Raw genomic sequence first — 130,558 nt, 5'->3', positions numbered from 1 at the left:
TAAAATGGGGTTGCCAAAACTCTGGCGGTTTTGGGGGCGGAGTCTGGAGAGTGTGGCGTTTGGGGAAGGTGAGACCTCAGTGGGGTATAATGCCAGAGAGTCCACCTTCCAAAGCAGCCACATTCTCCAGGGTAACTGATATCCATAACCTGGAGACCAGGTGTTATCCCAGGAGATCTTCAGCCACGCTCTGGAAACTGGCAACCCGAGCATAAAACAGTATAATACATGAAGCAGTTTAACATCCCTTCAGCTTACTTGAAGGGATGTCGTGTTGGTGAGGGAGCAAGCTTGTTTTCTGCTGCTCCAGAGACTAGGACCAGGAGTAATGGGTTCAAGGCAGAGGTGGGCTCCAGCAGGTTCTCACAGGTTCCCGAGAGTAGGTTATTAATGATTTGTGTGTGCTGAGAGGGGTTTACTAATTGGTGTTTTTGCCTTAGTTACGCCCCTCCTCTCAGCAGTAGCACGCAGAACTTGAAGCAGTCTAGCAGGAGGTGCACCGGCGTCCGTGGCAGCCTGCGCCTGCGTGCATTCGTTTCCTGCCCAAGGACCTGCCAGCTGCCGGCAGACACTTCTGCCAGCCCCACCCCCTCGGAATGCCCAGCTACGCCCCCGTCGTGCCCTGTCCAGCCCCATTGGCGCTACGCCACAGTTTGAATCCCACCACCATGGGAACCTGTTACTAAAATTTTTGGATCCCACCACTGGTTCAAGATGAAGGAAAAGAGATTCCACCTAAACATCAGGAGAAACTCCCTGACAGTAAGGTCTGTTCGACAGTGGAATGCACTACCTCGGAGTGTGGTGGAGTCTCCTTCTTTGGAGGTTTTTAAAGAGAGCCTGGATGGCCATCTGTCAGGAGTGCTTTGATTATGTGTTCCTGCATTGCAGGGAGTTGGACTTGATGGCCCTTGGGGTCTCTTTGCAACTCTATGATTCTAAAATGGGTCTTAAACATTTCTCAGGCAAAAAAAACAGCCTATAAAACATTGTTTTCCCATTTCTAGTCTAACCACAATATCGCTACCAGTCATTGCAGGATGATTCCCAACCAGGAAAAGCAATAGTATTATTATTTCCCAATGTAGAAATTGTTATGTGTGACTCCAAACTTTAGTCCAGCATTTTTGAATGCTAGCTGGTCCAAATAAAAGTATTTGAAAGAAAGCTAATGGTGTTTAAATGGTACTGAAATCAATGAGACACTCATATAGGTTAATATTCTGTAATTTTATGCACACGTTTTGGAGAGTAAGTGCCATTTAGAACAGTGGGATTTACCCTTGAGTAAATGAACATACCATTGGGATGCAGTCCTATGAATACTTGAGTGAGAAAAAGCTCTACTGAACTTAAAAGCGCTTGCTTCCAACATAGCCATAACTATAGCAGATCACTTGACCCACTTAGTTTCTTTGAGATATTTCCTCCTTAGGTTGTTTTATGACTGGTATCATGGTAGACACCAGAGAATGTCAAATAATAAAAGTCACTGCTCTCAATTACTACAGGTTTATAGAGACATAAAAGTCTGCAGGCTCATATCCTTTCACAATCACGCCACTGCTGGTAACCACCCCATCACCTCGCTTCACACTGATGAGAAAATGGAAGACAGAAAAATAACAATGAAGCTATCAAAATAATTGTTCTAAGGAAAACTAAGACAGTTACGACAGTTGTGTTTATAAGACATGTATCCTATCCTAAGTACTTCACACACGAAACTGCTCTAATCCTCACACTTCTCCTTGCTGAGCTGGTATATGGGAAAATGGGATGGAGGGAGAGACAATAAACTCAGTTACTGCTTCATGGCCCTTTTTGTCATGTGCTAGAAATGAAGTATTTGGTCTGAGGCAGGGGAGAAACTATTTTCCACATTTCATTGACTAATCAGAATGACAAATATATGATGTGGCATTAGGCCTTCAACCCCCACCCCAGGCTTCGACCCCAAAATCTTGAGATATTTCCCCACCCAGAGCTGGCAATCCTAGGTGGTAGAGACAACCATTTACTAAATGGGTACAAGTAAAATACAACAGCCAACTTCCTAGGAAATGGTTACCTGGAAATAGTTCTTTCCCTTTCACCGGACTAATAAAAAATGGTCATTGTTCAGTTGGGGAGAGCAAAATATGGGAGCTTAGTGCCAGAAGGCCAGGATTTATCATTTGTTTTTTAACTTTCTGGAAGAGATGTGGGTTGATTAGCTTAATGCTGAACTTAGTACACTATGGGCCATTATTATTTTTAGTGCTTCCTAAAAACAGCATAAATTTGGCAAGGCCATCCCAAACCAACCCTGTCCTTTGAAGCCCTTGGAAGGTTCAGTGCCCAGAACAGGTTAAGCAACCATAAATTACGCAGAACAATGCTGACTCCAGCTTGGACTCTCTGCACAGGAGATATTTATAGCTTTGTAATAGATTGTCTCAAGGAACTCAGGACAGTAGCGTAGGATGCCTGGGTGTCTATAGCATCTTTTCTCTTCATTTAGAACTGTTTGGTTTGAACGGCTCCTTTCCTCTGATGAATCATGCTGGCCTGCTCTTCTCTGCCAGGGCCTAGTGATTGTCGTAGGTTTTGGAGGAAGAATGAAGGAAAACATCACAGTACATTTTGTGGCTTGGCTTGGGGCCGTTTGTTCCATAAAGAAAGATGCGTCTGGGCAGCATTATGATTCAAATACACATGCCCAATTCCAGAGAGTGGCAAAGTGGGGCACAGGCCGGGGAATCTCTGAGGCTGGCCCAGGGCCCACTGAGGTAGTCCTTGGATATGGATCAAAATCTCCCAACAAAGATATCATTTGGTCTTTACATTCACCATAGAAGCTTACTTCACCTATTATAACTTTTAAATGTATTGGGGGAAGAGAGATGCTGCATGCATGCATGCATAAATGAACGGGCCAAATTAATAATATGAAGAAAACTATTACATTACATTGCAAAGAACTGAAAGCGGAGGTGGGATCCAGCAGGTTCTCACAGGTTCCCGAGAGCAGGTTACTAATTATTTGTGTGTGCCGAGAGGGGGTTACTAATTGGTGATTTTGCCACGTGATTTTTGCCTTAGTTACGCCCCTCCTCTCAGCAGTAGCGCGCAGAACTTGAAGCAGTCTAGCAGGAGGTGCACTGGCGTGCGTGGCAGCCTCGCCTGCGTGCATTCATTTCCTCAGCCTAAGGATCTCCGCGCAGCGGCTGCGTCCTTGCCACAGCCCCGCCCAGGAATGCCCGCCCCTGGAATGCCCTGCCACGCCCCCGTCGTGCCCCACCCAGCCCCATTGGCGCTACACCACAGTTTGAATCCCACCACCATGGGAACCTGTTACTAAAATTTTTGGATCCCTCCACTGACTGAAAGGTGGTGCTGGTGGAAGATGGCAACACAAGGGGACAAAGGCAACCCTATAGAGGTCCCTTCCGCACATGCAGAATAATGCACTTTCAATCCACTTTCAGTGCACTTTGCAGCTCTGCGGAATAGCAAAATCCACTTGCAAACAATTTTAAAAAATGGATTGAAAGTGTATTATTCTTCATGGGCGGAAGGGGCCAGAGAGTGCCTCAGCAAAAGAGCAGAAAGTTTGAAGACAAGCACAGCTAGCAAGGACGTAGGTAAGGGGGGGGGGGATTTCTCGGGTTCAACCCCCCCATTCATGTCCGAAGCTCCGCCCCTCCATTTGTGGGTTTTAAAAACATTTTTAGTGGTTTTTCGGTTTTTGGCCTACAGGGGGCGCGTTGTTTGAGCTAGCAGCAGCAAGTTTGAAGACAAGCACAGCTGGAGAAGGGAGGGAGCTCTGCTTAGTACAATGTCATAGATTCCACCCTCCAAAGCAGCTGTTCTCTCCAGGGGGACTGACCTTGGTTGTCTGGAAATCAAATGTAACAGCAGGAGATCTGCAGGTACCACCTGGGAAACTAAGAGACCTTCACCCTGTATATGTCACACCACATTTTAATATCTGTCTTTGCCACTGGAAGGGCCAGAAACTTGAGTAGGGTAGCCTCAAAATGCTAAATCCTGTGGCTAATGTCAAATAATGGAACTCTGCAAGGAATTGTTATGTATAGGCTCCAGTAGGCAGGATAAAAGGGGATCTGGGAAAGGATCCTCTCCGTTAAATTGCTGCCTTATATTGCATCCGTGAAAGAAAATGAATTGCATTGTGTCGAATCAATATTCATTCTTTAAAAGGGGAAATAATTCACCCTACTCCTCTGAAGTCAGTCGAAGTTCTGACTCTGGTTAAGTCTAGCTTTCCTTTTAAAAATTCCACTTAAAAGTTGAAGCCAAGTTTGTCAGAGGACAAGCACCTGCTCTTGGAAGGCTTTGCATTTTTTTTTCTTATTTAGCTTCCTATGACCTCAAGCTTCACTCAATTGAAATCAGAGATAGCGGACTTTGCTGTTCTTACCATTTGCAATTGCAATTGCTGAACTTTTAATGAAAAATTCCACTGAAGGCCATGGTCTCTCCATGTAGGCCCATTTTCATAACAATACCCTTTTCATCCAGATTTCTCCTTTTCATTATTGCCAACCTGAAACAGCCACAGAATGTTTCCATTAATTTTCCTCCATGGAAAACTTTGGTTTTTGCTGCCTGGAGGTCGCTGTGCTTGCTTCTTCTGTAGACAATAAGGACTTTTCTGCTTGAACACGGCTTTTATGTGGCACAGACTTATCTGAACCGAATCAATCTTTGTGCTTACCTGAGCCGAATCAATTGTTGTAAATTTGTCTGCTCAAGAGAGCTATGTGCATCAGCTCATAGATCTGGGATTTTTCAAGGTGATTGGTTTTTTTAAAAAAATATTTGTTAACTTTCTTGAAAACGTAAAGAAGTGAAAGGCAAGATATAAACACTCTAAATAGATTAATGATCAATATGCCCACAGATTGACACAAGGATCCCATTCCTTTACTCTCCTGTGTTCGAAACACGCTCAAGGAAACTTGACATTTCAGTCTTGACAATTTAGATCTCCTGGTGCAGAGGAGGTGGATGAGAAATCATCCTTGTTGCCCTTCTCTGCACTTTTTCTATCTCCTCAATATCCTTTTTGAGATGCGGCGACCAGAACTGAACACAGCACTCCAAGTGCGGTCGCACCACTGCTTTATGCCCTTATATAAAGCAGTGGTGCGACCGCACTTGCTGAGCTATTCCAGTTCTAAACGTGATCCTCTCAAAGATATTGAAGATAGATAAACTCTGAGAAGAACAACAAGGATGATTGAAGGATTGGAGCACCTTCCCTATGAGGAGAGGCTGCAGCGTTTGGGACTCTTTAGTTTGGAGAGGAGGCGGCTGAGGGGGGATATGATTGAAGTCTATAAAATTATGCATGGGGTAGAAAATGTTGACAGAGAGAAATTTTTCTCTCTTTCTCACAATACTAGAACCAGGGGGCATCCATTGAAAATGGTGGTGGGGGGGAGAATTAGAACTAATAAAAGGAAACACTTCTTCACGCAACGTGTGATTGGTGTTTGGAATATGCTGCCACAGGAGGTGGTGATGGCCACTAACCTGGATAGCTTTAAAAGGGGCTTGGACAGATTTATGGAGGAGAAGTCGATTTATGGCTACCAATCTTGATCCTCCTTGATCTGAGATTGCAAATGCCTCAACAGACCACGTAATCGGGAGCAACAGCCGCAGAAGGCCATTGCGTTCACATCCTACATGTGAGCTCCCCAAGGCACCTGGTGGGCCACTGCGAGTAGCAGAGAGCTGGACTAGATGGACTTTGGTCTGATCCAGCTGGCTTGTTCTTATGTTCTTATGTTCTTATGTTCTTAAATGAATGAAAAGGGACACCCTCTCTGAGCTGATCAGTTTTTTTGTGTCCAAACAATGCAATTGTTACCCTATGTGAACTGAAACTATAGCCTCGAATACCCTTCTCCCTCTGCACTGGAAAAGACTGGTAATTGTAGGTCACACTTATAAAAAAATATATTTTTATTAAATATAAGGTTTAATATAATACAGAAGCATAAAACATATATACACATAGTCACATTTACATATAAACAAAAAAAGAAAAACATTTAACTTTACTTGTAAGTAGTATTTTAACTAAATATTTCACATATATGCATATTTGAAAATTATATTGTTAGGTTGTCCACCTTTAGTAATTCTTGCATCATTGTCTTTGCTAATTTCCCATTTCCCTCTCTATTCATAACTAGGTCATTTATTGATATTAACTACTTACTCTATTAAATTTCCAGTCCCATTCTACAAACTGCAAAGTCTTATTTCCTAGTCTAAGTTTACATTATACATAAATAAAATAAAAAAAATTTTAAATAGACTTCCTCCATTACCCTTAAATTTCATAGTTCTAATTACATATTGGCAAATCGTTTCACTGTATTCTCACCCTTATTCTTACTTTTTACAAAAGTTCCATCTTTATATTACCATGAAGAGATCAATTGACTTTTCACCCATTCTTTTTTTTGTAGCCTAGCTAAATAAATACTTTCCCATTTCGTTTTTAAATCTTAAAGATCATATTTGTAGGTCATACTTTTTTTAAGCCAGTGACAACCTTACTGTTCACCTTACTGAGGAAAATCTGACAAGGTTTTATTTTATTTATTTTACATAATTTATATCTGTCATGCCTGCCCTCATTAAGGCCAACAAGGCAACTAACAATTAAAACATACATAATAAAAAACCAGATCTTCAAGACCATAAAAACCAATACAAACACATCTTCTTTAGAACAATTAGAGCTAAAATACATACAAAAACACAGCAATTAAAACATTGGTCAAAAAGGTGGGATCACTGAGATAACACCAAACTCACTTCACCCTCGTTACTCTGCAGCAACAAAATTAATCGCAATGCAAATCAATTTCTACACTCCATCATCCTGGTCTTGTATAAATGACAACATTGGATGCCGCCTTATTGAACATAAAGACGACCAGAGAAAAGCTCCAGATCTTCATGAATCGACATCAGCGGATGAAAGAAATATTTCAGACTATTTAAAAAAAATCTTCTAAATGAGAAACCCCAGAACACAGTTGCCTTATTTACTCTAAAACCACTAAGTCAATTTCCTGTTTCCATGCATATTATTTGATCAGCACCTTTCCAATCCAAAAATTTGCAATCAGAAAACAAGATTTAATGACTGGAAATTTTTTAACTGTTTTGTAAAACATGACTATTCTACTAATCACCCTGAAAAGTTCTGTAAATGAAAATTCCTACAAAAATTATTATTTGGACAAGGTATTGATGATGTACTACAGAAAGCTGTTGGAACTGATAAAGTAAAATGGAGACATAAAAATAATTGTTGATGCTGTCATATTTTGTGCCAGAAACAATCTATCACTTAGAAGATCATTTAGTGTTATAGGAAACACTTATTCATGAATATTTCTTAATCTTCTGGAATGTATAAATCCTTATTGATGATGAACTAAAACATCATTGGAAGCCCATAAAATTGGACCCCCTGACCCAATCTTCACCAAGCTTGGCAGTTCTAATAGGAGTTACCTTCCGCTATGATGAAAATTTGGTCTCTCTAACTTAAAAAATTGCCCCCCAGAGTCCTGCAAAAATTCCTCATATGGTTTAATAGAACCAAAGAACTGAACAATTTTGGATTTGGCTTTCATGACTCCTTTAAAATGACATCCTTTATTTTTCAGTTCAACATATCTGAATGCACATCCTTAGTGAAGAGTATGTTTCAGTAGTAATCCTTTGTATGACAATTGTATGCTTTAAATGTGTCCCTGCTTTCATTTGTGAAATGTTGGAAGTTTTGCAAATTTAATACATAATTGGATTAGCAGGATTTTGAATGTTACTTGGACATGGTAAAGTTACCTAATCTTGTTAGGGAACAAGAAAACAATTAAGAGTTTAATTATTTTCAGTATAAATGGTCACCTCAGGAAGATTTATTCTGATCAAAGGATTGAATCAGGAATCCTGCTGTTGATTTATCAGGTTAAGTAATAATTGTTTTGTGAAAGTTACGTAATGCATAACTTTATAATTTGGTCTGATAGAAAAACCTAACAGAAAGAGGAAATGTAGCTCAAATTCTCAGTGTGTCCCTTAACATTCGCAGGACACACCCAGTGGTGGGATCCAAAAATTTTAGTAACAGGTTCCCATGGTGGTGGGATTCAAACTGTGGCGTACCGCCAATGCGGCTGGGCGGGGCACGGTGGGGGTGGGGGCGGGCATTCCGGGGGCGGGGTATTCCTGGGCGGGGCTGTGGCAAGGACGCAGCCGCTGCGCCAGTCCTTGGGCGGGAAACGAATGCACGCAGGTGCAGGCTGCCACGCACGCCGGTGCACCTCCTGCTAGACTGCTTCAAGTTCTGCGCACTACTGCTGAGAGGAGGGGCGTAACTAAGGCAAAAATCATGCGGCAAAATCACCAATTAGTAACTCCCTCTCGGCACACACAAATAATTAGTAACCTACTCTCGGGAACCTGTGAGAACCTGCTGGATCCCTCATCTGGACATACTATGTTGTGGCACCTGTTAATCCTGCATTAATCTAGCTGGACTAGTATTTTAATTGATTCTTTACACCATCAAAATGTTGCTCCACGTAGCTCAGCGCTTCCTCTGGTTCTCCAAGATCTTGGGTAGAGAGCACGCTTTCCATCGGCACCTCCTACTTGAGGTCCTTTACTGGAGATGTCTGGGACTGAGCCAGGACCTCCTGCAGGCAAAAGCAGGTACTCTTAACAATGAACTACTTCATATAGCCACAGCTGTATCCTTCTAAACCAGCTGAAATTAATGGTCTTTAGAAGGGTGTAACAGGATGCCACTGTAAATCTCCTTTTTATTGCAGCCTAGAGGGAGTATGGAAATCTGTATTGAACTCAGCTTTGGGTGCTGAATGATAAAACTATTAAAATGTACTTGCAGTGAATTCATGTGCACAAGTAAGCTGCCACACCGCACTGGTGACTCATGTTTAGCTTATGGCTTACTCACAGCCTAATAGACAGGGCTAAGACAGCCATGAACAGAACAGCTGCCATGCCGCTATGCCACCCCTAGAAAATTTCCGGGTGGCGCAGAGAGCCAGGAAAAAAAAGGGGGGGGGGAACCCTGGCTCTGGCTGCCTGGAAAGCTTTCCATAGGGCTTAATGGAAGGATGTAAATCTGAAGCCCTGACCACAGTGTTTTGGGTTGCATGGATCTAAAGCCCTGGCCACAGTGTTCCCAGCTCAAAAGCCTGGGTTAGAAGCCAAGCTCCACCTCCCAGGAACACACCAGCCCATCCACATCACCAGTGATAGGATCCAAAAAATTTAGTAACAGGTTCCCATGGTGGTGGGATTCAAACTGTGGCGTAGCGCCAATTGGGCCGGGCGGGGCACGATGGGGGCATGGCTGGGCATTCCAGGGGCGGGGCATTGCTGGACAGGACTGTGGCAAGGACGCAGCCACTGCGCCGGTCCTTGGGCGGGAAACGAATGTACGCAGGTGCAGGTGCAGAGATGGCTGCACCTCCTGCTAGACTAGGCTGACCAGCCGTCCCACTTTTGGCGGGACAGTCCCGCCTTCACACAATTTGTCCCGCGTCCCGTGGGTTCTTTCCATTTTCCCGATTTTTGGGAGGCTGCCGCACTGCCTTCTGGGGCGCAAGGCAGTGCAGCAGCCTCTCCCACGCGCGGCCGCAGAAGCACGGCCTTCCGGGGCGCTGTCGTTTCCCGCCCTGTGACAGGGCGGGAAACGGCAGCACCCCAGAAGGCCGTGCGCAGCCGCCTACCCCCGTCCCGGATTCACAAGGTGACCATCTGGTCACCTTATGCTAGACTGCTTTAAGTTCTGCGCACTACTGCTGAGAAGAGGGGCGTAACTGAGGCAAAAATCACGTGCCAAAATCACCAATTAGTAACCCCCTCTCGGCACACACAAATAATTAGTAACCTACTCTCAGGAACCTGTGAGAACCTGCTGGATCCCACCTCTGCACATCACCCCTGCTCCATGGGGCAGAGGGAGTTTCCCTGCCCAGTGCAGCTGCCACCCGCAGCGCGAGAGGCGGCAGCACTGGGCAGGTTGCAGCCGCCATCCCCCCTCTGCCCCATGGAACAGGCAGCCGCCTGCTCCGTTGGGCAGAGGGGGTTTCCCTGCCCGGCAGCCCTGCCTCCCAGCTCTGAAAGGAAAGTGAGTGGAGGGGCCGAACCAGAGGCAGAGTTGCCTCTCCGGCTCAGTAGATCTTTGGGGCCATGGAAACAGGTCCAAATGGCTCTTTGGGTGGTAAAGGTTGCCGACCCCTGTCCTAGTCAGACACTGAAAAAAATAGTTTCAGAACCTAAGCATCTTCTGGCAGCTTAAACAAATACTTTCCAGTGACCTCTGCTAAACCATGGCTGCCATTCTACAAGCCATTCTGTGCTGTTTCACAAAGCTGCAGTTCATCATGTTGGCTGTTGTTTTTTGTATTTACAACAGGTGCACAGTGGATAAGAATATCAAAAACAACAACAACATATCAAACAGATTAATGTTAGTGGTAAACAAAGGAAGACATAAGCATCAATATACACAGCAGCATTATAAACAGTACGTGTGTAATGTGACGGCTGAGCCATAAAATGAATTCTGGTTGGCAAAGGATTATCCAGAATAAGAAGAGCATACACAAATGAGCTTGTAAAAGTGAGAGCATAAGATAAACTGAAATGGCTGTTCTAGGCTGCTGTTTATAATGTTAAGAACTTCTTTTTTTGCCAAGAATGTAGGATAGTGTTTATCTTTTAGGGATGTCTATCACACACATCTAGGATCAAGCAATGGCTACCTCCTTGCCTTATATTTTACCCTGAGAAGCAGGAGATCACTCTTCCTGCCGATGGACTGTGGCTCCTTTGATTTCCCTATGTTTACTTTACAGAAGAGGAGCCCTGCTTTCCTCTGAAAGAAAACCCTCAGTTGATGAGTTACATGTTTTTTTGAGGGGTACGAAAGGTCATGGTACAATTGGAGCAACTGAACCTGAACAACTGAACTGGTTGTGGAAGTTATTTTTCTTCTCTTTCAGCAGTACTTCTTTTTGTTTAGAGTTGCCAGCCAGTGCCTGGCACCCAGTGAGAGAATGGAAAGGCAAGACATTGCTTCCAGGGCAAACCCAGCAGTGACATTATTGCATTGATGTGATGCTGTAGAGTTCACCTAAAACTTTACGGTAAAACCCATGCAGTGAATCCTAGGAATCCTGAAGCTCTGGCCGTTTCCGCACAGCCATGCTGGGGGTTGGGTCGGCGTACATGATGCTGACCCAACCCCCCCCCCCGAGACCGTTCGTGCGAACGGTCCCGGTTGCGACGGGGAAGACAGTGCAGCCTCCACACAGGCTGCGCCGTCCCCCAAACGCCTTACCATGGCCTCCGGCGTGTCGCACAGGCCAGAGGACACGCCCCCCTGCCCTGCACGACAGCTCGGAAGTCGCAGGGCAGGAGGGGCGTGTCCCCTGGCCTGTGCGACGCGCCGGAGGCCAGAGACACGGTAAGGTGTTTGGGAAAGGGGAGGGGAAATGGTGCCTTCCAGCTGCTGCCATTTGCACGGCAGCGGCTGAAAGCTGCTGTTTCCCAAAAACCTCACTTGGGAAGCTGTCATGTCTCAAGAAACAGGAGTCGGAGGAACAAAACATAGTACTTTATTCCATAGCTGCTACTCACACATAGCTTAAAATCACTCTGCAGCTGTGCTCAATATAACACACTTACTAATTACCAATTACAGTGCAACAGCTGCAGACTCTTAAAACCATACAATACATTACACCTTCCTAACTCCTGTAATACTCTGGTGGGATTCTCTTTCGCTGCGATCGTCTCAGCTCCCGCTCTGGCTCCTGAGTCTGTGTTTGTTCCTGGTTCTGCAAAACAATTGGACCCTTTGCTGTTTCCTTATCCTGCATCTCCGTCTGCGCCCTTAACGCCCCAGGTTCCTCGGGGACAATTGGACTATTTACTGCTTCCTCATCCTGCAGCTCCATCTGCCCCTTATAGCGCCCTAGATTCCTCAAGGACCTGGGTTTCCTGATCTACTGTTGGACCTGGCACTCTCTTCCTTACTTGGTCAACATGTCTGCGGATCACCTGCCCTTCTTCAGTTTCCACCCTATAAGACAAAGGGCCCTGTTGGCTGCCTCCTGCTGGGACCCAACACGGACCTGCTCCATAATTTCGGACATACACCGTGTCATCCCTATCAAATGTCCGAGGTGCTTTCAACACTTGGTCTTCTTTTCGCGGACGATCATCAACTGAATCGGGATGCATTCGGTCCGGCTTCGTCGTAAGTCTCCGATTCATTAGCAACTCCGCAGGACTCCTCCCGGTGGCTGTGCACGGTGGTATGTGCTGGGTTAACAAAAAATCGCCAACCGGCGGTGCCAATCCCCCTCTACTATTAAGCGCTAATGCATCGCTTTGTTATGCGCACCATCCTTTCTGCCTGCCCATTAGGTAGCGGATGAAAGGGGCCGAGGTAACCTGGCGAATAACACCATTAGCCAGGAATACTCTAAACTCCTTAGATACAAACGCTGTCCCATTATCCGATACCACCGTATCCGGAGGCCATGGGTTGCAAATAACTACGCCCAGTGCCCTAATTACTGTTTGTGATGTCATTGACATTACTGGCACTACTTCTAGCCATTTGGAATATGAATCCACTACAATGAGAAACACCTGGCCCTGGAAAGGCCCTGCAAAATCAATATGTACCCTTGACCACGGTCTTTTTGTGGACTCCATTGATAGGTAGGGGCCTGAGGTGGGAGCAGGTGCGTTATCTGACACTCCCTGCACCTGGGCACCGATTCTTGTATTTAGCTATCCATCTTTGGCCACCACACATAACTACGGGCCAATGCCTTCATTCTCACTATTCCAGGGTGCCCTACATGCAAGGCCTCCAGCACCCTAATCCTTAAAGCTGCTGGGATCACTACTCTATTTCCCCACAGTAAGCACCCTTGTGGACCAGATATCTCGTGCTGCCTCATTCCAAATGGTCTAAATTTTTCCTCTAACACCCAATGGCCAACCCTTCCATGCCCAATTCAAGACTTCGAAGACGAAGCACTGGGCCCTTAGCTGACCTCTCTGCTATTTCTGCCGCTTGCACTGGAGGCTCTGATAATGATTCCAACATCAAAACCTCCAAAAGTGGGGGTGATCTTCCTCCTCCCTTTGTACTGGCAAGCGACTCAACGCATCTACATGCCCAATTTTCTTTCCCGACTGGTGCTGCAAGACATAATCATATGCATTCAGGAACATTGCCCACCGCAGCATTCTAGGGGACAATATCTGTGGTGTCTGGCTCTGAGGAAAATAATCCCAACAGCGGCTTATGGTCTGTAACAATCACAAATGGTCGCCCATACACGTAATCATGAAACTTCTTAACCCCAGCCACTATTGCTAATGCCTCCTTATCTATTTGCGCATAATTCGGCTCCGTTGCAGACAGCGTCCTAGAATAATACGCAATTGGAGCTTCCCGCATATCCTCCAATTGATGGCTCAACACTGCTCCAACTCCACACGGGGAGGCATCGCCGCGTCAAAATCAATGGCTTCCTCTCATCAAAATGAACCAATACACTTTCTGATGACAACAATCTTTTGACATCTCGGAATGCCTTCTCATGCTGACTTGTCCACTGCCACACTGCCCGCTTATTTAATAAGCGGTTGCAGTGGCTCTGCCACTAATGGCCTTATGCTTTAAGAATGAATGGTAAAAATTTAGCAATCCCAAAAATGCCTGTAGCTCTTGCTTTGACTGTGGTGCTGGGGCATCCTGGATGGCCCTCACCTTTGCTGATGTCGGGTGGATTCCTTGCATCTACCATGTATCCCAAAAACTCTACTTGCGCTACTCCAAACACACATTTTCCGCAGCTTGACACGCAACCCTACATCTGAGAAGCACTGCAGTGCTTTCCGTACCCGTGTCATCAGTTCCTCCTCAGCTGCACCCACTACCAAGGCATCATCAAAATACGGTATGACTCCAAGTAAGTTTCTTAATATTTCTTCCATCAAACTCTGGAATATCCCAGGGCTACACTCACTCCAAATTGCAGCAGCTTTACTCTGAATGCCCCTGTGAGTCACTATAGTCTGGGCTTCTGCAGTGGCATCATCCACTTCCAGCTGTTGGTATGCCTGCGCTAGTTCTAATTTTGCAAAAACCTTTCCCCTGCCAATGTTGCTAACAACTGACTGACAACTGGCACTGGAGTGCGGATGTTTCTGCAATGCCTTGTTAATTGTGCACTTATAATCAGCACAAATCGCGCATCCCCATTGGCCTTCAGGGGTCACAATTGGAGTTTCCCACTTTGCATTTACCACTGGCTCCAATATTCCCTGTTCCAATAACCGATCTAGTTCTGCATCCACTTTGCAAAGCAAATGGAATACGGCGTGATTTTAGACGTATTGGGGGTACTGAAGGATCAAGATACAATGATATAGATGGACCCTTATACTGCCCCAGTCCCTCAGCAAACACACTCTTAAATTCTTCCACTAGCACCTCCCATGTTAACTTGCTAACCTCATGAATTCCAGTAATTGCAATTCCCAACCTCCCAAACCAGTCCAACCCCAAGAGGCTCGTCGCCTTCCTTCCACTATTAACAATTTCAAACATCCATCAAACATATGATATTTTACATGGACATTACACATGCCAACCACAGGTACCCTATGTCCTTGATAATCCGTAAGTGGTAAGTCACAAGATTGAATGTCCAAATCACCCTGTGGGCAAAATGTTTTATAAGTGTCCCATGAAACGATGGAGAATGCTGACCCAGAATCCACTTCCATCACACAAGGGACATCCTGGATCTTCACAGTCACCGACAACTTACGCTGAATCTCGGGTTGCCGTGGTTAATTACATCAGCTGCGTAAACACCATCACACTGCTCATGTGGGGGTTGGCCAGTCAAGCCAGCTACATGGGGACAGCAAGGTGCATCCACAGAGTGTGTAGCAGATGAGCCGGGAACATGTCTTCTTGGTCCCTGATGCCTTTTTTCTCTGCACACTCTCCCAATATGCCAGCGTTTACAACAGAAACATTGTGGCTGTTGAAATTTACAACTTTCTCTCGCATGGGGCCCACCACAACTCATACATGTCTCTGTTAACATCCTCCCCCTCTGTTGTGGTGGTCTTCCCATCTTCATTGCACCATGCTGCAGTCTCTGAATTTCACCATTACCCGGGTCTACAGTCCCACTGCCAGCTGTTTGCAATCTCTGTGGGCTCCTGGCTTGTCGCACCTCAGTAGAGGCTGCAGCAAGTTCAAAATTCAAAGGCTTCTTGGTATGCCCGTTTGAAAAAGTCAAGTCTGTCTTTGCCAGCAGCAACTTTTGCAATGGTGCCTCTCTCAGGCCACAGACCAGACGATCCCTTAACATTTCTTCCAAATTGGAGAAATTACATTGTTGTGCCAACCGCCCGTGATAAGACTGCAACATAATCTGCAATGCTTTCAGTCCCCTCCTGATCACGTTTATAAAAAACACTCCGTCTAGCTATTTCTGACGGTTGGGGAATGAAATGGTTCCTTAATGCAGTCAGTATTTCTACAAGCGGTGTTGCTGATAAGTCTCTTGGCGCTATCAATGCTGAGGCGAGGTCAAACACCCCTTCACCACAGAGGCTCAAAAACACGGCTCTTTTCCTTTCTGGGTCTGTTATGCCATTTGCCAGAAGATAAAATTCCAATCGGGCCTCATAACTCTGCCACTTCAAAGGAAACTCCAAATTAAACTGTTCCAGCTGCCCTTGAAAGGCCATAATTTACTCACAGTCCTTGCTTCACAAAACTTGCTAGACTCGTCATAAGTTTATCCTGGAAATGCCGATTGTCATGTCTCAAGAAACAGGAGTCGGAGGAACAAAACATAGTACTTTATTCCATAGCTGCTACTCACACATAGCTTAAAATCACTCTGCAGCTGTGCTCAATATAACACACTTACTAATTACCAATTACAGTGCAACAGCTGCAGACTCTTAAAACCATACAATACATTACAGAAGCGAGGTTGGGAAACAGCAGCTTTGTGCCGCTGGGGAGGCGAACAGCTCCTTGGGGACGGCGTTTTTGCTGTCTCCAGGGCGCTGTAAAATGCCCGTGCAGAAAGGGCCTCTGTGATGAAAAGTGAATCCTAGAATATTGCATTGACACAGAAAACTGACACATTTGTGTAATTGGCAGGCAATACTGAGTTTATTAGTGCGCAATCATGACAGAAATGGAGGGCAGCCCTGATGCTAGATGAGAAAACATCCATAAGACACTTCAGCAAATGGTGGACAGCACAGAAAATCACTGAAGCAGCAGAAAATGGCGGGCAGTGGCGGGTGGTGAAGAAACAAAAGTGAGAGCTTCAAAATTGGGCAAGAGAAATAAAACATTTCCTGCTCTCTGGACAGCAAGCAGAAAATGTTTTGAAACCGTTCTGGAGAAAAAAAAGATTGCTGGTTTAGCGGATTCTAAATAACATGTTTAGAGCTGAAATGAAACTTCCTTAAAACATGTTGGGGGAAAGCTGTGCAGAACTCCTCCCCAAAATGCTTCAAAAAAAATTCCTCAAGACATTTTATTTATGTTGCGTGGAATTAGTAACTGTTTCAAAAAAAAAAGTGTACCAATGGAAAGGAAACCAACCACATAAATGTCTTATGAAATCTTACACTACACATCAGAACAAAATACTTAAATCCATGTGAATTACTTGCAAAATGTATTTATATACATAGTTTTTGCATGAAAAATTATCTGGTTGTGATGGATGAATGACCTACAGAGAGCCAGCCATACCACACTTAAATTAATGAGTCTGTGGACCACAGAGTGCAAAGTCCCATCACTCTAATTCAGGGAACAGTTTTTGTACTCAATACTGTGGAAATTTGGCAGAACAAAATATGGGCTGGAATCCTGGTAAAGTGCTCCCATCCTGCCACAACTTTTCTGATTAAGGTTAAAAAATTTGAACCAGGAGGAGTAATGACTGAGAAGGATCCACTCAGCAGCGGTCGTGGTAACAGCAGAAGCAGTTAAGGAAAAGAAAACACAGGAACCCAGGCGTTGTTCACTTCAAAGAACAGAAGGGTTTTATTCCTTGTTTCTAAAGTCACAAAACAGTCTGACAGAGTGCAGCGCAGCAACTGGATAACCAAAGCACGCATAGACCAAACTGTTCTGTGCATATACATAGAGACATACAACCAATCAGGGAGCAGTGATGCAATCACACATGATGTGCTTAGTCATGGTTGCATCACCCACTGAAACTAGGTGAAAGGTGGAGTATTGCATCAGCCAAGCTGTCAAGTAGATTTTGGTGATCTAACTGTCAAGTCCTAACAATGACTAGCTGTATAAATAGCCAGGATTTGCACTGAAGACTTTCCCAAGGTGACTAGATATTTCAGGTAAAGTACACAAGGTCTCTCACTAGTTCTTATTTAGATATTACTAGATGCAAGTTTTTTTCCACAGAAATCTGAGTACAGACATTAGTACTATCAAACAAATTTAAGAAGCAACAAAACTGGAGAGCGATTCAACTTACTAACAAGAAAAACTTTTATTCACTCTTCAGTTCAAACCTCAGTTCAGCTCACATTCGGTTTTCTGTTCACAGTCAGGGAGGCAATTATTCATTATGGTATTTGGATGAGTATGACTAGACTTCTTTCTTGCATCCTCTGCTCCACCATCACCATCTACTTAACCCCTCCTCAAATTGTAAGAAGGAACATTATTAAAAGAACAACATTTGAGAATTTTTAGTCATAAGTTGATACTTAGATATCTCTATGTGCCTTTGATATCTGCCCATGAGCCTAGATAATCTTTCAGTCAGATGTGCTTGTGCTGAAGTTCTCAATATACAATCTTTTAACGGACCAATCCAGGATGTGGGGCAAATTGCCTCCCGAATGGGGTGCAGACCTGTGCCTGTGAATTTACCCTCTCTGGGGCACTTACTTGGTAGAAGGGCAAAAACGCCAGCAGGCAAATGCTACAACCCTCTGGGCACTGTTGCTGGGCACTGTGTCAGCACTCCTACACCACAGCCAGCCCCATCAGCACAGTGGGTACCGGCCAGAGACGTTCCCACGGGTGGAGCCGACTGCAGTCAGCTTCCATCCATCCTTTAGTGCTGGGAACGCCAGGGCCCGGGTCGTGGAGTTACTCCACCCAAAAGGGCAGCATAACTCCATTTAGCACCATTGAAGGCTCTCAGACAGCCAGGATTTTTTTTCTTTTTGGCTGCACCCCCTGCGGCCTGAAAGCCCTCTGGAGGCAATGCAGTGGTGGAGCTGACCCCAGCCACAGTGGCCTCTGGACTGGGCTATCCGTCTCATTAATTTAAATGGAAAAGGGTATAAATAATACCTGTGGTTCCCAATTCAGTTAATGAAGTTGAACAGTGCTCAGTTTTGAGCCATTGATGATTGTGCAACAACATAGCCCAACTTTTTCATTTCTATGCTAGTGCAAGAAGAAGGAGGAGGAGGAGGAGGAGGAGGAGGAGGAGGAGGAGGAGGAGGAGAAGGAGAAGGAGAAGAAGAAGAAGAAGAAGAAGAAGAAGAAGAAGAAGAAGAAGAAGAAGAAGAAGAAGAAGAAGAAGAAGAAGAAGAAGAAGAAGAAGAAGAAGAAGAAGAAGAAGAGCAATGACAACAACAACATTATGCCCAGGCATCTTTTTGAACCTATACAAAAGAACTCACAACTGTGTTTGTTCATTGATTCATCCAAGAATAACTTATACCTAACTGGACAAGCTTTGTCTTGTCTTTCTATAGAAAAGAGGCATAGTGTACGGGGATATAATAAGAGAAGAAAAATCACAACTAACAGGTTTACTAAACTGGAGAATGGTTTGTGCTGTAGCCTGCAGGGAATCTAGCAGTGCATATAGAAGTACTCTGAGCTGACAAGGCAGTTGCCTTATTACATCATGTCAGATAGTTGATTCATCTAGCTGAGGGCCACCCACTCAGATGGGCAGTTTGTCTCTTCAGGGTCTCAAGGATAAAAAGCTCTTTCCCAGCACCTGTTCTTTATGAGTCCAAGGTCAGGAACTGGGATCTTTGGCGGGCAAAAGCCTGTAATCTGTTGGGGTGGGCATAATTTTTCCCTAGTATTTTTTGGATGTGTGTTTATTGGACCCCAAAATTTTAAGATAAGCTGGAACCCCCCCCCCCCCAATATTTATAACAGTGAATGGGGTTTTCCAGTAATTTTTTTCAGATATCTGAAAATGTTCAGCTCTATTACAGTCTATGAGGGAATTTTTTTCAAGCCGATGGAGCGGGACTGTTTTCAGTGTAGAGGCACCAAATTGCTAGTGTAACTGCAGGTCACTCTCCTGACAAGTTTGGTGAAGTTTGTATTAGGCGATGCAGTTTTATGAACCCCTAAAGGAAGTGGATTTCCAAAAGGCTTTTGACAAAGTTCCTCACCAGAGACTGTTGAGAAAACTCAGCAATGAAGGAATAAGAGGGGAAGTCCTCCTATGGATTAAAAACTGGTTGAGAAACAGGAAACAAAGAGTGGGTGTAAATGGGAAGTTCTCACAATGGAGAGATGTCGGGAGTGGTGTCCCCCAAGGATCCGTTTTGGGACCAGTGCTCTTTAACCTATTCATAAATGACCTGGAAGTAGGGGAATTGGGTAAGCGATAATGGTAGCCAAGTTTGCAGATGATACCAAATTATGTAGGGTGAGGTGAGAGAACCTACAAAGGATTGGCTGTAAAGAGCTCCCAAGCAGACCTTGATAAATTAGGTGAGTGGGCTCAGAAATGGCAAATGCAGTTCAATGTAGCAAAATGTAAAGTGATGCACATAGGGGCAAAAAAATCCAAACTTCACATACACGCTACAGGGGTCAGTGCTATCAGTCACAGACCAGGAAAGGGATTTAGGCGTCTTAGTTGATAGTTCCATGGGAATGTCAACTCAATGCATGGCAGCTGTTAAAAAGGCAAACTCTATGCTGGGGATAATTAGGAGAAAGGAATTGAGAATAAAACCTGCAAAAGATTGTCAGTGCCCTTATATAAAGTGCAGTGAGATGAATGCGAATCCGCACTTGGAGTACTCCTCGTGTCCAGTTCTGAGGTAAGCTTGCATCTCAAAAAAAAAGGATATTGAGGGAGATAGAAAAAAGGGAGTGCAGAGAGAAGGGGCAACAAGGATGATTGAGGGATTGGAGCACCTTCCCTATGAGGAGAGGCTGCAGCGCTTTGGGACTCTTTAGTTTGGAGAGGAGGCGACTGAGGGGGGGTATGATTGAAGTCCTACAAGAAAAATTATGCATGGGGTAGAAAATGTTGACAGAGAGAAATTTTTCTCTCTTTCACCAAATTCTAGAACCAGGGGGCATTCATTGAAAAATGCTGGGGGGAAGAGTGGGACTAATAAAAGGAAACACTTCTTCACGCAGCGTGTGATTGGTGTTTTGGAATATGCTGCTGGCTACAGGAGGTGGTGATGGCCACTAACCTGGATAGCTTTAAAAGGGGCTTGGACAGATTTATGGAGGAGAAGTCGATTTATGGCTACCAATCTTGATCCTCCTTGATCTGAGATTGCAAATGCCTTAACAGACCAGGTGATCAGGAGCAACAGCCGCAGAAGGCCATTGAGTTCACATCCTACATGTGAGCTCCCAAAGGCACCTGGTGGGCCACTGCGAGTAGCAGAATGCTGGACTAGATGGACTTTGGTCTGATCCAGCTGGCTTGTTCTTATGTTCTTAAGTGCACCATCTATCCAACCGAGTTTTCAGTGGTTTCCTATGTTTTTGTGCTCACTGTGATTCCCATCTGAAGGGGAGTTAAATTGCACTGACAGACGGTGCAATGCTCCTCCTGGCCCATCTGCAGGACACCCCCCTTTCCCACTGTGCATACTTGCTGTTAGTAACTGTTGCGGGTGTGTTCTTGGGGCAATATACAGAGAAGAAGAAGAAGAGTTTTGGATTTATATCCCCCCCTTTCTCTCCTGCAGGAGACTCAAAGGGGCTTACAATCTCCTTGCCCTTCCCCCCTCACAACAAACACCCTGTGAGGTAGGTGACTAGCCCAAGGTCACCCAGCTGGCGTGTGTGGGAGTGCACTGGCTAATCTGAATTCCCCAGATAAGCCTCCACAGCTCAGGCGGCAGAGCTGGGAATCAAACCCGGTTCCTCCAGATTAGATACACGAGCTCTTAACCTCCTACGCCAGCAAAGGTGGGACATGAGGAGACAGCTGAGGCAGTCACAACTGGGGACTAGGCCCCTTCTCCTTGGCTTAGTTGTGTGGGGTGGTACATTGTCTCCATCCTCAGTTGGAGGAATGGAGGCCCTTGTTTGGTGCCCTGCAGTAGAGTGATATGCCACAACAGCTGTTCTCTCCCTTGGCTAAGACCCAAACTAGATAATATAGTACAGCTAGGGTTACCAGCTCTGGGCTCAGAAATGCCTGGAGAGTCTAGCAGTGGAATTGGAGGAGGGTGAGGTTTGGGGAGGGTAGTGACTTCGATGGGGTATAACGTCATACCGTCCACCTTCCAAAACAGGCGTTTTCATCTTGATGCACCGATCTGTATCACCTGAGGATGATAGACACAACAACCGTAGACACAATATGCTACAACAGTGGTTGTTCTCTCCTTTGGCTGAGAGTCAAAGGAGAGAGACAGCTGTTTGCACGTCGTGTTCTTTTTAATATACCCTGCTTATCTGTAGAGTTGCTATCATTACCCCCCCCCCTCCATGAATGTGTTCTACGTTCGTTATGTAATGCTGAATGCATGTCTACCAGCACATATACGCACAGCAAGAAGGCATAATCACTCCCTGTAGTAGATCTGTCTCCCAAAAGCAGATTTACAAGGTTGCTCTGAAGTCCCATGATAATAGAATAGCTATGTTTATGTAATCCTCATGTTCAGACCCCTCTTCCTCTAATCCCTGTCCAAATTCTTTAGTTTGTCGGCGTGGGCTCTATTCGGACTGAATGATTATGTATTTTTTAGGAAGGGCGCTAGGATAGGAGATGGTGTATCAATGGAACTTTGAGGATGGTTTTATATAATTTTTTAATTGTTCTTTCATGAATTGTGCCCTCCCAGGTTCAGGTTGTGACTCTCGTGATGGGCAGGGAATAAATGTACAGAATGTATAGAAATAAGTACCGGTAAGTAAATTATAGAGGGGGTTCAAGAGTGTAGGGTATCTTTTCCCTTACTTGCTTCAAGTTCCAACTCCGGGGACCTCATTGAAATGTTACACTCATACATCTTAGTTAGCTCCAAACAAATAAAGTTGATCAAAAATAGGGAAGATACATGGTGAACATGACCAGATACAAAGATGTCCCCTGTGTTCCCACGACGAAGTCCAGGCTTCAAAATCTCATGATGCAGGAATGATAACTCCAGTCTTAAAAGTTGCTGCAGGGATGCTGCCGTTGACAGATGTACTTGGCACAGCATCCAGAAGGGAGGAATGGTTGTTCTGAGAGCCAAACTAGATGATACAGTGTCCCTGGGAAATGTCATGGACTGCCATGGTTTAACATGGGAAGAGGAACTCCGAGGAGGATCACAACACACCCCCAAGGCCTTGGGAGACCACCACGGCAAGGCCAATTCTCCAATGCCTTTTCAAAGAGACCCTTAGTCATCAGGACTCTCAGGCCTGGAGGCCCCAACATGGACCTGCCCACAGTCAATCTGCCACGGTCTCACAAAGCGCCCCAGGAGCAGAGGAGGTGAAGGACTAAGGATGAGGAATGGACCAGGTGCGGGAGTCCACCGCTGGTAGTCTGAAACCTCCCCTCAGCGAAGGAAATGCTAGGAAAGACTGATGAATCACTTTGGAATTTGACCCTAATATTCCTCATGAATAGAGAAGTTGACTCAACTTGTGAGGAGCCTAATGTGGACTCCTCCTTGCCAAACTTTTGAGACTTTAAAGAAAACTCCCTATATAAGGCTGCAGCTATGTGGGACCAAGTTGTCTGCAAAAATTATGAGTCGACCGGTGTCTTGATTGGCTTTGCTCAGTTCAGTTCTGGGATCTGGCCCTTTGTCAACTGAAACTGCCTAGCCAACAGAAGCATATTGGTTTTGTTGAATGGTGCTCTGGGGACTTTCCCTCTTTCAGTGGGGGTGTTAGAGAGGATAGGGCCCACATGGATAATTTCAACTCAGCAGCGATGTCAACTAGCAAGAGAGATGGAGTAGATCAGTAGTAACCAGGTAACCAGTTCAGAAGAATATTGGTATAATTTGCCATTTTCTATCCACCTGCTCCCAGAAAAAGAGAAATACTCATATTTCTCATTATCCAGAGGGTCATGCATTTATTTCCCTCGTCACTTATGGTCAGGGTTTGCAGGGACAATGCTATGGTCAGCTTTTTTAGATAGGTTAGTCACAATGGCAAATGCCAACATTTTTTGATCATCCATAGTGTATTCAGTGTATACAGTGTGTGCAGCTATAATAACCAAACAAGCTATTTGTATTTGTTGAAGCATCCATGGGTTCTCTCACCAATTTTTGGACTGGGATGCAAAATACCCTTCCTGAGGTTTGAAGTAATTTGGTTGTACCCAGAGGTGGGATCCAGCAGGTTCTCACAGGTTCCCGTGAGTAGGTTACTAATTATTTGCGTGTGCCGAGAGGGGGTTACTAATTGGTGATTTTGCCACGTGATTTTTGCCTTAGTTACATCCCTCCTCTCAGCAGTAGCGCACAGAACTTGAAGCAGTCTAGCAAGAGGTGCACCGGCATGCGTGGCAGCCTGCGCGCATTCGTTTCCTGCCCAAGGACCGACGCAGCAGCTACGTCCTTGCCACAGCCCCACCCAGGAATGCCCCGCCCCGGAATGCCCGGCCACACTCCGTTGTGCCCCACCCAGCCCCATTGGCGCTATGCCACAGTTTGAATCCCACCATGGGAACCTGTTACTAAAATTTTAGGATCCCACCATTGGTTTTACCTGTAGGACGTTCACCATGGCTCAATTGAATGTAACACAAGATAAGACTAACTGACCTGTGCAGAGCTCCGTGAAGCCAAATGCCTCATTTAAATTCATTTACTTCACTTATGTATCTGTGGTACAGACTAACATCATGGTGAGGTATTAGTATTTCACATACAGTGAAGCCAAACGGGTGGACTGTATGCACGTTTTTCTTGAACATCCTTTATCATATTTAAATCATATTTATTTTAGCTCTCTGTCCAAGAGCTAAAATGTCCAATCTCTCTGCTTGTGTTGAATTCTAGAAATCCCCATGCCGCTTGCTGCCTCTGGCATTCTGGTAACCCTTCAATTTATATTAAAAAAAAGTTCCCTTGGAAAAAGCACCACAGTACACCCATTTATTATTTAGAAAAGACGTGATCAGAGGCGACAACAGAAGTAAACACAGCCACGTTCCTTTCTTTCAAGATTGCAGACATGGCATGCTTATATTTATAAAAACCTGTCAGCTCCGTGTCTTTCCCTTCACAATGGCTGAATAAGGACTGAAGGTTAAAACAAGACTTTAAAAAAAAAAGTCCCTTTCAGTTTATGCCTTTTATGGTAATTAAAAAAGGAAGCATGTCAGATATTTTTTTCCGGCCTTGTTAGGTCTGAATTTGCAGTCAGCACATAGATATTATAAACTGGTATTATACTAAGAATATTTACATAGCCCGTTAACATTCCAGTAATATTTATAATTCGATGTACTAGCAAAATTTTAGGCATGAGATACAAAAATAAATTTTTGATTTGAGATTGAGGTGACCAGTTTTGATGACATTGTATTGCAGTAGTTCTTCTCTGCACTCACAGCAGTTTGCATTTGGCGGGACGGAAAATGTTTTGATCTTATCACAATCCTTTTTTGTCGGTTTAGTTAAAACTCTACAAGCTGAGGCGGCATTTTCTCCTCTAAGGCAAATTAAAATACAATAAATAGCCCGAAACGTCTAATTGGATTAGTTGATTCTGCTGTTGGTTTTGGATGCGATACACAAAAAATATCATGATTTGCAGGCGTGACCTAACTATCCCTACGCACAACTGTCCCTAGCAAATGCCAGCTATGCCTGGTGTCAGATAGGTCTGTGATGGCTGCGGTCATATTCCTTCTATTGGCACAATGAGGAATAGTGTTGCAGTCAAGGGGCGGGGGGGGGGGGGAAGCCCTGTCCCTTTAACAAGATGCTATTTCCCTCCATGTCATATGAAGTTTATCTACCCATTTCCTCACATTATGCCTCTTTGAAAGGGACATTTTTTTTCCCCAGGCCTTTTGGCAGTCCTAGTGAAGAACAGGCTAAGCAGTTTTCCCCAATGACTAGAACACAGGGCATTATAGCCCCCGGCTGAAGAGATTTTTCAGCTACTACCCTAATCACAGAAGCATTGCTAGAACCTTTGCTGTGTTCTTGGAATACCAGTTTTGCTCATAGTTCACTACAGTGGTCGGGGATTGGTGATTGGTATCAGTGAACCATTTTATGATCGTGGAATAGCATAACCATTTAGTTCTGATGGATGCAGAAATTGGGTCTATATCCGTGGTGGCAAACCTTTGGCACTCCAGATGTTCTGGACTACAATTCCCATTAGCCCCTGCCAGCATGGCCAATTGGCCATGCTGGCAGGGGCTGATGGGAATTGTAGTCCAGAACATCTGGAGTGCCAAATATCCTCTGATGTGGTAACTCAAGCCATTTTATTTAGATTGGCTTAGGAGACATATGGTCTGGTTTGACTTTGTCAGAATCAAAGCAGGGTCAGCCCTGATTAGTACTTGGATGGAAGAGAGACCACCAAGGAAGTCCTGAGTTGCAATGCAGAGGCAGGCAATGGCAAAACACCTGTGAATATCTTTTGCCTAAACTCATGGGGGGCCACTTGGCACACTACCTGTATTGCTTAATAAACCCTGTTCAAAGGAGAGCCATAATGCTCGCCAGGTTTAATGTTATGCCTTCTGCCTTGTTACATGGCAGATTTAATAAGCAAGAAAAGGCTAAAAGATTGTGCCCATGTAACGATGGCTCAGTTGAATCTCTGGCCCACCAATTACTTCACTGTCTCAGATTCAAGGAAATCAGATCCAAGTATGTGAATCTTACTCCTTTACATTTACCCCATCTCCCCGATTTAATTAGATTACATTACTTGTTGGACAACCCTGATCCTTCTCTCTTTTTGACAGTGGCAGACTTTCTCCTGGAAATTACTAAACGCCAGTAGATTTCCTTCGACATAACATTTATTTACTGTATTGTATATGCTTTTTAATCCGTTTTTTATTATTGTTGTACTGTTGTCTATGCCAATAAAGGCTTGCTTCTAAACTCACGGGGTCACCACAAATGGATGGCAACTTGATGGTCAAAAAAGGGGGTATCTATATTTTCTGTCGCTACTCAAGCTCTTTATTGAAACGTGCTTTTCTCAGAAACTACTGAAACCATCCACCTCCGTGGCATTTCATCTTTATTTTTTTCATCCTGTGGTTAGGTAGTGCATTTCTTTTCCCCCTATATTCCTGTGTTTCATAACAGAATTTGGCGCATGTAGTAAATGTCACTAAAATAAAACCTATGAATACAGAATGACAGAGGTTTAAAACATGCTCTATTTGGTGAAGGAAAAAAAGCCCACTTCCAGAGCTCTATGACTGAACCAGAATGTTCCTTTCTTCCAAAAAGGAAGACTTGATAAGTAACCAAGTTAGAACTTCAGCCTGACTTGAAATCCCAGACATATTTTCTTGCTGCAGACTCTTAGTGGTGATGGACAGTCTTTCTGCACATGCTCACAGCAAGCGAATCACAGCTGCTGAGGGCCAAATCTCATGGATCTGCCAATACATAAATGTGTTCTGCTACCAACAATCGTCAATTTCAATGTTATGCAGGGTTATGTCTGGCATAAAAACTTGCAGTTCAAATCTCCAGGAAGGTATGCTGGACATAAACTGGTATAATACTGAATTGACCATTAGAGGGAGCAAAACATGTTTAGAACAGAAACCCCCCCCCCCCCCCCAATCTAGAACTGACAACCAAGGAAATTAGGAAAACAAAAATATGGAAAGGCCCAACAGGGCTCTCCCCCACAGTTATTGGTGTTTTAAAAGAAAAGACATATAGTTAAAAAAAACTTGTTTCCTTAAAAATACTAATAAGAGACCCCAATTCCTATTAGTGAAACTGATCAAGGCTTAAAAATCTAATCCCCTATTCCTTTTCAGTGTGGTCCCAAATCATGATTGTGCCCTCACACATTATACCTTTTACAGACTGACCGAGATCCATGATTATTATCATGTCAGTTTTACACGTGACTGAGCTCCAACCCACAAATACCTCAGTTCAAATCTCACCTCATTCCATGGACATATCGCATGATATGCTCCTTCATACCATGATTAAGATCCTAAAATGACATCATTTCATAAGGTCTGAGATCAATATTGTTGCATCTGGAACATATGTTGGTTGAAATAGTTGGATTGTCTTTGTTTCCACAATCTTCAGATCTATGTTTTCATCACTTAACAGTTCTGGTATGTCTTGATACTATTTTACTGTAGGCAGTTTTTAATGTTGGGGTGCTGTGTGGTTTCCGGGCTGTATGGCCGTGTTCTAGCAGCATTCGCCTGCATCTGTGGCTGGCATCTTCAGAGGATCTGATGGTAGGAATGGAAAGCAAGTGGAGTATATATACTGTGAGGTGAAAAGGTGAGGCCATCTGAATAGAGTAGCCTAGCATGTGAGTCACAGAGAAGTCTGTAGCATGGGAGTAACAATGAAGCTAGCAAGGTCAATAGTTGAATGGATCTGAATAGAAGTATCCTGGTCTTTGTTCCCTTTGAGTGCTATAGTCTATAGTTGAGTGCTATAGACTATAGTATAGTCTATACTCCACTTGCTTTCCATTCCTTCCATCAGATCCTCTGAAGATGCAGGCGAAACGTCAGGAGAGAATGCTGCTAGAACACGGCCATACAGTCCGGAAACCACACAGCACCCCAGTGATTCCGGCCGTGAAAGCCTTCGACAATACAGTTTTTAATGTTGTTTGACCACATTTATCTGACATAAGATGGACTGCTTTTTGGATAACTGGAGGGAAGGCAGCATGGTATAGCCCTATCTCATCATACCTCAGAAGCTAAGCAGGGTCAGTAATTGGAAGGGAGACTACATAGTAAGATTGTGCAGAGGAAAGCAATGGCCAACAACAACCTGTGCTTCTCACTTGCCTTGAAAGCCCCTTTCTGGGCTCACCACAATTCAGCTGCAACTTGACAGCACTTTGTGCACACATTTTGGACAGTTGGGCAGTCCCATAATTTGATTCAATGAACATTTGTATAGGGTATTTTATATTCCACTAAAATTTGCTCTTTCTCTGTTTGGCTCCTGACCCTACCACGGATTCATTGCCAAGGGCTCTGTTACCAGTTTCCAGCCTTAGAGTTTCATATGGGAATAACAGAAACTGAATGCACCGAATTGCTCAAAGGTCAAGCCCAGCAAAGATGGCAAAGTACCCTGCACATTAGAAATGCAGATGAAATAATTAATATCAGGGATACAAACATTCTGCAGTTGCAGAGAAACACAGGTCCATTTTGAGGCATAATATGAACAAAATATGCGTACATTCTGCACAAAAAGTCAATAAAATTCCGTGCTAGTAACAGCTGAATCCTGCAACTAATTTTTATATTTAAACAAATATGCATAAATTTACTAAAATGTTTTGCTTTTTTGTTTTGCTGATGTCAGTTATGGAAAGTGTCAAGTGGGTAGCCAATATGGGGTAGTAATTAGAGTCAGACTTGGGGCTCAACTAGACATGACAGCACCTCTTTTAAGGCTGGAGTTTTTTTCTTTCAAAATTGCCACGGGGGCTCAATTCTGAAAGCTTTCCCTGATGGTCCATTGGATGTACAGTGACCCAGGCACAGACGTAGGATCCAGCAGGTTCTCACAGGTTCCGGAGAGTAGGTTACTAATTATTTGTGTGTGCCGAGAGGGGGTTACTAATTGGTGATTTTGCCACGTGATTTTTGCCTTAGTTACACCCCTCCTCTCAGCACAGAACTTGAAGCAGTCTAGAAGGAGGGAGGTGCACGGTGATGCGTGGCAGCCCTGCGCCTCACCGTGCATTAGATTTCTCACCCAAGGACTGGCATGGCGGCACCGTCCCTTGCCACCAGCCCGCCCACGTCGCCTGCCCGCCCCATCATGCCCGGCCACGCCCCCGTCATGCCCCGCCCAGCCCCATTGGTGCTACACCACAGTTTGAATCCCACCTCCATGGGAACCTGTTACTAAATTTTTTGGATCCCACCACTGCCCAGGCAGTCTTCCCTTGGCTGAGAGGGCTTGAAGATGGCATTGGAGGAAGGAGACAGGGCCCAGTAGCAGTAGAAGTGACAGACAGGGCTTGTTGGGCAATAAGGGTGCAGCCAGGGGAGGAAGAAGAATAGTCTGGATTTATACCCTACCTTTCTCTCCTTTAAGGATACTTGAGGTGGCTTACAAACTCCTTCCTCTCCCCACAACAGACACCTTGTGAAATAGATGGGACTGAGACAGTTCTGAATGAACTGTGACTAGCCCAAAGTCACCAGAAGGAATGTAGGAGTGGGGAAACAAATCTGGTTCACCAAATAAGCCTCCACCTCTCCACAGGTGGAGGAGTGGGGAATCAAACTCGGTTCTCCAGATGAGAATCCACCTGCTCTTAACCACTACACCACGCTGGCTCTCAGGGAGACAGGGATGCCGCCACATCTCATGAAGCCTGAAGATTGGACAGCTGAAATCTTCCAGTCAGCTACTAGATAAATTTGGGCCAGTAATTTTTTCAGCCCAACCTACCCCACAGAGTTGTCGTGAGGATAAAATATGGGCCGGGGGACACCTTTTAGGAAGGGTGGATAAAAACAAGACTGATGAAATGACAGAAGAACTGGCCTCTAGGCATTGAAATCTGACTGCCTATTTTTGCTTCTGATACTTCACCAGTTTTAAAACTTGCCTCACACTTTCACCATCATGGGCCTTGCCTGACTCAGACCCATGCCTAGTAAGTCCACTCAGGAAGTAGCAAACATGGCTCAGGATATGATCTGGCATGCAATGGTAACATGAGTGGATATTACTGTATTACTACAATAACGCCAAAGCCTGGGCATAGCAGTATGTAGCTAAGTCCAGGCAATGTAGGGGGATCCTAGGGAAACATAGTCCAGGAAAAAATTCTCGAGTCTAAAACTTCAGGTTATGTGGACCTCTGGAAGAATTATCCAGCAAATCCTAATTATTTTCAGATTGGAATTCACAAGATTCTCTGGACCAAGGACAACTAATGAAGATTCATTAAAGACTTGGTTATGTATGTTCTGGGGATGCATCTTGCTACTAAAAAAAGTGCTAGAGCTTAGCTTTTTAAAAAAAGTATTTTGCACTACACTGGGCCATCCCCATGTCTTGACACGTAGACAAAACAGAGTACAAACTATACATTTTAGAAAATATCACATCGACTTGAGCTGTGCACAGAAATCCATTGTCTGGTCTTTAGCTGGCTCCCACACGGCTTATATCACCGAAGTTTCTGTCTGAAGAGAAAACTGTATTGTTGAATTACGATGCAGCTGTGAGATGCTCTCTGAACCATTTCTAGAAATGGAAGAGCTGTGAAGCTTGTAATCTCGGCCCATTCTTTGGTTCAAACACCAACTCCGCCATTTTCTTTTCAGTTCACCTTGTACCTAATGGTAAACAAAGCAAGCAGACAGGCAGATTATGTGTGCTTCATTGGTAAAAAATAAAAATAAAATAAAAGATTCTTGAAAGAATCAACAGCACTTATGTCTTTATGCCATGACAGTAATATTGTCTAATAGTTCCCTTTGTGGAAGAACTACTGAGATATATGACAGGGGATCCGACCTCTGAGCCTGTTCTAAAATAGCAGCCAATATGCTGGTAACCTGCCGAGAATAATTTGCATTTGCCCTTGTCATGTAAGGGCATCAGCCAATAGCGTTCCAAGGAAATAGATGAGGAACTTTAGCTGCAGTGGCACAGAACTCAAACATACATGAAATAGGATGGAGAAAAAGATTAACAGAGAAAGTCCTGAAAAATGACAAGCAATTTCTATCACCTCTATTCTTGGAACTTCCCTACTAAGAATTAGTGAAATAATTCAAGAGCAGCTCTGTAAATATCTAATAGTTGCTGAAATCATGCTGTGAACATTTTGTAATCAGTGGCACCAAATGTTAACGTATTAGGTCAACAGGGTGAAAATATGCTTATTAATAACTGGGCAGGGATTTTTGATAAAAACTACGAATGCAACAACCTTCAGCAAAAAAGTGGACTAACTACATACATACTGATTTTTTTGCATAGCTTTGGGTTGGTCAAACTCATGAGGCATCAAATAACAATCCTCACTTTTATTGTGTCGTAAGGGGGTAAATGTGAACTTACTTCACTGTTCAGAAAACAGTACAGGATTGCAACAACTAGGCCCTAGAAGGACAAAATGTGAATGAGTTAACACATAACAATCAATGGAAATCTGTTAAAAAAATGAGCAAGAGAAAGTGTGCAAGTTACCTGAAATGATCCCAGACACAACTCGAAAATTATTTGATAATTATGGGAAATGCGGACAGGAAAAACCGCAAATACCATGTAGTGAACTCCAAACAGCGGGATTAGCAACAACGTGGATTTGGCAAGTCGCCTGAAAAACAACCAGGAAGAATTAAGGCTCAGTTGAGTTCCTGCTGCCCCCTGTTTGCAAAAACAGGCTTAAATGCAGCCACAGAGTTTCACTCACTTGTACTGGGACTGGTCATTGCCTCCCACGTCTGGTGACCTCAACTTCTGTAGTAAAATTCTTATAATGCTAATGAAGAGTATAAAATTGACCTACAAAAAAAAAGAAGTGTGGTCTATTAGCAGTCTGGGATACTCCCTTTACGAAACCATCCGCCAGTCAAAGGACAGCACGCTCTGATTTTTCAGAAAAAAACTTCTTGTGGCATGAAAAGTTAGATTTCAGTCCAGTAGCACATTAGAGAGCAACATGATTTTGGGGGGGGGGGGGGGGTTGAGAGTTCAAGAGTCAAATATGAAAATAAGATAAATATGAAAATAATAAAATAAAACCCCTTCAGAACTTGAATTCTGCTCTTCTACTGTAGAATAAGACAGATAGCCTCTGAAACTATTCGTATGGTATTTACCAGATAGTAAACATTTTGATAAGTAATAAAGCAATTCATGCTATGCCTTTATTCATAAAGAATCTCATTACACCAGCTAATAATCATCTCATGCTGCTGTTGTACGTCCATGCCAGGAGGAGTTTATCCCATGTGAGGCTGATTCCTTGTAAATTTTTAGGAAGCTTATTAAAATATTTTTATTCCACCTGCCTTTTGATGGCACAGAAGAGATACTGTATGATGCTCTTCTGTACCACTCAAAACAACATTTTAATGAGTTATTTTGTTGGGGGGGGGGTGTCTTTTCACTTTGTAAAAATTTCCATTACAACAGTGTTGCTCTTCTAATTCCAGAGTTGAAAATAGATAAATTATGCATAATTTGTAAATAGAAGAACAAGAAGATATTAGGTTGTTTTGGTGCCAGAGGAGCTTAAAGAAGGGTGAACCCACCAAGTGTTTTGATAAGAATACAGCGTTGTTTCTATTAAACATTCCTAGGAGATGAACTAAGTGATATTAAAATTTCCAAATGATCTCTAACGAGTCAATAGAGTTTAATCTTGCATGCTGCTTACAACAAGATTTAAGGAAGTACTCATAGGTTAAGGCAGCAGAATACATTCAGACAGCAACCACTGGCTTTTAGAAATGCGTTTTATAACTCTGTTGTTGGAATTGTTAATTGTCATGACTTTGTAAGCCACTTTGGCGACCAAAAAGTCAGGGTAACAAAGAAATTGTTATTTGTAATGGCAGATATGGCAAAGTCCTGTGTGGTTTTCAGTTCACAGTTCTGCCAAATCAAAATGGCATGTTCATGGAAACAAAGGACAAGGAATTAGACAAGAGGATGCCAGTAGACTGCATTGGTGCCAAGCTCTGGTAATGCTTCCAGAGAACAGATTGGTCCAGGACATCACCAATTAAAAAGATCAGAGGCAGCTATAAAATATGAACAGCACGACGTGCCAAAGCTTGCCAATAAGGTGGCCGAGGCCAAAATGCTACTGGGAAATGTTTCTAACAGAGAAATGTTTGCAGTGTCAGAAGTAAATGACTCTGCATGTTATGGTGTTTTGAGTATCATACTAGAACTTGGGACACGTGGTTTCTAGGGTCCTTTGGCTGTGGCAGGGGGTAGGGTTGCTAGCTCCAGGTTAGGGAACTTCTGGAGATTTGGAGGTAGAGCCTGAGGAGGACAGGGATCTCAGTAGGGGACAATGTGACAGAGTCTACCCTCCAAAGCACAGGTGTCAAACTTGCGGCCCTCCAGATGGTATGGACTACAGTTTCCATCATCCCTTGCCAGCATCATGCTGGCAGGAGATGATGGGAACTGTAGTCCATACCATCTGGAGGGCCACGAGTTTGACACCTATGCTCCAAAGCATCTGTTTCCTCTAGGGGAAGTGTTCTCTGTAGTTTGGAGATAAACTCTGTAGTTTTGAGCTGTACTTCTGGGGAATCCCCAGCCCCCGCTCCCACCCCCCACCCAGATGCTGGCATCTCTACTAGGTTCCAATGCTAAATCAGCCATCAGAGTCACTGCACTGAGCTAGTCACTTTCACTCAGCTGGGTCTATCTCACAGGATGATCAGGAGAACAAAATGCAGGGGAAATCCATGTTTGAACTCTGAGCTCCTTGGAAGGAAAGGCAGGATGAAAATGGATTGATAAGTTTCATAGTATTACCAAAGAACAATAAGTCGCCATATAAATACACAGTGGTGAGATCCAAAAACTTTAGTAACAGGTTCCCATGGTGATGGGATTCAAACTGTGGCGTAGCACCAATGGGGCTGGGCGGGGCACGACGGGGGCATGGCCGGGAATTCCGGGGGTGGAGCATTCCTGGGTGGGGCTGTGGCAAGGACGCAGCCGCTGTGCCGGTCCTTGGGTGGGAAACGAATGCAGGCAGGCGCAGGCTGCCACGCACAGCGGTGCACCTCCTGCTAGACTGCTTCAAGTTCTGCACGCTACTGCTGAGAGGAGGGGCGTAACTAAGGCAAAAATCACGTGGCAAAATCACCAATTAGTAATCCCCTCTCGGCACACACAAATAATTAGTAACCTACTCTTGGGAACCTGTGAGAACCTGCTGGATCCCACCTCTGTCCAGAAAGGGTGTATGATAAATAAACACATGAGACAAACTTGGAGACACTGTCATATAGTTAATTTAAGAGTGTGTGTTAGTCTAATAAAATTAATACAGCCTCACAATGAGTAACTCACTCATAATCCAGTTGAAAATAAAGAGAGAGAGAGAGAATGGATGCTTACTTGTGACTTACACGTTTAAAAAGATTGGTGTTCTGGCCTCAAAAATAGCTGTATGGCCATCAAATTGTACTGATACGACCATGGATTTGTTATTTGAATTTTATGTACCGTATACACTCATGTATAAGTTGAATTTTTCAGCACATTTTTAATGCTGAAAAAGCTCCCCTCGACTTATATGCGGGTCATTAAATTTTTTTGTGTTTTTACTTTGCCGGCCAGGAGGGGGCGCAGTTTTTATGCTAGAGGCACCAAAATTTCAGGGTACCCTCAGAAGTCTCTCCTGATGATACCAGCCAGGTTTGGTAAAGTTTGGTTCAGGGGGTCCAAAGATATGGACCCCCAAAGGAGGTGCCCCCATTCCCCATTGTTTTCAATGGGAGCTATTCGTAGATGGGGCTACCCGTTTGAGGTTCCATAACTTTGGACCCTCTGAACCAAACTTCACCAAACCTGGCTGGTCTCATCAGGAGAGTCTCTTTATGATACCAGCCAGGTTTGGTGAAGTTTGGGTTAGGGGGTCCAACGTTATTGACACCCAAAGGGGATGCCCCATCCCCCATTGTTTACAATGGAAGCTAATAGTAGATTTTTCATTTCTGATAATATCCCTCTTAAAATCTAAGTTGGGTTACATTTGGACATACAGATGATGATGAGGAATCCAGTTTTGAAGGATTTTAACTCTTGTGTTTTAGCTTGGTTGCTGGTTGAGCTAAGGTTTTTATACTTTTAAAGTTATTGTTGATACCATATTGTTCTTGTTGACCCTCTTTTCCACTTACAGAGCCAGTTTACTGTTTTTCTTTGAAATAAATATTCAAAAACATTTAACCTACTGATGCCTCAATTGATGTAATTTTATTGGCATCTATTTTTATTTTTGAAATTTACCAGCAGCTGCTGCATTTCCCACCCTCGACTTATCCGCGAGTCAATAAGTTTTCTCAGTTTTTTGTGGTAAAATTAGGTGCTTCGACTTATATGCGGGTCGACTTATACTCGAGTATATACGGTATTTTTGAAAACTTAATAAAGTATTTTTAAAAATTGTATTGATACCAATTTCCTGCCAAAAATTGCCACAAATGAGTGGCTGAGGAAAACCAATAAAGGCTGAATGAAGGAAAACTACTGTGCAAAGCTAAAGTATGAAAATAATGCATAAGCAATATTGAATTTACTTACTAGAATAGAAATTAGGATCGGTAATTTTATAATCCACCAAGGACCACTGTGCTCATTAGTATCCCAGCAACTATAAGAAATGGGGGAAAATAAAATATGTTGCTCTTCAATTGTCCAGAAAGGGTGTATGATAAATAAACACATGAGACAAACTTTGAGACACTGTCATATAGTTAATTTAAGAGTGTGTATTAGTCTAATAAAATTAAAAAACAGGAAATAATAAAATTAAAATATAAACACTAAACAGATATAGTTTTATCATTTTCTCTTGTGAAATCTATGACAGGGTTCTGCTGGAAAGTCTGGAAGATATGCCCTTGAGATCATGGTGTTAGTGTAACCCCCATGCTCAGAATGGATTGACCCAGAAAGGGGTGGAGACTCAAAGCAGCAGAAGGCTGCAGAACTTATGTAGTTGGAGGAGACAAGGCTACCAGACTCAGACCTTGATTTGTATAAGCCCTTAACACCTTGTTAAGGTAACTGCAATGTTGTTGGGAACTAGTGGGAAGGTAGTTGTTTATTTTTGCTATGTTGAAAATGTTGGAGTTTATTGTTTCAGGGTTTTTTATGTTTGTAATGGGTGAGAGTTCTCCTGGAAACCTTCATCATGTTGAATCCTGTTCATCAAGCTCTTGGAGTCTTCAGGAGCCAACCCACTTGCAAAGAAGAATTGGACTTGGCAGTATCAGTAGACTGTAAATATAAGGACTTGAAAATGCAACCTGAACAGGACCTTGAAGTGTGATGTTAAATGTTGATGTTTGATGTTATTTGTTAAGTAAGTAAACCATTTTGTTTTTAAAATTTGTTGTTGCAAACTCATTCCAAGTTCTGCCCCACAGAACCCACTGATAGAGGTTACATTAGCACCAGGAGCAGATCTCCATTGGATGATTGCTCACATGAAGACCCTTTTCCCATCTTTGAATATCTTAGTATTTGTTTACATTTTTGATAATTATCTTTGTAGAGATTGTCATTTTGTCCTGTTAATTATGCTCCCAAATATCTTATTGGTTTTTAAAACAACAACAACACATTCTGTTGCTTTTCCCCCGTCTTCTTCTGCTTTAGTTGCTGTCAATAATGTTGTCTTTTTTGTTATTCCATTTATATCCAAGATAATCTCCAAATCTATTTATTTGTTCCTTAGTGTATCTCAAAGAACTATTTGATTTTCTAATTAACATAACAGCATCCGCATAGCTTTTCATGTTATACTCTTGTCTTTTTATTTCAGAGATGCTTTTTGTAGCTAGTCTTTCTATTGCCAGAATAAATAATATTGGTGATATTGGACATCCTTGTCACATTTCTTGTGCTATTTCAATTTTTTCCATTAAAGAACCATTTATTAAAATTCCAGCTTGATGTTTTGTATAAATATTCAGCATCCAATTTTAAAATTTTGTTCTGCAATTCATATTTTGTAAGAGTTTCATTAGAAATAACCAAGATATGTTATCAAAAGCTTTCTCTGCTTCCAAAACAGAAATGGTGTTTTGAATATTCAGTTGAATTCAGTAAATGTCTAATAATGCCTTTCATATATCTCCCTGGAATGAATCGCATTTGATCTTCATGGATTAAATCTATAATACAATTTCTTACAACACAAATGGGGGGGGGGAATTGAGTTGTGGAGCTTGCATGGGGTTATGCCAATGCATTTGCCCCCTCTGCTGGTACAAGTGACATCCCTGCCAGCAGAAGACACAAAGGTGCCGGCACCCAGCCGCCACTCAGCTTCATGGCGATGAAACCTGGAAGTTGGGGCTGCTGCAAAGCTATACTACTGCTTGATCGGATGCTGATGCAGGGGCGGTAGAATGGGGCATTCCTTGGGGTGGAGCCCGGGGCTTGGACATACACCACCCTTTGGGGTGGCATAAGTCCATTTAGCCCTATGAAAGAGTTACTGGCAGTGGGGTTTATTTTTTTCTGCCTCCCCACACCACCAGAAAGCCCTCTGGCAATGGCAGCATGGATGTGGCACCATCCCTGGCTGCCTTGGGTGGTGGATTGCGCTGCCCATTTTTCAGCCATGATCGTTATGAAGATTTTATAATCCATGTTTAGTAATGAGACTGGTCTACACAACTGTGGTAATAATGGTCATGCCCTTCTTCATATGTTAGTTATGTTAGCTACTTGCCAAATAAGTGGTATATTCTTTCTCTCTTGTATTTAATTCATTACTTTTTGTAAGGGCGTTGCTAATATTTTTTAAAAGCATTCGTAATAAGTTGTTGTTAGACCATCTGGTCCAGGTGCTTTGCCCTCCTTGAGTTTTTTTTTCTAGCGTGATTAATTTCTTGTATTGTTATTTTTTTGGTTTAGAATTCTTCTGTGCTCCGACATGACTCTTTCAATTGGTACTTCTGTTGAATATCTCTCCATACCTTTTTCATCTATAGAATCTTTTTATAAAGATTTTTTAAAATCTTGTTCATGAGCTTCTTGATTTCTTTTCTTGAACAGTTATTCTTCTTCCCCCCCCCTTTGTTTTCATAGACAATATGAATTTTTATGTTTCAAATAATGTTAGTATTCTAAGGGTTGGTGAATTTAGCCATGGGACAAGCTCAAAAATGACCTGTAATAGCACAATTTTGAAATTTGCTACTTATTTGGTACTTACCCAGAGTCGTCTAAATAAATCCTAGATACTATCCACATAATTATGAATATTGTAGGGATCCCTGGGGGGGGGGGGGAAAGAGACAGAATGGGGAAAAAAGAGAATGTGTGGAATTATGCTTGTGTGATGTATCAAATTAACAATGCAAAGTACATTGTACTGTATGCAAGCTGACTGCAAGCATGGTAAATCAACTTAAGATAAAGATGCAATTTTCAGTCATCATGTTGTTGGCAGAATGGCGTTTCTCCAGCAAATGTTCCTTTCTAAGCATGGGAGGGAAACAGCTGAAGAAGGGGAATGCAGGACGTAGATTATGCATCTTTCTTTTCCCTTCTGCTTCTCTTCTTCCAATGCTGTGCCACTTTTTAAGATATTCAGCAAAGACTGCATTTTTAGATCAAAGCCTTTGGTGAATGTAATCTGGTTTGCCAAACAGTGTATCACATGAAAACCATGGCAGTCTTCCTCCATCAACTGCTATCAGATATGCTCCACTTGAGAAACAATGGAGACTGTTGGCGCTTTCATTATACTGTCAATACTAGATGTAGATGTAGTAAGGAACTGACAGCAGAAGGATGCTGTTGTGTATTAAAACCTTTAAAAAGTGGACACAATGGCAAACACAATTTGCTGGACTCTGGTGGATTCCGCATGGGCCAGGTAAGCGGTGTCCCACCGGCATATATGATGCCTGTGGAGCCCTGGGGCCATTCGCACGTTGTGTGCTTGCGTACCCGTTTTTCCTAAATAAATGTGTTAAGCTTTATTTGCTCTCCTACGGAATTTCTTGCAAAAACTGATTTTAGTATACACAAGCACAAATACCCCGCGCCTGCCTGACCTTTTGCTGAGCCAAGAGTCTGCTCTCACTAATTCCTCACTCTAAAAGAGAGACACTCCCACCACTTTGAGTAACACTTTCACTAGACTTCATGTTCCTCCACCTCAGTTTCCTATACCAAGATGATCTTGCCTCTTTATTGGAGCCAACAGCTACACTGAACACACGAATCTCCTTTATGCGCAGACAGACCATTGATCTATCTAGGGCTGGATTAAGACATACTGAGGCCCTAAACTAGGTCAGGCTTAAGAAACTCCAGAGAATTACTGAAATTGTTTTGGTAATTTAGTCATTTTAAGAGGATTCTGAGGTCCCAAGGAATCACTTACTTAGCTTGTGAATAAATATCTCTGAGTCTATCTTACCCAGCACTGTGTCTGCTAATTACAAGTCTCAGACCTGCCCTTTAATGGGAGATCCTTTAACTGGAGATGCTAAAGATTGGATCTGGAATGTTGTGCATACTAAAAAATGTGCTCTACCACTGAGCTACAGGAACTCTCCACTATCCCAATCCCAGATATATACTTGCACAAAGCTTCTCCTATTCCTAGAACTATGAACACACAAATTATCCAGGAGTTCTGTGCCCCTTCAGGAAGCCTGCCCAATAATCTGAACACTTAGTCCAAGTCTCCATAAGTTCTAACTCAAGCAAAATGTCACACACCAGGAAATCTACCAGGGATTTAATTTCCCTGGTAGGTTTGCTGCCTCCTAAGATAGTGAAAACAACACCCTGGTAGGCCATAATGCATGACTCTTGTTTGCTAACAAGGACCCCAAATAATGCACAGTTGTGAACACAGAGAAAAAATAAACATGTACTGGATCTTCTTACCCCATCCAATAAGGAGATAGATGGTGAAGTGTCTGTTAGGAGAGAATATGATCGTGAGGAGGATGTGGAGATAAAGTCCTTCAACTAAGAGCCAGTAAAAGTTGGCCATTACACAGTACTGGAAAAATACCAAGCTAACCTTGCAGCCGACCTGGAAAGTTACAAACCAGGGATGAAACATTTTTGCAAAAGCAATCACCACAACATAGTAAATGACTTCCTTTGTTGAAAATTAATTCTTGAAAAATATAAGCTCTGACATGCAAGGAATTACCTTCCATGAACTTTTCTAATGGTAGCTTCAAAGGCCCTTTTTTTTCTATTGTTTGGATCTCACTGACAATATAACTTAAAAAGAACATGAAAACCAAGGGCAACTGCCTCTCAGACTCCATTCAGAATTATTCTATTTGGTATGGTCTCTTAAAGCCATGGCATATGAGATCGTTGTTTTATGCCTGTTTCCCAAATATGCAGTGTACCTTTTATGGCAAATATAATCCGGGGAGGGGGGAGGGGGAAGTAATGTCCCCAATTAATGAGGTTAGGGCAGATAATATTCAGGACCACCAATTAAATAGAAGTGATTCAATTTAAAGAACATGCTGTCACATTTTAAAGCTAGGGAGCAGCAGTGGCATAGTGGTTAAGAGCAGGTACATTCTAATCTGGAGGAACCGGGTTTGATTCTCCGCTCTGCCGCTTGAGCTGTGGAGGCTTCTCTGGGGAATTCAGATTAGCCTGTGCACTCCCACACATGCCAGCAGGGTGACCTTGGGCTAGTCACAGCTTTTCGGAGCTCTCTTGGCCCCACCCACCTCATAGGGTGCTTGTTGTGAGGGGGGAAGGGCAAGGAGATTGTAAGCCCCTTTGAGTCTCCTACAGGAGAGAAAGGGGGGATAGAAATTTAAACTACTACTCATCATTGTCGTTGCCATCACCGTCTTCTTCTTCTTCTTCTTCTTCTTCTTCTTCTTCTTCTTCTTCTTCTTCTTCTTCTTCTTCTTCTTCTTCTTCTTCTTCTTCTTCTTCTTCTTCTTCTTCTTCTTCTTCTTCTTCTTCTTCTTCTTCTTCTTCTTCTTCTTCTTCTTCTTCTTCTTCTTCTTCTTCTTCTTCTTCAAGTTTATTCCAGAGCTGTTGCACCAGTAGCAAAAATAACCCTGAGGAATGTACCACTCTGAATGTTCCACCTGTTATATAACTAAACAAGGAAAAGCTCCTCAATGTAGATTTGGAGTTTCCTGGACCAGACTGCAACATGGTGGTTTATACCAGTTTATCTACAGTGATACTAGCGGTTAGGATAAAAGTTGCAGTCAGAGAGCATGCAATAGTCCTTTCGAAATTAGCTGGGGGGAAGTCGCTCCTTTATAAATTCATCAGCTTGAATCTAAAAAGCAATGTCAGTTGCTTAGACTGCTGTCACAGGGCTTATTCATGGAAGGTTGATCGGGCAATCACATTTAATTAAGGAAAGAATTTAGGAAGGAACTGGAATAGCATGCGTCTCCTCATTACAGAAATGTTGGTTTTCATTGGTTCTACTGATCAAAGCAGAAGAAATATTATGTGATGGTTAAGGAGATCTTGGACAGTAGATTTGCCCAGAGGCAGCATATTATTCAGTATGCTGTTTAATCTCTTAAAACAACAAGAGTGGAAACTTTTAACAGAATACTGTTACACTATGTCAACAAGTCCTTATATCTTTATTTCTTTATATACTCACTACAGTTCATCTTCCACCTTCTAAATATCTACCTCAGTATCACTATATATTCATTGGTGGTAGAAAGTGCCATCAAGTGAGAGCTGACTTACGAAAACCCTGTAGAATTTTCAAGTCAAGAGATGTTCAGAAGTGCCATTGCCATTTCCTGCCTCCAGGTGGGCTGAGAGTTCTAAGAGCGCTGTAACTGCCCCAAGCAGCAGGCTGAATGTGGAGGTGTGGGGAATCAAACCCAGCCCCTCAGATTAGATTCCACTGCTTTTAACAACTACACCGTGTGGGCTTTTTGTATATTTATCATAACCATTTAATTCCAAAAGTGTTTGACAGTCATATGGGTCTTCCAAATTCTGTAAAATTGGTCATTGTTATTTCTGTTTTCCAAATGGGTCTGAGTTGGCAATTTGCTCAATTTGAGAGAATGATGGTGGTGGAACTCAGGTTGTTCCAATTAAGTTCTAAGTCTCTTTACCTATCTAGTATACCATCATCTATTTTTGGCAAGTTCCATTCATTCTTCTGTGTATTCGCTTATATGTTCTAGATTCCATTAATTCTGGTTGGCTTCCTAAAATCTTCTCATAGTGTCTGTCCCTCTATTTTATCTTGGCATTTGTCCTTTGATACATCCCCTCTCATCCACTTTTAATTCTGGTTGTTTCTTTTCCTTTTCCCAGGTGCACCTTATTTATTTATTTATTATTTATTTATTATTTCTATTTCTATATCGTCCCGTCCCCAAGGGGTTCCGGGCAGTGCACAACAAATTAATACAAACAAACAAGAAAGCAAACCATGCAATTAAAACAACAACAACCCATAAAGCTCCAACATTAAAATATACTAAATTACATTAAAACAGCGGTAATATCATAATAAAAGGCACCCAGTAAATCCTTTCTTTAAAACCCTCCCCTAGGGAGCAACCGGACTCCACCATAGGAGGATGTAATCTTGATGTAATCGAACAGGGGCGCCATACTCAGCGTATATGTATCTAAGTCCTATCTCATAAGCAACATCAGACTTAGCACACCTTGTCTATCTTCAATACAATGTTCCGCCACACCCAGACAGAGGTGGCAAAATCTTTAACAACTTATTTTCTTACCAAAGATGTTTGGTCTTCTGGGCACTGATCTTTGCTGCTGTTAGAATAGAGGATTTCATCCTTGACTAAAACAGAGATTGCTCTTAGAATGAAAGACAGGAACAAATTCAAATGTATGTAGTTCCGAGTACAGTGAAGTTTCCTGCAGACAGAAAGACAAGCATGGCAGTTTCAGAGACAGATGGGCTGTTGAAAATTATTCTGCTCAATCTACAATTATTTTCTTGGGCAATTAATAACACTGCCATATCTGCCCTTTTCCCGCATTTCTTCTCTGCATCTAATTGATGTGGGGCTGTGAAATCTGTGCTGCTGAGGTACTTTTGCAATACCTGAAGACACCCTCCCTCCAAAAAATCCTCCTAAACATTTTATGTCATTTATTTTTTAACAAAATATTGATTGATTGATTGATTAATTGATTGATTGGGTTTCTAAACCGCCCTCCCCCGAAGGGCTCAGGGTGGTGTACAATATGTAGATAGAGCACAATCAGATTAAAATACAATAATATATATAAGTTAAGATGGCTCTAATAAAAATAAACCCTACCCCATTAAAATGTATACTCTTTCTTTATCTTCGCAACAGAACAGCAGGATGGAGGGACCATAAATGTCCAGTAAATTAAACACAGAGTTAAAAGTCAGAACATGGTTTACTATGTGTGTGCATGCACCATCAAGCCATAGCTAACCTATGGCAATCCCTGTAGGATTTTCTAGGGAAGTGATGTTCAGAGGTGGTTATATTTATTTATTTGTTTGTTTGTTTGTTTGTTTGTTTGTTCCACTTTTATACCGCCCATTGGTTACCATTGGCTACCTCAGTAGCCTTCATTACATGGGATTCCTTGTTTTGTCTACCTTCCCATTTTCAGGAATACTTACCTAAAAAGGCAAAGAATGATACTTCCAGTAGTCAGAGCAACGAGAGAGGCACTGTGCCCAAAGGTGTAAATTGCTTTCACCAGAACATAGAAAGTCTATGAAGGAAAAGAAGGAAGGGATAAATAAGGCATTCACCAAGATTGTAATGTTTTAAGTAAAGCCTAGATGTTATGGTCAGAATGACATTCATGTGTTCAATATGTAGATCCAATAATCCCAGTGTACACTCTACACACTGGAGTCATGGGTACCCCCCATTATGGATGATGTTCCCATTATGAGTAATGGTCAGCAGGTTTCACTGTACTTGGTGATAGTTGTTTACAGGATGGTTGGGATGGGGAAAAGGAAAAAGCTCCATTATGTCCTATAGAGAGAAAGGAAGGAAGGAAGGAAGGAAGGAAGGAAGGAAGGAAGGAAGGAAGGAAGGAAGGAAGGAAGGAAGGAAGGAAGGAAGGAAGGAAGGAAGGAAGGAAGGAAGGAAGGAAGGAAGGAAGGAAGGAAGGAAGGAAGGAAGGAAGGAAGGAAGGAAGGAAGGAAGGAGGGGAGGAAAGATTGATTGATTGATTGATTGATTGATTGATTGATTGATTGATTGATTGATTGATTGATTGATTGATTGATTCAAGGGACAAATAGGGATGGCTGATATTGGTAGAGACACAAGTAGATGAATACATTTTTCCAAATTAATCCTATAATTTTTTTCAATTGACAAACTTTCAATGAATTGTTTTGGCCTCCCATGCTGTACCAGCAATATCTGAAGGAAAAGGTCACAGGGCCCGCAACGTGCTTGCTTTCTACAAGCCAGTAAGGTGCTAATTTAGATGAGGGAGGAACAGACAATGGGTTACTAAAAGATGATGTGGTTTGTAAAAGACATATGCCTATGCCGTTAACTGTTGCTAGTTACCAAATAAATATAATATCTATAATTGTGGGTATAAAGCTGTTTATCCTCCTATTCATACCTTCATAGGATTAACATCCAGTGATTTGGAAGTTCTTCTAGATATCTATATGTTCTAATTTATAAAAGTATATATCACATTCTCTCTGGTCGTTTCTGCACGGTCCAAATATCATGGATTGAGCAAGGGAAATATCCCGGTTCAGCCAAGAAGTTTGCACAGTTCCTGGTCCTAAAGCAGGTTTGTCCTGCGCTATTTCTCTCACCCCGGGATTTTCAAGAATTTACAATTTGCCAATTCTTTTCAAAAATCCCACAGTGAATCCGCTACCGTGCAAACACCACAGGAGCAGAACCAGCTTATTTTTCCCGCCCAGCAACCTGATCTGTACATGTACTGGTTGCTCGGAGCACATAGCTAGAGAGATCTGCATTTTGGACAGAATGTTAGTGGGCATATCATGGGAGGGGCCCCCGAGTCTCTTGTTTTCCACAAAAATATGTGAACGTGAGTGGGAATGTGATGTGATGCTGTGCCCCATTTTTTTTGCTGCTGCTTGCCATGTTGAGACCTGTGCCAGGCCCTATCCAGAACTGGAAAGGGGGGGACTTCGTTTCCTCCCACTGCTGTCCCCAAACAACAGCCAAACAGAACACAGGACAACTGGGATGTTTGTGCTTGCGCAGATACGCTTGCACTATAAATACAAAAGACCTAAGCTCATGTGAAACAAACTGCAGTATTTGCTCATGGTCTTCACCGGATTCCTTCACAGAAACGGGCAGTCATGCGAAGGGAGAAACCAGATTATAAGGTACCAATTGTAACCCGGTATAATTGTGCTGTGCAGAAACAGCCTCTAAGAACCTTGCGGTGTTTGCACCAAACTCCGCTAGACTTCACTGACTGTCCAAAAGTGCATTTATTTCAATTGTCTCTTATTTTAACAAAATCCAGCCATGTGGAAGAGAGTCCACACAGCTTTCTATTAATATGGTTGCTGGCTATAATATGCTAAAGTTAGCTGGCATGAGTTTTTGACAGGGTGTTGTTTCCACTTCAGAGCACATTTCTCACTTCTGTTTAACAAGACCAAAAAAAAAGAAGAAGAAAAGAAAATGACTAGACAAAAGGTTAATTTGTTGCTGCAAGGAATATGAAGTCTACCAGAATTTTTGACATTCAGATCGCTTTGGAACGAGAGCAGTGCGGTATTACTAAGAGCAGGAGAGAAAGTGATTGACAGTAAGCCATGGTCTGATACATCAAGCAGTATGATTGGCATAATTTACTAAGGACCTCACCTTTCTGCCATTACACCCAAGGAGGTTAACTATTCAAAACCATGGCCCACAATACAGTAACACTGCCAATAAAGCAGTTTCATATAAAGCCGTCTTATATAATGCTGTTTCATTACAGCATTCTTAATCTTGGGTGGAATTTTTAAAATGTTAATTAGGGGGAGGGGCTGTGTGGCAGTTCTGCAGCATGATTGGCCCAAGCAGAAATCAACCCAACTAGGCCGTAAGTGATACACCACTCTGTAGGGCAGCTACCTCCCATCCATTATGCATGGGGTAGAAAATGTTGACAGAGAGAAATTTTTCTCTCTTTCTCACAATGCTAGAACCAGGGGGCATTCATTGAAAATGCTGGGGGGAAGAATTAGGACTAATAAAAGGAAACACTTCTTCATGCAACGTGTGATTGGTGTTTGGAATATGCTGCCACAGGAGGTGGTGATGGCCACTAACCTGGATAGCTTTAAAAAGGGCTTAGACAGATTTATGGAGGAGAAGTCGATCTATGGCTACCAATCTTGATCCTCTTTGATCTGAGATTGCAAATGCCTTAACAGTCCAGGTGATCGGGAGCAACAGCCGCAAAGGCCATTGCTATCACATCCTGCATGTGAGCTCCTAAAGGCACCTGGTGGGCCACTGCGAGTAGCAGAGAGCTGGACTAGATGGACTCTGGTCTGATCCAGCTGGCTTGTTCTTATATTCTTATCCACCCAGCACCAGAGCGTTATAAAGCACATCTAGAAACAGGGCCTCAGAAGATATTATGGGGCTCCCAGAGAATGTTGCTGCAGTTCTTCTGAGAGACAACCTCCACGTGGAAGGCAATCTGCCAAGCTCCTATAGAGCTATTTCACTCTTTTTTCAGGAATATAACCATAAAGGAGGTATTACTGGACATGCAGCACAAAAGAAAATTCTATAAGTTCTTGAGCTATACATGCAACTGGACTGTAATAACCAGACGGAATGTCTCCCTAGAGAGGGAGTTCAAGTGTAAGCAGTCAGACCCCTCTTCCTGCTAAGGGGTGCCACAATGGCATGGGGGTCCAAGACTGGAAGCAGAGCAAGAACCTGCTCACCCCAAAATGGAGGCACCTCAGAGAGTTTGAGGATCCATCTTGTACGTCAACCATGGGCAGGAAGGTGGTTGGCTGCTGAACTTTCCCCCTGGCCCTAAGCTGTGTCTGACTGGCTAGCTAATCTCCACTGTGTCATCCTACAGTGATTCAATTAGCATTTTTGAGCAAATCCTAACTTATCCTATTTGCAATCAAGCAGTGCTCAAGAGAGTAGCCCTGTCTATGGTTGCCATTTGAGTAACCTCTGAAGTTGGGGGCACTCTCTCTAAGACTGGTGCTTTCTGATTTTTATTTGGAAGGGATACAAAATGATTTTTGAGGCTATGTTGTAATGTAAGAGTTTTATTATGCTGTTTGTATTTTCACCAGAGTAGTGGCCTTTAAGGGGAGTTTTCCTTCTTTGAGTGATGTGGTTTTATTTTGTAAACTGCCATGGAGGAATATGCAAGGAGACAGTCTTTTAAAAAAGATTAAATTAATAATAAGGCTGTAGCTTCTATGCCAGTGTAATGTAGCGTGTATTGCTCATGCAGCTGGAAAATTCCCATGAGGCTGCAGGTTTTCTGAAAATATTAATATCTGAGAGGAAATACATAGCTGCTTAGCAGCTGCAAAAACTAGAATGTTTCCGGTAGTTTTATTGAGAACTTTGTTATTGTTAGCCTTTTAAAATCCCTTAATTAATGAAATCCACACTTAAGCTTTTTTTTTTTAAAAAAAAGATTGTATTTGTGTGTCTATTTAGAAAGTAGCCATTCTTTAAAATGGAAAAAGCTTTAAAAGCCTACAGGCAGCTGCTATTTGTGTATACCAGAAGCAAGAAGAACTTTGACAGGAAAGAACGAGAAAGTCCAGAAGGGAGCTAATTTTAGGCTCACAAGAGAAACAAGTCTTTGCCAAAAAGATCTAAATGATCTATTGCAGAAGGGGTACAAAGGCACACAGAAAACATGACGTATTCACCGACCACAAGTTCTAGGTTCTCAATTATTCTCAGGCGTGGCTGTCACACGCAGGGAACTGAAGTGCCTGAGGTAACAGAATGGACAGCACTACTTCAGACTGAAGGAGCAAGACCTTGTGAAGGAGCTTCCAAAGCAGAAATCCAACACCAGTAGTCTGTAGTAGTACAGTGCGTTCTGTGTCCCCACCTCTCAATGTTTAACATGTATAAACCAGATGGTAGAGTCATTCTACAACTAACACAGCAAAAGATGGTTATCTGTTTCTGGGATGTGGCCTGCCCTTGTACACTCCCTTGATTAAAATCAAACAAACTCTCACATGGAATGAGCAGAGACAGAGCTGTGCTGCACTTTTCATCTTGATGTGCTAATTTTCTCAATACAAGACATTTTTACATGCAATTCCATGCCTGCAGCCTGAAGCGATAAACCCATAACTTCACCCTTCCGTGTATTGCCTCCTCCTCCATAGTGAGTCACTCCTGAATCCCTATCTCCAATATAATGATTGAAACAGGAACACACATGTTCCATTCTGGTAAAGTTCAAACACATCATAGTCCAGGATATCACAGCAGTCCCAAACCGCAAGCTGAATGTTACATTAGAATGTAGGTGCCAGAAAGTCACGGGCTTCTGCAATCCCACCCACCCTGCTGAATTGCTTTTTGCAGTGACCCTTTTAAGTTCAGGGAGAATAACTGTTGCTGCAGTCCAATCATAAACATTGTCTCAATCCTGGACATATTTTCCTGGAAGTAGGCCCAAAGGATTTCACTCTTATTGCCCTGTGCTCTGGCTGTGTATTCGACCATCTGCCCCCTCCCAGGATTTGACCACTCCCAGGATTTGTTCACTGGGGTGTGATGCCAGACGCCTCTTGTTATTAATTATTAACTGTTTATTGAAGGATACTGCTGCTATAGTTTTAAGGCTTTGTATTATTTTTTAACTGGGATTATTCTATTTGTTTTTACTATGTTTGTTGTTGTTTGTTGTACACCGCCCTGAGCCCTTCAGGGGTAGGGCAGTCTATCAAATTGAATGAATGAATGAATGAATGAATGAATGAATGAATGAATGAATGAATGAATGAATGAATAAATAAATAAATAAATAAATAGTATGAAAACAGTTAACAAGCACAGTTATTTGCACTGAGGTTTCCTTTTCAAGTAAATTTATTCAATGTAATATAACATTCATGATTCACTGCATAAAGGCAAAACGAAGGAGCATGCATGTTTGCCCACATACAATATGTGGCACGTGTATAAAATGGATCACAACAACTTTTCAGCAACTGAAAAGGGACTACTGACAAAGGCTCCCTGGGGATTATGGGACCTCTGTATGTATGTATTTACAGAAAGACACACACACGTATATAAGTGGGGGATTTGCAAGACTTGCAGGGCGTATCTCCACTTCCACTTTTCTTTCTTTTCCCCAAAAGCTCCCATAGTATGTCCCCTTTCCCTGCTTTCCTCTCTCCTTAGCTAAGTCCAAGTTCAATTTTATTGCCTAGGGCAGCACGGAAATGCCCCTTTTGAACCTCGCTCCACAAGCGAGGTTTTTCAAAAGGGGTGCCTTCCAGCCGCTGCCGCACGAAAGGCAGTGGCTGGAAGGCGGTGTTTCCCTCTCGCCTTCCCCAGCCGGCTTACCTGCTCCTGCTGGCTCCCGTCATGTTGTGGAGGCTAGGGGACACCCCCCCCCCCGGCCTCCGTCTCCAGCTCCGTCGCTCTGGCCAGGGGGCATGTCCTCTGGCCTCCACAATGCGACGGGAACCAACAGGAGCAGGTAAGCTGGTTGAAGAAGGTGCAGCCTGTGCGAAGGCTGCACCTTCCGCTGCGCCCCTACCAGGACTGTCCATGCGAACGGTCCTGGGGGAGTGCGTCAGAATTGTTTATGCCGACACACCCCTGCTCGTGCCTGTGCGGAAAGGGCCTCTGACTCACAGGATCTTATCAGAATACTAAACTTATTACATTAAAAAAATAAAATGTAACATTCAAGGTTGTCAACTCCATCCCTGGGAACGCCCCAGCCCACACCCACCCAGGGTCCAATTGGATATCGGAGCAGCTCTAGCATGGCCCGAACTTCTGGGTTTCGCTGCCATGTGGAGCTGAGGGGCAGCCAGCCGCCAGTGTCTTTGTCTCCTCCACTGGCAGGGGGGCTCCTTGTGCTGGCAGAGATGGCAAACATGTCAGCAGAACCCTGCACCACCTCCAAGGTGCAATTCACCCCCCCCATTCAGATTGCATTGTCAGAGTCCTCAGCACCTACCAGACAAACTACCTTTGATCATCTTCCTGTTTTCAGCTATATTTATTATTTACTTCATTTATACTTGACCTTTCTCCACACTGGGGACCCAAAGCAGCTTACGTCATTCTCCTGCCCTCCATTTTATCCTCATAACAGGCTTCTGAGGTAATTAGGCTGAGTGTGACTGACCTCAAGTTACCAAGTGAGCTCTCACGTTACAGTGGGGTTTCAGATCTGGATCTCTAACACCCTAATTTGAAACTCTGAACACAGTGGCTTTTGCAGGGTGGCTGCTGTTGAACCATAGCAAGCAACAGACCCTGGCTGAGTCATGCCAGTCAGGTGACATCAAATATCTCAGTGGTTGCTGCCTGGGTTACTTAGTTTCCCCTCAAAGGGCAAAAGGGCCCTGAAAGGGCCTTCTACTCTCCCCTGGCCTTTTATTTACAGAAACCAAGGCTTGAATGCTGGCAATACTAGTGTGATTGCCTAGCAAGAGCCACTGAGGGAATTCATCTCTTAAATCTACAGGTGCTACTTCTATCATGTGGATTTTTTCCTTAGAGTTCAGATTTTTCCGCAACCTGGGGCTTTTCTCAGATTTGTAGAAAGACCTGTCTCAACAGCTTATGGCTCCAGTCTTTGGTTTTAAAAATCCACAGATGGGGTAACATTGAGAATTAGATATATATCTAATAGACATATAATAGACATATAAACATGGTGGTTTGGATCTGTGGTGAAATTTACTGTGGTGAAAATTTACTGTGGTGAAAAATGGTACCAGAAAAGTTATTTATGGTCAGCGGTGCCATTGACCCCATTGCTTCAGCATAGACATAGCCCATGAGGCAAGACAATCAGCTCTAAAACATTCTGTACCCTATTCTGACATTCCTACTGCTTTTGAAACCAATTTAAGGTGCTGCTTGTAATCTAAAAAATCTGGATGGACAGGGTTCAACAGCTGTAGGAGACTACCTCCTCTGTTGTTCAATTAGGATCTCTAAGACATACAATGTTTATGGCAGCTTCCCACAGCCGTGATCACTGTTATGGGCGTAGCTCTGGCATTCATGTTGAATTGACTTTAATTGTTTTTTAAATTAATATTTCTAAGGTCACTAGCTTCCAATTTGGAAGGGATTGGGAGGATTAGAAATGGAAAATAATGAAGCAAATCCAAAGGAACCGTGCTATGAAACTGTTGCACTGGTTTCTTCTTACCCGTGCAAAGGCAACATCAGAAATGTTATATAGGGCCCATTGCTCTTCAACCCTGTAGAATCTGAACTAGCAGTCTTACCACGCTGTTCTCATCAATGTTTTTAAATCCACAGGCAAGAAGGAAATCTGGAAATATGTCTGTCCAACCTCTACTTGTACACTTTTTGCTAATGTTTCCTAAAAAACAAAACAAAAACGTAATGCATCAATGTCTGGCAATCTTTCTCAGCAAATCTTTTTACGTAAAGTTTGCAGGACCTCTGATCCTCAGTTGGCTGGATTATCAAAACTTTGTCTCACCTGTGCAGTTTGAAATCATATGGCATTTCATGAGCACTGCTCTTAGAGATATACTTTGAGCAAACCTACTCCCCCCAAACCCCCACTACCAAATACATACTCAGCCTAGATCACCATTCACTGGAGCAGAATAAGCCATTATTATTTTTTTACAAAAGGCACAGGTTGGCTGCTGTTCCAGAGGGCCGCAGGTGACCAGGAGCAAACCTAAGGCCCACCAGCTCTGCAAGTCCACTTGACTAAGCCCCAGCCCATCAGCGTTGCCACTAGTCAGGTCCAAGCCAAAAAGTCCCTTGGGTTCAGGCTGTGCTACTGGAGTTGCACAGTTTGAATTTTGCCTGGGTGGTTTTAACATTCAAATTCGCTCCTGCTGAGATGTTTGTCAGCAACAACCCAGAAAGCTGCTATACAGTGTTTAGAAATCACTCAGTGGGGGCTTCATCAGCCTCCAGCTTTTGAGAAGACTAATTTGTGGCTACAAATGTGCGTGATGGAAAGATAATTTGAATAAAGCTGTTGCCATCGAACAAAAAACGTCTCATTACTCTCTGCTGTTATTCAAGGTGATACTGCATGATCTATAGCATGGTTATTAAAACCTTCAGATCCTGCAGGGACAGATAACCAGCTAGGTAGATAAATGGACTATGGAGAAGCAACCATTTTTTAAAAATTCAGCTTGTAATGGATTTTTTAAAAACTCATCCAATTATAGGAGGAGGAGTAGGGATGAGGGAGAAGTTACCAAATGCAGAGCAAGTTGGAAGGATTTCCATTATTCTTCCAGAAGACACAAGGAAAATCTTTGGAGCTCAAACATATGATCAGTACGTGATGTTAAAAGAAGCCTGTTGCAAACTTGGGGCCCAAATTGGTTTTGGAATCCAGCACCTACAATATGAAGTAATGTGGTCCACTTTCACAACATACCACCTGATTCTCCTGCATATATAAACCAGGTCCTTGTTAGTGCCTACCTGCAACAAAATAGCCCAGGTAGCCTTTCTTAAATTATGGTTCTGCTCATCTTGAGGGACTAACATTGCATTTCGTGCAAGTGCATGGCCTTTAGTGAACATAGGAGGTTGTAATCTGCCATGCAAGACTTATAACAACCTGAATTTTAGATGCATGGTACTTTCAGTATATACTCAGCACATCACCAAATTCAAAACAAACTCTGTGAGCTAAATGATTCCAGACCTCTTGCTGCTGTCCCAAACGCACGAAATCGCCCACCCCCCTCGTCCCAGTAAAACACTGTTTCACCAATATAAAGAATTTGAAATACCTGGTTTGCTGAAAAAATGGCTAAAGATTTTTGGACAAGGGACTGTCACGATTTCTCCAACTTCTGCAGAGTGCCAGCAGGTTAGGTTATCCCAGGTGCCAGCACATCCTAGAAGAGTAAGTAGAACTGCTTAATATTAATTTGAAAACTATATTTGAAGTAACATTAATTTTGGAGTTGGGGGAACCACTGAGCTGCTGCTCATAACCTTGAGACCAGAGGAGACGAGCCATTTACAGAAGGGGAAGGGTCACCTCCCCTCTCACGTTTCAGGCCAGACTCATGTTTCAGACAACTTCACAAGGAACTACTGAATTCAGATTCATCAACAGGTTTCAGTCTATTGAGCAGGAGTTAAACAAACAAATACCTTTCTTAACCCACTACAAATATTATAGTTTACCTAGGTGTATTAAGCAGTTTTATTGCCACAGGACGGGTGTTTTGAATGGTCACTGGGTTTGTTTTGTACACGTTGGAATTTTGCATGGTTGATGTCACAAACATACCATTTTTGCATTTCATGGGCTTTTACTTTTTACTTCACTCCTCACATTTCTTTCTCTTTCTGTATGTGTATGTGTGCACATCTATTGACTGAAGTTTCACTTTATGCACCAGATGATGTGTGCTCTAACTAGGGTTGCCATGTCTGGACTGGGAAATTCCTGGTATTTTGGGGTGGTGGTGTGTGTGTGTGTGCCGATGGAGGAGGGACTTAAAGGAGGGATTTCACCCAGAACCTATGGTATATCACAGAGTTTGCCCACTGAAGCTGCCATTTTCTCCAGAAGAACTGATCAGCTGTAATTCCAGGAGAACTCCAGGCCCCAGCTGGAGATTGGCAACTCTAGCACTGGTCCATAAAACTTTATGCTTCAATGAATCCAACCATCAAAATACTACAGCAAGATTTGTCAGTAAAAAGACTAAAGCCAATTGAGAGCAACAGTACAAAGTAATAACTGTAATTTCACCCCCTCTTTTAATTTCCTAAAGAACTTGTCAAAGCTATCCCTTATTTGTAGTTTTGATTGCCACGAACATAAGAAATTAAAGGTGTTAGTGCAGAGTTAAGAATATAAAATAAGTTTAGATGAAGATGATGTCGTGCTATCAGTCACAAACCCTAAAAATACACTTTAACAATTCTAATTGATGCGACGAGTATAGATCAGTCTCAGGATACCAGCATAATAAATCTAAGGTGGAAATCTTGGGCTTAAATATAGTTTTCAGATCCCTATTTAGCGATAGACAAGAAAGCAACAATCTTCAGCTTCTACTCCCAATCTCTAACAATTTGAGAACAAGAATGGCCAATCTATTTGTGTGGTCAAAGACGACCAAAACATACATTGTAAGGGATTTCCAATCTCACTTTATTTCTACATTCTCATTCGGTGGGAATATAACTATTCCCCCTCATCAGAGCTGCTAAAAATACTCTTCTCTATGCACTGAAGTATAGGCAGCATAATCAGAATAAATTGTACGCATTAAAAATGTTATGTTTGATTCTGTGGATCTGCTCAGCTCTTTGTGCCCACAGGAAAGTGCCATCACTAACAGAACATATTTGCCATATATCCTATCTAGGCTGCTTCAAAAAAAATTGATTTTCAATTCATTCGGAACTTTTGATTAGGGTTAGAAAAACAGAAGGAACCAGCAGGAATGGAACTGAAGCCATGGAAACAAGGTCTAGGTTTAGACATACACAAGACATCACATCTCCAAATACCGGTACACCTGGAATATGAGAACAGTGCTGCTGGATCAGACCAGCGGTGCAGCATCAAGTTCGGCATCCTGTTTTGTGAACCGAAGGGCCAAAAAAAACAGGACATAGATGTTTCTCTTTCTGTTACCTCCTTTCACAGGCATTTAGACATTTCTTGTCCCTAAATATGAAGGTTCCCTGGAAACTCAAATACAAATACAATACCTTTAATGGCATATAAAAGTGGTAAAATACAAATTATGTTAAAACCAATTGACTAAAATTTACACAAAGGTTTCACCCTTGATCCAAGTGCCTTTGTTAAAAACCTGGCAACTGATTCAGTAGTGTGGGGATGATGGTCACTAAGCAAGTATGAAACTATTTCCTTGTCTGATCTCACTGAAAATTTCTTCAAGATGGCCTCGAGAAAAAGCAACCGATAGACTGCCAAATCTTTACAATGAAGGAGCACGTGTTCAGTTGTTTCGGGTAGGCCCGCTGCGCAGGAACAAGTCCTGTTCTCCTGTGGGATGCCATGATATCTGCCTCTTGTTTGGGCAGTCGGTAGCACATTAAGCCGAGCAAGCATAAAATATCTACGGAGATGTGGATTGATTAAATTACTCAGATATTTAGGCATGAAACCCGGCAATGGTGGTGAAATGCCATAAAATGTGGGAGAACAAGTTCTGCAGGCTCCAGCTGTGAGAAGCTGCCCTTCAATGTCAAGAGTACGTTGTTTCAAAACTCCGAAAGCCTGTCTTTCGTCCATCAGTAGGAGTTGGTCAAAAGATACACCTATGTTGTTTATTTGATTGATAATTTTGGTGTGCCAGGTGGAGTGGAAGTGGTCGCTTAACAGAAGATATGTCAGACTGCCTGGGAGGGCTCTAAAATGAAGGCGAAGCCAGTATTTAAACAAAGAAAGCCAAACCTGGGAAAAAATCGTCTTGGCTCCGGTTTCTAAACAAAGAACTTGATACGTGACTGAGTTTGGAAGACCCAATAAACGACGAAAAAACAAAGATTGAACACTCTCTAATTTCTCAGCGGTTTTTGCTCCCCAGATAGGAGCTCCGTAAAGTAATTGTGGCAGTAGTTTTAACTGAAAAACTTCCATTGCGGCAGGAAAAAATTGACCGCCTCTGGTGTGAAAAAATCTGGATATTGCCAACACTTTGGTTTTACTTGTATTGAGGCCCTGGAAACTCATGCCCAGTTCCACCCCAGAACCCAACTTTGGCTCCTGAGATTTCAGGGGGCGTTTCCCCACTCCCCACGATCCCCCCTATGCTGCGCGCTGCTCTCAGCGCGTGGCATCCCTGGCGCGCGCCTGGGCGTCCCCACGACCCCACGGGTCATCAAAAGGCGACGTTTACAAGAGAGCCAGGGATGCCATGTGCTGAGGGGGGCGCGACAGCAGCAGTGTTGGGGCGGCTGCGCTGTCGCTGCCCCTGTCGTAGGGAGTGCCAGGGGACCCCGTGCTACTTGAGGAGAGTAGCGCGGGGCTTAAGGTAAGTGGGGAAAGGCCCATGTGGAAATGCCTATACACCTTTGACATCTTTAAAAAATATAAGTTAGGAATTAAATTCTACAGCAGATTTAGAGACACACAGAACATATATAATCCTTCCTAAAAAGCACATGAATGGTAATAAATGCAGATTGGGAAATAATAATCGTGTCTCTTGGATGATGCAATTTGCGATGCTTTCAATTTGAAGCATGTTTCCAGGCTGATAATCAACCAATAATGGTGTGCTTATCTCCTACAGGAATTCTGCGTCAGCAACTCAAGTAGGAATTCATCCTTTGATGAGTACACTAATTAACAGGATACCTCATTAATTATCTCCTTTGTTTGCAGAACGGATTTGTTTACAAAGATGATCATACAAGCACCTTCATTATCATCCCATTTATGAAACTGCCTTTATCTGTTTGTTGTTTAAATGCAATGAACACAGTTTAATGAGCGGTTTCAGCGATTGTACGTATTAGTCTTTTGAAATCCTATTAACAAAAGGTTTATCAAGAATTACTGTTTAATTACACAGAAAGACATCCAATGCCTCCTCCAAGCATAGTTTAGCATGCTTCTTTAAACCCTCTGGGTATGTAAAAAATCATTTTAATTGCTTTATTAGTATCGTTGTTTCAACTCATCTTGGACCTTCCTATCTGTGCAATGCAGGAATTTGTTACACTCAAAAACAAAAGGATGTAACCACCTTGAGCTGCTTATTTTGAAGCACAATTTCAAAACACATCATGTGTGAAGGGTAGTAAAGAGGTGCGAACCTGCCTTACGCTGAATCACGCCATTTGTTGAGGTTAGTTGAGGTTAGTGTTGTTTACGCTGCTGATGGAGAGCAGTTCTCCTTCCACAACACCTAATTCTTTTACCTGATGATACCAGGGACTGGAGACTTTCACCAGGCAAAATAAATGCTCTAACACTGAGCTGCAGGCCCTTCCCATCATCCCTTAACTGCAGGAGAAGCAATAGCCAAGTCCTAATCATTATTTTACTACGAGAACAATGCTGACCTGTAACCATTGTAGGAGATTAAGAAAGCCGAGATACAGTCCTGCTAATCATGGCAATATTGCACGAACAATTACAGGGTTTGTTTGACCAAACCGTTTTCTATACATTTCATAGCTAAGGCAACCTAGACCAGGACATATCAGGGAGCCCTGACAATGTTTGAACTGAAAGCCTCTTCATATCCGCCCAATGCTGTATTCAGTCAATGCTGTCCTGGATTGGGGCTGAAATTGTGTGACTGGCACAAACATACAGCAAACTTCCATGTATAAGGTGACCAGATGGTCACCTTTGTGAACCGGGACGGAGGGTAGGCGGCCGCGCGTGCAGCCACAGGATTGCACGGCCTTCTGGGGCGCTGCCGTTTCCCGCCCTGTGACAGGGTGGGAAACAGCAGCACCCCAGAAGGCCGCGGCGCCTCAAGTGCGTCATGCAGCAAGCTGCTGAGGCTGCGCGCACCTCGGTCTTGCACCCCAGAAGGCAGTGCGGCAGCCTCCCAAAAATTGGGACAATTGAAATAACCCGCGGGACGCAGGACAAAATGTTTGAAGGCGGGACTGTCCCGCCAAAAGCGGGACGTCTGATCAGCCTATCCATGTAGCAAGTGAGGATTTGAACCTGAGTTTCCCAGGTCCTAGTCTGACAACTTAACCACTACATCATTCTGGTTCACTTTCATAGGGCCTAAAAGGCACCAAATGAATGGTTCAGTGGAAGAGCCTTTATAGATGAGACAGGACAGCTGAGAAGCTCTCATTCTGCAAAATGTATACAACAGAATTGTTCAGGAAGGCATTTTTAATTAAGAGAATATGATAAAATTGGAATCATTCAGGAGGATGAATTAATAAAGGTATAAATGCTGTCGTTTATGGCACTTTCTAGTGTATGGATTTCTTGTTTTTACGGTATTGTTTTCTAATTTCTGTAATCGGGCTTTTGAATTTCTTATGTAATATTTTCTACTGCTTGGTTGCACTGTTTTCGATCTTCATAAGCCAATGTAATAACCTTTGTAATTTGATATCTTATGCTATTCCTGTTGCATTAAATGTTATAATCCACTGTGAGTCTCAGTAAGAAAAGCGGATAAATAAATAAATCAACCCCCTGCTTTCTCACTGAAGGTTACACCTAGAAACAGGTCTCTTTTGTAGCCAGCCATGTTTATAAGGGAGCAAATCATCCCTCAGATAATTTTTAAGGCCGCAAATGGTCCCAGATCATTTGCTTAATAGGGCAAAGGAAGCACTTTGAATTGTGTTTAGAAACAGAGGCTCATTCTGCACATGCAGAATAATGCACTTTCAAACTGCTTTCAGTGCTCTTTGAAGCTGTGCGGAACAGCAAAATCCACTTGCAAACAGTTGTGAAAGTGGTTTGAAAACACATCATTTTGTGTGTGCGGAAGGGGCCAGACTGTTCGCCAGGGAAGCTCTGTAAGTACTGTGAAATATGTTCCTTCCTATTTTTATTCCTTTCTGAAGGGTCCAAACTGTCTTCACACGTAGCCCACATATAGCACACTGTAGTAGTTTTCCCGATGAAAAACGGAGACCATGTTTTTCCAGGAACTGTTGAAAAGTGTTTCGTGCTACAAATGGTATTGAGATGTGCATTTGCAGGACTGAATCAAATCGCTGCAGACCTCTACTTTAAGGTGAGTGCACCCCTAACCAGAATCACACTTATCACCCAAATAGGTCGCTATTACCCAGATCTAGCTTAAGTTAATACCTCATATCTATCCAATTATTGATGCTGAATGTCTGTCCAGCATTTCCATCACCTCATCTAGATTTAATGAAAAAGGTAAAATAAAACCTATACTTTTATTTTATTAAATTTAATACCCTGCCCTTCCCTTCCCTTCCCAGCCTAAGCCAGGCTCAGGGGGGCTTATGTAACATGATTCCCAGCACCACAGCATCTGGATGGCGTCTCACTCCAAATCTCTCGACAGTCTCCACCAACAGCTTTCTGTAGCTTTTAAACATTCTAGAACAGGGGTCTGCAACCTGTGGCTCTCCAGATGTTCATGGACTGCAAATCCCATCAGCCCCTGCCAGCATGGCCAATTGGAATTGCAGTCCCTGAACATCTGGAGAGCCACAGGTTGCAGACCCCTGTTCTGGAAGACAATATGAAATTCGCCGCATTCCTTGACCACAGGCAGTAGTTCCAGGGAATCATGCTAAGGAAATGATCCACCAAAAAGGAGAACCACCACTGGGACATGGTAACCCCACCTCCCATCTCAGACTGTTGGGCCCGAAAGTTACTATAGTCAAAAGCACTGAAAATCCTTGAGAGGTCCAGCAGAAAAGATGAGAGAAAATCCCAGTTTCTTTCCTGGTGAAAGTCATCCAACAGGGCAACCTAGGCAATTTCAGTTCCAAAATGGCCAAGAAGCCAAACTACAATGGGTCTAGATTACCAGCTCTACCTAGAAGAGTCTGGGAATAGACACAGCCCCTTCCCAAACTTTTCCCCCAAAAGAGGATATTCACAGCTAGAAAACAATTATCAGCCTTGCAGAAGTCTAGAAAGGGCTTCGCGGTTCGGATGATCTTATGATTATATCTGTCAAGGCATGTGAAGCCAATCTCTCTAAGGAAGAAGAAGAATTTGGATTTATATCCCCCCTTTCTCTCCTATAGGAGACTCAAAGGGGCTCACAATCTCCTTGCCCTTCCCCCCTCACAACAAACACCCTGTGAGGTGGGTGGGGCTGAGAGAGCTCTGAAAAGCTGTGACTAGCCCAAGGTCACCCAGCTGGCATGTGTGGGAGTGTACAGGCTAATCTGAATTCCCCAGACAAGCCTCCACAACTCAAGTGGCAGAGCGGAGAATCAAACCCAGTTCCTCCAGATCAGAGTGCACCTGCTCTTAGCCACTACACCACTGCTGCTCAATGCCGGGAAGCATTGACTACTTCCCACATCCAACTGATCAACCTTTCATCTGTTCACAGAAACCAGAAACATGTTCCAATCCATAAACTATCTTCGCTGCTGCTTTGCTCGTAAACATCCTAGAGCTGAACGGCAGAATAAAGGTGTGCTTGTTTCTGTCAGCAGAGGGCATCAAAAGCCAGCCTGAAACTTACTAGCTGTATGTTTGTGAAATCTGTGGGAGTTGTGATGCGCTGCACAGGACCTAAAAGTCAGGGACGTCATGCATATTAAATCTTGAAAGCTAAAAAGACGGCAGAAAAAAAAATCAGATCAGCAAAAGACCCCATCACTCCATTTGGTTTCCACTCTCACAATGTCACCACAGGAATCCCATTAAATGATAATGGAAAAAGAGGCACTTCCGGGCCACTGATGTTTCTCACATGACATAGGTGACTTTGCATTTAGTATTTCTAAAAAGCAATTAACCTTTCAAAATAATTAACCAACGGAGTTGTTCAGAGTGCCGAATCAGGATCTGCGGGACCCACGGCAGCTCTCTGGGTGACTGTGGACCACTCATCTCTTACTGTGACCTACCTCACAAGGTTGTCATTGTAGGGATGAAAGGAAGATGGGGAGAATGATGGTATAAGCTACTCTGGGGAGAAAACTGGGGTATAAATACCTAAATAAATAAAAAGTTTGAGGCATAAGCAAATATTTGTAATTATTGTCTATCTCAGTGATAGCAAACCTTTTCGAGACCGAGTGCCCAAATTGCAACCCAAAACCCACTTATTTACCGCAAAGTGCCAACAAGGCATTTTAACCTGAATATTGAGGTTGTAGTTTAGAAAAAACGGTTGGTGCCGAGGCGTGCGTTATTCGGGAGTAAGCTTGGTGGTCGTCGGTAGCTTTGCTTTGAAGCAACTGTGCAACTCTTCCAACGGGTGAATCACGACCCTAGAAGGGTTTACTCAGACGCAAGTCCCATTGCCAGCAAACGAGCTTACTCCCAGATAAAGGATCGTGCTTTAGTTCTTCACATGAAAATCAGTGGGGTTTCACAGCGCTTAACAGGGTTACCTACACTGCTTCCCCAAAACTAGGTCTTAGGTTTAATGGTAATAATCGAGCCCAGCGGCCCAGGGATGCCTAGATGTGTGTGTGTGGGGGGGGCTCTGTTTGTGCGTGCCCACAGAGAGGGCTCTGAGTGCCACCTCTGGCACCCGTGCCAAAGGTTCACCACCACTGGTCTATCTGATACTCTGAACAGAACAGATCACTCCAGACTGGCTTAGGACAAAGCAATGCTTGTTTGTGTCTTTTTCAGTCTTAATAAAAGTTTTGTTTTAGATTTATCTTTAGATTATTGCAGCTACCTGAAACTTGCATCTGTCTTAATTTGAAGGCAGTGAATTTTGATTTCAGAAGATCCTTAGAAGAATTTAAATTATAAAACAACTCAGTGTTGACTTATTCTACAATCAGTCAACGGAGAGTGACTAATCAATCTAACTTCCTTGTGGCATACAATTTACTGCAAATGGGATTTTGTATTTCACTAATAAATGCCAACAACATGAAGAAGACTGATAGGTCCCATCGTAAGGACAGTTACACTCTTCGAATCCCACTTAAATCACAGCGTTAGAAGGGTGTAACTCTCCTTAGGGCAACATTATGAACTGCTTTCAATTTTCTATGATAAAACATTAGAGCCTAAAGCAGTGTTTCCCAACCTTTTCGAGGTCAGGGTACCCTTGACCTCACTCTTCATATCTCACGGTACCCCTGCCGCCACCCTCCACCTTCCCCTCCCATTGCCCCTGCTTGCCACACCCCCACCTTCCCCTCCCAGGGTGAAGGGAAGCACTGGGGGTGGGGGTGGCTGCTGACCTTGTGGAAGGCCCTGCCCCATGGGCCAGCTCCATGTCCTTGCTGGCGCCGGTGGGAGACACCACAAAAATGAGGGGGGGCTGTAGTGTTGCCGCGGTACCCCTGGGACATGCTCACGGCACCCCAGGGTACCACGGATCCCTGGTTGAGAATGGCTGGCCTAAAGATTCAGAAATAATGGCCCTTTCTGCACAGACCAAATAGACCATTTTGAGGCAGGAAATCAAATGTGTCCTCCATGGAGTGCTGCATGGTTTTTAGTCCAAAAAGGGTTTTTTTTCCTGCCTTAAAATGTTTTATTTACATGCTGTTCCCAAGTAGTTCTTTTTTGAAAGCGGTTTTCTGGAAGCGATTCTTGGGGGAAAAGTTTTCATTTGATGTATGGATATCCTGAAAATGTTTCCCATGGCCCTCTGCAGTCCCCCAACCTCCTCTTTGGCAACATTTTCTGAGCTCATGTCAGTCATCTTGCACTGTATTTACAACATTCAAAAAATTGGTGGGTCACATGTACGTAGTTAAATAGACATGACCCCTAGAGAATTGCAGCACCAGGCTTTGAAGCCTCATAGCATCCAATCTAAGAAGTTTTTTAAAAACAGAATGACCACGAAATGGTGCCCAGAAAGCATTTTTGAGGGAGTGAATGAGAACAAATTGGGGGGTGGGTCGGTTTGAAAACACTGCAAAATGTTTTCAGAGGCTTGTGCAAAAAGGACCATTCAGGATCATTTCGAATACCATGTTAAGATCTAGGAATAAGTCATGCATATCCCTATTTTCTCAACTGGTACCCTTAACATTAATTATACATGTTACAGGTCCCCTTTCATGCTGGCCCTGACAGCAGAAAACATTATTGGGGGAAAGATCACAGCTCTGGGATCTTGGAAAACAACCTTTCCCAACCCCTGCTACCCAAGAGTTGGAAGTGAAGGACTTTGTACTGTCTCTTAACCCTAGACTTCAGAGGGGAGACTACCAGAGAGTTTGGGACAATAGATAGGTCCGGATACTGGGCATGCTTTTCTTTCTAGTGCTCTGTTTGCTATCCTCTTGCTCTCAGGGGCAACTTTCTTCCTTCTGCTTTCACAGGTCAAACTACACATTACTTGTTTTAATATTTCCCTGGACGCAATTCATATTTTCTGGGGCCACACATCAACTGCAGGCAATAGCTTCCACAAACACAAGGGAACGCTCAAATAGGCGGGGAAGTGTTAAGGTGTGTGTTTGGCCTCCTTCTTCCCCCGCATCTCCACCAAGACATTTTCTTGCATGTGAACCACACTGAAGGGAATTATTTCCCCAATGTTTCAGTTTCACATGGAGTATCTGTTACCTTGGCATCAGGGATAACTAATGTGTGAAATAAACAATATTTTAAAAGATAATCTCTGCTTTTCTTCTTAAAATTGCCTCATGACTCGTCGTGGTTGAATTCAGCCTTTTCTTCATTTCCAAGAATCCGCCCCTAAATTTCACAGACTTGATGAAAGAACGTTCTTGGCGACACAACCGTTTCTTCCCAAAATTATATAGTTATTTGTCGCACTGTCCGAGATACTAAATTACTTTGAGATTCTTGAATTGTTTCAGTCAGGGCAGAAACATCTGGTTCTTAGGACACACGAAGGAGGCAGGCTTGGAAAAAGTGAGAAAGCATGAAGCTGTGAAGGAGGAGGAGGAGCAGGAGCAGGAGGAGAAGCAGAAGGAGAGGGAGGGGAGGAGGAGGAGGAGGAAAAGGAAAAGAAGAAAAAGAAGAAAAAGAAGAAAAAGAAAAAGAAGAAGAAGAAGAAGAAGAAGAAGAAGAAAGAAGAAGAAGAAGAAGAAGAAGAAGAAAGAAGAAAGAAGAAGAAGAAGAAGAAGAAGAAAGAAGAAGAAGAAGAAAGAAGAAGAAGAAGAAAGAAGAAGAAGAAGAAGAAGAAAGAAGAAGAAAGAAGAAGAAGAAGAAGAAGAAGAAGAAGAAGAAGAAGAAGAAGAAGAAGAAGAAGAAGAAGAAGAAGAAGAAGAGATCTATAGGGTCAAGCAAATTGTGGTATGGATAGTTCAATGCCATAATGCTCACTGGGTGTGGTTCTGGGCTAGTAACTGTGCCTCAGCTTGACAAGCAATAGAAGTACTGCTAAGCTGTAGTGCTGTTTGATATGCAGTTCAGTAGGCCATTGCTACACTGAAAATCCACATTATGGTTTCTGAGGCTCATTCCGCACATGCAGAATAATGCACTTTCAAACTGCTTTCAGTGCTCTTTGAAGCTGTGCGGAATAGCAAAATCCACCTGCAAACAGTTGTGAAAGTGGTTTGAAAACGCATTATTTTGCATGTGCGGAAGGGGCCTAAGTTTTCCTTTACCTCTGCTGGTAAATTTTTTTTAAAAAAAATTACAATACAGGATTAACCAGTGCTCAAAACTAGTCCCTCCCTCCACGGCTTCTGTTGGTGCTTCCTTGGAACATGCAAATGAAGCCAGCCTTACTGTGTTTGTTAAACAAAAGTAAAATTCCTCTGTCAAACACAACCTGAAATATTTAAATTCTTCACTGGGGCTGTCTTGAACTTAACCATCTTTAGCAGATCTACATTCCCTTATGTACATTCAGTTTTCTTATGATATCCTATGAACACCTAAAAAAGGATTAATTTCAAGCCAAGCTTCCTTTTTCCAGTTGATGTCAGGCCAAAAGCAGCATTAGCAACCTAACATACAAGTATCCAAAGACTGCAATAAATCTAATTTTTTTTTAAAAAATCTGGCAACACTAATAATTATGCAGATACTGAAAAATGAGTAAATCTTTGGCTCTAATGGATGTGTAATTCATACCAGCAGTGAAGGACATAAGAATAAATTACTTTTTTAGCTCCACTGTTGTGTGTTTGGGTCTATCCCAAAGATGAAGGGCAAAAGACCATACTTCCCTCATCTAAGCAACATCTTTCAGCTATTTTCCTTCACATCGATACATTAAAACAGGTGTGGAAGGGAATTAACTTTCTTAAACCAATATCTTGTATGCACAGACATGCACTTTCCTTTTAGAAACTTTTTTGGGTGCTACATTTTTCCTCCACAAGATAACCTTCAAGGTATTGAATAGGGGCGGGGGGAAACAGGGGCATAGAAAATGGCACCTGGGGCAAAATGGCGCCCGGGCATGTCCCCTGCCCTGCCCTGCTCCCACCCCACCCCCTACACAGATGCACACCAAAGGAAAGTGGGTGGGGCGGGGGCAATTTTTCTGCCCCCAGGCACTCCCCCGGTGCAACACGTGCCCCCCCAGTCTCCTTGTAGCTATGCCACTGGGAGGGAACAACTCCTGCGGCATCCCGAGAGGCATCCTGAAAAACCTGCAAGTTGAAAATCAAGAGGATCCAACTATAAATATTTATTAATTGGAAGTTCAAGAAAAGATAATAATCAAGGCCTATTTTGATGTGGGATCCAGCTCCTGCAGAGTCCCTCTAGTAAACTGCAGCCACAATGAAAGCCACAGTGAAAGCAGCATGGATCTTGAGTTGCCAGACTTCAGGTGAAGCCTGGCGATCTCCAGGAATTACAAGTCATCCTGGGGAAAATCACAACGTTGGAAGGTGGATTCTATGGCACTATATACCCTCCTGAGGTCCCTTCCTTCCCCAAACTTCATGCTCCCTACTTTCCACATTCCAAACCTTCAGAAATTTCCCAACCTGGAGCAACGCTACTGGGATCTATAAAATGACAGTGCTGCAAAAGAGCCACAAAACTACTGCTTTGTGCTGCAAAATAACACTAGTGTTACTGTCCATGTCAGACTCTGGGGGAGAATTCTGGAGGCCTGGTTCTTGGGCTCAGCAGGGGGCACCCTAAAAGCAGGATGTAACTTCACATTTAAAGTCCACATTATCACATATATGGCAATAATACCCTTAGTCACAGCTTCTCGGAGCTCTCTCAGCCCCACCTACCTCACAGGGTGTTTGTTGTGAGGGGGGAAGGGCAAGGAGATTGTAAGCCCCTTTGAGTCTCCTACAAGAGAGAAAGGGGGGATATAAATCCAAACTCCTTCTCCTCCTCCTCCTCCTCCTCCTCCTTCTTCAGTCTAGAGCCGAGGTGGCGAACCTTTGGCACTCCAAATGTTATGGACTACAATTCCCAACAGCCCCTGCCAGCATTGCCAATGGCCATGCTGGCAGGGGCTGATAGGAATTGTAGTCCAGAACATCTGGAGTGCCCAAGGTTTGCCACCACTGGTCTAGAGTTTAACATTACCTAACTGTGGCTCTGCAAGACATAATACCTCCCTTGCACATAAAAATGAATAAGATTTGATAGGGAAACTAGTGCTTAAGACGGGAGTGGAGGAAAGAACCATTTCTAATGGGCAAGCACTTCCATCCTTTTATGGCTGCAGTTCTACGTGCTCTAACCCGGGAGTAAATCCAGTGGGATTTCCTTCAGGGATCAGGATTCATAGGGTCAGGCTGCATACATAAAAGCACCACGATAATTCATTTGGATCCGTGCTTTGTGATTCTGTCCTTGAAATTTGCCCTTGATAAAAGCCAACCCATGCTTTTCATTTATAACAGTAACGTGACTATATCTGCATTGAAAATGTTACCCCTTTTCTCCCATTAAAAGGTACAAAAGGCTAAGTCAATGGAAGTGTTTGTATGTTCTATTAATAGAACTCATTAGGAATTAGGGGGTCACGATCCTCACCCTATTTTCCTGGCACTTTTAGCATCCTCCGAAAAAGCTCAGTGATGCAGCTGTTCATTTTTGCTTCATTAAGAAACCCGGTCAACCCAGCTAATGCCATACTCTGTTTCCAGCTGAAACTTTTTATTTATTGTTGTTATTTCCTTGAGTTCTGATCAGATTACTTTTAAAGAGAGAGAAAGAAAAAGCATTCTAGATCTTCCCCATCTTCATTATTCCAAAACATCACATTTTACGTCATATCTTTGGCCTAAAGAACTTTGTTTAAAAAAAAAAGACTTTGGAAACTCATTGTTAGGGTTGTATTTTAGAATATTGGAGATGGTGGTGACATAACATCTGTGATTTGAGAAGCAAGAATTTATGTGTATATTACCCCTCTACGTTAAAGAAGCAGTCCAAGTAAACTCCACTCAGGAAACAACAAAATGGTGGCCAAGATGGGAAAAGGTGGATAAATAGAGGCTACACATGAAACTGACTTATATCAAGTCAACCCATTGGCCCACCAAGGTTCGGTTGTCTAGTATGATTAGCAGAGACCCTCCAGGCTCTTCGGTGAATGTAGGAGAGGAGGAGTTTGGATTTATACCCAGTGGTGGGATCCAAAAATTTTAGAAACAGGTACCCATGGTGGTGGATTCAAACTGTGGCGTAGTGCCAATGGGGCTGGGTGGGGCATGATGGGGGCGTGACTGGGCATTCCAGGGGTGGGGCATTCCTGGGCGGGGCTGTGGCAAGGACTGTGGCAAGGACTGTGGCAGCCACTGCGCTAGTCCTTGGGTGGGAAACGAATGCACGCAGGCGCAGGCTGCCACGCACGCCAGTGCACCTCCTGCTAGACTGCTTCAAGTTCTGCGCGCTGCTGCTGAGAGGAGGGGCGTAACTAAGGCAAAAATCACGTGGCAAAATCACCAATTAGTAACCCCCTCTTGGAACACAAATAATTAGTAACCTACTCTTGGGAACCTGTGAGAACCTAATCCCACCTAAGTTTATACCCCAGTGATGGCGAACCTTTTCGAGACCGAGTGCCCAAACTGCAACCCAAAACTCACTTATTTATCGCAAATTGCCAACACGGCAATTTAACCTGAATACTGAGGTTTTAGTTTAGAAAAAACAGTGGGCTCCGAGGCGTGCGTTACTCAGGAGTAGGCTTGGTGGTAGTCGGTGGCTTTGCTTTGAAGCAACTGTGCAACTCTTCCAATGGGTGAATCACAACCCTAGGAGGGTTTTCTCAGAAGCAAGTCCCATTGCCAGCAACTGAGCTTACTCCCAGGTAAAGGATTGTGCTTTAGTTCTTCGCATGAAAATCAGTGGGGTTTCACAGCGCTTAACAGGGTTACCTACACTGCTTCCCCAAAACTGGGTCTTAGGTTTAATGCTAATAATCGAGCCCAGCAGCCCAGGCCAGCCTAGATGTGGGCGGGCACTCTGTTTGCGCGTGCCCACAGAGAGGGCTCTGAGTGCCACATCTGGCACCTGTGCCATAGGTTCGCCACCACTGTTATACCCCATCTTTCTCTCTTATAAGGAGACTGAAGGCAGCTTACAAACTCCTTTCCCTTCCTCTCCCCACAACAGACATCTTGGGAGTTAGGTGGGGCTGAGAGACTAGCCCAAGGTCAGCCAGATTAGCGTCCACTGCTCTTAACCACTACACCACACTAGCATTGCAGTCACAGTGACAGACTGACACTGGGGAAATTCCGATTTAAACCCCAATGCAGCCGTTGAGGGACACTGGACCAACCACGCTCACTCTCACCGCACTACCTTGTTGTGAGGATAAAATGGAGGAGAGGGAAACCGCAGGTGCCACTTGGAAGAAGGAGAGAATACAACCAGAGGTGGGATCCAGCAGGTTCTCACAGGTTCCAGAGAGTAGGTTACTAATTATTTGTGTGTGCCGAGAGGGGGTTACTAATTGGCGATTTTGCCACGTGATTTTTGCCTTAGTTACGCCCCTCCTCTCAGCAGCAGCGCGCAGAACTTGAAGCAGTCTAGCAGGAGGTGCACCGGCGTGCGTGGCAGCCTGCGCCTGCGTGCATTCGTTTCCCGCCCAAGGACCGGCACAGCGGCTGCGTCCTTGCCGCAGCCCCGCCCAGGAATTCCCCGCCCCCGGAATGCCCGACCACGCCCTCGCCGTGCCCCGCCCAGCCCCATTGGCGCTACGCCACAGTTTGAATCCCACCACCACGGGAACCTGTTACTAAAATTTTTGGATCCCACCACTGAATACAACGTAATTGAGAAGGAGCCATGGAAGGCTATGCAGCATCAAGATTTGACAAGCTACAATCTTGGTCTCAGGAAATGGGTTCGGGGGACGCTACAGCCCGGGTCTTCCAACAGAAGGCTCAGCCATTCAGCCAGCATAGAATAGGAAGAGTTCACCCTTCCTCATACTTCTCTGTCACTGCAAAGGTCCTCCAGATCTGGAGCGGCTCCCTCTGCAGCCTTCCAATCAACTTTATATTATCCAGGCCAAACAGACATCCTTGCCAATTTAAAAAAAAGTCTACAAAGTGTTCTTTTTTAGTTGTGACTCATCGCTTCCACCCCTCAATTTAATTCACTGCTACCAATCCACTATTCTTTTACATTAGGGGAGATGGTATTTAATCCTTTTGGTGTCTTTATTGTCTACCCACTGCAAAGACTGAAAGATCGCTTATTTACCTAGGGAGCAGATGGCCTTGTAAAGGCACAGACTTGTGTGGAAAATGTCACTCTTTCCTGTTTGCTTTCTGATAGTCTTTAATTTAAAGCCACCCTGAAAAAAATATTTTAGAAGCGGAGTTAGAAAACGAAACCAGGAGAAAACAGTGGACTCCATCCAACATTTCTTCCTCTTTTAAAAGTGTATCCGGTGCTCCATAATGTACTGAGTTTTTTTGGGGGGGGGGAAACTATTCCTCAGAATGAAGACGAGATTGGATTTATATCCTGCTTTTCTCAATCATAAGGAGTCTCAAAGAGGTTTACAAACTCCTTTCCCTTCCTCTTCCCACAACGGACACCTTGCAAGGTAGGTGGAACTGAGAGAGTTCTGAGAGGACTGTGACTAGCCCAAACCAGCAGGCTTCATGTGAAAGGACAGGGAAACAGATTAGAGACCACTGCTCATGTGGAGGAGTGGGGAATCAAACTTGGTTCTTCAGATTAGAGTCCACAGCTCTTGACCACGACACTACGCAGAATGAGACAGGGACACCTGCCCACAATATAGCCAGGGCTGCATTCAGATTTCACCGTGGTGCCTCAGCCTTGTGCATGAAAACAGCTTGTTGGCAGTGCTTGGGCACACCCACCCCTGTTCCTGGTTGGCTCACACTCTAATTTGCCTTGGGGTCAAAATGCAAGCACCTCAGAAAACGGGAGTTTGTTTCCTCCCCATTTGGCTCTCTGATTTTCCAATATGCATTGAACATCAAGGCAACCAGGTGCAGGATCAAACCGCGGTGCTCGATCGAGTCCCGCAAGCAGAAGGATGGGGAAAGGAGGAGGAGGTGAGGGTAAGGGCACTGCAAACAAGCCAGGTTTGTGCACAACACTGTTTAAACATGTTTACCTGGTTTTTTGAGATCCCAATGCAGTCCAAGACTGACAGACTACAACTGTATGACATGATACCCCAATAACCTTTTTTAAAACAATATAAGCAGCGTTGGGAGGAATTACTGGGAGCAGAGAAACAGAAGGTGGGAGGTAACCAGCTGACCATCCCCTGTAGCTTCTCAGTTCCCAACCCTCTCCTCCCAAAACAGCTTTTTCAGTTAAAAAAAAGAAAAGGTCATCATGGTTCCATTATATAAACAAGTCCGCTAAGAGCAGTTTGTCTCTAGATGTGGTGGATGCACAAATCAGGGATACAACATGCTTTTGGCTCCTGCCATGCAAAATTGATGGGGCCAAGAGAGTCGTTTTAATGTGCAATCCACGGCGTGGGAAGCATGAAAAACAGCAGAAATTCCCAGCTGCTGTGAAACCCTCTATGCAGCCCGATGGTTGTGCCACACTTCTAGCTGGTCTAAGTCTAAGCTAGCCTAAGGGGGCGTTCCCGGTCCAAAAGGCCACTTTAGTCAGCTCCACCCCAGGAACGCCCTCACCAGCGCCGGCGCAGGCTCCTGTGTCGGCGCAATGGCAGCTTCAGTAATTGAGTTCCACAGAGTCACATGCCATTGCCACAGGCACTAGAGCCCCTCCTGCTGGTGTATTTGCCTCTTGCGTTGGCATATGGAGCTCTTTCAGTCCCCCCCCCCCCACACACCAGTGGAATGCACTGCAAGACATTCATTTTGTACTATGTTTAGTGTTCTGCATGTACCCTATGTATCTCCTGGCATATTAGCTTGCTTAGACAGTATGTCTGTTTCCACCCTCAATCCTGATGAACTTGAATGAATTTAGAAATAGAATTATGAATCTTGTCCAATAACGTTGAAGAACAAAAAGTTTAGCCTGTTATGTTCCTAAATTCCCCTGCAGAATTATAATGAAATTCCAGCACCTGATCCAATGTAGCATTAAATCCTATTGGGTTCAGCAGAACCAAGGGTGAAAACAGCCTCAAAATAAGTGCAGAGAGCAGTACTGGCTGAAACACTATTTGCTCTGACCACACACGCGTATGAAGGCAGATAACATATATCCAAACCACTTCCAAACTCAAGTGGCAGTCTTAGACCATTTCTGCACAGGCCAAGAAAGCCGGTAAAAGGACAGCAAAAACAGCGTTATGGGTGGAGAATTGGCATGGCCGCCACTGCAGAAACGCGGTGCAGCGGCCCCACAACGGTTTATTTGAAAATCGCTCAACGAGCGAGTCTTTTCAACAACGTCACTCTGCAGCCGGCATCGTGCGAAGTGCCCACCAGGAATTGGTGCCTCAGAGCCCGCCCCACAATGGTGGCCAATCCTGGAACCAAATGCCTGTGATGTCTATCCTGGGAAAAAAGAACGCCATTTGCAAAGCGCAGCTGTGCGAAGCGCCGCAGTTCAGCTGATGCACTACCTGTTCATGCAGTGCCTGCCCATGCGAACACTCTGTGGCTGCAGCGCTGCCAATAACACAGATGGCACAACGGTGTAATTGACTGTGCAGAAACGGCCTCAGGCACGCTTATCCAGGGATACTGAACTTTGCAGGCCTTACTTCCTGCTAGGTATACACAGGATTGCACTATGAGTCTTCACCCGTCCTTCTAAGAAAAGGTACAGTAAGCACAGCACGCTCGGCATTTCTCACTTCCTTCACAAGGAAAGGAGGAAAGAGCTCTAACCCACAGCTTCTATTGATACAGCCCCTCCCCCCGTCACACTTTCATGATCCCTCAGTGTGAGATGCACACTCTTTTACAATGTATTGTGCTACAATTATGGCTCTTTATAGCTTACCGATCGTTGGGAAGAGAGGGAGGGGGAAAATATAGCTCAAAAGTAAAAAGTCAACACTTAATGTAAATGGAAAGGGGATGAGTGGACCTCTGGTGAACGAGGGTTGCTATCCTCCTCAAAAATTACTTCAAGTATCTGGGAATGTGACATGAAGGGTTCCTTGGCAGATATTTTGGTAAGACTACAGGGATGGGCGGGCATAAATGGCAATCTCACAATTGACTGTTTGTCAATCAAGTGGTACACACGGATGTCTGAGCCATAGCTAGGTTGCTTTTCATACCACAAGCTGTCTTCTTACCTTTAAAATCTGCTCTCCTAGAATTCTTTAACATTTCCATGCACTTCATTTCCTCTTCATGGATCTCCAGCTGAAATCTGCATTCTGGGTGAATACTATGTACCTGTTAAATCAGCAAAGGACCTGGTCTTAACACACCAATGTCACAGCAGAGGATGCAACTTCCAATTACAAAACAACCGGAATCTTTCATAGCCTTAAAAGCTGCAAGGACTATATTCAGCACTATGACATCTGTATTCCATCTTTCCTCTAGACAGCATAGATGGTTCTCCCTTTCTCCTTTTGATCCTCACAACAACCCTGTGATGTAGGTTTTGCTGAGAGTGTGTCTGGTCAAGGTTACCCAGTGAGCTGCATGTCTGTGTGGTGGCTTTGAATGCATCTCCAAAGTCTCCTATGTCCTGCTTGCTACACACACTGGTTATTTACTACATGTCCAGGACTCCTTCTTTGCTAAAAGTTCTCAGTATTAGTTAATCAGTTTGGTATTTATTTCCACTTATTTTAATGGAAAACTCTTTTCCCAATGTGACACTCCTTTCCTTTTTGGCACTTGGAAGCAGATGACAGAAGGGCAAGCCGGTCTGTGGCTTGGGGACATTGCGATAATAGGGTGCCAACTTTACAAGATTAGGACTCTGGTTAACTCCCATATGTCAAGTATTGCTCTCAATTGTATGATTAATATTAGTCAAGTTACTTGTGTTTGGATCTGTATTGCTGTTTTCATACGGTAATTATTTTTTAATCTTGCACTGGTCACTGACCATAAATAAGTACTGACTGATTAAATACTAACAGGAAGTGAAAGCTCATGTTATTGTTGTTTAGCAAGAACCAGAAGAAAGATGCAGAGTCCCCCCATGTTGAACACTGGTTCCTCCCCTACTACTGTATCCAAAAAAGATCAACTTGTCTGCAAGACAGCTAGATTCGAATCCAGGAACATCTTAGAGAACAACAAGATTTTTGGGGTATAAGCTTTTGAGAGGAGCTTTGACTCAAAAATTGTGTTGGGTCTCAAATCTAGCTGATCTACTGCAGATCAATATGGTGGCCCTCTGAAACTGTTCTGCAAGAGACAGCCTGCAGGTCAGGGCAAAGACTCAGTATGGAAGCAGCCAAAGTTACCTGATATCCCACCCTCTTTCCTTTTTTCAGAAGAACTATTTCTCCATCTGTGGAAGATCAATTTGTACACCCTTTAAAGCTTTAGTTCAAGCTACGGTTCTCTTCTCTTTCCTCTTGCCTCTTCAGTTCATTGCTTTTCTGGGTCTCATTTGAACATTGTGAGGCTTAGGTTTTTTTGTTTTTTTAAAAAGGGTTGGAGTCATCTGAAAGTTACTCTGGGAACTTCAATCCATAAGAAAGATTCAAATAAAGCAGAGTATGTAAAGAAAGGAGCAGCTTTCCATTCATAAATAGACCAGATTCATCACTTATTTATTTATTCAAAATATTCACACCCTGCCTTTGTGCCAATATTCAGCACACAGTATTTTCTTGACAGGGTGAGGAGGTGCCGGGAAAATGTTATTATGCAGCTGTTTTTATGTGCCAGGCTATTGTTAAAAAGAACATGTGTAGGAATCCTAAAATCTACAAAAGAAACTATTTTATTGTGACTTACAGTCCAATCCAGGTGGGGAGCCCTCCTCTGGAGCCAGTCCAGGGCCAGCGTGGGTGCCCATCCCAGTAGTACAAGGGGCAAATGTGCCAGCAGGGAAGGTATTTACCCTGGCAGCTGAGTGCGAGTGGTTCCTGGAAGCCTCCATCGCCCAGGCCCACCAGCACAAAACAGTTGCCCTCCACTGCCGTGGTGGGCCCAATGCGCCAGCAGAGATACGCCACACTTTTCGTGGCATATCTCTATGCCCCCCCGTGGGGGCTTTTCAGGGCTTTTCAAAAAAGCCCTTTGGAAAGAGCGGGGTAATGCTTCTCACTTGCCTTGGAAGTGTTAGGGCAAAATATCAATAATCATACTTCATAGTCATCAGAATAAAAAACGTGCAATAGAGTAGACATCCTGTGAGGTTGTATACCAGTGATGGTGAACCTTTTCAAGACCGAGTGCCCAAATTGCAACCCAAAACCCACTTATTTATCGCGAAGTGCCAACATGGCAATTTAACCCGAATACTGAGGTTTTAGTTTAGAAAAAATGGTTGGCATGCATTACTCAGGAGTAAGCTTGGTGGCATGCATTACTTGGGAGTAAGCTTGCAGGTAGTCAGTGGCTTTGCTTTGAAGCAACCATGCAACTCTTCCATCGGGTGAATCACGACCCTAGGAGGGTTTACTCAGAAGCAAGCCCCATTGCCAGCAACCGAGCTTACTCCCAGGTAAAGGATCGCGCTTTAGTTCTTCGCATGAAAATCAATGGGGTTCAACAGCGCTTAACAGGGTTACCTACACTGCTTCCCCAAAACTGGGTCTTAGGTTTAATGCTAATAATCGAGCCCAGAGACCCGGGCTAGCCTAGATGTGTGGGGGAGGGGGGGCGACTCTGTTTGCGCGTGCCCACAGAGAGGGCTCTGAGTGCCACCTCTGGCACCCATGCCATAGGTTCGCCACCACTGTTATATACCAAACCGTTACTAAATAACACTAGATAGGAAGGATATACATGGATAAAAACAATAAAGCAACCTCCTAATCTAAGCTGCATCTTGGTCACATTCTGTCTAGAAGAAAAAGTGAGTGGGGGAACAAAGAGCAGTAAATGTTTACTCAAAATTTCCCCTTTTTTGCATATGCGGCTTGGACACATCTTCACTTATATCTAATGGTCAAACAAGCATTTTACTAATCATGCAAGAGACACCCACATTCTAGAAAGGACTTTAACAGTTGAGGCCCTGTGAGTTACAAACTAATTTAACAATCTATTTGCAGTAAACAGACATGACTGAAGGGGCTGGCTGCACTTGCAAAAACCGACAGAAAGCCCCTTGACAGCACTTACATGCTATGATGGAGAGACTTATTTTGAATAATAAGATGTCAATAAATATTTGGCACTGGAGAGGCTTTTAAAATACAACTTAAAATGGCTTCATTGGTCCCTTTTTATGAGATTTAAAAGGGTCACTTCCATAACAGTAAACGTAGATTGTAACAATAACAGTGAATGTACATTAAATGCAGAATAACAGTAAATGTAGACTGTAACAAAATAACAGAACTGAGAAGGTTGGGATGGTGAAGTTAAAGGGATATATTGTACTTCCAAATGTAATAGGAGCAGCAGTGGCGTAGGAGGTTAAGAGCTTGTGTATCTAATCTGGAGGTTTGCTATCACTGAGAGACACTAATTAGAAATATTTGCTTATGCCCCAAACTTTTTATTTATTTAGGTATTTATACCCCAGTTTTCTCCCCAGAGTAGCTTATATCATCATTTTCCCCATCTTCCTTTCATCCCTACAATGACAACCTTGTGAGGTAGGTCACAGTAAGAGATGACTGATCCACTGTCACGCAGCAGTGGTGGAGGAGGTTAAGAGCTCGTGTATCTAATCTGGAGGAACCGGGTTTGATTCCCAGCTGTGCCACCTGAGCTGTAGAGGCTTATCTGGGGAATTCAGATTAGCCTGTACACTCCCACACACGCCAGCTGGGTGACCTTGGGCTAGTCACAGTTTCTTGGAGCTCTCTCAGCCCCACCTACCTCACAGGGTGCTTGTTGTGAGGGGGGGGAAGGGCAAGGAGATTGTAAACCCCTTTGAGTCTCCTGCAGGAGAGAAAGGGGGGATATAAATCCAAACTCTTCTTCTTCATCTAATAAGGTAGTTTACATATAACTGTATAAACCTTTATTAGCTGCTGAGAATGATTTTTCTTGGCAGTCACTGGCCTGTTTCTTTAACTGACTGCCCAATCCAGAGGGGTGGGGCCTGAATCTGCCTACAGAGGTGGTGAAGGCTGCATCAGAGGATTTACCCTCCCCTGGGAACTTATTCCAGCAGAGGGGCAAATCTGCCGGAAAGTGGTTACTGTGGCCCTCCACAGCAGGCAGGCAGGCAGGCAGGCAGGCAGAAAAAGCACAGAGCATTGAATCAGCACTCCTGCACCTCCGCTGGTTTAGCAGGGGTGTTCTGGAGGTGTGGCCAGAAATGGAGCGGATATTAGTCAGCTTCCACCTGGTCTTTGCCTACCACAACAGCAGCACCGGACGCTTGCGTTTACACCACCCAAAATGGTTGCATAAGGCCATAGAGCCCGATGGAGGGCTTTTTGGTGGCGGGAAGGTGTTTTTTGCTTCCCATGGTGCTAAGAAGCCCACAGTAGCGCTGCATTCGCCACTGGAGGCTCTGGATTGGGCTGCCCGGTTTCTTCGACACTTTCATAAACTTAAGCTTCTTTCATTTACACAGTGGTTCTTTAGTTGTAGCAGTCAAGAACACTAATATTCTTCCCCAGTTTTTCTCTCAAACTGGCCTGGGATCACTTATTTTACAAGAGCTATTTTCTATTAAACTCCCAGGAATCACTCTATAAACTTTAGAATTGCTTTTCCTAGATAGTGGGTCCTGGTTTGAAAACACAAAATGTGCTCCTTTTTACTCCCTGAGGAGAATCCTCCACCAAACAACTAATATCTCACACAGCTGTTTTCAAACTCTGTCAACTTCTCTCAGTCAACTATCAGTTCATAACTGTCAGAGTTCTAACTGCCGCTCTCAGAATCCCGTTTGAACTCCCTGTCAATCATGGGGGTTCTGTGGCTGGAGCAACTCTTTAGAATGCAGCTGTCCACCACATATATATATTCTACCTCCTACTTATACTGTTGATAATGGAGCTACACAGAGATGTAGTAGTGTGTGGTACCAGTGAACCACAAATCCCAGTGTAATCTTTCATTGAGCATCATTTAAACATGGTACTCTTTTTTCCATGTTCACATTTACATTGTTTAGATGTTTTATACATAATATTTTTTGTAAAGATAGGGTATCTTTTTTTAAAAAGATGCGGCTGGCCTCCACTCGGGCCAGGGCCTTCTCAGCCTTGGCCCCTGCCTGGTGGAACACTCTCCCTCCAGCTGTCCGGGCCCTGCGGGATCTTGGTGAATTCCACAGGGCCTGTAAGACTGAGTTGTTCCACCAGGCTTTTGGAGTGTCCAGCCACTGACTGAAGTGCCCCTTCTATTCCTCCGACTTGGAGTTCCTTTGCCATCTAGGAGACCCACTTCTCTGCTCTGTTTCCCCCTTCTCTGGGAGGGTTTTAATTGGGATTTATTGCTGACGCCATCTTTGTTAATTGCCGCTGTGTTTTAATTAATTTTAATGGGGTTTTGTTTGTATATGCTGTGTGAGGAAATTATGTTGTGCACCGCCCAGAGCATTTCGGGGGGTAGGGCGGTATACAAAACCCATAAATAAATAAATAAATAAATAAATAATCCATCTCATTGCTGTGGCCAAAAACGAGAAGATGTTCATGACTCTTTTTCTGAGTTCATGACTCTTTTCCTTGCACACTGCTTTGCGTAAGAGCGCTCGTGTTCTAACAACCATCGTGAACCATCTTAACATCCATACGCTTGCATAAAAATAGAGGGCCTCAAGAGGCCAAGAGATCTCATGCCAGACCCCGAAAAGGACACACTATCCTACATGGCTGGGATTCATACTGGCGAAAAAACTGCTACAGTTAAGTGGGAGACACAGATCAGTGCTACATACTGCTTCACACAATTAGATGAATTGCAATCGTTAGGGTTCAAGATTAATAAAAAGTAACTTGGAAAGGTACAAGAGAAAGCAATTTGGCAGGAATCCCAACATTTTGTCATGCACCATTTAGCAAGTTTGGCTAATAATAAATGGTTTCTGACAGGGCAGCGAACAAGCCAGAGATCTTCTTGTATCTCTCCACTCAGCCTGTGAATGAAACAACTATTCCATAATTTCCAAAAAACTACTTGAAAGTACTAGAAGGCCTCATCCTAGAGTCTGTTAAGCTGACAAAATAACGACACAGGATCTTACTAGGTGCAGCGAAGGAACTGTAACAGCAGTGGCGTGACCTGTAATTTCGTACTGCCACTGTGTGCACAGGTGTTTTGCGCAATGAGATTTGGCAGGTGAGGTTCATCTGCATGGTCATTTCAACTGGGCAAGGCAATAAAACAGTTAAGTGCGATTGTGAGCAATAGGAAGCACTGCAGGGCACTTCAGTATTCCTTGATGAATACTATACTCACAGCAGTGGCGTAGCTAGGGAAAATGGAGCCCGGGACGAAATCTGAGTTTTGCGCCCCCTGAACCAACCTTCACCAAACCTGGGTGGTATCAGCAGGAGACTATCCTTATGATACCACCTAGGTTTAGTGAAGTTTGATTCAGAGGGTCCAAAGTTATGGACTCTCAAAATGATAGCCCCATCTACTATTAGCTCCCATTGGAAACAATGGAGGGTGGGGTCACCCCCTTATGTGGTCCATATCTTTGGACCCCCTGAACCAAACTTCACCAAACCTGGCTGGTATCATCAGGAGAGTCACCTGACGATAGCCTGAAATTTTGGTGCTGCTAGCCTAAAAACTGCGCCCCCTGCAGACCAAAATCGAGAAAAACAGTAAAAAATACAGAAAGCCACAAACAAACCTGCAATTTTTGCGCCCACCACAAGGTGGCGCCCGGGGCACTTGTCCCCGGATGTCCCCATGGTAGCTACGCCTGTGACTCACAGCTATCCATAGGACTGTGGTGCTCGTTGATACGTGAAAATCTTTTGCAAGTGAGCAGGAAGGGAAGCTTTACAAAAATTTTACAAAACTTAGTGCTTATATAGCACTATCAGCATGCATAATTTTACACAGAATTTTATTTTGCTGTAAACATGCAAAAACTCTGTTCGTTGTGTTCAGATTTTTATATTCAGATTTTTATCTCCGTTTATCTCCCTTTTATCTCACAGCTTTGTGAGATATTTGGTGGAGGATTCTCCTCAGGGAGTAAAAAGGAGCACATTTTAAAGAGACACAGAGGCTAAGAGAGAGGTTTCTTTGCAAGGTTGAGTTACCGTTTGTTCAAACAAAAGCCGAGAGCCAGCACAGGGTATTAGTTGGGATGTTAAAATGACAAACATGGAAATCGAGCATTTGGATCCCTGCTCTATCTCGAGAAGCTTGCTGGGTGACCTTGGGCCATTCGTTGTCTCCCAGCCCAACTTACCTCTCACAGGGTTACCGTGATGAGAAAATGGAGAGAGGAAGCATGCTGTTTTGGGTTCTCAGTGGGAACAGTAGTGTATAACTATAAACAGACATTTTAATTGTTCCATGAACCACAAAGAAACACAAGGGCTAGTTGCTTACTCCACTCTCTTGTTCAGAGACACCCATACAATATTTAAAATAAGTAAGGATCAGTCTTATATTATTGGCCTGTCTAACTCAGTACTGTCAATACTTGGCTGCCCAATTACAAAGTCTTTTCCAGCCTCGCTACCTGAGTTACTTCAAAAGGGAGCGCCAGGGACTGAATCAATACACATCATGGCTCATTTCGCACATGCAGAATAATGCACTTTCAAGCTGCTTTCAGTGCTCTTTGAAGCTGTGCGGAATAGCAAAATTCACTTGCAAACAGTTGTGAAAGTGGTTTGAAAACGCATAACGAACTTTCAATCCACTTTCAACATACTTTGAAGCTGGATTTTACTGTGCAGAATAGCAAAATCCACTTTCAAACAATTGTGAAAGTGGATTGAAAGTGCATTATTCTGCATGTGCGGAAGGGGCCTCAGTGTTGAAGGATGGCCTCCTCACTTTGGGGTAGAAAGTTAAAAAGAAACAGAACCCTGCTGGTCAGTGTCTCTTAAGGTCCATTCTATTGTGCAGACAGCACGAAAATTATCTGAATCTTCTTCTGCGGATTGCCATCCAGCAATATAATAAATTACAAAAGTAATCCAACCTTTCCAATTCCACGCTCCTAAATCTTAGCACACTCTTTGGCACACCCGGGACACTTAAAACTACCATGGAACATTTTCTTCAATAATGGGGGGAGAACTGTTCTGCTCCAAGGCCTCGGCTTCTTATGAATTAAAACTTTGGAACATTTTCCATCACGCAATAGATGCAGCCGACCTAGGGGCACATACCACACATTTCTGTCAGTATACGCACCTAGACCAGCTTGCCTCTACTGAAACTCAGAGAGTGTAACTTGACAAGATACCGTTGAGATTCATGATCTTTCCAGAAGTTTAAACAGGGAAGGAGTTGAATGGGGCCCTGATTCGGTCAAGGTGTGGGCACAAAGGAGTTTTATCACATGGTTCTGTCAATTAAAACCATCACCACGACACCCCAAAGGCTGTAATGGGATTCAAATAATTTAACAACCTGTTCCGGTGGTGGGATTCAAATAATTTAACCGGTTGAATACAAGCACCATTTTAACAACCAGTTCTGCCGAAGTGGTGCGAACCGGCTGAATCCCACCACTGCCCACAGGGTATTAGCTGCCCTGGAAAGGCAAAATCAAACCAAACCAGGTATCTCCTTTTTTTATTTTACAAGGACCAGAAAAGTACCATTCAACTTGCGGAACCAATCATGTGATTGTGGACAGGTTGTTTCCCACACTGTCCTCTGCCGAAGCTATAGCTTGAATGAGGATTCCGACTGTCTGCAATTTGCATTCAGTGAGTTCCTGAGAAAGAAGGTGATCACAGCTGCAGCTTTTAACTTGTCCAAAACAGTTTAGGTACAAAACATCACCTGGGAGGCCAAATGGAACAAAGAACACATTGCAAAAAAGCCTAGAAGGCATGAGAAAAGCTGAACAGGCTTGAGGTGTATGGAAAAGAAGATAATGGAAGGTCTTGCAAGCAGTTTTCAAATATTTAAGAGGATTTCATAACAAAGATGACAAATACTGAGAACACCAGAAGCAAATGAATTTTTAAACAGTAGGCAAAAATAAATGGAGGAGCGTTCAGGGTAACAGAAGTTGTTGGTGAGGGAAAGGCAGTATAGTGTAGTGGTTAGAGAAGAATTAGGAAAAACCTGGCTTTAAATCCTCACTCAGTCACCAAGCTCACTCTTATGCAGAGCTGATCCAGTCTCAACGCACTGATTTCAACTTAGGTCCCTTCTGCACCTGCAGAATAATGCACATTCAATGCACTTTCACAATCATTTGAAAGAGGATTTTGTTATTCTGCACAGTAAAATCCATCTGCAAAGTGGACTGAAAGTGCATTATTCTGCATGTGTGGAAGGGGCCTTAGAAAGCTTAGACTAGCGTCACTCTGCATAGGACTCCATTATAAATGACCTTGGATTAATTACTTTCTGTTAATGCAACTTATCTTACAAGCTTGTTGTAAATTGGATCATATATGCAGTCCAGAGCGCCTTGGGATTCATCCAGAAATCGCATCAAGCTGACATTAAGTCTGAACCAACCTGGCTCATTGCTGCATGTGTGCCTTGCTTCTCACTTTGAAGAAATCCTGGTTGAAAATGAACTCTGATTATCTTTATCTAATGAATGCAAGTGTGCAGATTAAACAATATTAACACCTTCCCACTGGGATTCTAAACAGGGGCCCATTCCGCACATGCAGAATAATGCACTTTCAAACTGCTTTCAGTGCTCTTTGAAACTGTGCGGAATAGCAAAATATACTTGCAAACAGTTGTGAAAGTAGTTTGAAAACGCATTATTTTGCGTGTGCGGAAGGGGCCAGGGTTTCAGAAGGCTTAGAAACCTGGTTGAGGGCAGGGCGGGGGGGGGGGGGAATGAACTTGAGGTTAATCTATGATTCTATGATTCTGATTCTATGAATCTTGGCACCAGCATTCGTACATCCCAAGTAACAAGAACTAGTTTTTAAACAAGGGATGCCTTCATTGCATCCAAACAGAAAGGAAGGAGAGAAAGATGAGAAAAACTATACAAACATGCATGGCTCTCTGTACACATCCAGACAAAGTTGCCCGGAAAAGATGCTGCCTTAGAGCAAATGCAAAAGAGAAGAAAAACAACGGAATATGGAAATTGTTGCAAACCTCTTAGAGGTTTGCAAAGAAACCTCCAGGCATTCACAGAAATTATCTCATGTTTAGAGATCACCCTGTGCCAGAATTCTGTAGCATGTGAAGGCTGAACAAATTTGTAAAAGTTGGCCTGGCCAGAATATGCCTGACTGGAAAATCACTTTCTACACCAGGTTATTCACACTCACACAGAATGCTAACATCATGAAGAGAAACTCCAAAGTGCTTTCCCAGAAAATGCTTCCAAAGAGGTCCACTAGGGGAAATGTCTGAGATGGATGGTCGAATCTCAATAATCCATTAATAGTGGCTGCAGAGGATAAGTGGGGCTTGGATGCGGACCTTCTTCCCCTGTGTAATTTTCCCTCAAAAAACGCCATCAAGTCCCCAGCCCTTCAGAGATGATAGTACCTCTCCCCCTTCAAAATGAAGAGATGCCTTCCATTTTCTCTACTCAGCAATTACCAGATCAGGTGGGATTCCCCCCCCCCAGAAAAACAGCAAGAGAAAAGTTCTGAAAAGCACATTCCCGAGTATCATCATCCTTTCCCAAATTAAGTCCCTCTTCACACAGCCGCTACTAATGGCAATCAAAAAGGGACAAGAACTCTGACCACAGATCACCAGCGACTCATTTAGTTGACGCTTGGCTTCTCTGCAGTGGCCTTCCATCCCTTACCACATCCAGCAAGGGTGCCAACTGGGAAGGGGAAGGATGAATAGATAGACCGATAGATGATGTGATTTCACTCTGTGTTATGAAAAGCAGACATTGTGCATCATTATGTATTAAGCCTCTATTAAAGATACATGAGAAGTAAAGGCGGCATGGCATATCTCAATCTCGTCAGGTTTCGGGAGCTAAGCAGAGTCAGTATTTGGATGGGAGACCACCAAGGAAAACTCTGCAGAGGAAGGCAATGGGCAAACCACCTCTGTTTCTCCCTTACCTTGAAAGGCCCTTCCTGGATGGTTGCCATCCATTGGTTCTAAGCAGAGGTGGGATCCAGCAGGTTCTCACCAGTTCCCGAGAGCGGGTTACTAATTATTTGTGCGTGCCGAGAGGGGGTTACTAATTGGGTCTGCTTTCCCATCTCCACGCCCTCGCCTCCCCGAGAGGCATACTGCCTTTGAACGTGAAAGTTCCATACAGCAATCGTGACTAATAATGTAACTCCCTGAACTGGGTTAATCCCTTTCAGGTATTGCAATTCATGGATTCTCAGCCTTTCGTACCTTTTATCTCACCAGTCTCTATCAAAGAACCTGTGTGTTCCACCATTGCTGTGTTCAGATTTGTGAGTTGGGGCATTTTCTATAATGTGATGATGATTTAGAAATGACCTGGTACAAAAAAAAATGTGGTGGGGTGGCTGCCCATGGGGGGGGGGGGGCATCCAACTCAGGTTTTGCCCAGGGCTCAGGTTTGCCTAGGTATGCCTCTGCCCCCTTTGCTGAGGGGGGGGGGCTGGCGAGGGAACCTGTTACTAATTTTTTTGGATCCCACCACTGGTTCTAAGTAGATGGCTCTTACATACATAAAGGTGTATAACATTTCTCCAGGCTGAGTGGCAACCTGACATCCACCACAAATTCCTTATTGTCAAAACTAGCCACAATCTTCCCCAATCTTACCTTCATTTCTCTTCACAGTCCTGCTTGTAAACCGTGCTTTGTAAAGCCACGATCCTATTTGGTGCATTTTCTCTCTCTGCCAATATGCTAGGGAAGCCCTCGTAGAACACCCGCATAGAGCCAATGTCTCCCCCACCTCACCTCTTCCTGTTGCCACAAAGCCTGCTGGGAGATCTAGGGCCCCTTCCGCACACGCAAAATAATGCGTTGTCAAACCACTTTCACAACTGTTTGCAAATGGATTTTGCTATTCCGCACAGCTTCAAAAAGAACTGAAAGCAGTTTGAAAGTGCATTACTCTGCATGTGCGGAATGAGCCTAAGATTGGTCACTTTCTCAAACTTACCTCACAGGATTGCAGTGACTATGACATACACTATCCTGAGTTCTGTGGAGGAAGGGAGGGATAAAAATGTACTGAATAAGAAATAACTTAATAACTTGCCGTAAGCAGCCATTATCCAACCGGCATTTTTTTGGGAAATAAATACTTCAATTTTTCACATTTTAGAAGAGAAGAAGAAGAGTTTGGATTTATATCCCCCCTTTCTCTCCTGCAGGAGACTCAAAGGGGCTTACAATCTCCTTGCCTTCCCCGCTCCCAACAAACACCCTGTGAAGTGGGTGGGGCTGAGAGAGCTCCGAGAAGCTGTGACTAGCCCAAATTCACCCAGCTGGCGTGTGTGGGAGTGTACAGGCTAATCTGAATTCCCCAGATATGTCTTCACAGCTCAGGCGGCAGAGCGGGGAATCAAACCCGGTTCCTTTAGATTAGAATGCATGTGCTCTTAACCACTACGCCACTGCGTGACCTGATCTGGATATCACAGGGTAGCTTGATCTCATCAGATCTTGGGAATTAAACAGAACTGGAGGGTACTTGAATGAGATGCCGAAAAGGAAGTCCAAGGCTGTTACGCAGAGGCAGGAAGTCCAAGGTTGTTACGCAGAGTCTCACCTACAGGTTTGCTGTAGGTTGGCTAAAACCTGACAGCACTTTCCACTACCCATTGTCCAATTCGTATTTTGAAAACGAACAACAAGCAGAAAGATCCATAAGATCAGCAAGGTCATAAACTAGGCCAGCATTGTCATGAAGAATTACAAAGCAATCAGCCCCGGCAAACTGATTCCAGAGAGGCATCATATGTCTGCTTTTTGATTTCCATCTCTACTTCATTTTTAAAGAAGTTTCAGCTGGAATTAGCAGCCATCAGTATCACTATGGGCCCTTCCACACATGCAGAATAATGCACTTTCAATCCACTTGGAATTTCGCACAGTAAAATCCAGCTGCAAAGTGCATTGAAAGTGGATTGAAAGTGCATTATTCTGCATGTGTGGAAGGGCCCTATGCCTTTCCATTTCAGGTCCATGCTTGCAAACGTGTCTAAAACTTGCAAGGATGCTAATCCAGAAGGCATGACACCAGTCCTAGAAGCATTGCCAAGTCGGTGTCTTGAATGCTGAACTTCCCAGTGTTACAAAGTACCTGTCCTCTCCCCTGCCTGGACTCATTGCACCTATCCTCTCCCCTGCCAGTCCTCATTGCCACTGGCTGGGATTTTCCTATTGGGTAAAAAAGGTTCTTGGGGCAGCCCCATAGCTGTTTTTTTTAGGATTCAAAGAACACATTGGTAGATAAAGGGAATGCTGTAGATGTAGCATGCTTTGATTTCACTAAGCCCTTTCACAACGTCTCCCATTATATTCTTGCAAAAACCCCGAATAAATGTGGGCTAGACATCATGGACAGAAAAGAGTAGTGGGGTGCCACAGGGTTCTGACCTGGGTGGAGTGCTATTCCATTTTAAAACATAAATAACTTGGATGATGGAATAGAGGGAATACTAATCAAATTTGCAGATGACACCAAATTAGGAGGAGTAGCTAATACCCCAGACGACAGGCTCAGAATTTAACATGACTTGGACAGATTAGAGAGCTGGGCCACAACTAACAAAATCAACTTCATCAGGGAGAAATGTATGGTACTACACGAAACGCATAGATATAAGATGGGTGATACCTGGCTTGACAATAGTACATGTGAAAGGAATCTGGGAGTCTTAGTAGATTACAAGATGAACATGAGTCAACAGTGTGATGTGGCAGCTAAGAAAGCCAATGTGATCAATAGGAATAGGAGACTCTAGATCAAGGGAAGTAATAGTACCATTGTATTCTGAGTTGTTCAGACCTCACCTGGAATACAGTGTCCAGTTCTAGGCGCTACAATTCAAGAAGAATATTGGCTAGCTGGAGCGTGTCCAGAGGAGGGTGACCAAAATGGTAAAAGGTCTGGAATCCATGCCCTACGAAGAGAGAGTTAGAGAGCTGGGGATGTTTAGTCAGGAGAAGTGAAGGTTGGGGGGGGGGGGACGACATGATTACGTTTTAATATTTGAAGGGATGTCATGTTGAAGAGGGAGCAAGCTTGTTTTCTGCTGCCTCAGAAACTAGCACAAGGAGTAATGGGTTCAAGGTGCAGGAAAAGAGATTCCACCTAAACATTAGGAAGAACTTTCTGAAGATAAGGGCTGTTTGACAGTGGAATTCGCTGCCTCAGAGGGTAGCGGAGTCTCTGTCAAAATACAGATAAAGAAATGCAATGCTAAATGTGGACCTACTATCCTTCCCCCTAAATGCTTAGATCTCTTTTACTCCAAGCAGTCTACATTTAAATCGGTTTATGTCCGTTTTGCTTAAAGCAGCAGCTCATCGCCGTAAATATTTTGAACGCTGTCTTGGTTCGTTTGATACAGAAGAGACGGTACCTACACCCACCAGACTGTCTTCCTTAGTGTAGCCTTCATCCCAGCATTCTTGCCAAGAGCATATACCCAAAATGACGCCTTGGAGTATTTGATCTAAGCGAACGATCATACCTTAATTTCCTCCTCAAGATCAATCAGTGCATTTTTATTCCAACTGCAAATCCACATCGGGTGGAAAATTTCTACTTTTTTAACTATTATTTCATCGTCTTAATTTTGAATAGCAGCTTGATTTATGCTGAAGCAAATCAGTCATTAACACAATTTAGTTTTGGAGACTGTGGGTGTTAAGCGTCCTATCTGGACCAAGGTGAGATAGATTCAATCAAATTCCCACTCAACCATAATTGCTCTCAATCTGGTCTGCCTGGCAGGGTTGTTGTTTGGGTAAAACACAGGAAACAATATATGCTTAGAGCTGCGAACAAGTCTGAAGAAAATGGTCTTATCTCTTTAAGAGAAGCAATATGTGGAAGCTTTTCATGGCATGAAGGTAAGTAACAGCATCTGGTAAATAACACCAAGACATTATTAAAAGGGCAGGACATTTTTTTCTCCAGGCTACACTACCGTGTTTCTCGGAAAATAAGACAGTGTCTTATATTATAATTTTTGCTCCCAAAGATGCGCTATGTCTTATTTTCAGGGGATGTCTTACTTTTCCGCTCCACAGCTGCATGCTCTGGTGTTCTGTTCGACGGGCATGCTTCCAAACAAAAACTTTGCTACATCTTACTTTCAGGGGATGTTTTATATTCAGCACTTCACCAAAACCTCTACTATGTCTTATTCTCAGGGGATATCTTATTTTCGGAGAAACAGGGTATGCTACCCAGAACTCCTTGGAAGAAGCGTGGGTGAAACGAATAATAAATCCTGAAATGTTATAATAAATAACTTAATTTTAAAAATGTAATATCTATGTAACTAGTCTGCGTGAAAAGTGTCAAAGGTACTGAGAAATAACCATTTATGTTCTCAGAATAATATATACATTAATATTGGCTCTCTGGAACTGACCTACTCCATCAGATTACAGTGGGATCTAAAGGTTAATGGAAATAGGGAATCGGGGACCAAGTCACACTCAGTACTTCGCACCTGTCAGTAACAAATCTTAGAGCCCATGGAAACGTGTCAGACTTTTCCTTCCCTTATTTTCGAAGATGGAACCTTCACAACAGCTCCTCCCCGACAAAGAGTGAATCATAGGATTCCCTGCCTGCTTCAGGATACAAATTTTACTGTGAAAATCAGGGTCTACTTTCCCTCCCATCAGATTCGCAGGTTTCACAAGCAAGTTGCTTAAAACTCCAAACTCTAAACCACTGCCATGTTGGCACTCATGACAATTTGAGATGGTATTCCCATTCTCTGCAATTTCAAAGCATGGCGATGGGTAAAAAAAATGCCATTCTAATTAATAGTTTATTTTATTTATTTAAAACATTTTTACTCTGCCTTCCCATCTGATCGGGGTCCTCGGGGTAGCAGACAAAACTACTAAAACATCAGCACAATAAAAATCACTTAAAATTACAAAACAATTCAATAATGACATAAACAATTAATGTTGGTGACAGCAAATATGGAACCAGAGGACAGTTCTTACTGCAAAATTAAGACCAAACACACAAATATATTTGATGCATGTGCTACACTTACCAGCCAAATTTTGGCTCTCAAGTTCCAGCGGTCACCGAAAAGTCCCTACAATGCTAGTTGCCAGCACATTTTTCATACTGCTCCTGTTACTATTATTTACTTAATTCTAATCTGGCTTTCTCCTTGATTGGGGACCTAAAACAGCTTATACCGGTCTCTGCTCCTCCATTTCATCCTCACAACAACCTGATGAGGTAGGTTAGGTTGGGAAAGTACGGCTGGTCCCAGCTCACCCTTGCTCCTTGTTCTTCATGGCACATTCCCCTGCCCCCACAAAACCATCCTAAATCCTACACATTCCTAGTGGGATAATGATCAAAAGCCTAGTGGTAAAAAAAGCCTAACCTAGGGGGAAAACCTGTGTGCGTGCGTGTGTGTGTGTGTGTGTGAGTGAGATTTCGGAGAGGTGTGAAAAATCACTCACGCATCACAAAGAGCACTAAAGCAAATCAGGCGGGAGCATGGTGGGCAGCGGAGGGAGCTGCACTTTGTACATGCCCAGGGGCTATCCTTCCCCCAGCTCTCGCGGTGCTGGGGCTGAGGCCGGGCTCCGAGGATCCTATCCAGAATGACTCACCAGCCCCAAAGTCCAGCAAGTGGAGAGGAGGAAAGGCGCGAAGTTTTGCATCCCTGGCGAGTGGCGAAGGGGCCGCCGGATCAGCTGGCCGGGGGAGGCGGGGGGCGGCTGCGAGGACTTCCTAGGCTGCAGAGAGGATCCCACCGCACACGCATAAGGAGGGCGCGGCGTGGAGCCCTCCGCACACGTGGGTCACTCCCGCCTGCCTGCTGTCCGGCGCCCACGCTCCAAGGGCTGGGATGATCTCCGGCCAGTGGCGAGCCGGCTGCTGCCACTACCGCCACCGACCCCTTCTGAGCCCGCACTAGCTCTCTCGGTCCTGTGCAGCCAGCCCCCAACTCCCTCCTCCTCCTCCTCCTCCTCCTCCTCCTCCGCCCCTCCTTCTCAGGGGCTCCCTCCAGTTATTGGCCGCTTTCCACCCATCCCCAGCCTTGGACGCAGTTAGAAATGCAGCAGGTGCAGGGTTCACAAACACCGAGGGACAGTGTTGCCTATATATATATAGAATCTATATAATTAAATATATAAAATATATTTAAATATATACAATATATTTAATATATTTAATATATAATTAAATGTATAAAATATATAATTACATATATACTCAAACAATTAATTAATTAAATATGTACAGTTAAAATAATTAAATATATTTAATTATATATCTATTTAAAAGTGGAGGTGGGATCAGGAAGGCTTGAATCCAACCCCTGATCCAGCCAGAACAGCATTCCAGAGACGATTCTGTCAGCCTTAGCCTACCTCGCAGGGTTGCTGTGAGACTCAAATGAGGCAATTGCCCATCCATGCCCTGAGCATAGAATCATAGAGTTGGAAGAGACCCCAAGGGCCATCAAGTCCAATCCTGCAATGCAGGAACACACAATCAAAGCACTCCCGACATACGTTCATCCAGCCTCTGTTTAAAAACCTCCAAAGGAGGAGACTCCACCACTCTCTGAGGCAGTGAATTCCACTGTCAAACAGCCCTGACCATCAGAAAGTTCTTCCTAATGTTTAGGTGGAATCTCTTTTCCTGCCCCTTGAATCCATTATTCCGTGTCCTCATCTCTGAGGCAGCAGAAAACAAGCTTGCTCCTTCTTCGACATGACATCCCTTCAAATATTTAAACATAGCTATTATGCCCCCGCCCCTCAAACGCTCACATCGGGAGGAACTGGATTTGATTCCTGCTCTGCCGCCTGAGCTGTGGAGGCTTATCTGGGGAATTCAGATTAGCCTGTGTACTCCCACACATGCCAGCTGGGTGACCTTGGGCTAATCACAGCTTCTCAGAGCTCTCTCAGCCCCACCTACCTCACAGGGTGTTTGTTGTGAGGGGGGGAAGGGAAAGGAGATTGTAAGCTCCTTTGAGTCTCCTACATAGAGAGGAGGGAGAGGAAGTGGATATGAAATCCAAACTCCTCCTCCTCCCTCCCTCCTCCCTCCCTCCCTCCCTCCTCTTCTTCTAGCCTTGGCCTTGGCTTCTTCTTAGCTTGGCCCTTCTTCTTCTTCTTCTTCTTCTTCTTCTTCTTCTTCAGATTAAACATCCCCAGCTCTCTAAGTCTCTCTGTGTAGGGCATGGATTCCAGATCTTTGACCCTTTTGGTCGCCCTTCTCTGGACCCGTTCCAGCTTGTCAATATCAATAGCAGCTTGGAGGACAGACGGCACAAACAAGGGGAATCCAAGTGATGAATGGGAACTGTTTTAAATTTATTTCACGGTTCTTTGCAGCCATCGGTCAGTATTTGTGTAATGTTTCAGCAGCCTCAAAGTTGAGTTTTTGCCTCATTAGACGCAGGGGTGTTCTCTTCCCAGTTCTACAGAAAGTCCATCTGTTGGGCCACGCTTCCCTTGGACACAGTTTGGCATTCAGCCCAAGCTTATGCGTGTTTACTTGGAAGTAATTTCCACTAAATTCAGTGGGAATCTCACCCAGAGGGCTGCGGTTTCTTGGCGGAACTCGCACTCAGCACCAGGGCTGAAGCCGATATGGGTTCACTAATAAAACAGGGGCCTATGCATCATCTATGCAGATACAGATCTCTTTCCGGTCAGTGTTTCTGACTGTCAATTGCAGGTGTGGCTTCACTTTTTTTTTCTTGTGCTCATGCGCGATTGCCTGGCTGTCCAGCCTCAACCAAAAGCATTTCTTATAATTGCTTCTCCTGCCACAGTGCAGGGCTTTGTGCTCTGTGTGAAATTTCACCTTTGGGCCCTCATTAAGGACCAAAAGCTGGAACACATCCAAGCTCCAATTCATCTGCCCCAATCACCAGATTAAAAACTAATGAAGAAATTGTCTATTATTAAAGAACTAATGTTTTTTTAAGTTGACCGTGGAAGTAAATCTGCCGCATTATTTTTTTTAAAAAACCCCTATGTACAGGTTATCTGTACCTGTATGCTTTATGTTTCTCCTCTTGCATTTGAGGGAACACTGTTCAACATCAGTCACTAAAGAAGAACATAAGAACATAAGAACAAGCCAGCTGGATCAGACCAGAGTCCATCTAGTCCAGCACTCTGCTACTCGCAGTGGCCCACCAGATACCTTTGGGAGCTCACAGGCAGGATGTGAAAGCAATGGCCTTAAGAAATAAGAACGAGCCTGCTGGATCAGACCAGAGTCCATCTAGTCCAACACTCTGCTACTCGCAGTGGCCCACCAGGTGCCTTTGGGTGTTTGAGGTGAAAGAGTGGATCTGGAGTGGAGAGTTTAACTCGGGGCCTGCTTAAGGAATACGAAGACCCTAAGCCAAGCATCCCCAAGCATTTTGAGGCAGGGGCGTGGATTCTGCTACAAAATGGCTCACACAGGAGGTGGAAACAAGTGCACAATCACGCCCAAGAGAAAGCGGGGGACTGAGAATATAACACGAATAATAGACATCGGGGGGGGGGGGTTGCTCTGCTACTCTGATTCTCCCTGGCCTTTTCTAGCACCCCACAGCTGATCCATGGGTTATGTTTACAAGATCCCTGATCCTTCTATGGCAGGGGTAGGGAACCTGCGGCTCTCCAGATGTTCAGGAACTACAATTCCCATCAGCCTCTGTCAGCATGGCCAATTGGCCATGCTGGTAGGGGCTGATGGGAATTGTAGTTCCTGAACATCTGGAGAGCCGCAGGTTCCCTACCCCTGTTCTATGGTGAGCAGTGGGGAGGAGCCAAGTGAAGCCCCTCCTTTGTATGTAGATAGCCAGTCACAGATTCTGGCTGGGGTTTCTAGCTCAGGGTTGGGAAATTCATAGAGCTTTGAGTGTGGGGACTGGGGAGGCAGAGGATTTCATTGGGGTATAATGCCATAGAATCCACTTTCCAAGGCAGCCATTTTTTCTAAAGGACCTGACCTCTGCCCTGAGGAGATCTGTTGGACTTCTGGGAAATCTCCTGGCCCTGCTTGGGAATTGGCAGTCATAAGTTTTGCCTTCAAAATGACCCCACCAGTTCCTGAAACATATGGCATGCGCCCGAGGATGCCACGTTAGGCAACCCTGCTTTAAGTTGTGCCAGATTTAATAGGCCCCATGGGATTACCAAAAGAAGTGCCAGTAAATGTCTGTACTCATCGTTCCAAGCCTGAGTTGGGCACCCCTGTTCTAAACTGTACCTACGTAGCTTGCATGTAAATCCACCTCTGGAATCTCCACTGTCTTCGTCCTTGTGATTTAGCAATGGAATGACTATGCCTCTTGGGACTTCTGCCAGAAAGGGGAGGGACAGAGACACGCTTTGAATGCCGAAGGGCACCATCAGAAATCACCTCCTTCGTTGTCTGGGGTTTGTTTTTCTGGCCATCGGAAGAGACATTCCTGATGACTTATCTGAGCGAAGCCTTCTTAAAATGCCATCCTGCAAATGAGCAAGATTGGCAATTGTCCATTCGTCAGCATTCTCGGCGAGCGGTGACTCCCACCTTGTGGAATGGCTTGCCCGGGGAGGTCCAGAAGGCTCATGTACTTCCACCATTTCACAAAAACTTATACTGGAATAAATGAATGCATCTGTGAAAGCTTGTTCTGGCTCACATTCCCACCACAGTACATTTGTTAGCCTTTTAAAAGCCACAGAATCGTTGTTATTTCGACAAGTTAATCCACATTGTATAAGAAGTAGATTATTTTCTCTCTCCTGAAACTCGTATTACTAATCTATTTGAAAGGGTGATTCTGGATTCTAGTATTATGAAAGAGAATGAAATTCTTATTGTTCACTTTGTACAAATTCTGCCATATTCTTGCTGTGTTGTATTGCATTGTATTGATGCTGCTATTTTTATGAATTTTGTAAATTGTTTTTAACTTGATTTAATTTTATTTTATTCTGTGTACTGTTGTTTTGGCCTATTGTATGTAATAAATAAATAAATAAATAAATAAATAAATAAATAAATAAATAAATAAATAGATGAATGAATGAATGAATGAATGAATGAATGAATGAATGAATGAATGAATGAATGAATGAATAAATGATAGATGGATAGATGGATGCATGGATAGATAGATAGATAGATAGATAGATAGATAGATAGATAGATAGATAGATAGATAGATAGATAGATAGATAGATAGATAGATAGATAGATAGATAGATAGATAGATAGATAGATAGATAGATAGATAGATAGATAGATAGATAGATAGATAGATAGATAGATAGATAGATAGATAGATAGATAGATAGATAGATAGATAGATGATGCACAACTTTGTGTGGCCTCCCTTCAGATATCTTAATGTAAACCACTAAAAAGTTCCGCCAAGATATTTTGTTCCTTGTTTTGGAGGAGGTGCTCTAATCCTATGGCTGCTCTCTTCCTGCACCCTTTTTTCTGCATCAGTATCCTTTCTGATTGAGAGCCAGGGAGGCATAGTGGTGGACTCAAATCTGGAGAATTGAGTTCGATTTCCCACTCCTCCGCATGAAGCTGGCTGGGTGATCTTGAGCCGCTCACAGTCCTCTCAGAACCCTCTCAGCCCACACGGAGGCAGGCAGTGGCAAACCACCTCTGAACATCTCTTGCAGTGACGTACGTATAGATTTTTATGGGGTGAGTTCAGTGACTGAGCTGACTTTTCGGCTGTTCCGTTCCATGCATCGTTTCAAGCAAGCCGGATGTGCAGAGGTGGGATCCAGCAGGTTCTCACAGGTTCCCGAGAGTAGGTTACTAATTATTTGTGTGTGCCAAGAGGGGGTTACTAATTGGTGATTTTGCCACGTGATTTTTGCCTTAGTTACGCCCCTCCTCTCAGCAGCAGCGCACAGAACTTGAAGCAGTCTAGCAGGAGGTGCACCGGCGTGCGTGGCAGCCTGCGCCTGCGTGCATTCGTTTCCCCCCCAAGGACCGGTGCAGTGGTCCGAAAACCAACTGCTTTCTACTCAGCACATGAAGGACATTTTACCGGAGGGCTCCTACCTTCCCTCCTTCAGTAAAGGGCTACCAAGGTATTTCTACAAAATATCTTCGCCGTACCTCCGACGTACCTTAATGCTAGCCCGACTGAACGTCCTACCCTCAGCAGGTCCTGGAGCGCAGATTTCTCCAGATCCCATACCAACAAAGAACGTGTCCTTGCTCACAAAAAGCCATCGAAACAATCGAGCACATCCTCCTAGATTGCGAACTATATGCTTCACCTAGAAGACAATATATAGACCCATACACTGAGAACTATGCCTACTCATCAGACAAGGTCAAATCTTTCTATCTGCTTTGTGATCAGTCTCCTCAGAGATCCCCCCTAGTAGATCGTTAAGCCAAATTCTTCTGGCTTTGTACAACAGGGATTCGTTACACAGATTTTAGTTTATTCATTTATTTATTGTTTTAACTGCTGGAAATGTCTTTTACTTATTTTATTTACTTATTTTTACTTGATTCTCCTCAACCTCTCTGTTGTATTTTAAACTCATGCCAATAAAAGGTTGATGATGATGATGACCGGCGCAGTGGCTGCGTCCTTGCTGCAGCCCCGCCCAGGAATGCCCCGCCCCCGGAATGCCTGGCCATGCCCCCGTCGTGCCCAGCCCAGCCCCATTGGCGCTGCACCACAGTTTGAATCCCACCACCATGGGAACCTGTTACTAAATTTTTTGCATTCCACCACTGCGGACATGTAATGGGAGGGGTTTGAACCAGTGAACCTCCCCCCCCCCTTACCTACAACACTGATCTCTTGCTTTGAAAACTCTATGGGGTCTCCATAAGTAAGTGTGACTTGACCACACAAACATACACACACCATTTCTGATATGGAGTGATTAGTACTGCCTCTGCCTCAGCTCCAGTCTGCATCTTTCTGTTGCAGAGCCAGAGTATTGCAGTGGTTCAAGTGCTGAAAAGCGATCTGAGAGACCTGGGGTTAAATCCCTACTCTGTCATGGAAACTTGCTGGGTGACCTTGTTCCCATCACTGTCAACCTAACCTACCTCATGGGATTGTTGTAATGAAGAGAAAGCAGAGGCGGGGTGAAGCTGTTTTGAGTTCCCATTGGAAAACAAAGAGGGACATACACATCTAAATAAATAACTCTCTCTCCAGCACCTCTTTAACCAAGTTCCAAGAATGTACTAAGAATATGTATTATCTGAAAAGAACTCTTTTCTATTATTTTCATATTTCCCCTCTTTTTCTCCCACCTCTTTCCTTTTTCTTTATTTCTTCATATTTAATTCTTCTTTTCTTCTCTTTTCTTTGTCTCTTTCCTTTCTTTCTTTCTTTCTTTCTTTTTTGATTGATATGTTAGTGAGTATTTTGGAATTGTTTTTTAAATGGTTTTTACTCTTTAGGTATTCTTGAAAACTAGTAGAGCTTGTTTCAAAAAAAGAATAGGTATTACTTTAAGAACGGGCGGAAAAAGAGAGAGAGGCTCGGTCTCTGATTGCCTTTTGGGATCAGTTGCCTAGTAGACTTCATGGCTAAATGCAGAGCTGGAACCCTACCCTCCCTCGTCTTAGTCCATTCAACAGTGCCGGGTTTCAGGTGTCCTGAGCAGAAGTGCTTGGGGCCAGTGGTGGGATCCAAAAATTTTAATAACAGGTTCCGATGGTGGTGGGATTCAAACAGTGGGGCCGTCGCACACACGCACCTCCAGTCCCTATTGGGCAGGGAGGTTGCTTTAGTAACCCCTTCTCAGCACTCAGAAAAATTAGTAACCACTTCTAGAGAAGTGGTGAGAACTGGTTGGATCCCACCTCTGCTTGGGGCTCCTTTCTGCCACCACCAGGTCCCCACCATGCCTCCCTTTCTACTCATCCATCTGGTCCCACCTGACTGTGAATCCTCCCCTTTTTCACAAGCCCCCCACCTGTGCTCACAGCTGCCTGTGTCAAATTCATGCCCCTTTCCCAACCGACACTGGCTTATGAGGTGAAAGTTGTCAGGATTAAGTTTTACTTTCCTGAATCCCCTGGCTCCCACCACGATGAAGACCCACCCACACACACACCTTGTATATACTGGGACTGAGGGCAAGAACCCTCAGTTCCAGCACCCTGCTCAGCTAAGAGACAGTGATAAGCAGAACCTTTTTTTGAGACCCGAGGTGCCCCAAATTGCTTAACCCCAAAACCCACTTATTTATACACTTGCAGCGGTGCCAACACGGCAATTTAACCTGAATACTGAGGTATAAGTTTAGAAAAAACAGTTGGCTCCGAGGCATGCGTTACTCAGGAGTAAGCTTGGTGGTAGTTGGTGGTTTTGCTTTGAAGCAACCGTGCAACTCTTACAAAGGGTGAATCACGACCCTAGGAGGGTTTACTCAGCAGCAAGCCCCATTGCCAGCCTAGATGTGTGGGGGGGGGGGGCGACTCTGTTTGCACGTGCCCACAGAGAGGGCTCTGAGTGCCACCTCTGGCACCCGTGCCATAGGTTCGCCACCACTGAGCTAGGGCGACACAAATCAATAAAGTTTGTTTCTTTTTTATAAAGTTGACTTCATTTGAGTATGTTCAGCCTTACAAAAGTACAGCCAGATTCTACAGAAAGTTCATAATTTTTTGTGCAGCGTTCTGACATGTAGCTCTTTGCTGCTGTTCCTTGTTTCTGTTTGCAGGAAGTGTCGCATGTTAGTCATGCACAAAATATTGAGCTTTGAATGCCCCTTAATGTTTCCGCAATGTTTCACAAATGTTCAAAGGAAACTAGAAAGATTACTGGACCATGTGGAAGGGCCCAGTGGCGTGGCTAACGGTGTATGTTTATTCTAGCAGTACTTGACTGTCGTAATAATCCCCATGCTGTTGACATTCACACTTTTAAAAAATTAGTGAGGCATCATTGTGTTTGCAATGGCCAGGTTCCAAGGCACTTTATTTTATTCAAATTGGGATATCCATGTTTTGATGTAAACTTATTGCAAATCCAGGGGATGTTAGTGGTTTTACTGCACCTTTCTCAAGCAGACTGGGATTTTCCCAGCTATGGCAGAGCAAACAGGGTATCTAAAATGGCGTGTTGCGACGGACCTAAGGATCAGGCAGAGGCCAAAAAGCCAGAAAGTGACCAATCTTAGGCTCATTCCGCACATGCAGAATAACGCACTTTCAAACTGCTTCCAGTGCTCTTTGAAGCTGTGCGGAATGGCAAAATCCACTTGCAAACAGTTGTGAAATTGGTTTGAAAACGCATCATTTTGCGTGTGCGGAAGGGGCCTTAATGTCTCATAGAGACTGAGTATGTGAGGGCCAGGCTTTGGGAGAAGGGAGAGCTTCAGACCGATTATATACACTGGCGTTCCTGCCTAGGGACATGGGGTACCCCTTGTCCCCGGGCGCATTGATTGAGGTCACGTGGGGGGCGCCAAAACATCCTCCTACAGAGCGAGGGATTGAGCAAGCCCTAGAAAGCCAGAGCACTAAGAAGCAGCCGGCTGCTCCCGAGTGCCTGTCGTAGCCCGCCCACTCTGTCACCCCGGTGGCCTGGAGGTGTCCAGGGGCAGGCAGGGGAGAAGTCCCACTGGGCTCCCAGGAGGCAGGGACTGGGAGCTCCGCCTCCCCCCCTCCCTCTAACCCAGCATGCACTTATTAAGCCTGTAGAATTAAGTGGTGGCATTACTCCAGAAACATTCTCCCGCGGCCTGAGCCGGCAGGAGTCTGGGAAAAGAGCAAGCTGAGCAGGGAGCCCAGAAGCAGCAGCAGACTTCAGAAGATGATGCTGACATTTGCTTGGTAAACCTTCAGATGGGGGGTGACTTGTGAGAGATTTACATGCTTAAAAGTTAATTCCCACTTGCACTGGCTTGGAGCTGTTTCTCAGGCTAGCAGCCTACCTCACAGGGTTGGTGTGAGGACACCATTAGGAAAGTGGTGGGGAGGGAGCCATGTATGTTTTGCTGGGGGTAGGAGGTGATTTGTGAGAGATGATGCTGATGTTTGCTTGGTAAACCTTCAGATGCGGGGTGACTTGTGAGAGATTTACATGCTTAAAAGTTAATTCCCACTTGCACTGGCTTGGAGCTGTTTCTCAGGCTAGCAGCCTACCTCACAGGGTTGGTGTGAGGACACCATTAGGAAAGTGGTGGGGAGGGAGCCATGTATGTTTTGCTGGGGGTAGGAGGTGATTTGTGAGAGATGATGCTGATGTTTGCTTGGTAAACCTTCAGATGGGGGGTGACTTGTGAGAGATTTACATGCTTAAAAGTTAATTCCCACTTGCACTGGCTTGGAGCTCTTTCTGAGGCTAACAACCTATTTCATAGGGTTGGTGTGAGGACACAATTAGGAAAGAGAGTTGGTGGGGAGAAAGCCATGTATGTTTTGCTGGTGGTGGGAGGTGTTTTGTGAGCTGGTGCAAAAAATCATTGTTTGGTCGTTGTGGGGGAGGGTGGTCGTCCATACCTGGGGTGGGGGTGGGGGGGCACCAAACTCAGATTTTGTCCCCGGGCTCCAGTTTGCCTAGATTCGCCCCTGATTATATGTGAGAGATGGCAAAATGTTGCTTTTACACAAAGAAGGTATTATTAAGGGTTTTCCTAAAATGTAAGCCTATAGTAAGTATTTTTACAGATAAACATATTTTAGTGCACAAATATAGGCATTATTTAGAAGTCACAAAGAATATAGCCTTCACAGAAAATATAAAGGTTGTTGAACACTAAGTATAATTTAGCTTTATAAAAGTGTATGTAGAGTTCATTTAAAGTTCACTTTAAAGATGTTAGAAGTCCAGTTGACTCCAAGGTTATTATGTCTCCTCTTTTGAAGTCCGTTAGTAGGGTTTAAGAGTTTAGTAGGGGAAAGTTCATAATACATTTTTACGTTTAAAATGCTTCTATATTGTAACTAAATAATGAAACTTAAATAATATGTTAATCACTCATGTTCAATATATGTATCCTAATGCTTCATGTGTAATGAATCCTGCTATAAATATTATTCTCTCAGTTTAAAGTGTAAAATAGCTAAAACAGCTTGCTTCTCTAGATCCTAATCAGTAGGTGCTATTAAGCAGAAACTCCATTCAGAAGCTTCTTAAGGCCTCTAGCTAAAGTCTTTTTCTAAGATGCTTCTGAAGCTTGGTTTCAATAGTCATAAATAATAAGGGAACATGAGTTCTTGTGCCAAACAGACACCTGCTGATAAGAGGGCCCCTAGCAAGCTTGGGATAGTGTCTTCAAAGCAGGGGAGTGGGTCAAGAAAACCTAGATTCTTGTGCCAAGAAGTACCCGCTTATAGGAGGCTAAGATCCTGTGCCAAGATAGAAGGCCTTTTGATGAAGGGGTAAAATATGATGGTGTCTTCACAGTAAGATAAGGGGACCAAAGACGCGGCAGGTGCATCCAGAGGGCATCCAGAGGAAGGATATATATATCATGAAGATATATATCATGAAGACACGGCATGGATATATATCATGAAGGCACTACTGAAGGGTTGACAGTTAAAAGGAACCAAATATTAATTACAGGAAATGACCATATAAAGATGTATTAATTGGAAGAGATACCACCTGGTATATGACATAGTATGACTAGATGAATTGTAATAGGCTATGGCCCTCATCTCCTAGCCAATGGAGAAGTGAGGGAGGGATTGGGTAGTCCTGAAAAAGTAATATAAACTGCTGTAGAACAAAGGAAGGGTGTGCCTACTACTGAGTGGACACCCGATCTTGCAAGACCGTAAACCAATAAAAGCTTTGTTATCTGCTTCACCAACTTTGTCCAGATTATTTTGAGGGTCCTTGGACCCACGTTTCTAACATTATATACTAACTCAGTGTTTCCCAACCTTTTCAACATCGCGGTACCCTCGACCTCGCTCTTCCTATCTCAGGGTACCCTTGAGGTTCATTTGATTTTTTTTTGCATTTTTAAGGGTTTTTTCTGTTTTTGGCCTGTAGGTGGGGGGAGTGACAAGCAGGGGGAGGGGAGGGAAAGCAGTGTTGACAGCCGCGTTGCTTGTTTGCCTAAATTCGGCGTGGATTTAGGTTTGTTTGCCTAAATTCGGCATGGATTTGGGAGAAGGGAGAGCTCCCTTTAAATCTACCCCCCCCCCAAATCCACACCGAATTTAGGCAATAAAACAATGCTGTTTTTCAATGTTGTTTAAAGGGAGACTATGAGGCTTCCAACCCCCCCCCCTTCAAAATCCATTTGATTCCGGTGGGGGGGGGAGGCAGTAGCATTCTCATGGTACCCCTGGGACATGCTCAGGGAACCCCAGGGTACCACAGAACCCTGGTTGGGAATCACTGTACTAACGCTTCATCCCACAGTGTGGGTACAGTTTCTGTGGGACAGGGTTTTCTGTACTACTGCTACCCAAGCTGTGGCGCCAAAGATCCCTGAAGCCCCACAGTTGTCAAGAGCGGGGATGTTTCCCAATGTTTCCCTCTCACTTCGGGGTTTCCACTCCATCAGGGTCAGTCCCTATTAAAAGCCAAGGTCGAAGGTTGCCCTCTTTTGGTTTCTTTAAAGCCCTTTAAATGTGATATCGATATTTCTTAGACTAATACCCTGTTTCCCCAAATATAAGACATCCCCTGAAAATAGGATGTAGTAGAGGCTTTGCTGAAGTGCGAAATATAAGGCATCCCCCGAAAGTAAGACAAGTTTTTGTTTGGAAGCATGCCCGACGAACAGAACACAGAAAAAGACATCCCCTGAAAATAAGAAATAGCGCATTTTTGCGAGCAAAAATTAATATAAGACACTGTCTTATTTTCTGGGAAACATGGTATTGTGCAGGCTTCGTTCACTGCTCTGGTGTTTTTCATCAATCCCTGCAAGGAGTGGGAAGCGGGGGATACCTCCTAGCTTGGTTATAATCTGTGAAACATCTTGACAGTCTGCCATATTTTAAAAGCATTAAGAACTCCGGGACAAACTGACACCTTTTCAAAAAAAAAAGCCAATTGCCATCTGTGCCGAACTTTGAAAACATCTTAATATCTGTAAATAAAGCTGCTTCTTTCTTGATGACAACATTCCCTCCAAATCTAATTCTCCGGAGGTTTTAACAAAATTCTATTATTTGTTAAACTTTAAAAAGCTTCTTGTATGGTTATCTGAGGTAAAATACACACACACACCCAGAGTGAGAGTGAAGGGAGGGAGGGCTGAAATCACCACAATTTTCTTAGGTGGTTCTGTTAAACATTTATTTTAAAGAGGAACAGGATGAGACAAAAAGGATATTGACGTGCATAGAAAAGCTGACCAGCCACAAAGAAAAAAAGATCTGAGGAGAATCAAGGAACATTCATTGCCTTTGGATATTGCGAGGTGGGAGATTTTCCCCCTCATGATCCCTCAAATTCACATGAGGATATACAAAACTGCCTTATGTTGTCAGACCACTAGCCTGTGATCACAATACTATATGTTTGCATTGATTCACTGCATAACAATAATATTTTTATCCTACCCTTTCTCTAGGTCACTCAAGACTGTATAATACATAGCTTACCCTTTCTACATTTTTTCCCTAGCAGGCATAAAGCAACTGTGGCAGGGCTTTTAGTAATAAAACAGCAAGAAAGCAAATGGCTAAAAGCCCCTTTCATACCGTTCTACACTTAAAAGGAGCAACCCTAGCTGCTACATTTGTAAAAGAAATACCTTAAAATGATCACGAAAGAGCATTTAATATTCAATTTAGCCCTGAGATGGAAAGAAAAAAGGGTCTTTGATGTGTATGTGTGGGTGCGTGCGTAGGTAAGTCAATGTCAAAAGAAGAGAGGGAGGGACATTGACCTGAAAGAGTGTAATAAATAAAGTGTGATGTTCAGAGGTGGGATCCAGCAGGTTCTCACAGGTTCCCGAGAGTAGGTTACTAATTATTTGTGTATGCCGAGAGGGGGTTACTAATTGGTGATTTTGCCACGTGATTTTTGCCTTAGTTAAGCCCCTCCTCTCAGCAGTTACGCCCCTCCTCTCAGCAGTAGCGCGCAGAACTTGAAGCAGTCTAGCAAGAGGTGCACCGGCGTGCGTGGCAGCCTGCGCCTGCGTGCATTCGTTTCCCACCCAAGGACCAGCGCAGCGGCTGCGTCCTTGCCACAGCCCCGCCCAGGAATGCCCTGCCCCCGGAATGCCCGGCCACACCGCTGTCGTGCCCCACCCAGCCCCATTGGCGCAACGCCATAATTTGAATCCCACCACCATGGGAACCTGTTACTAAAATTTTTGGATCCCACCACTGGTGATGTTTATGGGCTGCATGGTATGTTTTAATGAGGCAATGTGTGGAGTAACATCATTAGCCCATGTCTCATGACAGCCCAGAGAACATCTTTAGGGCCCATGGTCGTTCTTGACCTACTGTAAAACTTCCATAACTAGATGTGGCCTTTCTGCCAAAACAATCTCCCAACCCTGCTCTAACTGATACACCAGACTGTCTCTCTAGTGCTGGGATCAGTTGGGCTTCATCTACATCCAGGACTTGAAGTTCTCTGGGAATTACAACTGATCTCTAGATTACACTGATAATGTCCCCTGAAGAAAATGGCAACTTTGGAGAGCAGACTCTATGGCAGGAGTCCCCATTATGGTACCTGTGAGTGCCGTGGAGCCTGCTGACACCTTTCATTTTGCAAAGGGCGTGTGCCCCGTGGGACTTTTGCCCAGGAAGGCCTCTGATTAGCCATTGGAGATTTGATTGAATGCAATTTTTAAAAACCCCATCGCTTGGGGAGCATCTGCCACCGCATCACAGGGATCTCCACTGGGTGACTGGAGGTAAGCTGTGAGAGTCATATTGTGGCTGACTCTGCTTCCTGCAGTAGCCATTTTGTGGCAGCCATTTTGGACCTGTGCCCACCATGCTATGTCAGAATTTCAGAGGTGCTCATAAGCTCAAGGTTGGGGAGCCCTGCTCTATTATTTACCTTAGATTCCAGGTGAAATCCCTCCCCAACTTCCCCCCTCCAAAGACATTGCCCCGAATCTCCTGCAATTTCCTAGGCCAGAGTTAGCATTCCTATGCTCATGTAACGCTGTTTGAATTTGCAGGCAACAGAATGGCTGCATTGTGGTTTTCTGTGCATTTAACTTGCCTTTCGGTTGCTGTTTTCCTCCCTGCATCCCTGGAGCAATGGTAAGATACTAGTGACTTTTTTTTTACATGCCCACAAACAGTCCTATTGTTGTGCCGGATGTGTGTTTGTGGTGGGGGCACAGGGAAAATGGTGCTAAAGTGGGCAGCACACCTTCCCATCCATATGTCAAGTAAATTCTCTTAGGCCCCTTCCGCACACGCAGAATAATGCGTTTTCAAACCACTTTCACAACTGTTTGCAAGTGGATTTTGCTATTCCGCACAGCTTCAAAGAGCATTGAAAGCAGTTTGAAAGTGCATTATTCTGCATGTGCGGAAAGAGCCTTAGACTGTGATCTTTATGGAAAGATTGTAATAAAGATGCTTGAGAAAGGTCAGAACAAAGCAGGCGGAAAGCTTGGGAAATAGACAGAGGACATTGCATGGACGCTCCCCAAAACAGCCTTCCAGTTTTGAAGCAAGGGCAGAGAAAAACATCCATATGGAAGCCATTTTAGTTCTGTTTTGCTTTAGCTTCCATGTTGCTTGTCATCCTGACAGGAAACTTATTTCCTGCCCTGAATATAATCTAATCCAATGAGAAAGACTATTTACTTTTCAAAGAAATGCACCTGATAAACTGGTTTTTGTAAAAAGTTGCAATGTAGACTTTTATTTCAGTCAGGGTAAAAAATAATAACGTTCATTCGCATAATAGATTACCTAAACTGTTTGTTAGATACACAAGAAACATGAGAGACAGCTTTGTGCCCTTGGAGAGGGAAAATTAGAAATACATTTAGCTAAAAGAGTTAGCTGAATGAGATTTTATCCCTCCAAAGCCTCATAAAAATGAAATTTCTCAGAGGCAAAAAGATATAGCAGTAAACACTGATGTAACAAGGGACGGAGGTTTATGTTGGAGTTTCTCCAGTAAAGTATGTAAAAGTGCAATTTTGGGACTTTATGGTTTTTGTTGAATAGAACCATCATAGCCAGAGAGAAGCTCATTCACAGCAAAAGATGTACCATAAACACTACAGAAAATCTGGGCCATTGTTTATTTAGTACTGAACAATTTCCCATGACATGTCACAGGTGGGGAAAGAGAGCCCCTTCCACCTTCCTTAACTTGCCCACATTCCTTCCTTTTTATTCTATCACTTTGCTTCTCTGTGACAGTTTACTATAGCTGATAACGCAGGCTAAATCTGCTGTCCCAACACAGCAGGTAAGAGCAAATCTGAAGGCCTTTGAAAGCCGAACTGGATTTACTTCCCTACTGGACTCAAATCTTGCTCTTCTACCAGCATAGCTACCTACCGGAAACTATCTTGCTTCTAGTTCTTGTTGGACTCTCTCTGTCTCTCTGTCTCTCTTTGCTTTTTTACCCAATTGGATATTTTGCATAGCCCACAGGATCCCTTCTTGGCCTGCCCTGCAATCATGATCCAGACAACGTAGCCTGTTGTGAATATAATCTGCTGTAAAGCCTTTGTCCACTTGCTTGATTCTTAGTGTGGACAGTCTTCTTGTGAGTTAATCACAAGCGTGGCCCTTGAACCCACAAACGAGTGGGTATGATTAGGCATCAATCTCCTCTTATAGAAACAGACAAATATATCACACAGTGTTTGTAATTGCGTATTGGCTGGCCACATAAATTGTTTTTCTTTGGGGAGGCAAAACTCTGGAAATGAAAATCCAACCTAAATCATTCTGTGTTTAGAGACTTTTGCTCTTTGTTTACCCGTTTTTATCCAACTGGATTTGCTAGTCTCTGTTTTGCATGGAACTCCCACGCCTTGAATAGCTGTGTGACAGAGAGATTTGGGAAGCAGATTGTTGGGGGAAACTGTTACATGGGGAACACACTGCCTGTGGAACTTCAGCCTGCCTCAGAGAAAGGAACTTGAACACACATTAAAGTGCCTTATACAGAATCTGACCATTGGTCCATCAAAGTCAGTATTGTCTACGCAGACTGACAGCGGCTCTCCAGGGTCTCAGGCCAAGACCTTTCACAACTCCTACTTCCTGATTGTTTTAAACTGGAGATGGCCAGGATTGAATCTGAGACCTTCTACATGCCACACAGATGGTCTGCCACTGAGCATCTCCCTGTTTAGAACTCTACTTAGAATGCTAAGACAAAGAACCACGCTTAAAATTCTAAGGCAAAGAACCACACCTTGTCTCAACCGGGGCAGGATTTTCCCCCTTCCCCCCTACCCCCAAGCCGCACCTTTCCGACCTCTCCCACCCCCAAAGCTGGAGATGTGGGGCAGATAAAAGGTAGATTGGTTGGTGCATGGGAAGGAAAGAAGAAAGCTGAGATCATGGGGGCTGCCAGGAGAATGGGAAAAGGAAATATTGTGGGGAGAGGAGGAAGGGGAAAGTGAGCGCCCCCTGAAAACCTTGCAGACTCCCCACTTCACAACTGAGTTTGGCTCATCTTGCACTGTACAACTGGACCAATGTTTTCAGAGGGAGAAGCTGCTGGGGTGGGGTGGAGGAGTGAAAGCTGATGACATGGGGAAGATAAAGGCAGGTGGGTTCATAAGTAGAAAGGAGAGAAGGAAGCAGAAGGGGAAAGAGGAAATAGCGTGTGAGGGGAGAGCCAGGGAAGGGAAAGAGGAATTAGTGGGTAAGGGGAGAAATGTAGTGCTCCCCACAAGTACATACAATAGATCATAGGTGTCAAACTCGTGGCCCTCCAGATGTTCATTCATTCATTCATTCATTCATTCATTCATTCATTCATTCATTCATTCATTCATTCATTCATTCATTCATTCATTCATTCATTCATTCATTCATTCATTCATTCCACTTTTATACCGCCCTCCCCCAAAGGGCTCAGGGCGGTTTACAACATAATTACAGGCAAGTGGATAAACAGGATAAAATGCTAAAAATTAATACCAGTTAAAATGCAGCGCTCCAAATCCATAAATATTTAAAACAGATGGCGTTCAACCATTAACTCCTCTAACTCTGAGAGGGGAACAGCGGATCTCAGTTGTCAATGGGCACCTATCAGCAGCTGGCCTCCCCAAAAGCCCCATGCTGGCAGGGGATGGTGGGAACTGTAGTCCATAACATCTGGAGGGCCGCGAGTTCGACACCTATGCAATAGATCATTGACCATCAGAATAAGACATTCTCTATACAAGGGGCTGGAGGAAACTAAATATGTAAGTAATTAATGAAGTCATTATACATCTGGCTTGGACTGCAAAGAACCTGAGCTTAATGATAAATAGTTCTTTATAGAGTAAGTAATTTGGGTCAGTCTGATGTACACATTATAACAATACACTTGGCTACTGATTTATTGGAAAGCTCCATTTAAACATCATGATTTACGATTGAATTTAAGAGGATGGAAAAGGAAGTTGACTCTTTCCATTTGGGAGATTGAGGGAATATATTATTTATATTCCTATCTGGCAACACAAACGGAAGGGTTACTCTTTGCTCTGAAGGCAAGACTTCTGTTAGTAGACAGCATCATGCTGCCCTCTTTGCTTAAACGAATTCATTGGGAATTGCTCTGCTCTGCTCTGTGCATTAAATAAATAAATCAGGCAGGGACTGCAGCTCAATTACATGCAGAAGATCCTGTGTCTAATCCTGACCTCTCTAATTAAAGGTAGCTGATGGGCAACCAGAGAAACTTGAGACTGGCTATTACCAATCAGAGTAGACAATAGAGTTGATGATTTGGTGAACTTGAATCACAACACCCCCTCCTGCTCCAATTAACCTTTATTGGGGGTTTTTAAACCGATAAACCAAATCAGCCTGGTGCCAAAAAAGACAAACAAGATTCAGCTTGATGTTGTGGGTTTTCCGGGCTGTGCGGCCGTGGTCTGATAGATCTTGTTCCTAATGTTTTGCCTACATCTGTGGCTGGCATCTTCAGAGGTGCATCACAGAGAAACTGGTTGTGGTAGGTTTTTCGGGCTGTGTGGCCGTGGTCTGGTCGATCTTGTTCCTAATGTTTTGCCTACATCTGTGGCTGGCATCTTCAGAGGTGCATCACAGAGAAACTGGTTGTGGTAGGTTTTTCGGGCTGTGTGGCCGTGGTCTGGTCGATCTTGTTCCTAATGTTTTGTCTACATCTGTGGCTGGCATCTTCAGAGGTGTATCACAGAGAAACTGGTTGTGGTAGGTTTTCCGGGCTGTGTGGCCATGGTCTGGTAGATCTTGTTCCTAATGTTTTGCCTACATCTGTGGCTGGCATCTTCAGAGGTGTATCACAGAGAGATGCCAGCCACAGATGCAGGGGAAATGTTCGGAACAAGATCTACCAGACCATGGCCGCACAGCCCAGAAAACCCACAACAACCAGTTGAATCCAGCTGTAAAAGCCTTTGACAATGCAAGATTCAGCTTTTTTGGGTTGGGGGGGGGAGGAAAGGCAACTGAATTCTCCTCTCCCCACCGCTGTTGCTTCCCAAGCCTCAGAGGACAGCGGGTGGTGTGGGGATAACGGAACGCTGCTCTTGGCAGGGAGAGCTGAAATGTATCAGCTTTATTGGTTATCGGCTTTATTCAGCTTTACCAAAATGTTTCTGTGCTTTTATTATCCCTACCCAAAATTTACCAGTAATTTTCATGACTGACCTTGATGGACTAATGACCTGATTAAGTGTAAGGCAGTTTCGTGTATGTTTAAAGCAAATAAGATTTGGTTATGTTTGTCTATTTATTTAGGATAATTTATGCTGCTTGTTCTCATCCTTGCTTGAGGCAACTTACAATTAACATTCATTTATTAGATTTCTATACCACCCGTAAAGCTCAGGGTGGTTTACATTTTCCGCAGGAAAAAAAAGGAAGCCACTGGGAGATAAAGAATATAAACTCTATCCATAAACAGAAGCAGACCTTTTAAACGTTGAGAAGATAACACCCCTAATGAAAAGTCTGGGTTGAAAAATGTGTGCTGGCCTGGTGCCTAAAAGAAAGTAAAGTGGGTGCCAGTTGAGCCTTGAGGGGTGGGATATTTCAGAGGTGAAATGCCATCAGATGAAATGCCATCATAAAAATGCCTTGTTTCTAGTTGCCATCAATCTGAAAGCAGGAGAAACAGGTAGATGTTGACTGGCAAGCTGTGAAGAGATGGACCTGGTAGAATATGGTAGATCATGAAGACAACAAAATCGTATTCCAACACTGGAAGACTGGATTACAAAGGTCCAACAACTTTTTATAATGGACAAAAGCTCGTTTCAAATTAGACAACAACCAGCAGAAGCATATATGAAGACTTGGCAAGTCTGGATTTTATATCAAGAGAGAAGATCGAATGTCCTAATATTCCCGATTGAATATTAAGTTATATTAGATTAAACCCTCTTGTTTTTTATATCAGGAGTAAGGGTTACATAGGATAGAAAATTATTAAGAAACAATATTTATAGAGTAATAGAATGTACTAATATAAAACACTTATTATAGACAAACTTTTTTCCTTTTCTTTAACTGTTAAATGAATTAAGAACAGTCAGGTGTAATAGCGAGATTCTAGAACAAAGTATATGAAAAAGGTTGAAGGGGAAGTTTCTACAATTTTCTTTCTTTATAACAGCTTCTGAGCTTTATCGGTTTGGATTATATAGAACTTGTTATACAGTTATAGCCGTGGAAGCTTGACATGTAAAATATTTGTGTTTGTTGTTGTTTGTCTGTTTGTTATTTGTTGTTCTATGTGGGTGTGTTTGTTGCATGCCCTCTTCTTTTTTAAAAACAATAAAGTATATTCAATTTTTAAAAAGACAACAAAATCAACATAATAAAAATAGAATCATAATAAGACCAGTTCTGAAGTGACTAGTTTTCCCACTCCTAGTATTGGCTACTATCCACAAAGCATTTTTGCTGTTTGGACCAGTCAAAACATTTTAGCATCTACCAAGCGACCTGGTGAACTGTCAAGAGTTGATGACCATGGAGTTCCTTGGGTGTACTCCTTTAACTGAAATTGATGGAGAACTCCTGAGAGTGATGGGGACTTTGCTTGTACCCACAAGGGCTTGCTGATGAAGCTAATAGTCTTCAAGTAAATAACAAACAGGATCCTTGAAAGACCCTAGTTTCAACAGGATTCATTCCCGGTTGGATTGTGATCAACACAACGGGTTTTACTGATTTGTACATGTATAATTACACAGAAGGGTTTTTTGTTTGTTTTTTGCAATAGCTAGAGAGCAATCCCAACCAGGTCTACTCAGAATCCTTCTCAGGTTTAGTCACTGGAGCTTACTCACAGGTAAGTGTTTTTAGGATTGCATTGCAGATATAGTAGCATTCTTCACATTTCCTTCAACATATAGAATTATCAGAAATGTGAATCCGTTCTTTGCAAGTCTAGTATTCCTGAGATAAATGCTTCCCCCATGTTTACAGTTTCCTTGCAATGTTTTCCCATAATAATTGCTGCAAGACAAAGCCACTTTCGTGTCCGTTATCCTTTACTTCTAAACAATCTAGATACACGTCTATTAAATACAGGAGGTGGGGGGATAATGAAGAACACAAAGGAGCTATATGTCAAATTGCAAAAACATAATTGGATTGCTACCCAGAAAGAGAAAGAAATTTCCATGATCCGACTTGGGCCTCTATTTTCAATTTCCACTCAAGATAAAAGAGAACATTAGGAGTCTTACTCAATAAACATAATTGCACATATATTTACCTCAACTTTTTACTGCAGTCGCAGTAATCTCCTTAGATTTCTACCTGCGGACAAGACTCCAAACATTTTTCCCTCTTATTATTAGCTTCCTGTCTTGTATATCATGCTGTGTCTGTTCAAAATGTTTATTTTATTTAGATATTTGTCCCCCACTTTTCTCCCTGCTGGAAATCCAAAGTAGTTTACAACATTATTCTTTGCTCCTCTGTTTTATCTTCAAAACAACCTCATAAGGCAAACTCTATGCTGGGGATAATTAGGAAAGGAATTGATAATAAAACTGCAAGGATTGTCATGCCCTTATATAAAGCAGTGGTGCGACCGCACTTGGAGTACTGTGTTCAGTTCTGGTCGCCACATCTCAAAAAGGATATCGAAGAGATAGAAAAAGTGCAGAGAAGGGCAACGAGGATGATTGAGGGACTAGAGCGCCTTCCTTATGAGGAGAGGCTGCAGCGTTTGGGACTCTTTAGTTTGGAGAGGAGACTGCTGAGGGGGGATATGATTGAAGTCTATAAAATTATGCATGGGGTAGAAAATGTTGACAGAGAGAAATTTTTCTCTCTTTCTCACAATACTAGAACCAGGGGGCATTCATTGAAAATGCTGAGGGGAAGAATTAGGACTAATAAAAGGAAACACTTCTTCACGCAACGTGTGATTGGTGTTTGGAATATGCTGCCACAGGAGGTGGTGATGGCCACTAACCTGGATAGTTTTAAAAAGGGCTTGGACAGATTTATGGAGGAGAAGTCGATCTATGGCTACCAATCTTGATCCTCTTTGATCTGAGATGGCAAATTCCTTAGCAGACCAGGTGCTCAGGAGCAGCAGCAGCAGCAGCAGAAGGCCATTGCTTTTACATCCTGCACGTGAGCTCCCAAAGGCACCTGGTGGGCCACTGTGAGTAGCAGAGTGCTGGACTAGATGGACTCTGGTCTGATCCAGCAGGCTAGTTCTTAAGCTTAATCAAGCTGAGAAAGCCTGGCTCCTCCAAGATCTTTCCATGGGGGATGGGAGTTAGAGTCTCCCAAGTCATAATGAACACTCAAACACAGAGCATGCTACTGTGAAAACAAAAGTAGAATAATACATCCACAAGTATTTCCCCTCTTACTTTACTATCACTGGCCATGGTCTGTATAATGGTTGTATATATTCAGTTGCTACTGAGAGTGTGCACATTTTCTTGGATTGTTTTAGAATTTCTTCTCTTCTTGGGCAACCTTATGGTGGAAAACTGTTGCAGCAAACATTCTAAGAGAAGGTTCCTTGCAGGCTCTTGAGCTGCAGAGAATACTGGTCCTTGAGGCTTTGGGTTCGGACACTACAGTCAAGAACCAGAACCCACAGTTCTGTTTACTGCCCTCATTGCCTTGCAGGCTCCAGGCAAAGAAGACAGACGATGACCCTGAAGCCCACCAAGCAATGTCAGAGACTCTGAGACTCCAAGGCAGGACTTTCACCCTTTAAAATTCTTGGTAATACTCAGCTAAGGGATGGTGCACAATACCTTGGCATATTTGATGCTCAGTGGTTCACCCTTGAAACAATATCTGTTTTGTCTGGGAGCTCTCCTAGGTCCTGCAGACTTTGACTTTTGCCTACTATCTGGATGTGGTTCTCTGGAATCTGATATTGCTTGCTGGATGGCAGCTGAATTGTACTGGTTGACTCCTATTCCAGGTGAGCTTCATTAAAATTCCTGTAGTACCCTATAGTAAGCAAGAAGGACAAGGGAAGGCAAGGAAAAGGAAAGCTCTCCAGTACATGTGCAAATTTTACATTTAGATGGTGGTAGTACAGAGCCTAGGACAGAATGGGTGTCTGGGATCAGCTTTCCCAGGCTCCCCAGATGTTCCTACCCCACTGCTGAACTCACACCTGGGAGCAGTTTCCTAGATGCAATTCCAACAACCCTGACAACCAGCCAGCGAGAGATCCTCCAGCTGAAAGGCCTGCCAGCCCCAGGAACACAGGAGCTACCAGTCCTGTTGAGGTTTACTACGTCTGGTTCAGACTCATCCCCGGAGACAAGTAGAATTCCAGCTGCCAGCCAGCTAGGAACTGCAGTACAGAGGCCATGGAGCTCACAAGGTTGGGCTAGAAAGGTGGGCCAACATGGGAGCCAGCCAGTGGTCCTCAGGGGAGGACTAGATTGAGGGTAAGGGAACCAACCAGAGGGATTGAGGGGGCACCAGCCACCTTGGAGGCTGGGTTGGAATTGGAGGGAGGAGGACTGAGGAACCATAAAAGGGTGGTAGGAAAAACGCGGGGGGGGGGGGGAGAAAGAAAGAGAAGGAGAGAGCAGACCTAAGAATGAGAGGGAGAGAAGAAGCAAGCACAAATGGAGGCAGATACCTCAAAGGGGAGGGGGAGGGGGAGGGGAGAAGGGTTGGCAATCCTCACAGCTAGACCTTGATTGACAGACAAAGGAATTTGCACCCAAAGAGGCGGATCTTTAGATTTAGAGAGCAATACTAAATAGGTCTACACCGACCTTTACTTGGATCTATTCAATAATGTCTACTCCTGGGAAAGTATTAGTTGGATCACATTAATATCTGAAAAATGTGGGCAGTTGATTCCCTCACCCCCATTTGTATTGTATATTGGATAGACTATATGGTTTTTTTCCGTTTAATTTCATTGTCCTCTAATTTCGCAATCCAGTTTTAGTGTGCTATTTGTTGTATGTATTATACTGACCTATATTGCATTATTTTCTAATTCTGTCATCTGCTTTGAGGCTCAGAGTAGGCAGACTACAAATGAAACAAGTAAATACATGAAATAACATTTAAAAAACCATGTACTCTTCTGGCACGAGTGACTTAAGGCTGAAACAGACACGACAAGGAGCTACTTTCTCCAGAAACATGTCACCTGTGTGTCGTAGACAGGCCCTCAGGATCCAACAGACAGCCTGGACACAGTTATTCAGCAAGTGCAGTTATTTAATGAGTACACAAGACTAGGGACAGAGACCCGCAAAATGAAACACAACGTTGCTGCCACAAGATAACTCAGCTGCAACCTCTCTTTGGCCCCTTCCGCACACACAAAATAATGCGTTTTCAAACCACTTTCACAACTGTTTGCAAGTGGATTTTGCTATTCCGCATAGCTTCAAAGAGCTCTGAAAGCAGTTTGGAAGTGCATTATTCTGCATGTGTAGAATGAGCCTTTTATAGCCAGGCTCCCATTCCCTTGTGCAATAACCTCTTGCAGTTGGGTTACTTTCATCTGGCTCCTGTAAGGACTTAGCATCCAAATCAGCTCACCCCGTGGCTGCTAACCTGCTACTGCATCTCCCCTGCTGTAACCTAGCACGCAGCCTCCTACTGCGTTGCTGCTGGGGCTCTGGAGACAGGGGAGGTGACGGGGCTGGCAAGGTCCCTTCTGGCTCATTGTGAAGAGGCTGAAGTGCCTCAGAGCTACACCCTGACTGGGGAATCTCAGAGCTTGGACCTGGCTGTGGATCCCCGCCTGCATCTTCTGCCTGAGCCCCTAGACTTGGTCCTGCAGGAACTAATGACTGGTCAGGTTCTGCATTTACAGGAGTGCCTGGGGATCTGGAACCAAAACTGTCCCCTCCTCTCCATCTGACTCTTCCTCCCAGAGGTCCCCTACTAGACCAGACTGAGCCACAACACTGTGTCCCATCCTATATACATGCAATGAGCATGTTGCATGCTCTGAGCATGTATGTAGCATTTACCATCCGATGATAGGTGGCTAGAGAAGGTGAGTCCTGTTAATTGAGCATGTATCAAAAAAGGGTGGGAATACCTGCTCTAACAACAAAACAATTTATTGTCGAAGGCTTTCACGGCCAGAATCACTGGGGTGCTGTGTGGTTTCCGGGCTGTATGGCCGTGTTCTAGCAGCATTCTCTCCTGACGTCTCGCCTGCATCTGTGGCTGGCATCTTCAGAGGATCTGATTATACCAGAGGATATTCAGAAGATACTATCAGATCCTCTGAAGATGCCAGCCACAGATGCAGGCGAGACGTCAGGAGAGAATGCTGCTAGAACACGGCCATACAGCCCAGAAACCACACAGCACCCCAACAAAACAATTGCATGGGGGAGAGATGGAGAACTTTCCTCTGCCTGTTGTTGAACTCCTGCCTGAACTCTCCCTGGATGCTTTTTTCCCTAAGGAAAGCTGGCTTCTCATATCAAACCTTTTTTGAGGGCAAGAGTGTTTGGCTGCAGGGAAGGAACCTGGCGGCAAGGGGAGGATGTTGCATTCCTCAAACACATGTTACTTTTCGCTGTCCAAAAATGATGCCCTCCAAACAAACCAGCTGCCTTCACATCTAGTTCTCTCTAGAACTACCCCCGGGGAATTTTGAACACGTCGACAAAATCTGCATGCCTTTCGCTGACAAAATCTGCATACCTTTTACTGTAGTTTTCAAAAAGGTTATGTAAATAAAAAGGCAGTTTGTCAAAGTAGACGGAATCTGGATTTCTCCCTAGTCTCACTAACCTCAAGTCGTATGTAGTGCATTAAATCCTGAAATTTGAAAGCCAAAACAGGCAGACTTTTGTGATTCTAAGCAGGTGGCTTCTTTCTTCTCTCTGTGATGGTTGAGGCCAAGAGGACATGATTTGGATGGAGATGTTGGGTGAACGGCTGCCAGACGGACTCTCTACATTTGCTAGTTGGTGTGTAAAGAGCAATGGGATTTCCAGGCCAGAAAAAAAGTGAGAAGTGTTTTATGGAGCTTCTTGCCTCTCCTGCCTCTTGCCTTTATTCTGTGAAAAGCTTGAGCAAGTGCTGGAATACTGAAAAACATCAGCCCAATCTAGAGTGGGGGAGCATCTGCAATTGGTGGCATGGGCTCTGGGGGAGAAGGAGAAAATCCTTTCTTCCCCAGGGAAGCCCTTTTTATGGTGCAGGTTTACACCACTAAATATGAAGGGGGGAAGTCCTTTGGGCAGCAGCACAGCCCAGGGACAACAGCATTGTGTGGAAAACGTTTGGGTTCCTCTGAACTGGCATCTGTGTCACTTTGCATGGCAAAGGTGGCAATAGGGTTGGTGCAACCTTCCCAACTGCTTCCAATGTGGCTTCAGCACTATCCCCCGCCCCAGATTGGAGCCTCAGTCACATGCACCTTGGCCTTTCCACAAGTGGTTTACATATGATGCCGACACACCAAACTTGGGTGGTCTCATCAGGAAAGTATCCCAAAGCCACTCTGTGGCTGTTTCTGCACGGCAGCAGAAACGAACCTCGGGGCTCGGGGACTGTTCACACTGTCATGTGCGAGCAGCCCCAACTTTCTCCCCAGCCGGAGAGGCGGCTCCACATGGAGCTGCCTCTCCTTCAGTCCCCTCTACTCACCTCTTCTTCCAGCGTCGCTCTGGAGGGCTGGAGGGACACGCCCATGCTACCCTCTGACCTCCAGGGGTCGGAGGGCAGCGTGGGCCTGTCCCTCCAGCCCTCCAGAGCGACGCTGGAAAAAGAGGTGAGTGGAGGGGAGGGGAAAAGCAGCGTCTTCCCGTCGGTGCGGTTCGCACTGCACTGGCGGGAAGATGCTGCTTTTCAAAAACCTTGCTCATTGAGCGAGGTTTGAAAGTGGCGCCTTCGCGTCGCTCGGGGGCGCAGCACCTCCTGTGCAAACAGCACCCTAGGGATGGCATTTTTTCTGTCCCTAGGGCGCTGTTATTTGGCCATGTGGAAACGGCCTGCAAGTTTGGTGCTGCCATCTTGAAAAAATGCCTCCTCTACAAAGTGAAAACTGCAAAAACACCAACCCCCACCCCCCATCTTAAACTTTCTTTCAGTTTCCCCCCCAGATATTCAGTTTTTCAGATATTTAGGGTTTTGGGTTTTGGGGTGGGGGTGGGGGTTGAGGTTTGCTTGTTTTTTTATATAATTTTAAGGCCAGAAAAACCTACATCCAAATTTTACTGATTTTTAAAAATTTTGCTCAAGCCTATATCTTAGCTGATCATGTGTGACACCAGTCTTGTGCCAATTTAAGCACAATCTTCCCAGAAGATTACTTCGTCTAGCTCTGGTGAAACTTCATAGGTCCATTCATTGGCAATGGCTTTCCTGAAATGGGCTGTCAAATTGGAGAGCACTTTGAAGACAACAGATAAAGATGATAAAGTACTTGGAATGTGATCAGTCTGAAAAGGCTGATGGATCTGAGCATAAATAGCCTAAATGGGGAAAAAATGAGTGGGATTTATTGGCGCGGGAAGATAATGTTCTTCACATATGAGGTGGGGCCTCCAAGATTTTTTCCTCTGTTTAGGAAACACCAACAGCAATCATATATCCATCACCGAACTGAGTAATGCCATTTCTGCATCATAGTTGCATTTTCCTGTGTTGGCAAACAATCCTCCTGCTCCTAGGAAACAAATGCCTTTTCCCTTTTGTTCTTCCAACTCAAAGCCTCCATATTATGTATTGTTGATAGTGGTTGTCAGGTACGACAGGCCTTTCTCTTCTACTTTTTCCTCGATTATGATTGTGTGTAGTGTTGACGCTAGCATTAAAAACTATCAGCATTTATTGCTGATTGTGAGGTCGCTCCCTAATCGCAAAACCACACTAAACTCACAATCAACACGAACAGGTAAAGAGCCGACCTGCATCCCACAGAAGACGAAAGGGCATATTCCACCAGGTGCGTGCTGCCTCCTTATTTGTTTCTCTGCCAGATTGTGCCTCAGTCAAAAAGAATAGATGGGAGAGTAGTCTCCTTTGGGCTATGTTATCTAACAAAAGATAATACTTTCAAGTTGTTAAGTTGGCTTTATAACCTTACCATCATCTGTGCTGTGCATCTCAAGGACAGGAAGTCTGAGTTCAAATGCTTCCTCCCTGAGACCATGGAGAGCAGCTACCTGCCAGAGCAGTCTATACTCACTTTGAGGAGCCAATGGTCCGATTCAGTAGAAAACAGCTTCTTGTGTTCCAATGCATCTGATTTTGCAAAATTGTCAGGCCCCCTTAAATATGAGTTTACTTTGTTGAAAGTCATACGCACTGGACTTTTTATTCTTGGACTCTGCCCCAAACACATCTTCGTAAGATAATAAATAGGTTTTCAACATGCAACAAAGTGAAAGCATTAATTTCTTCTAAAAATAAGTTGGCATGAAATTGAATTGAACCCCCACAGCATAGCTGCTTGATAACTCTGTCATTTAAAACAGTCTGTCTGTCCTTGGAATATGAAAACCCTAATGCTGACCTCCAGACTTGTGGGGGAGGGGACGTAAAAAAAAGCTTCATTTAAAAAAAATAGGCTCTCCTCGCCCTCTTGTTTTGTCGGAGCCTAGATCCTTTAGGGACAACAAAGGGAAAAGCCACCACTGTGCAAAAGGCTGTTCTTGTGCTATTTACAGGGTGCCTAGAAGCAGGAATTATTCAAGCGCACTCAAGGAAGTCTGTTCTCAGACAACCGTTAATCCTATCCACGCTTAGAAAATTAGCCCCTGAACCATGACGCCTCCCCCCGCAAAATATTTTTGGGTGTTTTCTTCTGAATCATTTGGATCAAACAATTGATCAAAATTCAGCAAAATTCAGCAAAACTGATACCTAATTCGAATTAGGTTTGTTTTTTTAAATGTAGCTTATCATTGACACACCCTCTTATTACTATAAATTGTTTTTCACACTTTCTCTCTTCAAGGAATACTTCCTACACCAGCTCACTTAACAAGGGGCCACAGAAACTTTTGTAGAAGATTTGGAGACACGTCTTAGGTCGTTTCCCCACTTACCTCGACCACCCTTTGCTGCGCGCTACTCCCAGCGCGCGTCATTTCTGGCGCGCTTCCGGGCTTCCCCAAGACCCCGTGCTCTGTGTGGGGTCATCAAAAGATGCCGTTTTGAGGAGCGCCAGGAATGACACGTGCTGAAGGGTTGTCACCGCCCTTGTAGTGGGGAGTGCCGGGGGACTCCGTGCTACTTGGGGAGAGTAGCGCGCAGCAGCAGGTAAGTGGGGAAACGACCATAGAGATTCAGAGGGTTTCTGTGTGAGTAAAGTATTGTCAAGTTGCAGTCGACTTGTGATGACCCCTTATGACATTTTTTTAGGACAAGAGACTAACAGAGGTGGTTTGCCACTTTCTTCCTCTGCATAGCAACTTTGATATTCCTTGGTTGTCTCCCATCGAAATACAATCCAGGGCTGATCTTGCTTAGCTTCTGTGATCTGACACGATCGGACTAGCCTGAGCCATCTATCTACCTGCTACATTTACATATCTACTTCCCCTTTCTCCAGAGAGTTTAGATGTTCCTGTATTAAACACTGATTACATTTAATAGCAAGTATTCAGTATGAAGGAGAAAAAACAGCATTTTTTAAAAAAACCCAGCAAGTTAAGGGATGCAAAGCTTGGAAGCATCCCTACCTTAGACAAGATGTAAGGAGCTGGCCTGAGCAGGTCTGCTGAGAAGTAAGCCCCATTTTATTCAATGGGGCTTGCTTCCAGGAAAGTGTGCTTTGGACTGTAGGCCCAATCCCTTCCCTTGACTTGAACTGTGCTTTGGACTGTAGGCCCAATCCCTTCCCTTGACTTGAACTGTGCTTTGGACTGTAGGCCCAATCCCTTGACTTGAACTGTGCTTTGGACTGTAGGCCCAATCCCTTCCCTTGACTTGAACTGTGCTTTGGACTGTAGGCCCAATCCCTTCCCTTGACTTGAACTGTGCTTTGGACTGTAGGCCCAATCCCTTCCCTTGACTTGAACTGTGCTTTGAACTGTAGGCCCAACCCCTTCCCTTGACTTGAATTGTGCTTTGGACTGTAGGCCCAATCCCTTCCCTTGACTTGAACTGTGCTTTGGACTGTAGGCCCAATCCCTTCCCTGACTTGAACTGTTGCTTGGACTGTAGGCCCAATCCCTCCTTGACCTCCTGAACTGTGCTTTGAACTGTAGGCCCAACCCTTTCCCTTGACTTGAACTGTAAGCCTGACTGTGGCCCAATCCCTCTTGACTTGAACTGTGCTTGGACTGTAGGCCCAATCCCTTCCTTGACTTGAACTGTGCTTTTGGACTGTAGGCCCAATCCCTTGACTTGAATTGTGCTTTGGACTGTAGGCCCAACTCTTCCCTTGACTTGAACTGTGTTTCTTGGACTGTAGGCCCAACTCCCTCTTGACTTGAACTGTGCTTTGGACCTGTAGGCCCAACTCTCCCTTGACTTGAACTGTGCTTTGGACTGTAGGCCCAATCCCTTCCCTTGACTTGAACTGTGCTTTGAACTGTAGGCCCAACCCCTCCCCTTGACTTGAATTGTGCTTGGACTTGTGGCCCAATCCCTTTCCCTTTGACTTTGAACTGTGCTTTGGACTGTAGGCCCAATCCCTTTGACTTGAACTGTGCTTTGACCCCTCAGGCCCAATCCCTTCCCTCGACTTGAACTGTGCTTTGGACTGTGGTGGCCCAATCCCTTCCCTTTCTGACTTGAACTGTGCTTTGGACTGTAGGCTCAACTCCTTCCTCTTTGACTTGAATTGTGCTTTTGGACTGTAGGCCCAATCCCTTCCCTTGACTTGAACTGTGCTTTGGACTGTAGGCCCAATCCCTTCCCTTGACTTGAACTGTGCTTTGAACTGTAGGCCCAACCCCTTCCCTTGACTTGAATTGTGCTTTGGACTGTAGGCCCAATCCCTTCCCTTGACTTGAACTGTGCTTTGGACTGTAGGCCCAATCCCTTCCCTTGACTTGAACTGTGCTTTGGACTGTAGGCCCAATCCCTTCCCTTGACTTGAACTGTGCTTTGGACTGTAGGCCCAATCCCTTCCCTTGACTTGAACTGTGCTTTGAACCAGGGCCCAACCCCTTCCTTGACTTGAATTGTGCTTTTGACCTCGTGCCCCACCCCTTCCCTTGACTTGAACTGTGCTTTGGACTGTAGGCCCAATCCCTTCCCTTGACTTGAACTGTGCTTTGGACTGTAGGCCCAATCCCTTCCCTTGACTTGAACTGTGCTTTGGACTGTAGGCCCAATCCCTTCCCTTGACTTGAACTGTGCTTTGAACTGTAGGCCCAACCCCTTCCCTTGACTTGAATTGTGCTTTGGACTGTAGGCCCAATCCTTGACTTGAACTGTGCTTTTGGGACTGTAGGCCCAATCCCTTCCCTTGACTCTGAACTGTGCTTTGGACTGTAGGCCCAATCCCTTCCCTTGACTTGAACTGTGCTTTGGACTGTAGGCCCAACCCCTTCCCTTGACTTGAACTGTGCTTTGGACTGTAGGCCCAATCCCTTCCTTTGACTTGAACTGTGCTTTGGACTGTAGGCCCAATCCCTTCCCTTGACTTGAACTGTGCTTTGGACTGTAGGCCCAATCCCTTCCCTTGACTTGAACTGTGCTTTGGACTGTAGGCCCAATCCCTTCCCTTGACTTGAACTGTGCTTTGAACTGTAGGCCCAACCCCTTCCCTTGACTTGAATTGTGCTTTGGACTGTAGGCCCAATCCCTTCCCTTGACTTGAACTGTGCTTGGACTGTAGGCCCAACTTGACTTGAACTGCTTTGGACTGTAGGCCCAATCCCTTCCCTTGACTTGAACTGTGCTTGGACTGTGTCTGATCCCTTCCCTTGACTTGAACTGCTTTTGAACTGTAGGCCCAACCCCTTCCCCTTGACTTGAATTGTGCTTTGGACTGCAGGCCCAACCCTTCCCTTGACTTGAACTGTGCTTTGAACTGTAGGCCCAACCCCTTCCCTTGACTTGAACTGTGCTTTGGACTGTAGGCCCAATCCCTTCCCTTGACTTGAACTGTGCTTTGGACTGTAGGCCCAATCCCTTCCCTTGACTTGAACTGTGCTTTGGACTGTAGGCCCAATCCCTTCCCTTGACTTGAACTGTGCTTTGGACTGTAGGCCCAATCCCTTCCCTTGACTTGAACTGTGCTTTGGACTGTAGGCCCAATCCCTTCCCTTGACTTGAACTTGAATCTTTACTGTTGGAATAATAGTGCTGACCAATCTTAAAGGGTTGTTATAAGGCAATGCTGAGATAATGAACGTCAAGTGTTTTGAACACTGAAAATGCATTATTATGAAAACAGAGTTCACTGCTTTACGCGAGACCTCGATGGTGAGATCCGCTGAGTGTTGACCAGCTTGCGGAAATGAAGCGCAACTGACTATTAATCAAAGTCCACTTACCATCTGTGGAAATCATGATTTTGATTAATGAGCTGTTATTAAAGGCTTAATTTTGCAGGGTTTTATTAGTAGCAATTGTAACTGGGGTTACATTAGAGAACTTTGTTTTGACTACTACAATGCTAATAAAAAGGTCATTTTTAACAAGGAAAGGGGGGGGGGGAGGCTGGCCTTTTTATGCTTGAATTTACCCAGATGGCAGCAAAGAGGAGTTTATGCGAAATAGTAAGCAAAAAGGTTTTACTTATGAAAACGCTGTATTTGTTAAGTATATTTTCCAGGTCATAGGAAGACAGAAAAATGCATTGTTTTGTGAGGTCACATGTTACATGTGAATAATTCAGATTGACTACTTGTCACAGAGGATTAAATGCCTAGCTAACTTAATCGGGGACCAAGGCTTAACTAGCCTGAGATATCACTGAACATCAAATATAATATACAGCTATTAGTATTTGACCAGTCTGACACGGTAGGTCATGTTGGGCAATTATATACAATATAACTCCCCACATTCACAACCCAAACATCTGGTAGGAAATTTAATTATCTGACACAATGATGTGTATAAACACTGGGGCTAAAATGTCAGTGTGAAGTGAACAAGAATCAGTTATTACTGTACTTCTTGTGTTTGTGTGCGCGTAAAGTGCCGTCAAGTCACAACTGACACGGCAACCTTGGCAAGGGGCTTTCAAGGCTACTGAGAAGCAGAGGTGGTTTGCCATTGCCTTCCTCTACAGTCTTCCTTGTGGTTTCCCTTCCAAGTACCAACCCTGCTCAGTTTCCCAGAGCTGACCAGGCTGTACCAGGGATGGCCAGTAACAGAGAAATTATTAATGCCCCGCCCCAGAATGCCCAGCCACGCCCCCATTGTGCCCGCCCAGCCCCATTGGCGCTACGCCACTGTTTGAATCCTACCACCAAGGGAACCTGTTACTAAAATTTTTGGATCTCACCACTGCTCACAGTATTTCTAGTAGCAGTCATACCAGTAACTATTTCTAATTTACATATTTTCCTCCATGTTTTGAGCAGATATTTGCTACATGACTAATTAGAGTCAGAAGGAACTCAGTCCCTGCAAAGAGGTTTATTGCTACATATCTGTGTGTCATTGGTACCATATAAGTACCATTAGCTATATCTGTTTTTACCCCTTTTGTTTTTTTTTTATTTTTGGCAGTCTCATTTAATGTTAATAAAAATTACATCGATTTATAATTATTACATATGTGTATTTCTTAATATTTATATAAAAGGTTTGTAACAACATATGTATGTAATGATAAAAATGTGTGTGTAATATTTGCTCATGTCTTGTGACTCTTAACATTAACCAAGTTTGACCACCCAGGGTTATACCATGCCACCTTCCCTCTCTTTGGCCCCTTCCGCACATGCAGATTACCAGTAATACACTTTCAATCCACTTTCACAACTGTTTGCAAGTGGATTTTGCCATTCCGCACAGATGCAAAGTGCACTGAAAGTGGATTGAAAGTGCATTATTTTGCATGTGCGGAAGGGGTTTCTCTTGTTCACTCCAGATAAATCAGGTGTGACCATATAGGTAAAAAATAAATATTGCCAGCAATCTTTCCTTCTGCTGTCATTACAAACCAGCCTGCCGTCAGCCAGTCATCTATTTGTGGGATAAAACTGCCTGATGGATTCCAGGTTTGGTCCCGTATTTGAGACCCAAACCACAGCCTTTGCAAGTTCTGCTGCAGTACTCCTGAACCTGACGCTAGGCCCCAGCGCTTTCCCAGTAATGAGGGATGTAGGGGTGAGCCTGCGAACCCAGCAGAACCACAGATAGAGCGCATGGAATGCCTGTGCCAGCTGGGTGCCTCTCTGGGCATGACATGCTCCCCCCCACCTCCCGGGTCCCCGCCAGCGAGTCAAGCAGGGTCATGAACCCAATACCTGGGACTCCACGGTCACCAGGGTGTCCCTTGACAAAGGGACAAAGGGGCTCTTGCCCCCAGGGATGGATTAGACCCAGAAGCGTGATGCTTCCTCCTGCATCGTAGGCAGCCTCGGAATGAGATCATGGCATCACATGATGATCTCCCCGCCTCCGCTTCTCTCCTGCCTATTCCACACTCCTACACGCTTCCAGATGAAACTCCCTAATAAAGGGTGCCAGGGACGAGCCCTCGGCAGAGTTGCCAGGGCCACGGAGCACGCTTCCTGCTGCTGGCTCTCTCCACCAGGATGATATCACCCTGCTCCTCAGCTTCTCTTTTCTCTATGCAACCTTTCGGGCCGACTTCAAGGGATAATAAGATTTTCCTGGGGATAACTTGCACTGCAGTGCAGCATGGCAAAAATATTATAGTGGAGGCTTAATGCATTGGTGGTGGTGGGAAGGCAAAGGAGGGAGGCATTGCCACAATATATCAGTGTATATTTAGTTGATTAGTAGAGCATCCAAAGTTTACATTCCCTTTTAACCTACTTTAGATAATACACATTCATCTTCAATGCATCAGCCATGTGCTTATTCTGCACTTCTTCCAAAGAGTTCGTTGTTCTCTATTCCATCATTTGATTCTCACCACATCCCCATGAAGTAGTTTAGGCAAACAAAGAGACCCAAGTCGTTGGACATTCTGACCATTACACCATACTGTCTTTCTCCCCTAGCGTGCATCCCAAAGTACTGCAAATAGGGAACTTCTGCCTCTCTCAGGAAAGAGGAAGTAAACTCCTGAAAACCAGTGCCCAGAGGTGAGTTCAGGGGAACGCATTGAGAAATTTTCATTGGAAACTTTAATGAGCTGTTTCATGAACCAGCTTTTTATGGGTTTTGCCATTTTATGTCTTTAGATTGTTTTACTTTTCAGCCACTTTACAACTGAATCATCCTAAACTGGAACAACGTTTCAGAGCTTATGTATCAGCAAGATTAAGTAACTGGACATCCTTATAACAGATAAACATCTTTCAAAGTCCAGCTTGAAGGCTTATTCTGCTTTTAAAACTAACAAAATTACATCAGGGATGGAAAAATTCTTGTTCACTTCAGGGTGTTTGGGGGAGGGGGAATCTATGTCCTTCCAGATAGTGGGGAAAAATAAAACACTCTTCTGGTTTTGTGTGTACGTATGTGTATTAGTGAGTAATTGCCCTTCTGACAGATTTACGTTCTAAAAACAGAGGAACTTTTCATGTATCTTATGACTAATTAGAGTCAGAAGGAACTCAGTCCCCACAAGGAGGTTTATTGCTACATATCTTTGTGCCATTCCAGAACTGAAGTGCATATGGGAAGAACTTTTGGATAAAGTTGATCATAACAAAAAGGTCATCCAGAACTCTGGAGATGTTTGCTTTGCATCCAGCGTTCAGCCTCATGCGTGGTAAGGAGTGGTCGTAAGGAGATGGCCCAAATCACAGTTCCTCAAAAGTTCTGTTGAGTGTCATTCCTGCAGAGTGCTCAGGACAAAAACCAGACTGGGATAGATCAAAGAAGGAATTAGCAAACACAAAGACACCAACTATAAACAAAATCCTACTAATTTAGAAACCACTGATAGAAAGAGAAATGGGAACCAATCCATGGAAACGTTTTTGAGAATGGATAAATTGATAGCTTGTTTAAATGTAAAGAGAACAAGAGCAAAGAACGGCCCTAGCCCCTGCCTGGTGGAACGCCCTTCCATCAGACGTGTGGGCCCTGTGGGACCTTGGAGAATTCCGCAGGGCCTGTAAAACGGTTTTGTTCCACCAGGCTTTTGGTGACGCCGGCCGTGGACCCCCTCTCCAGGATGCCCCCATGCTACGTGCCATTTTACCATCAGCACGTCCAATATAATATCTGACTGACACTGCTACCCCCGCCCGGCCTTGGGATCGGGCGCCACACACACTTTTATAATCTTGCTGTTATGTATATTGTATTGATGCTGCTAGATTTATGAAATTTTGTATATTGTTTTAACTTGTTTTAATCTATTTTATTTGGTGTATGTTGTTTTGGCCATTGTATGTTTGGCCCAGTGTACTCCACCCAGAGCTCTTCGGGGGTGGGCAGTTTATAAATTTGATAAATAAATAAATAAATAAATAAATAAATAAACAAATAAATAAATAAATAAATAAATAAATAAATAAATAAATGCTTGAATATGCAGATTACAGTTTTAGGGGTACTGTCTTCCATACTTCTCCTGCTTTGGTGTTTTCAGTAGAAGCCAGATCCACAGTCTTAGCAAGTAAAACCCATCCTAACATGGAGATCACCACACTCTCAGTAGGTGAAGCTTATCCTAACCTGGAGATCAACAGCATGCTTAATTTCTGAGCATCAGGCATCCAGGAGCCATTCAAAATCCCGGCGGCTCCAATGACAGATATGAAGTTCTCGAGCAATCGGATCAAGCAGACAAGGCAAGTGAGGTTTCACTGATAAGAGGACAGAGGCAGAGGGGGAAATAAAACCCTCCCAAAGTCTGCATTAAAAAAAACCCCAAGAAACATTTTCTAAATATGCTAGACACGCCTTCCAAAACTGCTCTTTCCTTCTGGCAGTGGATCTTGACAGCAGATAGTTGTTATATATTTTCTCACTGAGAGGGAAAAATAGGCACATCCTCCCAAAGACCTTTGGTCCTTTGGTTAGTGAGGATTGAGACCACCTTTCCCCTCACTTCTATAGCTACTGGACAGGGCTGACCAGTGTAGCAAAGGGGGGGGGGCTGTGGTTTCGGGGTAGAATATCTGCTTAGCATGCAGAAGGTACCAAGTTCAATCCCACCATCTCCAGTTATCAGGAATCAGGTTGTAGTGATCTGAAAGACCTCTGCCTGAGTGATTGGATAGCTGCAGCCAGTCTGAGTAGACCGTACAGACACTGATGGACCAACAGTTTGATGATCCATAAAGGCAGCTTTATGTGTTCTCCTGGGCATACAGGAAGGAACAAACTCCCCGGAACTGTTGGATCTCTGATTACTGACTGGAGTTCATGCAAAGATCTCCCCTTGTTGAGAGGGATGGGATGTAACCATCCTGGTGTCCTTAGTGGCTTTAGGGAAAGTTGAGACAATTTCCCCTCATACTGAAGAGTCCCATCACGCCAACTTATGACCTTCTGCAGCTTTTCATTAAAGGTTGTGGAGGCCAGGTGGTTTTGGGGGGTGGGAGCCACAGGTGGGATCCAGCAGGTTCTCACAGGTTCCCGAGAGTAGGTTACTAATTATTTGTGTGTGACAAGAGGGGGTTACTAATTGGGAATTTTGCCATGTGATTTTTTGCCTTAGTTATGCCCCTCCTCTCAGCATTAGCGCGCAGAACTTGAAGCAGTCTAGCAGGAGGTGCGCCTGCGTGCATTCGTTTCCCACCCAAGGACCGGCGCAGCAGTTGCGTCCTTGCCACAGCCCTGCCCAGGAATGCCCTGCCCCCGGAATGCCTGGTCACGCCCCCGTCATGCCCCGCCCAGCCCCATTGGCGCTATGCCACAGTTTGAATCCCACCACCATGGGAACATGTTACTAAAATTTTTGGATCCCACCACTGTTGGGAGCTAGCCCTGCCTGCCATGGTCTTTGGCCTGCTATGGTCTCATTTACTTCAAATGGATTAAAGCAGACAGTGCCACACTCTCTGTTGGAAACTGATTCAGAAAGAGTTGTTTTAACAGTTGTCTGTAACTAATTTCTAAGCAGGAGTCACCTATGAGGGGCTATTACTGTATCTCTAGTAATGATGATGTTTTAGGGGGCAGTATCTTTAAAAAAACAAACAACTCCAGTGTCAATTATGATGTTTTAAACACTTCATTTGGCTATGTAATTCACAAAAGACTTTTTGAACAATTACTTATTCTGTCTTGGCCTTTAGCCTATCTTGCATTTTTCTTCATAGTTAAGCCACAGTAACAGGCAAATCAATTATACATTAACATTTAGGAGAGTGGATATTTCCCTTCCTCCCTTTCTCCTAACTAAAGTACGTTATTTCCCCTAGAGAAATTCCCTTCTGTCTAAGAAATTAAGGCTTTTAACTGAAGAGTGATTCTGCTGTCAGAAGGAAAAGGAAAAGTAGAACAAACATCATCTTGCAAATGGATGTGTTCAAAATGAGTTTGTTCCCTCAGCTTAATTCTATTCACATCCTGCTATGCATTCATACAGCGCATGAATCCTCTGGTACTTTGAATAATAGAACAGAAAAAAATGTGTTATATGAAACACAGCAGTCTCAGGTAAATGAAGGCAACACAATCTTGAATAAGAAGTAAACAATGTTCTATGAGGAGCTATAAGGAGAATTTCTGTAGAAATCCCAACAGAGTGAAGAGAAAATGTTTGGACAAAGGAAAGTTAAGATGTTATGTTAGTGTTGAAAGCTGACAGAAACAGTGAGGGGAAGAGACAATAGTGTTAAGAAAATAATACATGGTGGTGTGAATTATGTATAACTTAATGTATTTACCACACCAGGAAATGTTAGAATCTAGCCTCTCAACAAGAATAGAAATAGATTTCAGGAAGCAAACTTCCTGTCACGGCCCAGCCCCTGAGAGACATGGAATCAGATGCAGAGCCAGACAACACCATAGACCAGGAGCTGGCTCCTAGAGAGGAGATGCAAGTAACAGAGCCAAGCCTTACTCTGCCAGCGAGGCTGAGCCAGATGCAGTACAGCTGGGAAAGCCTTCAGCAGCCCCACATGAGATAAGTGATGAACCAGCTGCACAAAGAAGGCAGAGGCAGAGGCAGTAGCTCAACAATAAAAGGAGAAGTGCCTGCATTGGAGCTTGATAGGGCAGAAGGCTCTGTGCACTAGAAACAACAACAAGGATCCTGGCTTCACTAGCAAGGGTGTCCTATATAGATTCTGCCTTGGAGTTGGCTCTGCCTGGGTGCCACAAGAGTGTTTCACTCCAGTCTTCCTGCTCAGCATCTCTGAACCTCAGTTCTTAGCTTGTCTGCCTGCTTCAGCTCCTGGATTACCTGCCTTCAGACCTGTCTAACCATCCCTCTGCTTGCCCTGATCTCAGACTGCCTGACCACACCACAGCTGATACCTGCCAGCAGCACAATTCCAAAACAAAATTCAAAATCCAGTATTCATATAGCAGAAGCAATCAAGATGACACAGAATCAGATACAAGCTGTGAGTTCTTTAGAACTCTTCACCAGGCTAAAGTTAAGGGAGAGGGAGGGAGATGAGCACAACTTTCCAGCCATAATGTTGAGACCACTTTGTTTGACAGATGATTAGCTGACTTCAAAGGGCACAGACTGTGGCTAGGCATCAGATTGTGCTCTGAGCATGCTGGGAAGATGAAACAAACATTGGAAGCGTTCTACTGAAAACACACAAAAAAACAGCAATTGATTAAACTGCTCCGTTTCCCAGTTTGGCTACTGCTAGCATCTAGCAGTTCAAGCTTTGCCTCTGTGGCACCTTTGTGATTTTAATGAAGCTACCTGCTGGTTTTGCACTAGGGATGCCAGCCACCAGATGGGACCAGCCTCCAGATGAATTACACCTCATCTCCAGATGAAACAGGTCAGTTTCTCTGGAAAAAAATGGATGCTTTGGAGGATGGGATCTATAGCTCTGAACCCCATTGAGGTCCCCGATCTCCTCAAGCTCGATCCCCAAATCTCCTGGAGTTTCCCAACCGAGATATGGTGACAACTTTATATTGCACCTTTGACTCTTCATGAGTCTTAACATACCCTTTAATTGTGAAGTGGCAAGCAGTGATTTCTGGTTGTGATTTGCCCTTAAAGAACTGTAGTACTATTGTGGCCTTACTGCAGGATTTTCCCCCAACAGCACACCTGGGGAATTCAGATTAGCCTGTACACTCCCACACATGCCAGCTGGGTGACCTTGGGCTAGTCACAGCTTCTCGGAGCTCTCTCGGCCCCACCCACCTCACAGGGTGTTTGTTGTGAGGGGGGAAGGGAAAGGAGATTGTCAGCCCCTTGGAGTCTCCTGCAGGAGAGAAAGGGGGGATAGAAATCCAAACTCTTCTTCAACTCTTCTTATGGCAATTTTTGCAGTAGACCGGCTATTTTCAGTTGCCAAGCTACAGCTATCTCAGATAGGAATGACAGCTAAAGACAAAGCTTGAAATAAGTAAACGTTTTGTATTTATTTTGTACATTCTCAGTTTTATCCTAGTTCTTCCATGTGGCTTTTTGGGGTGTATGTAAATAAATTGTTTCCAGATATTGCACAAGAGTGTCTGTTGTTTATTCTGTTTTCAACATGTTATAATAAGGGAAAGATATATAAATACATATCTGGCCTGGATAGCCCAGGGTAGCCTTATCTTGTCAGATCTGAGAAGCTGAGCTGGGTCAACCTCAGCAAGTATTTGGATGGGAAACCTCCAAGAAATAGCAGCCTCCGATACAGCGGTGGCAGCCATTGCGGCTGGGGTGAGCAGAAAGGCAAAGAAAAGGGAGCTTGCAGCTCAGGGCGCCAAATTGCAGGGAGCTGCAACGATTGGCTCCGGGCAAGAAAGGCGGGAGGAGCAAGCACATAAAAGCGCCACACCCCGAGCCTCGGCCTTCTTGGCTTGCCGAGGCTCAAGAGCGGCGTGACCCACCCTCCCTCCCTTTGTTTAATGTTTATTAGTTGAATTGTTAATATTTACTGCATAATTGTATTTGTCGCAGTCCGGCGGGTTGGCAATGGGATTCACAACATCTGGGGGAGAAGCTGAGCCAGGCGGCCAGTCTTCTCCATGGTTGTGCCCTTGG

The 130,558-nt window shown here is 44.0% G+C and overlaps 1 protein-coding gene across 2 annotated transcripts; it reads right to left on the bottom strand.

Annotated features, from left to right (window-relative positions):
• Positions 1–29,823: 29,823 nt before the first annotated feature.
• VIPR2 (vasoactive intestinal peptide receptor 2) lies at positions 29,824–89,734 on the bottom strand. 2 transcript variants are annotated; one of them, XM_048511832.1, is made up of 13 exons: positions 89,451–89,734; positions 72,770–72,872; positions 53,282–53,389; positions 51,770–51,867; positions 43,928–44,022; positions 43,038–43,179; positions 40,198–40,348; positions 38,507–38,567; positions 35,860–35,929; positions 31,994–32,085; positions 31,768–31,897; positions 31,639–31,680; positions 29,824–30,908 (listed from the first exon to the last, which is right to left on the bottom strand). In XM_048511832.1, the coding sequence occupies exons 1-13, from the start codon at positions 89,499–89,501 to the stop codon at positions 30,735–30,737; spliced, it is 1,317 nt and encodes a 438-aa protein (XP_048367789.1). In that variant the 5' UTR covers positions 89,502–89,734; the 3' UTR covers positions 29,824–30,734. The 2 variants fall into 2 exon arrangements, with proteins under 2 accessions (XP_048367789.1, XP_048367791.1); XM_048511834.1 differs by lacking the exon at positions 31,639–31,680.
• Positions 89,735–130,558: the final 40,824 nt, after the last annotated feature.

The sequence above is a fragment of the Sphaerodactylus townsendi genome, linkage group LG11 (genome assembly GCF_021028975.2).
Source record: "Sphaerodactylus townsendi isolate TG3544 linkage group LG11, MPM_Stown_v2.3, whole genome shotgun sequence".
Classification (NCBI taxonomy): Eukaryota; Metazoa; Chordata; class Lepidosauria; order Squamata; family Sphaerodactylidae; genus Sphaerodactylus; species Sphaerodactylus townsendi.
The sequence above is the reverse complement of the archived record's forward strand: the minus strand, read 5'-3'. Positions and strand labels throughout refer to the sequence as shown.

Excerpts from the sequence above, each read along its gene's own strand:
- VIPR2 (XM_048511832.1), bottom strand. The coding sequence starts at position 89,501 with ATGCAAAACTTCGCGCCTTTCCTCCTCTCCACTTGCTGGACTTTGGGG. Across the intron at positions 38,568-40,197 it reads CTATCTCCTTATTGGATGGG|GGATCCCTACAATATTCATA; the intron begins GTAAGAAGATCC and ends CCCCCCCCCCAG. Across the intron at positions 30,909-31,638 it reads ACTGTTTTCTGAACAGTGAA|GTACAAGGTGAACTGAAAAG; the intron begins GTAAGTTCACAT and ends GTTTACCATTAG.